Source organism: Muscardinus avellanarius (assembly GCF_963383645.1).
Source record: "Muscardinus avellanarius genome assembly, chromosome: 1".
NCBI classification, from domain to species: domain Eukaryota; kingdom Metazoa; phylum Chordata; class Mammalia; order Rodentia; family Gliridae; genus Muscardinus; species Muscardinus avellanarius.
In genome coordinates this window covers 197,140,577-197,277,889 of record NC_137786.1, presented here as the reverse complement: position 1 = coordinate 197,277,889, position 137,313 = coordinate 197,140,577, and the positions used below count along the sequence as shown (strand labels likewise).

Genomic DNA, 137,313 nt, shown 5'->3' with positions numbered 1-137,313 from the left:
AGGAAGGAGGACTTTATTAAACATTGACAAGTTACTTCCAGTCGCTATGTTTTGCCCAGCATACTGATGCCAGTTCTGACAGTATTGTATTGCAGGGAAGGAAGATTACAACGTATTTCACTTATATTTATGGTATTCCTGGATACCTGGGATTCTGAAAGTATAAAATATATCTTCACAGAATGCATAATTATATCGTTCATGTGTTTTATTTAATCCCTGATAAGAGAAGGAAGAAAAAAAGTAGTAGATAGATATGAGGGGGAGGGGAAGAAAGAAATAATAGAAAAGACTAGCTATAATTTCAGCTAGGTTAAAAAAGACAATTTATTATAATTTCTTGGATTTTAATCTTAACTATATATTCAGTCTACTCCTGAAATACCAACATAGTGACAAATTTATAGCTATTTTTGTCAACAAATTATAACTGATGATACTTTTAAGATTTATCTTAATATACTAATATAACATTATATAATATGTTATATAATATGTATAATATAATTATTATAATTTCATTTAAATCATTCCCCCCTTTGAACGACTTTCTTTTAAAGTAGAATTTTTGAGAGATACTCATGTAAGGTTTTTGGTTTTACATGTGTAGGTATAGTATCAATAAACATATTTCATTAGGTAAACCAAGAGAACTGTGCTGTCCTAAAGTGAATTATTAGTGCCTTTCACTTGAATCACAAACCTCTTTGATGCAATTCAGGCAAATGTTTATAAAACAGATTGGCCTTGAATCACATTCTCAAGGTCAAACACTGGATGTTATTTAAGCCAATAGGGGGAGTAGATTTTACTTATAGACTACAGGATGAAATCTCAGCAGTATAAACCTAAATACAAAATCACATAAGAATATTCTCTAAATAGTTCAAATGATATAATGGATATGTATTTACTGAATAAATAGCTAAGAAATTCTTAGATAGTTAAAACTATTTGCTATAATTAGTTTCTTTTAAAATTATATTCTACTGTGAATAGTGATAAAATGATACAGGAGGCATAGTTTTCTTATTTCGATAAGAATTAAAATACATATTAAATATTTATGTATACAATTTTTGAAAAACTCTGGAATGTCTCGAAATAATCTCTGCTTCCAGAGGAGATCAATTAAAGAGCAATAAAGAGGGAAAGAAAGAGAAAGAGAAAACCTCATTAAACTGCCTCTTGGAAAACAAAAGATTCAAGTTATTCAGGTCTTACCTCATCTAGGCTTTTCAATGATCTGTATTTTCCATATCTATAGTAACTCAATTAATTAGGCTTAATTCATTTATGAATATTTGCAACTTTTAAAATTTAGAAAAGTATGAAAAATTAAAGTTATAAAATATGTGTGATGCTGGGATGGTGATATAAAAATATCTAAAGCATTCCTGCTTAAGTTTCATTATAAAAGACCAGAGAACTAAACAACCTGAAATCCTGAGGACCACACTTTCAGTGCACATATTTGAAGAAATGTCCAGCAAAATAAAGGCAGCATAAAAATGTTTCTATGGTAAAAGAATTACATTCATCTTTATTGAAATAAATATTATGTCTCTGGCCTCCATTCTCTTGATAGCAGTTGAGTGTCTGAATTAGAATAACTGCTAATATTGATTTCTCCATTCTAAAAATATTCATTGAGTGCCAGGAATTACATTAGGTCTGGAAATGCTCCCTAAAAGAATTCACAGGCTACGTGGGAGATAGAAACATAAATATAATTAGAAATAATTACAGGCAAAATTAGGCAAGTTAACGTCTCAGGGTGTGTGCAAAAGTAAACAGAAAAGATTTCAGAAGGTAATATTTTAAAATACATTTAAACTTTGAAGATGATGATAGACCAGTGGAACCGGTCAGGGAGAGTGTTGGTACTGGGAAAACACTTCATCCAGAGGAAACTTCTTTAGCAAAATCCTAAAAAGGGGAAGTTGTTACTAGACTACCTGAAACTGAATGACATTATCTGGGATATCTTTAAATTAATAATTGCCCCAATATAAGAAGTATATATTCAGATAAAACTAAATTTTACTCATGAATGTTTCCAAAATCCAAACATGTACTTTTGTGATCCTGACGAATGCATCAGATTTACTTCAAAGCAAAGAATTACTAGTAATTATAAGTATGGTATTCATTTGGGGATATCATGAATGATCTTACTTTCTCTAGACACTCTCCTTTACCCCAGTACATCTAATTTTAGCAGTTATCTCAAATCTCATGATTAGACATCTCCTCTGGGAAGATTCATCCTTCTCCCAAGGTTTAATTGATAATAATATGCTCAACAGAGTATATTTTATGAATGGTTTTTATTTGCATGATGACTGTATTCCTTATACTTTTTCCTGAAACTAAAATAGTTTTATTCCCATTTTATGGAGGAGGAAATTGAGATTTAAAAGTTGGTTGCAGTGATGTACTTGGTGTCTTGGATGAGAAAGTAACATAAGTTATAGCAGTTTCTCACAGTTGAGTATCTTATTAAAATACACATTCTGCCGGGCGTGGTGGCGCACGCTTGTAATCCCCGTGCTTGGGAGGCGGAGACAGGAGGATCGCGCAGGTTCGAAGCCAGCTGCGCGCGCTGGCTTAGGAGACCCTGTTTCCAAATAAAAATGTAAAAATAGGTCTGGGAGTGTAGCCCGGAGGTAGAAGGGCTTCCAGGAACCCCAGTACCACCAAAAATAAATAAATAAATAAAATAAAATAAAATAAAATACACATTCTGATTTCAAAGGTCTGGGGTGCAGTCCAGCACTTGGCAATTTTAACAAGTTTCCAGGATGGCTTGCCTTTGGCCTTTACTTTATCAATGGATTAACACATGAAACATTAAATCAGTTCTCTTGGGTTTGGTCCAGGCTCTGCTGATGACCATCTCTGTAAATTACAAAAGATCACTTAACAGTAATAAGCTTCAGTTTTCTTACTGGCACAAAAGAAAGCTTATAGTAGGTGTTCTCTGTCATACTTTCTACTTGTCAGGAAATTTTCATCATTTACTGATTGATCTCAAGCTTATTTTCCTTCATTTTTCAATTGTATTTTATCTAAATGGTTAATAATAAACTTCTACCCCCATAATAATACAAATATCCTTCTTTTGAAAGTTCTTTTTATATAAAAGTAAATGTATATGTGTTTGTATTTTACTATAAGTATTACACTATATATAAAAATTTCAAAAACCTATATGCAAAATTTTAACATATTTATATAAGATATTATCCAACAATAATGAAATAGGTTCATATATTTTATATCCCTGTATGAGAAAGTATTTTTGAGATTGAAATATCTTGCAAATATTGCCCTCTGGTGGTAGAATGCGTTAATGTTTTAGAAAGAGTTGTGGCTCTTAATTATATAATTTCAACTACAGTTTCTTTTTTTCTTTCTCTTTCTTTGTATTTGTTAAATTCAAATCTATACCTAAAATTATAGCTTGTTCTTGGTCAACATATTTTCAATTGCCTGAAAAAATATGAAATGTCTTTTTATAAGTAAGTTGATTGAAAATTTCTGTTAACTAAAATATTACTACTATAAGGAATGTTGAATTTATTAAGATTTAGAAATGATGATAACATAGGAGAGAGCAGTTTCTAATCTCAGTAGTTAAAATTGTGATAATTTTATGGATATTTAAAAATATCAACATAATTTTAGAATTTATTATATATACACACACATATATGGTATACTTATTGTTTTTACTTTTCTATGAGTAGATATTAAATTTTACATAAAAATGTCAAATAATTATATGTATAATTTTTATATATTTACATAAGATATTATAGAACAGCAATGAATTAGGTACACACTTTTTTATATTCCTGTGTGTTATAGTATTATATAGTGTGTGTGTATATATATATATATATATTATATGTATATATATATTATATTATATATATATATTATATGTATATATAATATATATGTATATATATATGTGTATATATATACATATATAATATATATATAATATATATACATATATTATATATATGTATATATAATATATGTATATATATAATATATATATATATTATATGTATATATATATTATATATAGTATGTATATATGTCACATATTTCTGTATGTGTATAGTATGTATATTGTATATATGTATTTGTAGCATATATGTATATATAATATATATAAATTTTACATATATACAGCATATTTAAGGTTATCCATAAGTCATTTATAGGGTTTTTCAAGGCAAATTTAATTTTAAAAGTACCTCAAGATTACCAGTTTTGGGGCTATCTTGAATGCAACATTCTCTATTTGTTACCTCAACAAATACTCAATAAATACTTGTACCTACAGTAGCCTAGGCACTTTTCTAGAATATAGTAAACCAATTAGCTTAGCAGTTAATTTTGAGGGAGTGTGCATTCCTAAAGAAAAAACCTTCTTTTCAAAGCTTTTTGAATAGTATGGGTTTATTGACTTTGGATTCCTAAGTAAATATTCACTTTAATAATTGCACACATCTTTCAGGTTAAGGCTATACAAATAAGCTCTAGGATTCATCTGCGCCTTCTTCTAATCAAAGGTTTTTAAGTGGACAGTCTGTTCAGCTTTATTTAATTTACTTTGCAGTATTATCCTCAGAGACCTTTCTAAGAAATTATCACTATATAATTTCTTGAGAACAAGAAATAGAGGAAATAATTCACTTTTTCTTAAGAACCACATCTGTGTACATAAACCAAGACTCTCTACTGCTATTTTTATTGGCCTAGTACTAAATATGTTTTGATTTCCCTGTCATTTTCCAGTTAAAAAAAGAAGCAGGAAGTTTTAAATAAATATATACTGTTGCCTAAAATATATATATTTAACTACCAAAATACATGTATATAACCATAGGTGAAATATATCCTCTTTTTTTGGCATGCTGGCACATACCTATAATTCCAGTGCTTGGAAGGTTGAAATAGGAGGACAGCAGGTTCAAGATCATCCTCAAAAACTTAGCAGGGCCCTCAGCAACTTAGTGAGGCCCTGTGTCAAGATAAAAATAAAATAGGACTGGGCTATAGCTCAGAGGCAGAACACCCCTGAGTTTCATTCCTAGTAATACACACACACACACACACACACACACACTTCTTTTAATGCGCATTAAAAATTATACGTCTTACTACAGTTCCTGCTGTACTCAAGAGTCTTTATACAATATATTACATCTTGGGAAAATCCAAGTTTTAAAGTGAATAGAAAAATAGTAACCATAGCAATTCTTTTCTAATGCCAGAAAAGCACTTTTATTTTTTAATTCCACACTTTATTTGGGCTAATGTGATAAATTACAGAATAACTTTAAAATAATTGTCATCTTTAAGCCCTCAAAAACTATTCTTTTTAAAGTAAAAAGTATGGCTTTGAAAAATTTGAGACTGAAAAAGAGACAAAACTTATAAGACAATAGAAGAAATACAAACTTCAATTTAAAGGATATAAAAGTAAAATCCTCTATGTCATTTTGCCGATAAATAGAATTAATAATAATAATAATATGTAACACTATTTGTGTATGATGAAGTCTTACCTAGTTGTAGTGTCTCTCTCTGGGTCATACAGAGATTCTATTTTTTAACGACTTGGGTTACTGATTCTCTTTCTTTAGGTCACATATTTGTCATTACAGTCTGTGGAATACTGAATTTTGAAATAATTCATCTAACACTATCAAAAATTCCTACTTGGCTGTCAACAATCAAAGATTTTCTGTTAAATTTCACATTGTTTTTAAGCTACCAGAGTCAGAGGGTTGGTGCATTTCTACTTCTAGAATATTTAGAGTGAACTTTTCCAAAGCAAAGATATGAATACATAGTTTAATAAAAATATAACAATATTTAATTTTTCCCTAGTATTTAAAATACAGACTATCTCACTACTGCAAGCCTTTATCATTTTGGAGAAGTAAAATTACCACCACCACCTAAAACATATACAATGATAACTATGTTCTAGATGCTGCCATCTAGTGGTGTACAAAGAGAAAAGATTTCTTTGCATCAGAAGGCTGACCTACAATGAACCAATAAAAAAATTACAAAAATAAAAATTATATTAAGTAAAAAAAGGCTGACCTAAAACATATTATTTAAAAGTAAGTGGATGATTTGGGGCTTTATTATAAGACAAAGAAAAACTGACACTCATAAGTCATTATTGATAACATGTGCCACCACCTACTATGGTTTTATGTGCCGGCTTCTGTATAAGATGCAGTCTTTCATCATGCCTTAGGGCTTTATGGATACTTTGAAAGGATAAGTCCCAATACCTTCAATAATTCATCATAGACACAAGAGTTAGAGATCTGACCAATCAACACCAAAATATATTCTCTAACTAGATTGATTTTTTTCTCTTTTTTTACTGGTGCATTGTAGTCATATCTTAGTGGGGATGTAATACAAGGGCATCCTATCTGTGAGCTACACCCCCAACCCTTTTAGTTTTGAAGGAGTGTCTTAATAAATTGCTGAAGTCTTTGCTAAGTTTCTGAGGCTGTCCTTGAACCTGTGATCCTCCTGTCTCAGCCTCCCTTGTACTAGGATTATAAGCAACACACCTGGATGAGAGGAATTTAAAACAGCTCATTTCTTCATATTAAGAAGGCAAATTCTTGGAGAAAACATCAGCTAAAGCACATAAAGGATATAACAAGTAAGACAATATGTGGATGTCTCCCATCATCTATTTTGTGTTTAACTTTTATTTTATTAAAGTGACATGCCTAGATTTAAAAGTCAACCACTATTTTTTACAGCAATAATATTTCACTTATTTCATCTAATGACAATTTTTGCTACTGGAAGGCTTCATCTAGCTGGAGAAGGTGAAGTGTGTGTGTGTGTGTGTGTGTGTGTGTGTGTGTGTGTGTGTGTGTTATAGGACAAAGCAATGCCTGTGACAGAATATCCACTGTATGTATCAAATCATTATACCGTGTTGTTTGATTTTTAGTTTTTTTTATACATCTATTCACATCTTCCTAGGAAAGATGAAGAATTACTTTTAAGTCTTATTTATTTATTTATCTATGATTCTGGAGATAGAAACCAGAGACTTTCTAACTCTGGGTAGTCTACTTTTTTGTGTGTGGTACTGGGGATGGAATTCAGGGGCATTCTGCCTCCAAGGTACACCCCTAATCTTATTTTTTATTTTTTTTATTTTTGAAACAAGGTCTCACTGAGTTGCAAAGGGCTCCACTAAGTACCTGGGGCTGTCCTTGAACCGCAATCCTCCTGTCTCAGCCTCCCAAATGCTGAGAATAGAAAGCATGTGTCACCATGCCTGGCTAGCCCCACTTTTTAAAAAAATTATATTGGTACACTATAGTCTCACATCACAATGTGAATCATGTTGACAATGGCATATATTCACATAGTACTTGGTGCCTTCCACACCGCTTCCCTTTTTCCCTCCCTCTCAATACCGAGTGTCCAGGTTAACAATGTTATATAGGCTCAACTTGGAAGTCAATGTTGGTGTTATCCACATGTTTTATGCAAAGAATATGAGGGTATCCTCCTCTTTTATTTGTAGATCATCAAGTGATCCAGACACCGTAAAAATTGTCCTTTATTTTTCCAATGGTACATAGGACAGCATTGCATGGACTTCTTTTTGGAAAACATGCAAAGACTCAACAGGTACTCTTTGTATAAATAAATAATTGGGGTTTGAACTTAGAGTTGTTTTTCAGAGAGCAAATGGATTTTTTCCTGCTCTTTTTGTGGAATTGGCCTACAAAAATGATCATTGTTCACCAGACTCTTCCAGTCTCTGATCCATTTTTCCTCCCCTGTGAAATTCATATCCTGAAGCAACACTCTGAATATTACATGTGCTTTAACAAAATCTTCCAGGGCTTCAGGAACAATTATCCAGCTCTTCTTGAAGTTTACTTACTCATTAGTCAGCAACGGATCTCATTCTACTGTTCCACATTCATTTTATACTTTTCCTTGTTAGTTGTCTACACACTCCAACATCTTCAACACTGCATTACACAAAAACCACTCTCTGTACTCTGCCATTATTCGCTGATAGGCTCACCTATAGTGCCACTTTTATTAATTGTCCCCACTTACTATTATCCATCACTGCTCATAATTCGATTGTAATCAAATGCATGTTCTTTAGTAAAGTTCCTGCCTTTAGTCTTTCATTGGAAACTGACCTAGCCCTAAATGTTATTGGCAGAAGTGCATAAACTTGGAGTAGGTAACTTTAAAAAATTAATCTTGTTAGATTATCTAAAAATAATTATTGTGGGAAGCCATTAAGGTTTTCCCCTAAAAGAATACTTCTGACTCAGCTGACTGTCCTTTGCCCAGAGTCAACAAGGTTTGGAGTTATGGAAAGTTCAAAGTAAAAGCTCTGAAAGAATATCAAGTGGATGGCACCAGGGTCCTGATTAACCTACCTGTAATGTGTGTGCTTTGGATTGGTCTCTATTGTATTCCAGTGGTGATAACTTGAGGATATTGATTGACCTGTAACTATATAAATACCTCAAAAAATAACCTATTGTCGGCCAGTAGGTCAGTCAGTAAGTTGGCCCAAGAGAGATGATATTGACCCAGAAGTAGGTGTCGGCCAGTAGGTCGGCCAGTAGGTCGACCAGTAGAGATACTGACCCAGGAACAGGGGTCGGCCAGTAGAGATAGTAGGCGGGCAGCCCTCCCCCCCCCACGTTAAAATTAAAAATTCTCAGAATCAAATTCTTAAGAGTTTAATTCTTCATCCTCATGCCTCTCTTAGGAACCCATACTTTTGCCGGCTGGCTCTGGCAGGTGGTAGCCCATATGGGGAAATTCTGAAACTGAGGATCCCATGAAGGACACCACTGAATAGAAAAAGAGTGTACTTGAAGATTTGTGGTGGTGGTGAAACATGGGAATTGTAATATATAATAGGTCATTAAAGAAGATGGTTTGTGCTAGATAAACTAAGACAGAAAAAGAAGATGCCTAATGTAAGAGTTGTAATATACAATGGGTCAAAGGATTAGTTTTTTGTTTTTCGTACATATGTTAAAAGATATGCCTTGTGCTATGGAAACTAAAACAGAAAACGAAGGCGGTTTGCCTTCACTCTTTATTGTATCATTTGCTGAAAGAAGTGTTGAAAAACCCAGATCTTTATCTTTAATATCACTGCTTCAAGTGGCTATAAATTGGGCTGCAAAAAATGGAGAAGATACTAGAGGATTCAGAGTTTTCCCAATTACTGAAGACCCTGATGATCAGTAGGTGTTATTAGATTTCTTAAATGTTGACAAAACTAGGTCAAGGAGGTGTTACTAATTTCTTGAATGCTGACAAAACTGGTAGCACAGCAGCAGGTAGATATGGGCATCCATCCTCCAAAAACAATTTTGCTCTAGTAAAATGGAAAGATCCTTGCACAGGAATTTGGAAAGGTCCTGTCCCCATGAAGAGGGCAGGTTTGTGTTTTTTCACAGGATGAAGATAATGCACGGTGGATACCTGAGTGGCTGGTGCGACATATGGATATCAATGTTAATATTGTATAAATTGCTATAATACTAGATGTCAACCAGTAAGCCAAGCGTGGGAAGGAGGGATGGGGAGGGAATGGGGTGGGGATCGGGTAGGGGCTAACTGGGCGAGATGTGCATGTATGTCCACAAAAGTATTTTCTTTATACCACTATGATGTATAAATACATTGCACCAATAAAAAATAAATTAATAAAAAAAAAACAAAAAAAAACAAAAAAAAAGAAATATAAAAGATAAGCATTTTATTATCTGCAGATGGCAAGGTTTTATCATCACCATTTAAAACTAATCCTTTATATGAAATTACTTTTGTTTCCTAATTTCTCTCTAGCTTCCACATATGAAAGAAACTATATATATATATATATATATATATATATATATATATACACATACATATGTATTTGTAAAGTTATCAATACGAATCTCATGTACTAGGAGGGGGAGACAGTGGGGTGTGGAAAGGGAAATACATCAAGTGCTATGGGCATGTATGTTTCTATCACTCTAAACCTCATATTATGATGTATAATTTTCAATGAACCAATAAAATATATTAAATAAAAATAAAAAAAAAAGAAAAATAGACTCTCAGATTAATGCTGATGACTGGAAAATAGACGACTCTTGGATTAATACTGATGACTGAAACATAGGCTTACATTCCAGATCATCCCATACTTCATCCAGCTGTTTGGGAACAACGGGAGATCGCTGTCTTCAGTAATAACTTACAATTGCTGGGACTTCTTGCTTTGAATTTTACATCCATTGTGGAAACTTTTGGTTATACTGGACAAAGAACTGGTAAAAATGTTAAAAAAAAAGATGGGCCTGGACAAAGAACTGCTAAAAATGTCAAGAAGATGGGACTGGACAAGAACTGGTAAACTCTTATGTTTTTCTAAAAATGTCAAGAAGATGAGATGTCTGCAGTTGACGCCCATGGTATTGCAGACAAGTACAGAGATTGATAGTAACTGTTATTTAGAAACTTTTGATTATTTTGGATGGACAAAGACTGATAGTAACTGTGCTATTAAATGTTTGGTACTGTGGGGCCCTGGTTACACAGGGAAAAAAGATGAAAATGTTAGCCCACTAATAACTTGTTTATTCTGTTAAACTTATTTAACATGTGAAAATCATAGTGTTAATTGGAGGAAATGTCTTACTGAAATGCCTATTTTACATAATATCCCCAATATCTTGTTTGTTAGAGACTCAGGACAAGGTGTGGTCTTAGGATAAAGTGAAAACATTTTTATTTAGCAAAAGTGCACAATTTACTTTTGAAAAGTACCCCCATTTAAGAAGCTGGTAGCCAATGATGGGCAAGATTTCCTTGGGACAAGGAAACCTAATCAAAAGATGGGTAATCCTTGATACCTGAAGGAAACAACCTAAGATAGGCACAGTCTTCTTTGAATATAATAAGAAAGGGGGAATTGTGGGAAGCCATTAAGGTTTTCCCCTAAAAGAATATTTCTGACTCAGCTGACTGTCCTTCACCCAGAATCAACAAGGTTTGGGGTTTTGGAAAGTTCAAAAAGGTCAGAAAGAAGATCAGGTGGTGATGGCACGAGGGTACTGATTAACCTACCTGTAATGTATGTGCTTTGGATTGGTCTCTACTGTATTCTGGTGGTAATAGCATAAGAATATTGTTTGACCTGTAACTCTATAAATATCTCAAGAAAAATAAACACATTGTCGGCCAGTAGGTCAGTCAGTAAGTCGGCCCAAGAGGGATGATATTGACCCAGAAGTAGGTGTCAGCCAGTAGGTCGGCCAGAAGAGATATTGACCCAGGAGCAGGGACCATCCAGTAGAGATGCCCCCCCCCAACGTGAAAATTTAAAATTCTCAGAATCAAATTCTTAAGAGTTTAATTCTTCATCCTCACGCCTCTCTTCGGAACCCGTACTTTTGCCGCTGGCTCCTCCAAATTATAACTCTTGTTTGTAAATTAAATGACAACACATACAAGCCACCCCTCATGGTGCCTGAGAAATAAGTGTTTAATACATAAAGTCTTTATTTCAGGCTTTGAAAATGAAGTCTATCTTTGCACTGTGTATTTCCCATAATTATTTTCTTCACTTTTTTAGCTGTTCCCTGATTCCCAGCCCATTCCCTCTTTCTCATGTTCAGCTTACATGATTGACTTCGATATGTTTAAGAATGTACATCATGTACATTAAGGAATTTCCCTCTCATCCCCCTCAGTTAGGTGGCTTATTTGCTCATCTATGGTTTCTCCTCCTTCATCTAGAGTTCCTCCTATGACCTTTTTACTCCTTAGCTTCCACACATTAGGGAGAACACACAATTGTTTGCTTTTTGTGATTGACTAATCTTACTTAGCATAATGTTCTCCAATTCCATCCATCGATCTTGTCAAAACGTTTGAAATCTATAAACAATATAAATGGTTGAGTAAGTAAATCCTCCTCAACTTTACTATGATATTTCTTCTGTGACAAATAGCATTGTATTAGAGTCCTAAATCTTTCATAACAATTTAAAATAAACCAAGTGACAAAAAATATAAAGACCTAAGCCATAAGTCAAAGGGCAGTAGTTCAAGCCCATGGTCTCACCAAGGTAAGTTCCTTCTGTGAAAGACAAGTCATTCCATGTCTCTTCCTAACTTTCCATGGTTAGTGACAGTCCTGGTTATCCCTTCGCTTGTAGATGCATCGATTCAAACTCTACCCCTGTCTTTACATTGCTTTCTTCTCTGTGTCTCTGTGTCCTCTTTTTATAAGCATGTCTGTCACTGGGACAGCCCAGTCTAAATTCAGAATGATTTTACCTTGTGGTCCTATTTACATGCACAAATGTCCTTTGTCCAAATAAGGTCACTTTCTGAGGTTCTGAGTGAACATGATTTATTTTTTACTGATCAACCCAGTAGAGGCATGATAAGGCTCCTGCCCATTTAAAACAAGTTGTATTTAAGAATCAAAATTCTGCCAGGCGTGGTGGCGCACACTTGTAATCCCTGCACTTGGGAGGCAGAGACAGGAGGATCACGCTGGTTCGAAGCCAGCCCCGCTGGCTTAAGAGACCCTGTTTCCAAAAATAAAAAAGTATAAAATAGGTCTGGGAGTGTAGCCCTGAGGTAGAAGGGCTTCCAGGAACCCCATTACCACCCCCCCAAAAAAAGAATAGAAATTCTTCTACCATCTTGTACCTCATTAAGATGTATGACTACAATGCACCAATAAAAAATACAAATTCTATTAAGATCATTATACTGCAATGATGCATTTACACCCATGCTTATAGCAACAGGATTTACAATAGCCAAGTTATGGAACTAACCTAGATGTCTGTCAACAAATGAGCAAAGATGTGTACACACTGTATGTGCACAATGGAGTTTTACTCCACATAAAGAACAAAATTAGGTTATTTGCAAGAAATGGGTGGAATTAAAGGTTATATTGCTAAGTGAAATAAAGCAGACTCAGAAAATCAAGGTTCATATGTTTTCTCTCATATATGGAAGCTAAGAGAAAAAGGGAGAGAAAAGGAACCTTATGGAAATAAAGGATGTAGCTCAATTGTTGAGTGATTGCCTAGCATGGGCAAGGTCCAGAGTTTGATTCCCAGAACCACAATAAATAAATACATACATGCATGCATACATATATACATAATAGATGAGTAGAATAGAGAAAAAGGAAGAAGAAATGAGGAATATGGGAAATGAATCAGACAAATTTATGCTATGTGCATATATGAATATATCACCATTAATCTCATTATTATATAATATTGTGCCAATAAAAATGAAAGAATATGAAAAGATGATTGGACAACTTCAATTTTTTCCACAGTAACGTTTTGAAAAAAATGTATACTCTCAATGCCAGAATATTGATATAGATATAAATCACTGATTTTGATCAGATTACCCCAGTTTTACATATGCTAATGTGTGCATATATAAAAAAAGGAAGAAAAAATCCAAATTCTAGAGCTAAATGGCACATATACCAGCCCCAACACACCCTTATTGGAAATAAAAGTATGGCTTTGGCTACATTACTTAAATATACCAGGTTCATTTTCTGCATAAATCAAATGAGGATGATAATGTTGATATCTACCTCAAAAGGTTTCTATGGGGATTAAATAAACCTCATAAGAAGCTCAATATATCCCAGTTACTATTAATAAATGCATGATGGCTTCATAGTGTATTTAATTTTTCTCTACATAAGACAGGCCCCCTTCCTGAGATGCTCATTATCCCTCTCCTTGGTACCTAGGTTCTCTAAGCACTTATATGTTAGCCTTGGTGTCACTTCCTTAGGGAACTATTCTCTGACATCCTCAACAAAACTGAATAACCCTTAATGCATTATTTCAGTGCCCATCACTTTTGCATAGTGATTGATTATAACAATTAATTCATAATTAAAGAAAATTTTAGTAGTTAATACTTAATATATGGTTCCATAATGTAGGCATTTATTCTGAGATTTTCTGGGGAATACTGGCTCCTGCATTCTTTCTCTTGGGTTGAGCTTCTCCAATCTGCCCATGCCCCAGTTTTCTAATACGAAATTATAATAATCATATTACTTACCTCAAGCAATTGTTGTAAGAACTAAATTAAATCTTGTATTTTGAACACATAGTTCACAATATCTAGAACATTTTAACTCAAAATTTCTAATTAGTATTAATATTTTCCAGTGCCAGGCATTTCTTCATTTAATTGAGTGAATTAATACTGAATAAATGAGCCAGGTTATTTTTCAAATCCTGGAATACAATCTGTTATCAAAGAATAATTCCAAGGTTCCAGTGACCTTGTCCTTCCAGTGACCTTGTCCCCATTTGAGTGAGATTTTCTCTAGCCAAAGGAACTAAAAAGCCTAAGGGAATTACTGCCGAACACTGCTCCACCAAATAATTTTCCATTATATACCTTACAATTTCATGTTAAAAAAAAACCCTAAAGGTTCAGGAAATCCAATTGTTTGCAGCCCTAGGGTGGTCTTTTGGAAATAAATGGAGACTTCTGAGAGGTAAGTGAAACTATCAGGCAAAGGACAGTCTAATTTCTTAGCAGATGAAATGTGACTTCAAGTGATAATACTTTGGAGTGAGGAGGGATAGAAACTCATCAGGACTTGGCAGGTTTTAATGTGTTTCTCAAATGATCTAAGGACAAAAAGGCATCACAGAGTATACATAAAATAAAGCAGATTTAAAATGCTAAAGGAAGTATTCACTATCCTAATAAATTGTTTCTGTAATAACTTGCCCATTGAGGAGCATATTGATTTCTGCATTGCCTTTACAGCAGTGGAGACAATTTAGTGCAGTTTTGACATCAGGTTGACCTGATTTAAAACTCTTGTAAAAAAAAGTCACTATCTTTAAAGTGAGTCATGAATCACATACGTTTAAAATCTATTTTGGGGAGCTGATAGTTTGATGGCTAATGTCATTTATAGTTCTTTAAATAGAGGGGGCTGAAATGATGACCACGGATGAGGCAATGACCTTAGAACTTAAAATTATTACTTGAATCCAGGTGAAGTGGTTCTTCTTGCCTATAATCCCAGTACTTGGGAGGCTGAGACAGAAGGATCACAGGTTTGAGGGCAGTTTCAGCAACTTAGCAAGTCCTTGTTTCAAAGAAATAAAAGAAAAATTAAAGATATGGGTGTAGCTTGGAGGCAGAATGCCTCTGAGTTTGATCTTCAGTACCCTTCTCCCCCCAAAAAGAAAAAAAAATATTAAAAAGATGATTGAGTTCAAAACCCTTAGTTTATCAATGATAAAACTGAGGAACAAGAGAGGTTAGGTGACTCATCTGGGCTTATGTTGTGAGTTGGTATTAAGGATTAAGCACTGGAACCAGATGGATTCCATACTTACCAGAGGCACACCCCAACTCTTGACTCACTTACTTGGGAAAGCTATGCCTTTTAAGGTTAAGGTATGACATTATGTAACTCATGAACTTCAAGGGCTTTGAGGATTTATTTAATCTACTTACTGGGTTTCAAGGTTATGGTTCTATGATTCACAGCAGGTAAAAGTCTATCTTTGGACTCCTTTTTTTGTGGCAGTCTAGGTCCTGATATATATATATATACATATATATATATATATATATATATATATATATATATATATAATCACAGACACACACACACACACATACAGTAGCAAACTGTATTTAATATCTGGGAAGGACATGTGGATTTAAACAGAATAATGAGTGATTCAAGATAACTCTCAGAAATTTAGCTAGACTCTTAGCAACATAGCAGGGTCCTGTTTCAAAACAAAAAAATAATAATTAAAAAAGGCTGAGTTATAGCTTGAAGATAGAAAGCCTCTGGATTCAATCCCTAGTACCTCCAAAAATTATTTATAAAAATACAATGTATTTTTTTTAATTTCAGGAGAAGAGCCTGTCTTCTTTCATACCATCTTTCATACCTTCTTCCTTCTAGCTTCTCCCACAATGGAAAAATAAATTCTCAGTTAAAAATGAAAACATCAATGACACTGGGCTAGAAAACTAGGCTAAAACATCAGGTAGTTCCTTGTGTTGTCTCTTTTTCCCCTCTTGCATTAATGCAAGTGAGGGAGCAAGTTAAGCCGATATGGCCCTCTTATCATCTTTGTTTTGCTTTTCTTCCTACATGTATTTCTGCAATTCTTGGTGCAATTCCAATAATTAGATTAAGAGGAAGGTCTTGGGTTTTACTCACAAGCTGCAGCTGTCTGCTGCATTTCCAAAATCTATATCTGGGCATCCAGCATTCATAATAAAACCTTAAACAGGAAAATGCTTCGGTACACTTTTGGAACAGTTACATAAACAATTCATACTGTGAATCAAAAGACAAGAGGATCATAAATACACCAAAATTTGTCACTCAATGTATTTTCATTAGGTTTGATTCATACATTTACTCATAAATATTTATTATGTATCTGTTGTGTGACACACTATTTCAAATGGGGGGATAAAATGGTGAATAAGAGAGATAATTTTTTATCTAAAGGAATAGAGATATAGACATTTAAATGTCAACCCAATTTCTAAACATGTATCACTGATTATTTATTCAGCTCTAGGCACTGTGTGATGTACTTAGAGATAATACCTTATTTAATGTTACTGAAACCCTCTGAAGTAGGTGTATAATAAAATATAACATGATACAATATAATGTCATATACTTAATTGTCTTGTTTTTGTGCTTCTATGTTAGAATACCTGAGACTGGGTAATTTATGAAAAATAGAGATTTATTTCTTATAGTTTTGGAGGTGAGGAAATATAAGGGGCTTGCATCTGGTAAGGGTCTTCTTATGTCATTCCTCAGCAGAAGATAGAAGGGAGATTAAGCTGTATACCAACCCACTCTTACTATCACTAACCTATCAGTGGTAATGACATTAACCTTTTCAGGAGAATGGAGACTTCATGATCCAATCTCATCTTAGGCTCCACAACCATCACACACATTTCTAACACTTGAACTTTGGCAGACATATGTAAATAATAGTGATTATAATGTGACATTTTGCTGGTTAGAAAACTGGAAATTACCCACGGTTTTATGACATGTAAGTATCTGGTGTGGAACCTAAATTTACAGTCATCTGAAATAGCATGCACAGATATATGTATTTATGTTTTGTTTTGTACTGAGGATCAAACCCAGGGGCATTTTACCTACAAGTGAAATCCCAAGCCCTTTATATTTATTATTTTATTCTGAAACAGAATCTTTCTAAATTTCTGAGGCTAGCCTCAAACCTGAGATCCTCCTAACTCAGGAGGTACTGGGATTATGGGCAAATACAACCACATCTGGCTATTTTTGTTCTTTGTGGCTGAGTAGAACTTCATTATTTATATATACCATATTTTATTTACCCATTCATCTCTTGAAAGACACCTAGGTGGGTTCTATAACTTGGCTATTGTGAATTTTGCTGTTGTAAACATGTATGTACATGTATCCCTATAGTAAACTGACTTTAATTCAACTCAAAATGGATCTAAGACCTAGATATTAGGCCAGAAACTTTGTAATTAATTAAGGAAAATGCAGGGCCAAATCTCCAACATGTAGAAACTGGTAGACACTTCCTCAGTAAGAGTACAAAAGCCCAAGAAATAAAGCCAAGAAGAGAGTCAATGAATGGGATGTCATCAAATTAAAAGAAACAATCAAGAGTATGAAGAGACAGCCTACAACACTGGAAAAAGTCTGTCAGTTACTTTTCTGGCAGAAGACTAATATCCAGAATATAGAAATAACTCAATAAGCTTAACACCGAAAAAAGAAATAACCATCAAATATATGAAAAAATATATTTAACATCATTAGAAATCAGGGAAATGCAAATCAAAACTACACTGAGAGTCTAACTCAAATTACAATGGCCTTCATCAAGAATACATGCTGATAAGAATGTTGGGAAGTAGGAACTCTTATACATTGTTGGTTGGATTGCAAATTAGTATAACCACTATGGAAATCAGTATAAAGATTTCTCAAAAGAGTAGAAATAAAATTAACATATGACTCAGCCTCATCACTCCTCCATACTTTTTCAATGTGCTTGTTTTAAGAATAAGGATTTTCCTGCCATTTAATCAACATCCTTAAGATAATCAACATTAATTAATATAACATTAAGTCCATATTCAATTGTCCACAACATTTTATTCATATCTTTTATTTTCTGTGGGTCTGGGGATGGAACCCAGCGGCATTCGACTTCTGAGCTACATCCCCTGTCCTATTTTTTATTCTTTATTTTGAAACCGGGTCTCAATGAATTGCAAAGGGCCTCACTAAGTAGCTAAGGCTGTCCGCAAGCCGTGATCCTCCAGTCTCAGCCTCCCAAATGCTAGGATTACAAGCATGCGCCACCACACACAGCTTCATATTCTTTTAAATGTTATATTTTGAAATAATTTCAGTGTTTGGAAAGGGTTTCAAATATAGTACAGATTTCATTCCTACCCTTTACCCAGCTTTCTGTAATACTAAAATCTAATAAAACAGTACAATTTCAAAAACATGAAGTAAAAATGATATACTATCAAATAGAACACTGAGCTTATTTTCACTGGTTTTCTACTACTGTTTTTTTTTTCTAACCTAAAAACAAATATGGGAACCCACATTTTACTTATTTTTCAAGCCTATTTACCCTCCTTCATGTTGTGTCTGGTCCTTGTTCAGTTTTGTTTGTAGTGATCTTAATCTTTTGGTAGAATATAACTCAAGTTTAGTTTGCCTGATGTTGTTTCATGATTAGATTGAAGTTAGGGATTTGGGGTAAGAATACCAAATACATGCACACGCACGTGCGCGTGTGCACGCACGCGCGCACACACACACACACACACACACACACACACACACACACACACACACACAGGATGCTGTGCCCAGCTCAGTGCATCACACTGGGAGTGAAGGCATTCGTATGTTATTACTGGTGATAATAGCCTTGATTTCTTGGTTAAGGTCATGTATACCAGATTTCTAAATTATAAAGTTAATATTTTCCATTTTGTAATGAGCAAATATATTGTGGGGTCAGGCACAGTGATGCACGCCTGTAATATCACTATATACAAGGCTGGAACTGGGGATTGAGGCTAGGGGCATCCAACCTCTGAGCTATACCCCTAGCCCTTTTCTGTTTTGTTTTGTGAAACAGGGTTTCTCTGTGTTGCCTAAAGTCTTGAAAAATTGCTGGGGCTGGCCTTGAACCTGTAATCTTCTTGTCTCAGTGTCCCCAATACTGGAATCTATGTGTGCACTATCATGCCAGGCTCAATGTCCTTATATATGCTCAAAGGCACCTCTGGATTTTACTAGGGCTTCTTGTCTGCGGTAAACCCTTAACTATTTTCCCAAGTCTTAAGTCTATGGAAAGCTCTTTACAGCTTCCTGTTTGCATCCTTTCAGCTATTGCTTTTACTTTTGGAATCTTTGATTTGCTCAATGGGAAAATAACTAGAAAACAAGGCTTACTTCTCACTATGCTTTCCCCTCTTCTCTTAGCTATTGGTTCAAAAAGGCCTCTTTGTCTTATAATTTTCAGATGCTTTCAGTCAAGTTTTTACATTTTATGCATTTTTTAGTTTTCTGTATTACTGTAGTCTGTACAAAACAAAGCCTTCTGTTACTGAAAGTGGGACTTTTAATTTCTCAATATGAGGAGTTGCCCAATATGTTTCCATAGATTTTTCTGTATGCTTTTTATAAATTTCTCCTATTAAGTTGATTTTTACTTTCTTTTAGTTTATTTTTTAGCTTCTTTACATGTTTAGCTTATTGTTTCTGTCTTTTTAAAATAGGCTAATTAAAGACTATGCTTTTCCCCTAAGAACTATCTACCAGATTTAATTAGCACACCCCCAAAATAAGCTGTGCAGTAATTTTGGGAACATATAATTAAAAATTATCTTCTAAATTCCACTTTGATTACATTTTTAATCCATGAGGTATTTTAAATTTTATTATATAATTTTCCTTGATACAATTCATTATCTTTTCTAAATGCATTTTACTGTGGACAGAGGAGGTGATCTGGTTGACTTCAGTCCTTTGAAATGTGTTCAGTTTTTCCGTCTTTATGAGCTAGTGTATAATCAGATTTTGTAGCTGTTTGGAATGTTCTTGAAAAGACGGAAGCACCTATTCCTCAGTTGTGGAGTGGCGTTGAGGTGATAGGTCAAGTCTATTTTGCTAATTATGTTCATGTGGTTTTGTAATCCCAGTATCTAGCCAACTTCCATTTGGGTCTACATGGCAACTTGTACCATGTCAAGCTAGGAAACCTGGAGCAGTATGTCCTAGACATCTTTTCCTCCTGGGATGTCATTAGCTTTGACAAAGAGGCAGACACAAGTGAAGCAGCACTTGCTTCTGAAGGTCTTTGAGGCTTAGTATGGTAAAGGAAATGCACGAAGATGTTTGGTGGGTGCTGACCTACCCTTGTTTTCTTCTACACCATGTTTCTCTCTTTCTGACAAGCAATGGACCCCAAAGACCATGAAAAAAAGCTTGGCTGCAGGCTCACAGAAGCAGTAGCTATACAGAAATAACACCTTTTAGGAGCCTTTTCAGAAGCTTTCCTTCCTCTCTCCCATCAGCACTGGGCAGTGAAAATAGGGGTCCTGCAAGCTTCAGTTTGTTCACCTGTGGCAATATTTCAGAAGATCAGAACAGTGTCTTTTGTCTGACTTTTTGGTTCTTCCTTCCAGACCATTACCCCTAGTCTTTCCACCTGAAAATACCAATTTCAGGCTGAGTGTGGTGGTGCATGCTGGTAATCTCAGTACTTAGGAGGCTGAGACAGAAGAATCTCAATATTTGCAGACAGCCTCAGCTACTTAGTGAGGTTTCCATAATTGAGTGAGACCCTGTATCAAAATAAAGAATAAAAAAATAGGGCTGGGGTGTAGCTCAGAGGTAGAATGTCCCTGAGTTCAATCCCCAGCACCGAAAAAAAAAAAGACAATTTCCTATAACAAATGATCCCCCCCCACAATATCTATAGCAATTTTGCTTTGCTGAATAAAGCCTATATGATGTTTGTTCTGTAAAATATTTAGAATGCAATGTATTAATTTCTCAACAGTCTACAGTTTTCTTGAATATATTATAAAATAAATTTAATATCTTTTAAAAATAAGTAAGCTATAAAATTTCACTTACTTCTACATGTCATAGGATTAGAGCAGTTCTACAGTTTAGAAAAACTGACTCCACATGTGCTGACATAATTCCACAACAGACTAGAATGATAAATTAATGTTTGAGAGTCAGTAACCCCAGTTAGGTGTGGTGATACGTTTCTGTAATTCCATTACTTGGGAGGCTGAGACATGAGGATCATAGGTTCATGGGGGTATTTGACTTCTGAGCTGTACCCCTAGCCTCAACAGACTGTGACTCCCTCCACAACTTAATGAGACCCTGTTACAAAATAAAAAATAATATAGGGCTGGGGGTATAGCTCAGAGGTAAAATACCTCTGGGTTTAATTCCCAGGATGACACATACACACACAAAAAAAGTTAGTAGCCTTAAAAATAGCTTTAGGTTAGGGAATTTTCTATTTATGAAATTGTCATCTATCTTTTCCAGCCCTAAGCCACAAAAATTTATCACTGGAGATTTCTTAAGTTTCTTCTCCCATAGACTCTGTTTGTAGAGATAGGACCTAGGGGTGTGCATTTCTATTGAGCAGCCCAGATGATTCAAAGTGTTGAGAACTTATTTTTATTTTTATTTTTTTTGAGAAAGATGAAACTAGAAAAACACTGGAAACTGTTTCAAAATACTATCTTTCCTCTTGGTTCTTTCTGTTCACCTATCACCTTCAAAAGTAGGAAAAATAAACAGACAAACCAACAAAAACTGCCATATTATCTAATTTTTGTAGATCATCCAGCTTCTTACCTACAGGATTTATCTACATTTTACAAGTGTCAAACAGGTAGCTTCCTGAATTATGTCATGCATGTGCATTTTTATGCCTTTTGAAACAACAACAACAATAAAATGACTTTAAAACCCCTCTTACCAGCACTCAAACTCAGGAAAAGTATATTAGCAGTTTTCTTTAAGAATAAATTGAAATGATGTCAAAATGTACTTTAAGCATTACTTTATTCACTGAGTTTGAATCTCTTGAGATTTATGTAAAGCTTACTTAAGAGAAATTTTTCTGCATACAAATTTTCTTTCCTGAGAAAAGAGAAAAATAATGAGAGAAAAACAAACAAGAGCACATATTTTCTGAGTTGACCCCAGGTGACACAATCTCACACATACAAGAGATATATTTAGTCAGATACTTTGGGGAACTGGAGGCAGGTATCTCACACAAATTAAACCACGCTATATGCATGTTTCAACATTCTCATCAATTTTTGCATAATGCTGGAAAAGTTATACTGAAATTATTACAAAGAAAAGCTGAAAAAATAATTGTCTAGAAAAAGAATAAAAAGATAATTATAATGATTCCTTGTGGCAGACTTCTAAGCCTGGCTAGTGGTACTTCTTGCAATATGATTTTCATTAATAATATTCTTCAATTACACAATAACTATTATCAATCCTTAAAAATATGATAGAAGTTTTTTCAAAACAATAGATTTCCTTTATGAATAAATAGTACAAATTCCTTCCACCGGGGTGGTGTCAGTCAACAGAATCCGTGGCTGCTCATGGGATCTAACAATACAAAAATCACCTTGGAATCAAAGTTTTACTTTTTACACATAATAGCTGTCAACTTGAAATTTCTCCAGCTTTCCTCTTCCCCCACTAGTTGGGAAATGTGGGAGGGACAGAGGCCTCTTTCCCCAAACCCCACAGCTGCACCACGTCTCTGCTTAACAACTCTCCTCCCATAGAAACACAGGCAAGATCCAAAGGAAAGAGTCTTTTTTCCCTTCCTCTTCCTGTGCATTTCTTCCTGTTATCAATTCACTTAGTAGCTTGGCTAAAAGAAGACTATTAAATCCAGAAGAATTCGAGATGTAGCAAAATTGAGACAGCATTTCACTTAATTAGGATACTCCTTTTTGAATGGATCTTGCTAAAGTAAATGTTTTGGAGGATTCTGCTCCTTGTGTGCTAAAGGCAAAGATGAGAAAAGGTATTTAAAAAGACCTGTGTGTTTTTTTACTTTGACACAAAGTTTTTTTCACATGAAATTTGAAATGGTTCTTGGAACATCTCTGAAAAAAAAAATTGAATATGGGTTTAACTGAAGGATAAAAACTGCTCCCATGCTGGTAAATATCAACTTGTATTTGGTGGTCAGGTGCTCTTATTTCAGCTCCCCCATAATAAACAATGATTTTAATTAGTTGAAACAAATCTGTCTTAAATTTTTGGTTCCTGATTTTTGTTATCAAACTTTCAAGAAAGTGATACCAGTATTTAGTTGTAAAATTTATACAACAAGGGTAAACTTCTCAGTAGGAATTGCAGGGTGGATACAAAGTATTTGTCAGTAACATATTAAAGAAAAATATCCACCAACCATAAGAATTACTTTTCTTAAAACAATTTTCTCTTTTGCTGCTTTCTCCATATATTGGAAACCCAACACTTGAGTTGGTTTGTTTTTAAACTGTAGTATAGATAACTTTGTGAGTTGAATTTGTCTTTATCTTAAAGTCCAGAACTATAATTACTTTTAAGCTATAAAAATTAAAGTAGCCCTGACGTGTTGGTACATGCTTCTAATATTAGCATTCGGGAGGCAGAGACCAGAGGATCACAGTTTGCAGACAGCCTCAGCTACTTAGCAAGGCCCTTCGCAACTCAGTGAGATCCTGTTTCAAAAAATAAAGACTAAATAATGGGTCTGAGGGTGTAACTCAGAGGTAAAATGCCCCTGGATTCCATCTCCAGTACTGCAAAAAATATTAAAGTATATACTGAATAAACTAAATGTTATATTCTTTCTAATTTCTATCAACACTCAGAATGGAAGCAATATTAGCAGTGCACAAGGTACAACAATACAATAGCACAAGAGTATGATTTGACAAACCAGTAATACTGTGTCTGTGGATTATTTCATGACCTTGAGTACTCATGGAAACCTGTTTTTTTCACATAAGAATATATGTCCTCCACATACAAAACAATCAATTATGAGATTATTTTATTTTATTTTATTAATTATTTTTGCGGGTCTGGGGATGGAATCCAGGGGCATTCAACCTCCGAGCTACACCCCCTGCCCTATTTTTATTCTTTACTTTGAAACCGGGTCTCACTGAGTTGCAAAGGGCCTCACTAAGTAGCTGAGGCTGTCCGTGAACTGCTATCCTTCGGTCTCAGCCTCCCAAATGCTGGGATTACAAGCGTGTGCCACCACGCCCGGCAATTATGAGATTTTAAAGTATCAAAACATTTTCACAAAATCTACCTAGTGAATGACAAATAAGTACTGCCAATACTGGGGTAACTGACTCATAGTTTTGTAAAATCCATGATCCTTATCTCTAAGTGCTTAATATTAATCGGTACTTAGTATCATCTGTCATATACTTAATATTTAAAATACCATAAAATTTATTATCATTAGACAAGGAAATGCTATTTTAAAAATCTTGTGATAGTTTTATTGTGTCTATGATAAACACTATTCATTTGAAACTGAATTGTAATTTGAAATTCGAGGTTCAACTACTATATAATTGGACTGCTAAGCTAAGTGAAGAATGAATAAGAATTGGCCTATATGAATACATAAATAGGCATAAATTGGCAAAGAATAATTTAACAAATATATTGCTTCACTTAACTGTCAAGTTCATCGTCTTATTTTTACTTGGTTGATTCTTCTTCGGTTAAGCTTCTTATTCTTGTTACACTGGCAGTTACTCCAAGAAAAAGTTTACATCTGAGATGTCATATCATGTCCAATTAAAGCCAACAATACTGTTTCTCATGTGTCAAAGGCATAGGAACAAGGCACTGAACACTGTATAAGGTGATGTGTCAATATTAAAAGGTTGTAAACTTATTAAAATATTTGGGATTTCTTTAAAGCAAAGAGATCAGAGTTCACAGCAACATGTACCTATATATACAAATATTTAGTACTCAAAAACACCTCATGATGCAAAATAGGCATTCCAGAAAATGTTGTATTTGAAAATTCAACATTTTTCTAGATTGAAGTGAAGAAATCAATCAATATGCATTGCTTTGCATTCTTTAATTGCTAATAAACAAGGTACTTCTCTATAATACCTTTCATTTACTTGAAGACCTGTAGTGATCTAATACCTTTATAATGCTATTTTCCAGATAACATAATCCATAGTCTTGACATTATAGTTACCAAAGTGTTATCTTTAAGACCTTGTTATTAATCTTTTGTTGAAACTCAAACATTTAAACTCTTGGAAAAAACAAATTTTGTAATGACCTGGAATGATTATCTGGGACAGATTCTGATGGAAGTTTAACTTATACTGAACAATTTCAGAAACAAACTCCTGCTATGATATTTACCCAATATTCTTTCATCTGTGGGTTGCCATCTTATTTTATTATTTCATTTCCATATTTTTAAATGGCAGGATTTATATGACGCAGCAGGCCTCTTTGCTCCCTTTCTACTTTGTAACATTTTTTCTTGATGGAAAGGAGATAAAAGCAGCCCAATATAAGACTATAAAAATGTGCAGATGCACTGGAAAGTGGAGGGACAGCCTCTGTCCAGTGTTCCATTCAAAAACTACAACACTCCATGATTTCCCATGTTCTGATTCCACGTGTGCTTTCCATAATCCTTTCCAGGACCCCAGAAAACAGTATCTGAAGAGGGCCCTGTGAATGATGCCAATAAGTGGTACATTTCCAACATTGTGAAGCTGGTCTCTATAAAAGTGTACACAAACTTTGAGTTAGGGAAAAATAAAAGGGTAAAATTGACACATGGCTTCTGGCATCTGGCCCTAAACCCAGAGGAAAAAGGGAAGTGAGACAGGCAACCAGTTGCATGTTTGTTTTGCTGATCAGAATGCTGTATTGGCCAGCTCTGCTTTGTGTTCTTCAATCATGACATGCTTGGCAAATTCATCAGGATTAAGCACCAAGTTCTCTTTTAACTTTTTGAGCTCAAAGTCATGAAGAATCTTGACAGTCATTAGCCTTTCTCGTTTGATTTTCTCCACAACATCTTTTGGAACATCTGGTATCATCCAGGCCAACAAAAACTTAACTAAGAACACAATGTGCTTGAGGAAATAAAAAAAAAAAATCAGGAACAAGTTAGAATTGTCAAAAAATCATTAGGAAATTTTTAATGAATCATTTAATAAAATATGCTTGACACAGAAGATATTATGGCAAACAAGAAGGTATAATTTTCCTGTGCACACCAATATGTAACAAATAAATATATATCTAAATATGAAATTAGGAAACTTTTATATGAACATGGTTACTGAATATACTGTTAGAATCTCACTAAGATGCTGAGGGCTTTAAGTTGCAGAGGCTAGCCCCAAACTTGTGAACCTCCTATCTCAGCCTCCCAAGTACTGGAATTACAGGTGTGTGCCACCATGTCCCGCTGTAAATATTTTTTAAAGGAATTAGACTCAAGAGTGAAGAAAGCTTGCAACTTGCAAGTGAAGCTTTAGAGGCTGTTTGACAGTGGAAACAAAAAAGGTCAAAGCAATTTTGTTTTAGATCCTCAGAAAAGTTTAGGAAGGAATAAGATGGTTTTTAAAAACGAGTATTAATTTAAAAACTTTATAGAGAGAAATAGAAATTTTAGAGGACCCTCTCTCTCATTGAAAGGTTATCACCTCTCTTTATACTCCACCCATAAAACAGGTCATTTATTTTTATACCAAAAGTGGTGAACACCAGACAGAGTTGAGGATGGCGGTGTGGAATGTACTGAAAACAAGACTGTGAGTCAGTTTTTAAAAAAAAAAAACCAAAAAACACAGAGACCTCAAGTTCACTAGCTTTCTTTAGTTCTCAGAACATAGGAAACCATGTGTTTTGGAGAATTTTTCTCTGCGTAAAATAACCCATTGTTGAAAGCAGAGTTGCAGATGTCACAATTTTGTAGGTCTCCAATAGAAAGGTTGGATTGCTATCTTATTACCTTATAGTGAGATCCATCAAATAACATCATTCTGTATGTACACAAGGGTTATTATCAATTTTTCATTATCTTACTCATAAGTGTGGGCAGACTCCCCAACTATGTAATAAAATCTCTTAACATGAAAGAAAAAAAAGAAAGTTCCATAAACAAGAACTAAAAGTAAAGAAGAAATAATGAGGGGAACAAAAATATAGTAGAATAAAAAACAAAGATATAATTCTATCTCTTTGTGGGAGAGAAAATTAAATTTTATTATTATAAGAATTTCAAAACAGGAAGTATATAACCTAAGAACTGTTAGAATAGAGAACAAGCAAATGTTCTTAAATTGAGGGGTATGTTAGGGCTCAGGGAGTGTTCAGAATGATTGTTTTGTCCTATATCAAGAAATTTGGTGTTAAGTTTCATAAAAGTAGGGAAAATGAGAGAATACTCAAAGCTTATTCATCTTAATCCAGGTGTAGCAGTGCATACTTGTAGTCCTAGTACTTAGGAGCTTGATATATGAGATTCTCAGGTTTGAGGATAGCCTTAGCAAGTACTGAGATACTCATCAACCTAGCAAGACCTTGTTTCAAACTAAAAACTAAAAAAAAATATGGCTGGGGATGTAGCTTAGAGGTACAATGCCCCTGGGTTCAAACCGTAGTACCAGAAAAATAAATAAAAAAAGCTTAAAAGGGGATAACAAAGAGTAGGGATACAGAATGGTACTGAATTCAACACTAGAAGCTGATAGAAGGTAGAAATATGTTCTGAAAAAATCAAGACTACCTAAAGTTAATTGAAAAACATTTTAAGGAAAAAAAAACATTCAATTTTGAATTCTGTGACATATATTCATGTGTAAAGGAAACTTTTCAATATTTATGATCCCAAAAATAAGCTGGATGTGGTGGAGCATGCATGTAATCTCAGAACTTGAGAAGCTGAGATATGAGGATCTCAGGTTCATGGCCAGCATCAGCAAAAATAAAATATTGATGGAAGTGAAGCTCAGAGGTAGAATGCGTCTGGGTTGAGTTCCCAGTACCACACACACATAAACAAAATTCTCAAAAATCAACCACCCATAATTTTTCCTCCCAAAGTTACTAAACAATATGCTTCAACAGTTCTATCCATTTTCCTGCAAATGGCATAATTTTGTTCTTCTTTATGACTGAGTAAAAGCCCATTGTGTACATATCCCATTATGCTAAGTAAGATTAATCAGTCACAAAAAGTAAAAAAAATTGGATGCTCTCCCCAATATGTGGAAGCTAGGGGTAAAATGGGTCATAGGAGGATGTCTGGACAATGAAAGAGAAACTATAGATAAGAAAATAAGGCAGACTAACTGAGGGTAAATGGAGGGGGAAAGAGAAATCCCCTAATGTATATGATGTACATTCACAAACATATCAAAATCAATCACTATGTCAAACATGAGAAGGAGGGAGGGGGAGAGGATGGGGTGGGAAGTGAGAAGGGTTAAATGAGTGTTGTGTACATTTATGGCTCTACCATCTTGTACTCCATTAAGATGTATGACTACAATGCACCAATAAAACAATAACAAAGATATGTTTCAGCAAAATAAGCTAGTGAACCAAGAAAGGATTCTTGATGCAATTTCCTGGACTGAAAGGTAATAGAAATGTGGGAATAAAAGTGATAACTTGATAAATAACTAAGAAGAGAATAAGTAAAAATAGTGCGAGAAAAACAAAGTTTTAATAAGAGGAATATATTCAGAGCCTAATATATAAATCTGATGTGACTAATATTTATAATGTTGTAATATATAAACCTTTCCTACTAACACTGATTTATAATTTCTTAATCAAAATTCTTATGACAAGAAATATTTCAGAGTTGAGAATAACAAAATATAAAAAATTTAAATATTAAGTAATAAGCCATCTGTCATTTAATAAAATTATTCTGAAAATAATCTTAATTATTTATTTAATAAATCAATTAATAATAATTTTAATAAACCAATTAATAAATAATTTTAAATAAAAATAAATAAGGTTATTGGTAGTTATAAATAATATAATATCAGGTCAAAATGTCTCATAAGTTAGCAAAATATTGAGTTTTTTGAGAAGGTATAAAAATATGAAATGGATTTAAAGCCAGGCATGGTGGAGCACACTTGTAATTTCAGTCCTTAGGTTACTGAGACAGGAGGATTGCAGGTTCTCAGCTAGATTCAGCTACTTAGGCCATCCACAACTTAGTGAGACCCTGTTTTAAAAGAGATTAAAAAAAAAAAAAAAAAGATAAACAAGGCTCAGGATGTACCTTGTAGGTAGAGCCCCCGAGTTCAATCCCCAGTATTGCAAAAAAAAAAAAATGTGGATCTATATAAACAGAGTTATGCTACATTTACATTGTGATATTGTGAAGTAGGAATTAAACTTTCCATGTATATGTATGTGTGGGTGTGTGAGATTTGCCATAGTATGAAGTGAACAATTAATATACAAAACTTAGAAAGTGAAATCTGCATAGTAATGTTTTGCCAGGGGAAAGACATAAGAAAATAGGGTTAAAGACAAAGCATTTGCCATCAGAAAGTAAGATTTGAATATGGGAAGAAACATGTATGAATGCTCTCATTTTTAGCCATGTAGAACAGCTTGAACTTTTAACTTACATTAATAACCTTGGTAATAATAAACTCATAGAACCTGATGGAAATTGCATGTGCATAGGTGAGACCTGTTGATTACTTTGCTTCCCTGCAGGGTGAAAAGGTACCTTTATTTTATTTCAAGTTTATTGCCCTTTCTGTTTTATAATTCATAGCAACCACTCTTTTCTTGCATGCCTTGTTTACAAATTTATAGTAGATATTCCACAGGGAGAAAGCACTGGACGCTGGACAGAGTGTAGGCATGGGAGTGAGGCAGATCTGGCATAAAACCTACCTCTAATATTAGCCAATTAACCTTTAGCCAGCTACTGATTTTTCCTGAATATCGGGTTCATTTTTCAAAGGTAAATAATTGTGTCTAGTTTATAAGATTATTAGGATTTAAAATAGCCTCTTAAAAAACTAAAATATGGCTTTGGAGCAAAGACAGGATTGGTATTCTTTGAAATCAGTCAATTCTCTCTTCCCTGTTTCTGGATATATATATATATATATATATATATATATATATATATATATATATATATATGTGTGTGTGTGTGTGTGTGTGTGTGTGTGTGTATGTGTGTGTAATATATACATATATGTGTATATATATATATATATATATATATATATATATATATTCTTTTCTGTCACTATGGTGTTCTTGAAAATAGCAAGTGAAAAGCAGGCAATTCATTGCATGAAACATATTCCTATGCTGCCTCTTAGGACAACAAACACATTCTTTCCAAACAACATCTTTACATAATACTACCTTTAGGAGGAGTTTCCTGAAAGGAGAAGAGCTTACTGGAATGAAAGTTAAGAGCAGCTTACTTCCATAACTATGATAAAGGTCATCTTGGCAGCAAGGACATGCCAGAATTGCATATTATGGAGATATTTATTCTCATCTTGAGGAGGATTTCTGTAATCTCTATACCTAAAAAAAAAGGGAAACAGGCAAAATAATTACTATAGCTTCAACTATAGCTTAAACTCTTAGTTCACATTAAATATCCTTTCATTGACCACAAAAATCACGTCATAGGAAGATATTTAAAAATATGAATGATTCCTTTGTTTATATAAAATCATGGTCATTTGCCACTTATATACAGCATATGTCTAACAGTAAACATACAAGTAAAACTTCTGTCCTTCAAAGACAGATTTTTCAAATGCATTGTCAAGCTTGGCCATCTACATTTTTTCTCTTTGTATTCCCCAACACACTCAAGTTTTATCTCTCTGCCAAAAACTATCTTTTGTCATTAAATTAAAGGGATATGCTAGTCCTCATCTTGCTTGACCTTTCAAGAACAGGACTTGTTATTTACCATTTCTATTTTTTTGAAACCCTGTTTTATCTTGGAGGCACAGATGCTGCATTGCTGTTTTTCTCTGGGGTTTTCTTTCTTGGTGCTCAACTTTGTGAGCTTATTCTTTTTTTCAAAGTCAACTAGATACTAATGTTCTTCAAAGACAGTATGCTAAAAGTGATTAAATTAAAAATTTGACACCAGTGATTTTGGTCTTAAAATTATACCATGATTCTTCTAGATATAAATGTGGGAAACAAAAATGATTTTGATTTCTTATCTTACAACATATTTTTCATTCTTTGTGGGAGTCCCAAATGAGATTGGAGTTGATTTAAGGCTTAAGGTTAAGGTATCTTAGTACGAACGTATGCATTTACTTATCTGTCATCTTTAAATTCTATAGTATAAAGATCCTCATGATACACTGAGTATGAAAAGAACTGTTCAAATATCCTATATCTCACTTCCTGTGGAGAATAACTCCCTTAAATGGGATGGCTGATGAACTGGTTATATTATTATACCATTACTTCTCTTTTTTTCACTCAATCTCTTATCTGAGAATGCATAGTTAAATGCAAGTTAGTCAAATGCACATTCAAATATGATAATAATGTGCGATGGAAAGCTAACAACTCAAGACCAAGTGGCATTTGTTGGTGAGCAATCTTTTTGAAAAAATTAGTAATAAAAATTACTCAATACCAACATGATATTGGTATTGATTCACCCATAATATTCTCTTAATTTTATACACCCCACCTTTCCATATCAAAATCATGACATGTGCATTCTAGAATTGATTCACACTTATTATCCAGGATTTTTGTTGAATAAAGTGAATACATTATAAAACATAAATAAAATGAATAATATAAGAAATACACTTTAAGGGCAAAATTAAATTTAGACAAAAAGAAACCTGCAAGTGGTGAAGTCTCGTTTTTCCAAAGGTACAGTGTGGTTTGGAAAATCAGCTATCAGGAACACTGACAGGCTGTTATTGACATATCCTTCCAAAGGCTGTGTGGGATTTGTTGAGTAGGCATAGAAGTAAACTAAACGGGGGATGATATCTGACGTAAATGCAACAATAAAAGCCTGAAGGACAAAGCAAAAGAAAGACAATGAGCCAGCAATCTAGCTTTGAAAAATGTCTGTTCTGTATACCACTCAGTCCTACACATCATCAATATGCAATATGGTTAAAAATTATTATACATCATACTGATAGGGCAGTCTAAAATAGGAAAGAGCTCATTTAGAGTGCAGTCTTAATATCCTAAGATTTTATAACTACAAAGTGGCTAAGATGAAAATGAAAGCTAAATGTATCTGTCTCGAAGAACCATGCTCTTTGCCGTGTGTCTTGCTATTTCTTACCTTTTTTATTGTTTCATATCACAGTATCACAGTTCTACTCTCCTAACCAATTTCTCTTGACTGCATCAATTCCTTGAGTCAAATGTGTGTGTGTGTGTGTGTGTGTGTGTGTGTGTGTGTGTGTGTGTACACACTTATAGCAAGTAGATGAGGAGGGACTGAAAGATAAAGGACTATGTACTAGTAAATTTCTCACAAGTCAGTACAATTAGAGTGTTTAATTCCATGTAGGTGTTATTTTCCCATCTTTTACTAAGTGCTGAAATTGTCAGAGTAGATAACTTAAAACCATCTGGCTCTGGCATTTTTATATAACACATTAAATGAAATGGCTGATTAAATGATCACATTATTATACCATTACTTCTCTCTTTTTCCACTCAATCTCTTTTCTGAGGACACATATTTAATTGTGAATAAGTCAAATGCGCATTAAAATATTAATATATATATTTGGTACTATGGATTGAACCCTGAAACACCCCTAGCTTTTTATTTTCTGCTTTGAAACAGGGTCTCAATAAGTTGCTGAGAGTCTTGCTAAATTGCTGAGGCTGGCCTCAAAACTATGATAAAGCCTCCTGTCTTAGCCTCCCAAGTACTGAGATTACATGTATGCTCCACCACACCTGACTCCAGCATCTAAATCTAAATTGTGTGTGCGCGCGCACGCGCGCGCGCGTGTGTGTGTGTGTGTGTGTGTGTGTGTGTGTGTGTTACTGAGGATTGAAACCAGGGGAATTCTACCTCTGAATTACAACCCAGCCCTATTTTTTATTCTTTTTATTTTGATTCAGGGTCTCAATAACTTGCAGAGGGCCTCACTAAGTAGCTGAGGCTGGCCTCAAACCTCGATCCTCCTATCCTCAGTCTCCCAAGTACAATCATGCACCACCACATTCAGCTTAGCATCTACATTTTTAGTGGTAGATTTTATTTTTTGGTGGTACTGGGGTTCCTGGAAGCCCTTCTACCTCCGGGCTACACTCTCAGACCTATTTTTATATTTTTATTTGGAAACAGGGTCTCTTAAGCCAGCAAGGCTGGCTTTGAACCTGCGCGATCCTGATCCTCCTGTCTCCACCTCCCAAGTGCGGGGATTACAAGCGTGCGCCACCACGCCCGTCCGAGTGGTAGATTTTAAAGCCATAATTATTATTACTAGATTCAGGTTTTCTATAATTTATTTAATAAACTTGGCATTTTTATTTTCTAAAAAGCAGCTAATTTTCAAAAGTTTTAAGTTTTTTTTTTTAAAGATAAATAGTACATAGCAATCTCCCATTCTTTGTGGGGAGTGTTTGCCATAAAGCAAATTTTTATTTACTCAACAATTATAATACTTTAATTTGTTTCCTAATTTGATTTTTATTATGATATATCATTTATTCTTTTTACTACCTTCTATTGATTTTTTAAATTTTTTCTTTAGTATCTGCACTCTCATATTTTCCAGGCTTCTTCTTTTTTTAAAATTATAGCTATGAATTTTCCAATAGCTGCTACTATTGCCATAGATTCTCATTTTATTAAGCTCTCTGTATAATTATAATTCTAATTTCCCCATGTGATATTTACTTAGAATGTAAATGTTAAGTGATTTAAGTGATTATATTTTTCTTCTTTGATTATCTTATTGTCATTTTTTTTTTTTTTTTGGTGGTACTGGGGTTCTTAGAAGCCCTTCTATCTCCGGGCTACACTCCCAGACCTATTTTATACTTTTATTTGGAAATAGGGTCTCTTAAGCCAGTGTGGCTGGCTTCGAACCTATGTGATCCTCCTCTCTCTGCCTCCCAAGCACAGGGATTACAAGCGTGAGCCACCACGCCTAGCTATCAACTTCTTTTTTAAAAGCATAATTGAAGTGAACATGCACTGTAAAATTTTTGCTTTGAGGAACTTAGTTTTCTTTTTTTTTTTGTAGTGCTAGGGATGGAACCTACCTCTGAGCTAAACCTCCAGCCCTATTTTTATACTTTATTTTGAAACAGGGTCTTGCTGAGTTGCAAAGTGCCTCATTAAGTAGCTGAGGGTGGCCACAAACCTGTGCTCTTCCTGTCTCAGCCTCCCAAGTACTGATAGTTTTCTTATTAATTTTAAAAAATTCTCTATAATCATAAAAAATTGCATTCTATGATTGTTATATATACATTAATGCATAATCAATATGACATTTTAATATTTTATATCAGCAATTATTTTCTATTTAATTTATCACATACTATTAAACTATGTCTTGTAATTTTAATAAGTGAGTGTAAAATTTTCCTTACTTTTGAGAGTTTTCAAATCATAATTCTCTTTTTATAACTTAGTACATGAAAGTTTAGAATGTTTTATCTTTGCATACCACCACCATGAGGAAATAAATGTAAATAAAGATTAAGTTAAGCATCATTGACATGTCTCCATCTCTAAGAAAATAAAAAGTCACACTACTGAAATAGGTCCACTTACATTGGTTGCAACAGAAAGAACAGCCATTCCATAAAGAATGTCTTGCCAAACACCTATGCTATGAGCTTTAGCAGCTACAGGTCTCCTGTACTGAGTAGTAAGCTTCCAGGCGTCCACTCGGATCTCTACAATGTTATTCAGGAGGGCAAGAAGAGGTGCCAAAGGGAAAGAGGCTACAAATAGTGTGATAAATCCAAATTGGATAACTGTGAAGATTTAAAAAAATAATTCATTATTGCAGAGAAAAAGAGAGGAACATTATGCTATCCTACTTAATGTCTGCCACATATTTCGCTGGAAAAGATCTATAACAGACAGTGCAGGCATTTTTCCATCAGGCCCCCGCCTCCTCCCCATAGGAGAGAGAATGACTTAATCATCTGCTGTAAATTGGAAAGAGAAAATTGGGTGTGTAGATACAAATTTTTCTTTGTTCTTCCTTTTGAGACCTGCTTATCTGAAGAACTTATTTTCCTTTGCCCTTTATATGTAGGCAAAGAAAACACAAATTTTCTGGAATAAGGTATTTGTTAAGGTGTTCATTCTCTATACTTTTCTGACATCTTTCTAAATAAATTATACTTTGTTCTTTTTAAATATATTTATTGGTGCATCATAGTCATACATCTTGATGAGGCACAGGATGGTAGAGGCATACATGCACATGTCACTCATTTAACCATTCCCCAGTTCCCACCCTATTCCCTTCTGCTTTCCCCCTTCTCATTTTTGGCTTAGTGATTGTCTATGAATACATATCTTCCTTCCTCTAAATCAAACAGTCAAGTTTACTGAGCTACAGCAGTGAGAATGTTGACTGAGAATTAAGGAAAGAAAGAATATTCTACTAGTCTTCTTTTTAAAAATGAATATTGAATGTTCCTGAGTTTCAGTTTTTCTTATAAGACTAAATCAGCCTTGTTATCACATGAGCAAATACATAATGGATCTCTCCTCTTATTTCTTTATGGAACTAATATACATAAAATGAAGAAGTATTAGGTAGATGCAGCATAAATTTTATAGGTTCAAATTCAGATCTCCATCTAAAATCTTTATGGCACAAAGGAAATTAATTAACCTATACAAGTTTCAGTATTTTCAAAAATAAGATGTATCAAATAATGACTACTCTGCAAAATTATTTCAAGATTAGTGATAATGTATGAAAGTTTCCAAAATAAGTTATATCTCATTTGGATCTCAATTACAATTTTTATGAAACCTTGATTTCAACTTTAAATTTCAGTAGTAATCTATGATACATGGATGTGCACACTCATTTTTAACTTATACAATTAAAAATGATAGAAGCATTATCCGCCCACAAAGGACTACTTAATTTTACTTCCAGCCGTATAAAACATTTATTCCTATTAGTCCTAAGTTTACCCATTTTAATCTAAGCATCACATTTATGTATTATATTAAAGAATAATTAAGAGTTTTGCTTATCTCATTCATTCTATCATGAGTTTGGGACCTTGAGAATAAATGAAGAAGTTTGTTATCTATAATTCCACCAGAGAAAAAAGAAAGCCACTAGAGTGGAAATGCATTGACTAGACTATGCAAGCCATCCACAGCATTTTCTCTACTAAAATTCCACTTCAATATTTCTTTTCTGTTCAATCTTGAAAATATTTTATGCATTTCTTTATGCTCAGCTTGTGCTTGCTATAAGAAACTTTTAGCCTTTTTTTTTTAAATCAGCCTGATATAAAAAGCACACACTGTATGCATGTCAGACTCTGGAAATGTTTTCCAACTCATTTTCTCCCTCAACTGCCACTGATACAGGCAAAAGGAAAAACGGTGATTGAACTAACTTGAGAAAGGTGTTCAAATGTAATTCTAACTCGATTCGGTTCAACAATGTTAACACTCAATTGACATGAAAAATATTTCTACGACTGGAGTTTTGAAAATGAACTTTTATTTTGCATTCTATTTGGTGAGACAGAGAAATGGTGAATGATCTTCTTTGCCTACAGCATTTATCTTTTAACCTTTCATTCAATGGCACAGATTTTTACTATGTTCAAGGTAAAAAGATATAGTAGGAGTGAAAAATCACTCATCTTATCCAGGCTGAATCTATGTTCCAGAACAGTGGTAAAAATTTTTTTTACCTGTTTCTAAGTACTCATAGAATAACCCAAGTTGTTCAAAACTTTCAAGATCATGATCCTGCTCCCAGCGAGTGTACAGTTTTTCAGAGTTGGACCGAGCTTTGCGACGTCTCCACCAATTAAAAGCCAAGCTGTTGTAAGTGATAAAAATAGATACATAAAAGAGAGACTTAAAGAGTTCAGAGAGTTAACAGGTGAAAGCTGGAAAATGGAAGAAAAGCAGGTTAAATAACTAAGGTCAAAGAGCAAGGAGATATATGTCAGCTGAAATTTGAACCTGGTCTCATGTGACAGCTCTTCTCTCATTCGACCTTGGCTCTTCTCTCACCAACACACGAACCTCGACTCTTGCTAGGGCTGGACCCTGGCAAGTAAGCTAATTCCTTCTGTATCACACTTTTGTTCAGTCTCATTACTTGCTAAGAATGTCCTCAAATCTGAGATCTTCCAGTCTTAGCCTCACAAATACTGGTATTACAGTTGTGCGCCACTGTGTCCATCCTTATATTTTTAATATTATCACTATGATTATTAATGGGCTTTGACAATATCTTCTAGCTATAATAATCAGGTAGGGTAAGCTCGCTTTCTAAAAATTGATTTTGTCTACAGTCTTTGTAGCATTAAATCTTATACTATGCTTAGATTTTGGTTTGAAGGCAGGTTCTGATGTTGTTTTGAATTTTGCTTGTTTTTATATTTTTAACTCCTTTATCTCCTCCTCTCTTTTTCCTTTTCTGTGCATATTTATTTTCCCTATTGTATTGGGTATAGGTACTGCCTTCCTTCTTTCCTCTGGGTTCTTAGTCTAGAGCTAAGACAGTTTTGAGTTATTTCTCTTAGGGATGTGGTATACCCAATCATAATATCCAAAACAGGCCTAGCTGAAGCCTATTACTATTTGTAAAAATAAGTTTATATTTATTATTTGTCAGTTAATTAAATAGAATCCTACAGAGCCTTACTAAATTGTTTGCATTCTGGGGTAGGGAAAAGGGGAAAATAATTTCAGCCTTTTTCATAAATAAGAGAATAAGCTGAGTCCTTGGCTTCAGGTGCAGTTCACCTGGCTAGAGTACTTTTAGTCTACTGCATGTACCAAACCCTAGCGGTGCCATTTTCAAACCAGGAGCTCTGCAAAACCACAAATTAATAGTTTTATGACACTTTATCTGTGTGTGTGTGTGTGTGTGTGTGTGGTACTGGAGATTGAACTATACCCCCAGCTCTGTTTTATTTTTTTTATTTTGAAACAGTCTATTACCAAATTATACAGGGCTTCACTAATTTGCTAAAGCTGGCTGTAATTACAAGCATAAGCCATCATGCCTGGCTGATAGCTTATCGTTTTACCCATGAGAATGTTCATCAAATACCTTAAATAAACTGTCATCTTCATTTTATATTTTATAACATATTTATTTTTGCTATGTTTTTGGATCAGAGAATAATCATTTCACATATTGACCTGGAAGTTTTATTTACAACAAACATTAATGCCTAGGTGATATAACACAAAATCTTTTTTTTACAAATTTCAACTTTAGCCGGGCGTGGTGGCGCACGCTTGTAATCCCCGCGCTTGGGAGGCAGAGACAGGAGGATCGCGCAGGTTCGAAGCCAGCCGCGCGCGTTGGCTTAGGAGACCCTGTTTCCAAATATAAAAATGTAAAAATAGGTCTGGGAGTGTAGCCCGGAGGTAGAAGGGCTTCCAGGAACCCCAGTACCACCAAAAACAAAAAACAAAACAAATTTCAACTTTAAGTAATCTTAAGAAATATAAGAAATAATATGCCAGGTATGGTAGCACATGCTTGTAATCCCAGCGCTTGGGAGGCTGAGACAGGAGGATTGCAAAGGTTTGAAGCCAGCCTCAGCTACTTAGTGAGGCTCTCAGCAACTTAGTGAGACCCTGTTTTCAAATAAAGTATAAACAATAGGTCTGGGAGTATAGCCCAGAGGTAGAAAAGCCCCTGGGTTCCACCCCCAGTACCACCAAAAAAAAAAAGAAGAAATAATAGAGTAATTTATGAAAAGAACAATATTTTTATTTCCTGTTGAAATCTTAGTGGGAAATGGGAATAGTTACTTTCCTTCAACTTCATGTAAACAACAGAAATACACATTTAAGCATCCGGTTTTCAAAACATCACACTATGTTCCATAAGTATATTCAACTGCTGTCAACTAAAACAAAAAAAATTAAAAACATTGCTTTCTCTAAAATAAAATAAAATGAAAGCCTATATTACATAATGCATTTTCCACTACTGATTTAAAAATGAAGTATTTATGTTGGCTTTAAACATTGTGTACAAAAGGCACCATATTTTAAATAAATTCTATTTCTTCAAGAGAAAAATCACTCATGGCTGCTTAAATTAAACAAAAAACTTATAAGTCATACATACGGATAAATGGCTTCCTTAATGTTCCCGAATATCTGTTTCCCAATCATTATGATGGTTAATTGAGTCGTCAACTCTATTAGACAGCCTCCAGGATCACACTAGTCAAAAGCAAGAAGGGAGAGAAAAGTTGAAAGACATAATTTTGCAACAACTAAAAGAAACTTTAAATCAGAAGATTAGAAACACAAATTTGTGGTTGGAAGATATATTGTGGGGATTAAAGAGATATTTAACCCAAGTAAGGTCACAGGTCAGTGCCAGATTAGTTGTATTAATCTGTGGTGTTAAATGCACAGATTTCTGGGTTTCATTCAATAAATTTTCATCTTTATATCTAGGTTAGGGTTGAGAGTTGGTATATCCTCCATGTGATTTGAATGCACAACCAGAATTGGAACTCACTTGTTATAGTTGAAGAATGTCCCCTGATGAGCTTATAAACTGGTGTTTGTTATTGATGTAATTGAGGCATAAGGCTGTAATCTTATCAGTAAACCCACTTAAATTCACTAAAATAGATTTATTTGGGTGACAACCTAGGCCAGCTGGGTGTGGCTAGAGAACGTGGATCCCTAGAGGGGTGGCCTTAGGGATTGTCCTTGTGGCCTTGAATCCCTTTGCTTGCTTGTTTGCTCTCCCTGCCTCTGGCCTCCATGATGTGAGTGGAGATTTCTCTTTGCTTCCAGCCACCTTGCCCTGAGATTCAAACCCTATCTTCACAAAACCAGAACCCAGATTCTCAAAAAATATATATAAGCAAATAAAATTTCCTTCCTTTAAGTTGTGAGGTCAGTAATCTTGGGTTATAGCAGTGATATTGTTGACTGAGACACCACTGATCATGTTTACTAACTCTAGAGCCCATAGTAGAGCCCTTTCTCCAGAAAGTAATCATTGATCTTTTGTAGAAAACCTTCAGTAGTAAAGATCTTATTTATTTCATACTTCATATTTTGCTACTAAACCATAGGCACCACAGAGATTCTTTACCCAAACTCAAAAGTCTAACAGGTGGTAGGATTCATTCGTATATAAAGTCAGCATCTAAACTACTCTTTCAACTTGACAATAGCTAGGTTAGTGCTGAGCACTGTAGAAGTTCTTAGTTATTACAGAGTTATTGAAGTCATAGACCTCACCTCTCAAGAGAACATTTACCTCTTCGCTTCTCCACACATTAAAGATATATGTGTATTTTCCAGGGTATCCCACAAACTTCCCTTTAAAGAAAGCTACATAGAAGCAGGATGAGTAATAATTTACAAACTGAAACAGGAACATTTTCAAAGTAAAACTGCTTTCATATTCTTGATAAGTTCGAGGAATTTCTGGTAAGAAAAAAAAAACAAAAAACAAAGTTTAATATAATATCCTGGTTTTTCTTGAATTTTGTACTTGCTGAGATAAGTAGACACATTGTCATATTGCTTTGAAAGCTAATAGAAGTACTCACAACTCTGGTCATAACAAACAAATATTCAGTCACTGGATTTGTCTAGAATTTTTGTTGGATACTTTGTGTTAGTCTAGGAAATTCCAGAAATTACAGACTATCGCATTTGGAGAGCAAAATACTTCTCTGGGGGAAGTCACAAAGTAAGAATGTGAAGCTAAAATATCTCTAATAGAGAAAGCCTTATAATTATCCCCAGACATTATGATATCCTATAAACAGATCAGATCTCTCTTGTCTGTTTTCAATTAAATTTAGTCATAGTAAGATATCGAAGGTAGAGATGACTTCCAACCAAATCATGCTTTCTTCTCATGGATTATATCAGTTTTTAAAACAATGTGATGAAAAATGGTGGCATAAATAATACATAATTTTTCTCTATTTAAAATGCATCACCATGAATTGTCATTTAAAATATTCTAAAGAGAAAAATATTATCATCACAGAGATTGTTAAATTCTTTTCACATCACACTAGATCATTATGAGGCACAAAAAAGTAAGGGAGAGTATTTTTCTGAGCTAATAATTTCCCAATAGCATACTAGACTCAGTAAAAACCCATAATCCTTACATAAATGCTGCAAGAGTAACTAATTATTTTAAAGACACAGGTAACTACTCTGTTTTAGCAAAATTAATCTGCATCCCCCAAATTATCTAAGATGAACCAAGTAAATTTTCTCATTGAAGAAAGCTGTGACTTTTTAGGAACAATTAAAAGCAGTTTATCTGAACTGGTTTTCTTGCTCTGGCTAGCAGAGAAAAGAAGGAAATTGGAGGGAGATCTCCAGATGTGAAGATGGTGTATAGGGAGTGTTACCTGGCATTGCTCACTTCAGTGCTGGATGGAGATGGTGCTCTTCTTGTCTACATGAGGCAAGGTGTCAGTGCACAGACTGGGAGGGGGGCAGGAACTCCTCCAGTGAGCCCTCAGAGAAGAGATTCCTTGGGCTGAGTCTCATCTCTGGCCTTATCTCTATCTTGCCTATGACAACAGCAAAATCACCCTGCTCTGTGCTGCTGGCCTTAGCTGGATACCTGTCTTTACCTGTGACTTCCCCTTCTCTTTCCCTGTGACTTCAGAAGAAATGCAATACTTTAACAAGGCAATAATTCAGGTGCTAAGAGATGGTAACTGAAGAGGAAAGCCCTAAATTTTATATTTATTTAGGAGAAAATGGTATTCTCTTTTTCTCATAATTGTTTCTAAATCCAACTATTTTCTAAGAACTATATACATAAAATCACATTATCTGTGTCCTGAGTACAGTGAGGATTTTGCTCAGGATAAATCTAGATCCATCAGGGAGAATTAAGGCAAGAATACTCAAAATAATCTAGAGAGCTCTAATTCTTTTATTAAATTTCCTTTTCTCCTTTATTTCTTCCTGCTTCCATGATGATAGGCCCAAATGTGGCTATTGGAGGATTCTGAAGTACCGGATGTGGGCCTACCTAGAGAACAGAATTGTCTCAAAATGTGCTCTTAGGACATAAACTCCCTGGGAAATGATATAAAATATAGCACTGGCCGAAAATTGTTTTCAGATCACAGGAATTATTGGGCCAGCTTACCCATTTTTGTTATCCAAGCAGATAACTTTTCATAAAAGAAATTCAAGATCAGGATGACAATAAAGTTCAAGCAGGATCCTGTGAGTGATGTGGCCAACTGAGGAGTAAAGAAAGTCTTGACATGTTGTAAGGATGCTTCACTCTCCATGAAGCTTGCAAATGTGGCAAAGACTGAGAGGCGGTACACAATCACAGACACCAGGCAGCTGACGACAAGCGCCATCTGGGGAAGGGAAACAGAATTGGTCACTCTGGTCTTTTTATCTCTGTAATGCACATGTCTCCTAAGCATACACTATTCTCTTCATCTCATTATGTTAAGTTAACAAATTTCATTTGCAAAACAATCTGAGTCTCTTACCATGGATAATAGAAAATAAAGAGTGAAGGCAAAAGGGTTTAAGATAAATCATATAGTAGCAGCTAGAGAAAAAAACAGAAGAAAAAAATAACTGTCCATCCTTTAGCAGGGTTTGGAAAACCATTGCCATAAAAACAAATCCCACCATGGTCTTGCCTATTCTTATATGGCCCTTCAGTTAATATTTTTCTTTGTTTTTTTGTTTTGTATTTTTAAAGGTTGAACAAAAATAAAGACAATTATGTGCCAGACACTGAAAATGGTCTTAAGTCTAAAGTATATCTGGCCCTTAGGTTGTAGTTTCATAGATCTTGCAAACAGTTTTATACTTACCGTGTTGCAAAAATACAAAGGTGGTTTTGTGTCAATGATTGAAAAATGTTATTCTAAAAATTGAGGAAGTAAGTCAAATTGAATAAGAACTAGAAAGTAAAACAAAATAATATTTACAGGACAATAATCCAGAATGTTTCTTGACAAATGTGAATGCCCTGCACTGATCACTGCATCCTTTTACTCTACCATGTCTCCACAATGTTTTGTTTTTTTGTAATCTAGAAAAATACACTAGTGCTAACTCTTTTAAGATAGAAAAAAGAAGATAGCATTAACAAGAAATGTTAAAAATTAAAACTATGGTATATACTCGCTAGAGAGGTTAAAGTAGTCTACAATTGTTAATTTACGTACACTTCTGCACATCCTGCAGAGGGTAACATCACCTCTTTTGCCAAAATGAAAGGTCAATTGTTAAGAGGTTGTGAAAAGAAAATGAAAGGGAAAAGATTATGGAAATATTTTTGCTAAAATACATAGAGAAATATGGTAAATTCTTCAAGTAGTAGAAGAAATATTATCTGTTCACTTTAGAAAGAGAGAAATTTGATAATATGAGCTATGGATAGTGATATTTTAAGTGAAAATAAGAATAAATTAATGATTTTTCTAAAACTGGCCAAAGGCTGTAATCAAAATAAATTTTACTATTCTGTTCTGATTTCAAGCTATCACTTAAAGAATGAACTATTATGAGATGATGAGGGACAGGCTGTAGGATAAAGTATGTTTCTATTCCCCTAGATCTTTCCCCAAAGTTCAATGATGGGAAATCTTTGTCAATAACGGTTAATTTTATATACAAGGTACAACCAAAATAAGAAGACCAGGAATGGGGGAGAAGTTGAAAAGAATCATGAGCCACAGCAAAGGACCCAGTTGTGATCATCCTAATGACGTCTGTTATTGAAAGGATAGTAGTTTTTTAAAGAAATGCTTACCCATAATGTCACTGTGGCTCCTGATAAAAAGTACCATGGAATACGACTATATAAAGGCATGTAAGGTTCCATCTCCTGTAATGTTGAAAAAAATTACAGAAAAATTCAAGATCTGCCTATAAATTTGGAACTCCAAGCAACAGTAAAAATCATAGAGCCACTTTATAAAGTAGAAACCTACTCTAAGTGATCACTACCTAAAACATGGAAAGTTATATTATAGCAATGGTTTCTTCCATTGAAGTAGAAACTACCTGGCCTCTTAAATATGTCACGGGTGATAAGAGTCATAACAAATGCACACAAGTTCTTGAGTGAACTAGAGCTGTATTCAGGGACTGAGAAGAGACAAAGTTAAAACCTCATTGCTGCTGCTTAACTGGACAAAATTTACAAATTTGACAAATTTACAATATTATTCTCATTATATTGAAATGAATTACATTACTTCAAGTCACTCTGCGACAGTCTATTGAATGTATTATTCATAGGATAAACTGTTTCTCCATACAGTTCAGCAAATTAGACTATTCTACCTTCAAGCTTTAGTCATTAATGAAAGATATTATGTCGGCAAACATTCGTAGATTTATCAAAAGGTAGGTAGATTTTACTGAAGAAGGTTATCATGTAAATACAAAATACTTATGAGGAATATAAGGTTTCATACTTTATGAATTTTTAAACAGATGTGAAACTTTTTATTTAATGGGCAGAATAGGTCATCTAGGAGCTCCGTAGTCTCTCAGAATGTGTACACTTGTGTGCATACATGTTGTTTCATGTGTGTTTATGTGTATGCTGACACATTCTTGCCCACATGTGTGCATATGTGTGTGTCCATGCATATGTATGTTGCCAATGCAAATTCAAATGTTAGAGTTCAGGGTATACTTTAAAAAGTTCTGCAAGTAAGAATAAATTTTGTTTCTTTATTTAAAATAAAACAGTATAAAAGCTTCACCAAGTGAAGTGCATGATTCACAGTGAATAAATATGCATTTCAACTAGTTTCAAATAAAATATAGGATGTATATTTCTCTTAGTTTGGCCATACCAACGGCTTTGCCTTTGTTTTCTTTTTATTTCATAAAACAGAAATTAATAAACATCATGCCATTATTCTGTCAACAGCTTTTCTTAATTTCAAATTAACACCTGAACTGTTGATGCATTTTCTGAATCGTTTTTTTCTCCTTTATTCATTTACTAAATGTTTGCAGTCTTTCAGTGAAATTTAATACATGTTTGATTCCTGAATGGTGAAAAGAATTTTGAGTGTTACACTGCAAGACTAGTGTTCGTAACAGAGAAGGCAATTCTATTGAAGAAATTTTATTTGAGACATATTACATTTTGAGTGTGTGTGTGTGTGTGTGTGTGTGTGTGTGTGTGTGTGTGTAGGCACACCTTCTGACACTCAGGAACAAGAAATTTGCATAACTTTTATGTGAGAGAATATTTTAAAGTAAAATTAAAATATACATCAATATTTGAGAGGCAATCTATAGCAGAATGAGAAATAGGGACCTCAAGACAGCTCATTTCCACTGAAAAGAGCTGCTCATTTCAGTCTTCCAATGTACCTTTGTCACTGGATTCATTTTCCTTTGTTTACACATTGCTTCAAATTCAGGTCTCAGCTGAAGCTGCTGTTGCTCCTCTTCAAAATTCACAAGATCCCACTCATATTCCAGTCTGGCTTGTCGCTGTTTCCAAAACTCCAAAAACAATGTGACTATAGGTAAAGAATAATATGAAAATGAACATAATCAAGAAAAAGAGAAACAACATTAATAATAATATCGTGTCTTTTTGTGCCAATACCACACAGTTTTTATTACTAGACCTCTACACTATAATTTAAAATTAGGTATTATGATATCCTCAACCTGGTTCTCATTGCTGAAAATTGCTTTTGCTATTCGGGATTTTTTTTTTCTCCACATGAAATTTAGGACTGCTTTTCTAGATCTGTGATTTATTCTTACAAGGTAATCATACAAGTATAACAAGATGTTTATTCTAGCACTATATTCCGTGGTTAAAAAAGTATTAGTGACTTAAACAGCAATGGTAGATAAATGGTTATTTAAAATATGATAAATACATAGGAGGCCATTCCATCTAGTCACAAATGCAGATTTTTGCATAAGCACACACATTTAACATATTCACTGACATAAAAGGAGTTTCACTAAATAAAAAACTGCAAGGTTAAAAATATGTATGTTTAATATTATATTATTTATGTAAATTATATAGATATGTAAACCTATACATTTAGAACAAAAGATTCTAAGAAAACATGGCCAAAATAATCATCATATTTTAGATGATTTTAACATCTTCCCACTGCTATATATTACTTAAATTTCCTATAAAGGTTATATGTTTTTATTAAAATGAATAAAAAATAAAAGAAATGACCTCCCTACCCTCTCTCTATGTATATATTTTTTAGGGTCAGGTATCAAGCTCTTTCACATGTAGCCTCAAACTCGTTTTCATATAAACTGACCACGATTCTCAAAAGCCAAAGATAATTCACTATCACAAACTCTTCTGAAAAAAAAATGTCGACAGTGTCATCCCTTCTACAGGTTCACTTGACAGTGCTGCTTGATGTTTAACACAGAGCTGCTGTTCTGTTTGTGATAAAATATATGTCTATTGGCAGTGCACAATTTTTCTCAATGAAAACAACAACATTTGTTGTAATCTGTAGCTGTCTTTAATTATTGATTCTAAGTAATGACAGAAGATGAATTTGGCATCCTCATGATAAAGGGAAGTCTATACAACAGCTTACCAAACTTCGGGTGGGTTGTGGGTGAACTGTTAGTAAGATTTCTCAATCCTTTGTTTTCTCTGAATTTAGACTGCTCTCTTTAGCACATGACAGGCAACCATAAATGTCAGCAACCTATAAATTTCTCTGCTTTGTACAAATTCCTTTTTGATGTCTTGTTCCTTAAAGTAATTCTTGCCCAGTTTTGAATTGAATATATTTGTGTTTGTTAGAGGTTTTTCTTTTTAATTCTATTTTTCCCAAGTCTTCACATTTTGGTATGTTTGTTCATGTGTTTATTTATTGTGTGTGTGTGTGTGTGCATGTGTGTGTGTGTGTGTGTGTGTGTGTGTGTGTGTGTGTGTGTGTGTGTTGGTTGGTGCCAGAGATTGAATTCAGGGACATTCTTTTTTTTTTTTTTGTGGTACTGGGGTTCCTGGAAGCCCTTCTTCCTCCGGGCTACACTCCCAGACCTATTTTTACATTTTTTATTTGAAAACAGGGTCTCCTAAGCCAGAGCGCGGCTGGCTTCGAACCTGCGCGATCCTCCTGTCTCTGCCTCCCAAGGGCGGGGATTACAAGCGTGTGCCACCATGCCCGGCCTGAATTCAGGGACATTCTACCTCCACACTACATCCCCAGCCTTATTTTTATATTCTTCATTTTGAAACAGGGTCTCACTAATTTCTCACTAATTTGCAGAGGGTTTCATTAAGTAGCAGAGGCTGGCTGCGAACCTGTGATCTTCTTGTCTCACTCTCCCAAGTATTGGGAATTATAAGTATGTCCAACCATGCCTAGCTCTTGATATATATTTTAGACACATGTTTAGGCCACCTTTTGCTGAGTTATTCTTACAAAAAATATTTTCTTTCCTGATAATAGAAACAACCTTATGTCACTTTAACATCCTTCTAACATAGAAAAAAATTAAGTACTGGTGGTACATTTCCAAGTTAAGGGGAACTCTATATGAAAGACTTTTAACAAATGAAACTACAATTTGAAACTAAAACAAAACACAGGGACTTCAGACTAAAAAAATTGTTTTGTAGTTTTCAACAGCTTTTGATAATTGTTATTCATTATCATTATCTCTCTCTCTCTCTCTCTCTCTCTCTCTCTCTCCCTCCCTCCCTCCCTCCCTCCCTCCTTCTCTCTATTTCTCTCTCTCTCTCCCCAGTTACCAAATATTTATATTTAGTCTCTCCTGAATCAAGAACTTACTGAGCCTATTTTTTCTATGGCACTGAGAAATGTGACAGTGGAAGCCTAATACTTTTGATGTCTCAAAACTTATAGTGTTTCCTAGAAAAATAAGCAGGTGTTTAACAGAGACCTTTATTGCCAATGGCTCCACTAGAGTATTCATGCTAGGAAAGACACAGTGGTCTAAAATTACCATTTGTATGTAAGGTATATCATCTGCATATGTTATATTGGTGAGTCCAGGAAGCTGATTTTGGGGGGACTATATACTCACCCCAAATTCCCATGAATATTGCAAAGAATACTGTTGACTCATTATCGAATAAATGGGAGAGCTGTAAAAATAACAGTAATAACGTCATTATTTGTATTGAATGTGAGCAAAAATCACGGAAATGTTAACATGTCACAATGTTTACATACCTTTGAAGCCAAACAGGTAGTATTTAGTCTCCAATAATCACACACTTGATCACAGAGTGGGCACATGATCATCTGCCCTCCGATCTTAGGATCACAAATTTCATTGCTATCGAGGGAACAATCAATTTATTTTAAAAGGAAAAACTACAGATGAACAAATAAGGCAATCTAACTTATTTAGAGATGGGAGGGGGAAGAGGGAAATTCCCTATGAACATAATGTACATTTAAAAACATATCAATGTCAACGACTAAGCCAAACATATCAATGTCAACCACTAAGCCAAACATGAGAAGGAGGGAAAGAGGGAATGGGGAGGGAATGGGGATGGAATTAGGGAAGGGCTAAATGAGTGATGTGTGCTTGTATGCCTCTACCATCTTGTACTCCATTAAGATGTATGGCTACAATGTACCAATAAAAAATCAAAATATAAAAGTGATGTAGTCTGGGTAAAAGTCAAAGCTTTTTCAATCAGAACAACTTTCTATATAGTATCTCACATATAAAAGAAAGACAATAAGGGAGCAATTTCTGTAGTGGGTAAAGTCCTATTTTGAGGAATTGACTCTCTAGAACCCATCATTATAACCCATCTTTATAAATTATAAATTTCTATATAAGCACCGGGTGTGGTGCAGCTGCTATGTTTGGATTTTCTTTGATAATACTATTTATTTGGCCACAAGAAAATACCCTGAGGCAAATGTCTCAGAAAGTAATAAAAGCAGCTTCAACCAGCATAAGATAAGATGTTTTCTCTATGTGGATGTCTCAACTGTACTTACCTGGTTTGATTAGCTTCCATTGATAATAAGCCATATACAAAACAAGCTAAGCCAACTACAGCAGCAAATAGCAGCATTTCTGTGTAAAATCCAAGAAAGACAAAATAGATTCCAATTTTTTCTCCAAAATAATTTCTGTGAAATTACAAATAAAATTAAAGTTTAAAAGAACATCCAGGGAGCCTTGGTTCTGTAGACCATTGATTCCAGTCATGTAATTCTGTTCAAGTTTCTCAATCCTCTCAACATTTCTTTCAGCATCATAAGACACAGGACAATACTTATACCATAGTATTAAAATGGTATAGGGGTTAAAAGAAGTAGCACATATCAGAAGAAAATCATTTGAGTGGAATATAAATATTTATTTATTTATTTATTTATTTATTTATTTATTTATTTGTGGTACTTGGAATGGAACCCTTCTCAGGCTACACTCCCAGACCTATTTTATATTTTTATTTGGAAACAGGCTCTCTTAAGCCAGCAAGGCTGGCTTCGAACCAGCACTGACATGATCCATATGTATCTGCATGCATCTCAGGTTATGAAATCCAGCCTTTTGGGAATACTTGTATTAAGTTCTGTCCACTTATTTTTTAAATTTTTTTTTAATACTGGGGATTGAACCCAGGGACATTTTACTAAGTTGCGGAAGGCCTCACTAAGTAGCTGAGGCTAGCCATGAACCTGGATCCTTATATTTTTTACAGAAGGACATCAATAAAATATTACTTAGTGAAAAGAAAAGAATTTCTCAGTGCAAAGAAAGATAATTATTCTGATAGATACTTTACAAAAGAATTGTTTATGGATGGCCAAATACCTTTATCAAAAGTGCCTAAATAGAAAATTATACCTGTGTATGTGGTTTCTTATGCAGGCAAAATAAAACTGCAGTTAAAAATAAAACTGAATAGATAATACCAAATTAAGAGTAGTTACTTCCATAGTATTCTATGGAGAAGGCATTGTGCCTTAAATCTTCACCTATCTCTTTACTGCTAAAAGTTTTTTTAAATGTACTTAAATTTTTTTAAAGTTTTAAAAAAAATTGTATCTTAAGATATTAACAGTATTCAAAACAATTATAACAGCATCCCAAAATGGGTTTGCATAATAATCTACAGAGAAAGCATCAGTTTACTAATGAGCTAGTTGTTCTTAATTTATTATTTAAAATGTATTCTCTTATTTGGCTTAAATTAAAATGTTGAGATAACCTATCAATTGGTCTGATGGACGTATCAAAATTATAAAATAGATGCTATGATGCTGTGCAAGCATCGCAGTCCAAGCCAGGTAAAAATATTCCTTCTAGTAGCAAGCGACCTGTAATCTGATTGTTTCCCTATGGAAACAAAACAGTAGTATCTTAGTATCTACACATACAAAATATTATTAGTATTTAAATCAAGAAACTGTAATTACAGCCTTCTCCATTAGCTAAGGTAACTGTCTAAATACTTGAATCTATAAAACAAACTGAGATCTCTCTGAGATCAACATAACCACAAACACTCACATAGTACCTTTCTCCTGTCTTCTAAATTCTAGACTCTAGAAGAAAATAAAAACTAAGTGCACCAAGTAATAGCACTGGGTCTTATGCTAATACTATACATAGCTATATAATTATCAAATAATCCAAAAGCTTAAGTATTATTATCATTCCCATTCTACATAAGAGCATCATAAGAATAAAGTAAACAAGTAACCAATTAAATGACCAAGTTTATATAACTTTTAGGGGTAGAACTTGGATTTGAATATGCCCTAGATAAGTTGTTAAGAATAAACTTCTTAACCACCATATTTTACCTATTGTCACTCATGGCTGATAGTATAAATATGAAACAAAGAATATATAAAATATAGTGGTAAAAATGGCTATAAAGTATTATAATAGACTATGATTGAATATGAATAGAAATTATATCAAAGTTTTAATGGTTGTGATCCTCTCTAGGAAACTTACCTAATCAAATCTAAAGGCTGCTCCTTGTAAAAATAGGAAAACCGAGCCCAATTCTGATAAAGTATGTGCCTTTCATTGACAGGATTGGGAGGTAGTGATGGCCTCCAATATTGGCCCTACAATTTTTAAAGAAGAGGTTAATAAAGAAGAAAACAAAATACAATGTTGAAACAAATAAATACTGCTTTAAAGAAAACTAGGCACATGTTTTCTTTTACTTTTAGATTTATATTTCATATTCCACTGATATAAAATTAGTAACTAAAATATATCAAAAACTATAAGAGTGATTTATTTACTATGTTTGTACCAGTTATCTAAAAGTAAAAGTTTGAAACTTTAGCTTTGCTCAAGTCACACCTAATGAAAATGTAATACCTAAATTTGCATTAAAAACAGAAAAAAGTAGAAAAAGTAAAATTAGGTGTATATTATAGCTGTCTCTAATGACAATGCAGTATTACTAAATTTCCAATGAACATAAATGACTGTTATGTTTAGGTTAAAATTTCTGGTGAGTGACACTATTAAAGAATGTTCTAGCCGGATATGGTGGCACACTTGTAATCCCAGCATTTGGGAGGCTGAGATAGGAGGATTGTGGTTCATGCACAGCCTCAACTACTTAGTGAGGCCCTTTGCAACTCAGTGAGACCCTGTTTCAAAATAAAGAATAAACAATAGGGCTGGGGGTGTATCTTGGAGGTAGAATGCCCCTGAGTTCAATCCCCAAACAACACAAAAAAAGAATGTTCTACAATGTGTTTATTAATCTCTTTTGATTGTCCTGTTTTACCAAATGCTCATAACATAATTTCAAATCCATAACTCCCAAATACTTCTTTTGCCCAGGAAGAAAAATGCATTTGTGCTGGGGTAGGGAAGGAAGAAAGAACCGGTATTCTTAGTGTTGAACTGACCTAAAGTCAATTCTTAGACTGTTGAATCACAAAATATGTCATAGCAGCTTAATGTTTTAAGGAAGAGTTTTTCTCTGAGCTTTTGGAAGTTATTGTAACAACGTCACCATCAAAGACAAAAATGGGCAACAACTTATCTGCCACTTGTTTCAGTGGAAATATTTTCTTCTCTATTGTGGAGGAATGTGTTTCTCAAGAAGAACACACCAAACCGGGCGTGGTGGCGCATGCTTGTAATTCCTGCACTTGGGAGGCAGAGACAGGAGGATCTTAAGAGACCCTGTTTCAAAAATATAAAATAGATCTGGGAGTGTAGCCTGGAGGTAGAAGGAATTCTAGGAAACCCAGTACCACAAAAAAAAAAAAAAAAAAAAAAGAACACACCATTAAAAAGCCTTTTGTAGCCGGGCATGGTGGCAGACGCTTGTAATCCCCGAGCTTGGGAGGCGGAGACAGGAGGATTGCGCAGGTTCGAAGCCAGCCTAGCTGGCTTAAGAGACCCTGTTTCCAAATAAAATATATATATAAAAATAGGTCTGGGAGTGTAGCCCGGAGGTAGAAGGGCTTCTAGGAACCCCAGTACCACCATCACCACCAACAACAAAAAAGCCTTTTATAAGGCTTTTAATAATAATAATAATAATAATAATAATAATAATAAAGTGTAAAGCTGGAACAACATAAACAAAATATCTAAGGATGAAAAAAGTAACATATGCTTTCAGCCACATGATTTCTACTACCAACACATAGCGAATTTTTTATTTATCTTATTTTATTTTTGTGGAACTGAGGTGAAACCCAGGGGCTTTTCTACCTCCGGGCTACACTCCCATACATATTTTATACTTTATTTGGAAACAGGGTCTCACTAAGTTGCTGAAAGCCTCACTAAGTAGCTGAAGCTGGCTTTGAACCTGTGCAATCCTTCTGTCTCAGCCTCACACAGATAAATGTATACATTGATAATACAAATCGGAAGACTTCCCCAGAAAATCCCACAATCTAGGTCAATATTCCAGACTGTTTTTAGGTTTGACTCAATAGGTACATCATGTAATATGTCACATTTTTGTGGGACTTAAAAGGCTCAATATTTTTGCACAGTGATTTGTCAATACTGAAAAAACATTCTGAATTCCAGTAATTAGTCTGAGTGGTATATATGGACTGAAGACTCCAGTTTATAGTACAGCAGTGCAGTTCTTTATTTCTAGAAAATGCCTAGTCTATGAGCTTGGATTCATGGTTGTGTACCAATAATAACTGGCAGAATGCTGTTCATTTAATTGAAAGCTAATTGTGTTTTTGATAAAAAAAAATGTAAATTCATGTTTTTTTTGTTTTTTGTTTTTTTTTGGTGGTGGTACTGGGGGAGTACCCAGGGGCTTTTCTACCTCTGGGCTATACTCCCAGACCTATTTTATATTTTATTTGGAAACAGAGTCTCACTAAGTTGCCAAGAGCCTCAATAAGTAGCTAAGGCTGGCTTCAAACTGGTGCGATCCTCCTGCCTCAGCCTCCCAGGTGCAGAGAATACAAGCGTGCACCACCACGCCTTACCTAAATTCATGTAATAGTTTCAAATTTTTATGAGGACAGGTATGGTGGTACATGTCTATAATTCCAGTATTTGGAAGGCTTATACAGGATAATTGCAGGTTTATAGCCAGCCTCTGTAACTTAGCAAGGCTCTCAGAAACTAAGCAAGACCCTGTTTCAAAAATTTAAAAAAAGAAGATAAAACAGGGCTGGGGATATAGCTCAATGGTAGAATGCCCCTGGGTTCAAGCCTTAGTACAAAAACAACAACAAGTAAACATATTGGCACAGGCAGTAACTTTCTCAACAAAACCTCCAAAGCTCAGGACATTAAAGCAAGAATAAACAAGTGGGATAACATAAAACTAAAAATTTTCTTCTCATCAAAGGAAACTATCAATAACCTAAAGAGGAAGCCTACAGAAAGGGAAAGGATCTTAACCAGCCACCATTGTGATAGGGGGCTAATATCCAGAGTATACAAAGATCTCAAAAGACTCTACACTAGCAAAACAAACAACCCAATCAAGAAATGGGCAAATGAACTAAATAGACACTTCACAAAGAAGAGATACAAAGGGCCAATAGATACATGAAAAGATGTTCTTCATCACTGGCCATCAGGGAAATGCAAATCAAAACTACACTGAGATTCCATCTAACCCGTCAGAGTGGCAAGCATAAAGAAATCAAACAACAAATGCTGGCGAGGATGTGGGGAAAAAGGAACTCTTTTACACTGTTGGTGGGAATGCAAACTAATTCAGCCACTATGGAGATCTGTGTGGAGATTCCTAAGAAAGGTGGGAATAGATCCACCATATGATCCAGCTATACCACTCCTGGGTATCTTTCCAAAGGGGTTGAATTCAGAGAAATACAGCAACATATGCATACCTATGTTCATAGCAGCACAATTTGTAATAGCCAAAATATGGAACCAACCCAGATCTCTATCAATAGATGAATGGATAACAAAACTTTGGGAAATACACACAATGGAATTCTATTCAGCCATAAAGAAGAGCAAGGTTATATCATTTGCAAGAAGATGGAAAGCCCTGGAGAACATTATGTTAAGTGAGATCAGCCAAGCACAGAAGGAGAAGGTACATATGGTTCCTCTAATATGCCCAAACTAGGAAACACAGAGGATACCAGTGGGACTCCAGATAATGGAGGGAAAATATCAGCAAAGTTTGAATGGAAAGATAGGAGAGGAGGAAGGCCGGTCTTGATTAATGAGGGTCTACATCTGAATATGTGTAAAATTATGAATATTACATGGTTAACCTGGACAACCATTGGTAGGAGGGGGGAAGGGAAAACGAGGGCAGGGGGGGAGAGGGCACCAAATATAGTTTAAATGTATACTATTTATGTTCAATAAAAAAAAAATTGTTAAAAGAAAAAAAAATAAAGAAAAAAAGAAAAAAAACCCAAACAACCAGAAGTAAATAAATAAATAAACTTTATGAGAAACCAGTCAGTGATAATCCTAGCTGTTGGGAGGCTGAGGCAAGCAGGTCACTAGTTAGAAGCTAGCCTGCACAATTTATCAAGAACCTGTCTCAAAATGAAATTTTAAAGAAGAATGGGAATTTAGCTTTGTGTTAGAATACTTGAACATGTGTGAGACCCTTGGTTTGATCCCCATTACCATGGACGGGTAGGGTGGGGCTATAAGAAAAGACTTGGGGACTTCTGGGAAGACGGCAACCGAGAAAAGCAGTGTTTATGAGTCCTGCTAACACTCAATCTCTGTTGCCACAAAAATCAGTGCTTTTTATAGCTAGAAAATACTATCAGCAGAGAAATAAAAATGTAAACACAAGGGACAGAGAAAAAGAAGTCTAGAAGAACAACCAGAGACCAGAAAATAAACCAGCCTTCAATGCAGCAGTGGAGCTGCGCTGGCGCCATCATCCCTCACAGCACCAGGCTCCAGAAAAGAAAGGTAAACAAGGAGCTGAAATGAGCAGCTGTGGATCATTTGGGTGTAATTCAGCAGTTCTTCCAGCGCAAAGAACGTCTAAAGCCCACAGTGGACAAGATCATCACGCATTCCAGGGACTCAGAACAGAGCTAAAAACCAGAAAAGAAATATGACAGCCTCACGGCCAAGGGCATGGCAGCAGCTACATATTGCCAGCAGCAGCAAGTTCACCATGCCCGCGACAGCTCCAGATCAGCATGCACAATAACCGTAAGTAAAATTGCGACCCCTACAGGAGAAATTCCAGCACTGCATGCCCAGGGACTTGCACAGCTTTGATAATCTCCATGGGTCTGAAATTTTACATACCAACCCAGTGAAGGAGTAGCGGTGGCAAAGATACCACACCCTAGTTGCAGCTCCCTGTGGGTAAACACCCAGCCCGGCACCCCCATGGTCTTGTGCAGCCTCAATTAACTCCCTGGGTCTGAGACTTTACGATACAACCCAGTAAAGGAGTAGTGGTGGCTAAGAATACCATAAACTCCAGATTCAGAGCACCCTAAGTGAAGTCGTGGTGACCCAGGGAAGAACCCAGAGAAGATACAAACTTCTGAAATCATGGGAAAGAGGAACAAACATAGAGCAATGAATGCCAACAACCCCATAATATCAGAACCTGATAACACAGAAATTCAGAGATATCCAGAAGATCAAATCAGGAATATAACTGCAGAAATAATACAGGACTTTTGAAAAGAATTTAGAGAGACTCTAAAAGAAATAAAGGATGTAATAATTGAAGTAAAGGCATCAATTCAAACTATAAACAATTGATTAGACCACATGGAGAATAGAATCTCGTTCCTAGATGATCACTCCAAAAACGAATGCATAATTTATAACTTAGAAAAAAAATCAGATAGCAGGAATCTGACATTGAAGAAATATGGGCCCATTTTAAGAGAGCTAACTTAAGAATAATCGGAATAGAGGAAGAAAAAGAAGGTGAAACCAAAGGGATCAATAATCTCTTCAAAGAAATAATAGCAGAAAATTTTCCAAACATAGAGCAAGAGGTCAATACACAGGTCTAGGAAACTTATTTAACTCCCTTTAGACAGGATCAGAGAAAAGGTTCCCCACGCCACATAATTGTCAAAATGACCAATGTAGAAGCCAAGCAGAGAATCTTAAAGGCAACAAAAAGAAGAGGCCAAGTGACATTCAGAGGCAAACGAATTAGAATTATTCCAGACTTCCCAAACCAAGTCATGAAAGTCAGAAGGGCTTGGAGTAACATATTCCAAACTCTGAAAGAAAACAACTTCCAGCCAAAAATTTCCTACCCAGCAAAACTATCTATCAAATGAGAAGAGGAAATAAGAAGCCTCCATGACAAACAGAAACTGAAGGAATTTATGTCTTCAAAACCAGCACTAGAGAAAATACTCAAAGAGATTAACTACAAAGAAGAAATAGGTAATACACACCAGAACCAGAGAAACAAGATTTTCTATCCAGCAGACAACTAAGCAAAGAAGAATAAACGGTATTTCAAACAGAAATAAAATCTTAACATGTTACGAATTAAAAGTTATCTCTCAATAGCCACACTGAATGTAAATGGCCTCAATTCCCCAATAAGAAGATATAAAGTGGCAAAATGGTTTAAAAGCCAGAATCCATTCATCTGCTGCTTACAAGAAACACACTTTACAAGTAAAGATAGTAACAAACTCAAGGTAAAGGGCTGGAGCAAGGTAATTCATGTTAAGTAGCCATCCTAACACATGTGGAGTAGTATTTCACTATAGTTTTTATTTGTATTTTCATAATGATTAGTTATATTATGATAATGATGAGTGATATTCATGTGTTTTTTGGTCATATAAAAATCTTTGGAGATTCATTACCTATTTTAGTCTTTTACCTATATCTAAATTGTATTGTGTGCTTTTATTGTTGCTAATTTTTAGGATTACTATTTGAAATATTAATATACCTTCAGATATAGCATTTGGAAATATTTTATCCCATTCTATCAGTAACTTTTAATTCTCTTTGCATTGTCTTTGTATATACAATATTTTTTATTTTTTATGAAGTTTGTTTGTTTATTCCTTTGTTTCCTGTGCCTTTGGAATCATATCTAAGAAATCACTGCCAATTTCAATGTTGTGAAGTTTTATGACCCAGGTTTTCTTCTAAAAGTTTATAGTCTTAAGATTTACATTTAGGTCTTTTATCTATTTTAAGTTAATATTTGTATATGGTGTTAGGTAAGGGTTCAATTTTATGCCTTTTCATGTAATTGTTATTTTTCAACAATATTTAGAGAAAAGATTATTCTTTTCTTCACCAAATGTTCTTGGAAATGTTCTTTATCAAAAATAAATTGACCATATATAGAAGAATTTATTTCTAGGGTTTTTATTTTACTCCACTGGTTTATATATCTGCCTTTATAGCAGTAGTATACTGTTTTGATTATTGTTGCTTTATAAGGTTTGAAATCAGAAATTGTACATCTTCTAGCTGTGTTCTTTTTTGAGATTTTTTGGGTGTTTAGAGTTCATATTTCATGTTAGGATAGATTTTTTTTCTGAAAATAAATAAGTAAATGTATAAAAAATAAAATAAAATAAAGTAAAAAAAAGTTGGAATTGAACACTAAAAAAAAAAAATAATAATGCAATGACTTTGGAAAACAGTATGGAGATCCTCAGAAGAAGGAAAACAAATTTACCATATGACCCAGCAATACAACCTCTGGGTATGTACCAAAAAGAATGAAAACCAAAATACCAAACTAATGCGTGAGCAACCATGTTCATACATGCATAATTCACCATTGCCAAACTGTGGAACCAGCCAGATGTCCTTCAACAGATGAGTGGATTACAAAACTCTGGGATGTGGACACAATTGAATTTGCCCAGGCATAAAGGAGAACAAAATTATGGCATTTGCAGTGAAATGTCACAAAAAAATAAGAAATCAGATGCTTTCCCTAATGTGCAAACACTAGGGAGAAATGGGTAACAGGAGGAACTCTAGATGAAGAAGACAGCGTATAGAGGAGCAATTAAAATCACCTATCTGAGGGGATGGGAGGGGGGAAGAGGAAAATTCTTCAAAGCAAATGATAATACTTAAACATATCAAAGTTAATCAGGAAACCTAGCATGGAAAGGAGGGAGGGGGAGGGGAGGAGTTAGGGATTGGGTAAGGGGTATTTGGTGATGTGTGAATGTATATCTCTTTTTTTTTTTATCCTATTAAGAAGTATGACTACAATGCACCAATAAAAACTTATTAAAAATAAAAAAAATTTAAAAAAGAAAAGACTTCATGGGTTAAGACATATATAAATTTCTAATTATTATGTTTTATTTCTTTCTTTACAGTACTAGGGATGCAACCCAGGGGTATTCTACCTCCAAGCTACACCTTCAGCTCTATTTTTTATTCTTTGTTTTGAAACAGGGTCTCACTGAGTTACAAAGGGCCTCACAAAGTAGCTGAGGCTGGCCGTGAACTGCGATCCAGCTATTTCAGCTCCACAATTGCTGGGATTACAAGTGTGCACCACCACATCCAGCTTATTCTTTATTTTCGAGAGGGTCTCACTAAGTTGCAGAGGGCTTCCCTAAGTATTTGAGGTTGGCCTTGAACCTGCAATCCTCCTGTCTTAGCCTTTCAAGTACTGGGATTAAATGTTTGCAACACCACACCCAACTAACTTTTTTTTTAAAATGAAACTACTGTTTTCAAAGTAGGTTTAAAAAGTACATATGGAAAGGTAATAAAAAAGTTTTAAGTGAATTTCCATTTGAAACCTCAATGTACAGAAGCAGTAACGATGTGCTTCGAAATAGCTAGTGGAGTTCTTAATTTTGAACCAGGGAGTCTTTGGGAATTTTGCCATCATGAGAGAGAATTAGGCAATGTCTAACAAAAAGAAAAGCAAATAGATGATTCTATCCCCCAATAAGGTTATCTCTAAATTTGAGAGAGGAAATGGGCTCTGTGATTCAAAATCAAATCTATACTTACATCATGAAGTGGGTAGGCAGATAAATAAGTATTAGAATTAAGCAGTCTTTCAATCCCAAATGTTTTCTTCCCATCTTCTATGCCAAAAGGACACCGAGTGAGAATATAATATACCTACAAGGTAAGTACAAAGAACCCATTACATTTTAGAAAAGTGTGCTTTTTATATTTTTTAAATAACAATTTAACAATGTTCATTTGTTTAAATGTAGACATAGGCTTTGATTATAGGAGAAAGCTCCCTTGGTATTTGAGAACATATATAAAAGGTGGGGTCATGTGGAGTTTGCAAATATTTTAGCTCCCAGGTCTGAGAGGTCTCCATTCCTTTAGTGGGGAGCAGGAGTGTCTATATCATAAAGTATTTGGTTCTTTTATCTCAAGCTTCTCTGGGAGTCCTGTCTGGAACCTTCCTACTATAATCAAGTGTTCAAACTGGAGTCTTAATGGCCCCAATGGTTCACTTTGAGAAATAGGATGTAGAATTGATACTTAGTCATTTTGAATATTTAATTTATGCAGGGCATTTACAGTGATGTAATTTTTTTTTATAGATTTGGAAAATGAACTCAGGGGCATTCTACCACCAAGATAGATCCCCAGCCCTACCTTATTTTTTATTTTGAAACAGTCTCACTAAGTTGCTAATGGCCTAAGTTGCTGAAGCTGGCTTCAAAACTGTGATCCTCTAGTCTCAGCCTCCCAAATACTGGGATTGCAGGCATGCACCACCACACCAGGTTGATGTTATCTTGAGTTATGTTTCTTATCATACCTCTACAACTCTAATCACTTATACTTTTAGGTTAGTCTTCTGCATATTATTGGGCTTTGGTGTTTACTGCTTTTGCATTTCTATCAATTAAACTTCATCTGTTTGTTTCCCAATAATGTTTCAGAATTTCCATTTTTCTGATTGCCAAATCTGGTCCTTTTGGCACTTTTTTTTATATACCCCTCCACCCTCATTCTTTTACATTTCATCATTCAAGTACTTGTTGATAGACGTGGCTCATATCCTCGAACCATCAATATTGAAGCTGGTCATTTGTTTTAAAGGCAACTTAATATACCATGCTGGCAAAGAAACAATCATTTATGCAAGGTAGTTTTAATGTTTACAAATAATTTGCTAAGAACTATTTTATGTATGTTAGATTACTTCCTTAGGAAAGGTCACCAAAATAAACACTATATATTGAGGTACTGAAAAGTAGAAAACTTTGCCCTATCAGATATTAAGACATATTACAAAGCTACAGTATTAAGTATAGTATTATAAAAAAATCTGAAGTCAAGAAAAAAAATTTACAAAAAGATTTTTGCAAGAAAGGGAACAAGTATATGAAAAAAAATTTAAAATACTCTAACCAGGAGATCTGCAAACAGTCTAAAGGTCAGATAAAAAGCCCCCCATCCCTTTTATAGAGAGAAGAAACCGAGGTGTAGAGCATGAGTCTCTTTGAGCTGTAGAGCAGCTGTTCTATATATTATGGCTCAAGGTCATAGTGTATCAAGGTTCATGTGAAGATGAGAGAAGCTTAATTAACATTTGGCCATGTTAGCTAACAAGTATTTGATTTTGATGGAGAATGGGATGAACAACCCTTTATAAAACAAAGAATTAGAATTTGGAAAGCATTTGTAATGTTAAAGTAGTAGTAGTAAATGGCAAAAATCATAGCAGAAAAATCCAAAGAATACAATTTTTTCTGGTTACTAATGTCCAAAAATGTAATCTACATACCTTAATTTAAAAATTATTTATTGTTATCATTACTATCAGTCATAGGAGCTGTCAGTGAGTTTCATAATTTTATTTTACTTTTTATTTTTTTTGCTAGTGGAGGGTCCTGCCTCTGTGCCAATGGCTGCTGACTGATCTGTATGGTGGCTACTTAGGTTGAGCAGGCTATGACACTTTCTTGAAATAATGAAGTTTTTCTTATTTACTCATTCTTCTTTTTGTAAAAGATTTCTCTGTAGCATGCAATGCTCTTTGGTAGCATTTTACCTACAGCATTATCTCTCTCAACTCTCAAAACCTACCACTGCTTTACCAACTACATTTGTGTGATATTTGAAGTCATTAGTTGTCATTTCGAAGTTGTTCACAGTATCTTCTCCAGGAGTAGTTTCCATCCCAAGAGAACACTTACTTTGTTCTACCACAGGAAGAAACTCCTTTTGTATTTCAATTTTAGCATGAAATGACTGCAATTCATTCACACCTGTGGGCTTCACTTTTTCAATTTTTTTTTATTGGTGCAGTACAAAATGAAGTACAAAATGTTAGAGGCATACATGCACACATCACTCATTTAGCCCTTCCTCAATTCCCACCCCATACCTTCCCCCTCCTTCTCAGGTCTGGCTTAGTGATTGACTTGGATATGTTTGTGAATTGAAGTGAGTGAAGTATAACTCTTTCAAAACTTGAACAGGTAGATGATATTACAGGGTTATTGAGAGGCCTAATTTCTGCACTGCTTTTTGGAAGGAAATAGTTTCTAAGGAGAGGCAGCAAAATAAGGGAACTGCTGGTTAGGGGAGGAGTCAGAACACATACAACATTTATCACCTAATTTAGACATCTTAAGCCATGCCTGGTTGGCACAGGCCAGAAATTCTAGTACATGGGAGCTTGAGACAGGAGGATCACAGGTTTGCAGGCAGCCTCAGCAACTTAGTGAGACCATCCTCAACTTAGACCCTGCTTAAAAACAAATAAAGGCTGGAATGTAGCTCAGAGATAGCATGCCCCTGGGTTTAATACCAAGCAAAACACACACACACACACACACACACACACACACACACACACACCACACAAACTTAGTCACCTTATGTAAGTGTAGTTTGTGGTCCCAAAACAATTACAAAAGTAACAAACAGTAATGGTAACAAAACAGTATGGTACTGTCACAAAAACAGATGCCCAGACCAAAAGAGAATAGAAGATACAAAGGCAAATTCTCTCACTTATAAACATTTGATTTTTTACAAAGGTGTCAAAAACATACTCTGGGGAAAAGTAGTCTTTCAACAAATGGTGTTGGGAAAATTGCCTATCTGTATGTAAAATGAAATTAAATCACTGTTTTTAAGCCTGCACAAAAGTCTTTTTTTTTTTTTTTTGGTGGTACTGGGGATGGAACCCTTCTACCTCCAGGCTAAACTCCCAGACCTATTTTATATTTTTATTTGGAGACAGGGTCTCTCTTAAGCCAGCGAGGGGCTTCGAATCTGTGCAATCCTCCTGTCTTCGCCTCCCAAGCATGGGGATTACAAGTGTGTGCCACCACGCCCGGCCACAAAAGTCATCTTAAGGTAGATGAAAGACCTATAAATTAAACCAAAAACTTTGCGATTGCCACAAGAAAACAAAAGGCCAACTCACCAACATATATCTGCTGGGGTTCTCAACAAGAACCTTAAAGCTCAGGAAATAAAGTCAAGAATCTAAAATTGGGATACCATCCAACTAAAAAGTTTATGTGCAGTAAAATATACAATCAAGATTCTGAGGAGATGGTGTGTAGACTAGGAGAATATCATTGCCAGCTTTCCTTTGAAAGGGGACTAATATTTAGAATGTATAAAGAACACAAAACCCAACACCATAACAGCAAATAACTCATTTGAAAAATGGGCTATTGAAATGACTCAGCTATACCATTTCTGGGTATATACCCAAAAGTATTGAAACCAGACTAGCATAGTAATGCATACACATGCATGTTTATAGCCTGCCCACTTCATAACTGCCAAACTATGGAACCAGCCAAGATGTTCATCAACAGATAAATGGATTACAAAACTAGGGGCTATGCACACAAAGGAATTTTCTATAGCCACACAGAAGAACAAAATTATATAATTTGCAGAGAAATTTATAGAACTGGAGAATAATGTGTTAAGTGAGATTAGTCAGTCACAAAAAGTGAAAGGGTAGATGTTCTCCCTCATATGCAGAAGGGGGGAACTGGGACACAGGAGGGACTCAAGACAAATGAAGAGAAACCTTAGTGCAATGAAGGGGGGAGGTATGTGAGGGCTATGGGAGGGGGGAGGAAGATTTGAAGAGAAAAACACTTCATGGACGTGATAAAGATATACAAACTTATCAAAGCCAATCACTATTGAGCACAGGAATATGGGGAGGAAGAGGGAGTGGGATAGGAAAGGGGGAGGGCTCAACAAGTGCTGTGTGCATGTATGCCTCTATCACCCTGAACTTCATCAAGATATGTGAAAACAATATACCAATAAAAATTAATTCAATTCCAAAATGAAAAAATATAAATGACCAACAAAAATATGAAAAAAGTTTAATGCCATTAGGAATCAGGGAATTTTTGCAAATCAAAACTACATTGAGATTTCATCTAACTCCAATTAGAATGACAATTATAAAAAAACATACAATAATAGATGCTGATAAGGATGTGGGGAAATAAGAACTCTCATAGACTGTTAGGATTGTAAATTAGTACAACTACTATAAGACTCAGTATGAAGTTTCCTCAAAAGACTAAGACTCGAACAACCGTATGACCCAGTTATACCACTTCCTGTATCTTTCCAAAATAATTAAAGTGAGAATACTATAGTGATACACGCATACCCATGTTTATAGCAGCACAGTTCACAATAAACAAACTATGGAACCAACTTAGATATCCATCAATACATGAATGGATTTAAATAAAATATGACATACACATGCAATGAAATTTCACTCAGCCACAAAACAGTTATGTCCTTCTTAGGAAAATGGATGGAACTGGAAAGTATGCTAAGTGAGATCAGCCCATCTCGGGAAGTCAAGGCTCATGTTTTCTGTCTTATGTGGCAGCTAAAATAAAAATAGAAAATGAAAGGGGCTTAATTCAATGAAAAAAAACAGTGGAATAGTGGAAGGGGTTAGATAAGATAGGTAGAATATTGAAATGAAGACCATAGAAGAGAACAGTTCAAATACGTTTATGTCCATACATAAAGATATCATTACAAAACTTAGTAACAAATATGGAGTAGACAGAAGGGGAGCGAGATGGGATATAGAAGGAAATAGATCAAGTGACATGTGCATGTATGTTTACATCACTTTAAATACCACTCTAATGAATAATTACTATGTACCAATAAAATTAAAAATGTCTGACCTTTTCTCATTACAAATGTATACATACTTGAATATAAATATATATATATATATAGATAGATAGATATACACACATCAGTCATGTGCAAATTTATCTGTGCACATACATATCATATATATGTATATTTAAATGTATATTATGAAGCTCAAATGTAATGGTGGTCATTAAAATGTTTTTAAAAGTGTAAAATTCTACTGTAAAATAAAATATTCTTGTAATATTGTTCATTTTGTACAGATATAGGCTATAAATGTTCTGGATAAGAACAGGAAGAAGGGGCATTTTCTCTACAAATTTTCCAAATAACATCCTTAATAGAGAAAAGTAGTATTTATCCACCATGAAGGAAGGGAAACTGTGCTTCAGTGTTACCTTAGGTATTGGATACTATTTATATGGGACAGTTGATGTAAAGGAATAGTAATATTTCTATTTCAGATGAAGCTCCCATTTCATTTCTGTGGGTTCACTGGTCTTTTATTAGCAAACTTCTAATGAAACAAGTATTTTAATTACTTTACAGTTTGAAGAATGCCTCACTTTTTTTTTATTTGATTCTCACTACACTAGTATTATCATTATTTCTTTTTCAAGAGAAGTTATCTTATTGTAGAAAACATCAGAGTTGAGCCAGGTGTGGTGGTGCATACCTATAACCCTAGCATTTGCGTAGCTGAGACAAGAGGATAACAGGTTTGAAGTCAGTCTCAGTAATTTAGTGAGAACCTATTTCCAAATAAAAAATAAAATAGGGCTGGAAGTGTAGGTCAGAAATAGAATGTCCCTGTTTTTTGCTGTTATTTAATACTGGTAAGAAAAAGGATAATCTTTTTCAGTTTTTGGATTTTTATTTTTATTCTGAAATTATTATAAGTATCACAGAATTTTAAAAATATTTATTTATGAACTAGAAATAAAACAGAATCTGGCTTGCCTTCAGGAAAACAGAGGACATAAACTCAAGTGAAAATGTTTTGAGATTATGAGAAACCAAATGGTTAAATTAGTAAGCAACAGATACAAGGTATAAGATCAACATGGATCCTGAAACTTCCTTCATTATCACCAGTAATGATAATAATAGTATATAATACTTGTTGAATACTTCACATGTCCCAGGTACTGTTCAAAGCTTTTCTTGCCTTAACTCATTAAATTCTCAGGATAACCTATGATGTAGATATTATACTGATATAAACACAAAGAAACAGTAGCACAGAAGACATGATTCTTTAGGAGTGGTTTTTACAGGGAAACTGAAGGATCATAGGACTAAAAAATGAAGAGGAAAAGTATTAATTCAAAAGGCTAAAATTGTTTTAAATTGGGAGGGAAAGTTCTGGGATTTCTCAAATTCTACCCATATATTAATCAAAAATTTAAAAATTCAGATTTTACTTGAAATGATAAATATTATGTTTACTATGCACTTTTTTTTTTTTTTTTTTTTTTGGTGGTACTGGGGTTCCTGGAAGCCCTTCTACCTCCGGACTATACTCCCAGACCTATTTTTACATTTTTTTTTTTTTTTTTTTTGGAAACAGGGTCTCCTAAGCCAGCGTGCGCAGCTGGCTTTGAACCTGCGTGATCCTCCTGTCTCAGCCTCCCAAGCGCGGGGATTACAAGCATGCGCCACCACGCCCGGCTATGCACTGACTTTTTAAAACCAAATTTTGTAAAAGCAATTTATAAAGATCATATAAAATTAAGGTTTTCTGGTTCTCAGTTAAGTACTTTTCCAGGATTGTTCATTATTATATCCACACTGCCAATTACTCCTTTTTAACAACAGTTTGAGAAGTGAGGAGGTTAACAGATTATGTGGACCAAGTGGACTTTCAAACCTGCCCAATACACTGAACACCTATATTCTATGCACAAACACCTTGCAGACACAGCACTGTACATGCACATGTATAAAAGCCCACAAGGGCCCACATGCCATACTTGGAGAGATGTACCCAAGGTCTTCTCTACCTACAATTCTGTTTCTTGATGAAGATGGAAAAAAGTTTGCTTCATCTTCAATGAGGAAGAGCTCTTGCCGATGTCTGCTGAATTGGGCAGTGAAATATTCAGGATGAGGGTTCATCACATTCCCTGGAAGTTTCAAAGGCCCAAGCATGGACCTTAAGGTAGTGCGCTCTGGTCTGGAAATATCATTCTCCTTAATAGGCATTTTGATTCCCAATACTTCAGCATAAGTAACTAGTACCTCCCATGGGGCATGGATCTTGACAAAATAAGTTTTTCCATCTTCAGAGTCCTGCATAAAAAGAAGCAAAACCAGTAAGCTCATGGTCTGTTATTGAGCTGACTAAATAAAATAAATTAAAATTTATAATATATTAAATATATCACAGCATTTTCAATTTACTAAAATTTTCTATTCTTTTGATAGAGGACTAATATCTAGAATATGCAGAGAACTTAAGAAACTCAGCACTAAGGAAACTAATAACCCAATTTAAAAAATGGGCAAGTGAACTACATAAACACTTCACAAAAAAGAAATTCAAATGGCCAATAAGTGTATGAAAAATGTTCAACATCAATAGCAATCAGATAGATGCAAATCAATATTACCCTGAGATTTCACCTAACTCCAACTAGAATGGCAATCATTAAAAACACAAACAACAACAAATACTGGCAAGGATGTAGAGGAGTAGAAACTCTAATACATTGTGGGTGGAGTTGAAAATTAGTGCAACCAATTTTGAAAACAGTATTGAGGATCCTCAGAAGAATGGGAATGAATCTACCATATGATCCAGCAATACCACTTCTGGGTATCCCAAAAGAATAGAAATCAAACTACCAAACGAACACATACATATCTACGTCCACAGCCACACAATTCACAATTGCCAAACTATAAAACCAGCGAAGATGTCCATCAACAGATGAGTGGATTACAAAATTATGGGATATAGTTTTGAATGGAATTTTACTCAGCCATTAAGTGGAAAAAATTATGTCATTTACAGGGAAATGGACAGAACTGAAGAACATTATACTAAGTGAGATTAGTCAGTCACAAAAAGTAGAAAATCAGATGCTCTTCCTAATATGTGGAAGCTAGAGAGAAAATTCATTATAGGAGGAACTCTAGAAGAAGGAGAAACTATAGATGAGCAAATAGGCAACATAACTGAGGGGGGTGGGATGGGGAAAGAAGGAAATGTCCTAATGTGCATGATATACACTCATAAACAAACAAAAGTCAATCACTAAGCTAAACATGAGAAGGAGGCGGGGGAAATGGGGAAGGACTAAATGAGTGATGTGTGCATGTATGCCTCTACCATCTTGTCCTCCATTAAGATGTATGACTAAAATGCACCAATAAAAAAAACTTAAGCGCCGGGTGTGGTGGCGCACGCTTGTAATCCCTGTGCTTGGGAGGCAGAGACAGGAGGATCACGTAGATTCAAAGCCAGCCTCACTGGCTTAAGTGACCCTGTTTCCAAATAAAAATATAAAAAATAGGTGTCTGAGAGTGTAGCCCGGAGGTAGAAGGGCTTCCAGGAACGCCAGTACCACTAAAAAAAAAAAAAAAAAAAAAAAAAAAAACTTAAAAAAATATTTTAGAAAGTTGAATTCTCAAAACAGATATATATATATATATATATATATATTTATACTAACTTATACATGTACATATATGTTACATATATACATGTGATATCTATATATATTTATACATACATGAATACAAATATGAGACAGAAGCGCAGGTATATGGACATACAGAATATATACATATATGTATATGTATATATATATATTTATTTATTTATTTGCAGTAATGGGCATGGAACTCAGGGGCATTCTACCTCCAAGCTACATCCACAGACCTTATATTTTTTATTCTTTATTTTAAAGCAGGGTCTCACTACAATCCTCCTGTTGCTGCCTCCCAAATGCTGGGATTACAAGTGTGTGCCACCATGCCTGGCTGACACACAGAATATTTTTAAAGATAAATTTCAAATTCAACATTACTTATTCCTAAATTCAAGCTACATATGTGGATCTGGACAATCTCTTAATTTTTTAGCAACTAACTATAAGCTCAGAGTTTTTCTTAGGCTACATAAGGGATATATACAAAGTATAAACCATTCTCACTCTCTTTATCTAGCTTCTATAAAGTCCCTACACAAAGAAAAAGATAAGTTTTTGTCATATATCAGAATAATTAAGTTACAGAGATGTCATATATTATACACTTATTTTATCAATAAAAGGAAGAGATAAGAACTAGACAGTATTAAAGTCAGAGAGTATTAGAAGGATCACAGGCAAGGTGGGTACTAAACAGATCTTTAAGCCATTTTCCCCTTCCAGAAACTGTTTCAGACCCTTTCTCTGGAATGTAACTCTTTTATCATGGATTTCTCTGAAACTTTATTCTTATTTCCCTAAATATACCTCTTATATTTCCCTAAAACATAGATCTTTAAAAACAATTTGGAAGATAATTCTAGAAAAATGGTGCGTAAATGAAGTGAATGAAAAGAACTTGACATATTCATGAACGAAGTGTCATGGCTTAAATGGTAGGTTATACTACAAGACAGCCAGGTAACTATTTAGGGCACCAGATTATAAGAAGTCTTCAGAAAATAGTTATGAAACATACTATGTCTTCACTTGTTTAATGACCTGAATAGAAACTATGTTCATTTTTTATTTATTTAAAAATATTGGTGCATTGCCGGGCGTGGTGGCGCACGCTTGTAATCCCCGCGCTTGGGAGGCAGAGACAGGAGGATCGCGCAGGTTCGAAGCCAGCCGCGCACGCTGGCTTAGGAGACCCTGTTTCCAAATAAAAATGTAAAAATAGGTCTGGGAGTGTAGCCCGGAGGTAGAAGGGCTTCCAGGAACCCCAGTGCCACCAAAAAAAAAAAAAAAAATATTGGTGCATCGTAGCCATACATCTTAATGGAGTACAAGATGGTAGAGTCATATATGCATACATCATTCATTTAGCCAATTCCCATTTCCTCCTCCCTCCGGCCTCCTCATGTTTGGCTTAGTGATTGACTTTTATATGTTTATGAGTGTACATCATGTACATTAGGAAATTTCTCTCTTCCAATATCCCATTACTCTCAGTTAGTTGCCTTATTTGCTCATCTATAATTTTTCCTTCTTCATCTAGAGAGTTCCTCCTTTGACTCATTTTCTCCCTAGCTTCCATATATTAGGGAGAGCATCTGATTTCTTACTTGTTGGGATTGACTAATCTCACTTGGCATAATGTTCTCCATTTTCACTATTTCCCTGTAAATGACATAATTTTGTTCTTCTTATGGCTTAGTAGAATTTCATTGTGTACATATTCCAGTTTTGTAATCCATTCTTCTTGGCAGGTTTTATAATTTGGCAATTATGAATTGTGTGGCTATGAACACAGATACACATGGATTAGTTTGGTAGTTTGGTTTCCTTTCTTTTGGGTAGATACCCAGAAGTGGTATTGCTTAATAATATGGTAGGTTCATTCTCATTCTTCTGAGGATCTTCCATACTGTTTTCCAAAGTGGTTGCACTAATTTGCAATTCCCCAACAGTGTATTAGAGTCCTCAGTTCTCCATATCATTGCCAACATTTGTTGTTGTTTGTGTTTTTAATGATTGCCATTCTAGTTGGAGTTAGGTGAAATTTAAGGGTAGCTTTGATTGCCATCTATCTGATTGCTAACGATGTTGAGCATTTTTTCATAGATTTATTGGCCACTTAAATTTCTCCTTCTGTGAAGTGTCTACTTAGTTCATTTTTAAAGTGTACCATCAGTAATCTTTATTCAGCAAACTTATACAGGTACCTATAGAACTTAGGCCCTGCTATTCCCAGTGCATGTATCTGTGATCAAATCAATACACTGCATGCATTGGTCCAAATACAAATTTCACCCACTCAAAGGCCAGAGTAGGAGAAAAGAACCTTTAACAAAATAAGACTATTGTATAAATTATCAACTACATTTACCCTTTTGTCTTCAATTTCCAATTCAAGACCTGTCTTTCTGAGATTTAGCTGAAATGTTTTTCTTCTTTCCTGTGGCAAAATAGATAAATTAAGACACTAAAGATCCTTTGTTTTATATGTTCAGTAATAGGCAAACTCAATACACAATGACTGGCCTCCGGATGTTCTCTGTCCCTCTCATGCTTGTATATATAAAAGTGCAGTATGTAATATCCTCATCTTAATACTTGTGTTGCTTTTTACCTGAACTATAATTGACAGAACTATAAAAGTACAATATATTTAGTAATCTCTAAGAAATATGTAGCCCCTCTACTTGAAGAAATGTACAAAACTTTACTGAATAACTTAATTTTTAAAAAGACCCTCAAAAACAGAGAAACATATCATGCTCCTAGTTAGAAAGGCTCAATATTACAAAGATTAGTAGCCTTAAAATAAGTTTTAAATTGAATAAAATTATAAGCCCAAATTTCATGACTTTTTTCTTTTTTTCTTTTTTTTTTTTGGTGGTACTGGGGTTCCTGGAAACCCTTCTACCTCCGGGCTATACTCCCAGACACCTGTTTTTTATATTTTTATTTGGAAACAGGGTCTCTTAAGCCAGCACGGCTGGCTTCGAACCTGCACGATCCTCCTGTCTCCACCTCCCAAGCATGGGGATTACAAGCGTGCACCACCACTCCCGGCCAATTTCATGGCTTTTTGATCTTGAAGGATAAATTGCTTCACTTAGTAGAGATAAAAGTAAATTTTACACTAGATTGTGAACAATAATTACTGTGAAATTTAAAATAATATATAGATGATCAAATTATTTTGTCATTAATTACTATTTAAGAGAGAAAAATTTCAAAGTAGTAAATTTGGGGGGATAGGGGGTATTGGGGATTGATCCCAGGGGCATTCTATCCTCAAGCCATACCCCAATCCTTTTTACTTTTTATTTTGGCACAGATACTTGCTAAGTTGCTGAGACTTGTATTGAACTTTCTGAAGTAAATAAGTTTGTATATACACATATATGCCTGTCACATATAGATTAACTAATTCATTCATTAAATATTGAGTATTTATTGGGCATCCATTATACCCTAAACATCACTCCTGGCATCTGGGTATATAGCAATGAACAAGATCAAGTGCTTAGCCTCATGAATTTAATTTGTGGGGCAGAGATGGTAAACAAGTAAAATAAATTAATGATTTAAGTTCAGTTCAGAATGTGCTGAATGAAAACATTATAGAATCAGGAACAGGGCACAATATGAAGATTATTTCAAATCAGTTGGATTAGTCACACATTTTCAAAATGAAAACTTTGTACAAAAGTGAATATTATACTCAGAAACACTTCTCGTATTTTCAGTCACATTTAATATTTAAGATCAGCTATGTAAAAATATATATTAGACTGCCTGTAATCCCAATATTTTGGAGGAAGAGACGGGAGATTCACAGGTGCAAGACCAGCTCAGGCAACCTAAAAAGACTGTTTCAAAATAAACAGTAAAAATGCCTGAGGGTATAACTCAGAGGTAGAATGCCCCTGGGTTCAATCCCCAGTACCAAAGTGGGAAAGAAGGAATCAGCCACTTGGATGGATAAGAAAAAGAAGTTAGTCTCCAAAATATCAAAAAAATTTAACTTAAACATAATTATCAGGATGGTTATTTTGAATTCTTATCAGTTTTAGCTTTTAGGCAAATTTCAGAGGACTATCACATTTACAATCTAACATGAATATCTGTATCAAAGTATAGAGTGTATATCTTTTTATTATTCCCATTTCTCTCAGATAAGCATTTACCTTCTTTAATTCTCCATCTTTCTTTATGTCATCAACATAGGAAAGTACAAAATCAATTTGCCTTATCCCATCTCGGAAGAAAATAGAATCTTTGCTTTGTTCACTTTTTTGAAACTGCAGAAGACAAATGATAAAATTTTAAATTATTGTTTATTCTGAAATAGCAGAAACATAAATGACATAACCTAAAACTTGATCATCACCTATTTTTTCAGTCATGAAATGAAAAGTCAAAACAAATAACCAGCGTTTTCATCAACATAAGAGTACACTCTGTTATAAAGTGAAATTCTCTTAAGGGGATTAGAAAATAAAGACTCAGAATAAGGTTAAGCATATTTACTACATTATGAACAACCATGTTGCAATTATACCAAAATATAAAATTACCATATGTATACATTGACATTCTAATGCATATTTAGAGAGAGGCTTACTACCCTTAATAAACAATATGCCAATTAGTACACTAAATAACTCATGCTTATAAACCTTTTTAGTGTATGAATTACTAATTAATAGAAGCTTACTGTAAGAAAATAAACTTATTAATATTTTCAAATGTTTTCATATAATTGTCATTTATTATTTAAACTTTTAAAGTATTAAAATGAAAACAAGGTACAGTTAAAAATTAGGAAGCAGGTAGCTTGCTAGCTGGCCTCACTGCAAGTTGTCATGCAAATTTTCCTTCAAAATAAATTTATTAGGTGAGCTACAATCTTTTGTTTCACTTTGTATGAATTCTATCAATGTAATAATCAAACTTACAAATTCAGTTTTTACATGTTATATAATTCATTAATTTCTTCCCTTTCAAAACAGTAAAATTACTAGAAAACTTCTGAAGAAAAAGATTTCATGTTGGATCTAGTTTATCTTCTTCACAGCTTCCATGTAATATTTAATATGTAATACTTGTGAGTATAAGTGATAATCATGTGATTACATGTGATAGCTTGTATGTGATACTTATAATTATGTAGATATATTATATAGTGGAATTAGTGAGACAACTTTACAATTGCTTTAGCTAAATTGTGAATGAGGAGCTAGATAGCTGCATTTTTTTTTACAACTGGTATTTCCATTAGTTTATAAGTTTCTTTTATGGTACTCTATGTCATTTGTTTCAGTCAAATCAGGCCAGACAAGCCTCCATAAGAGACAATGGATGTATGTCAGTTATGTACAAATAAGACAAAAATTTCAGGTTGTTATTTGTGGTTTATGAACAGAGTAACTATTTACATGTGAGTGGAGAGTTTATATGTCCCAGAAAAAATGTACAGGAGAAAATGAGTAAAAAGAAAAGCAAAGAAAAAACACTTAAGGAGTCCAGAAATTAACTATCAAATATAGTAACCCAAATGTTGTGTCTGAGTTCTCAGCACACTATCCAAAGGATACATAATCATCTCCTTTTTCCTATAAGATGAAGATACTCAAACTGCTATCATTCTATAGTTAGATTGTAAGTCAGTCAAAAGAAATAGAAAACAAAACAAAAAATCATTGGCAATTTATAATTATGATAACATTAGTCTATCTTATGAAATTCACCAAAATTTATGAAAATCAGATGGGGCAGAAAAAATTAACTAGACTAAGTTTACTCAAAATACAAAATCAAAGGAGAGTATAAATCTGTGACAGACAATTGTATGGTAGACATTTCTTATATGACTAATAGTTTTACAAGTGTTCATGATAAGCTAAATTTTAGGTCCATAAAGACCAGTTCTGATGATAGATGATTTTCACATAGAATAAAATAATCACACTCACATTATTTGACAATTATGGAATTGAAGAAGTAGCTAAAAGAATAGTGACTCCAATTATTTGTTTCAACATGCAATAAAAATGGGTATATACTTTCTCCTGAAAGCCAATGGCTGACTAAAAAGTAAATAAATAAATAAAAAAACCAATTTCTATCAATTATGTCAAGCTCTAATTACAATTAGAAAAAATTTAAACATACAAAGAAATTGTATCTTTGTACATTGCCATGAGGTAAGTGTTTTAGGATTAACAAAAAATGATTAAAGTTAACTAGGACATAAAAACTTGTAGTTTATTACTTATGACTGAATACTATCGAAAGATATCATGCTTTTGTTTGCCGAAATTGTGACATAAAATTCATATTATAGAGTATGTGTGTTTGTGTTTATATTTTGTTCTTAGAAATGCCTATTATTAAGCAAATATCTGGGTGGCTTCTCTTTGAACAATGTAGTTATTAGAAGGTTTACAAACCTATATTTATGATCAGGGTTCATAAACCTCTGATATTATATAAGTTGTATGTGTGTGTTTGTACATTTTTAGAAAAAGAGTTCAAACATCTAGTAAGATCCAAAAAAAGTTAAGAGTGACCTTTTTAAGTGTTAATTGCCTAGGAATTAATCATAAGGTCACTTCAAATTAATAATATTCACTGAAGAAAAATGATCTAGGCTATTGCTGAGCCATCCAGAGCATAAGCAGCATCACACAGCACCATTTTACCATGAGACGCCGCTTCAGGAACAAATTGAATCTCTTTGCAGGCTGTGAAGCAACCAGTAGAGAGTTAGCAAATCCTGGCCAGTGTAAAGATTGCCTCAAACTGACATGCAAATAAATATGATTACTCTGTGAATGTTTATGTGTGTATGTTAAGCTGGAGGGTAGAAGAGGTTAGCAAGAAGAAAAGAGAAAAAATAAGAAGAAAACAATAAAAATAAAGAAAAGAAAAGGGAGACTTCAAGGTAAATTTCTGTAAATTCTTTATAAAGTAACTTTAAGAAATAAATATTTGTAGAACTGAATTAAGAAAGAAAAGATAAAGTACTCAATAACTAAAATGTAGAAATAATAAAAATATAAGTAAAATAGATATTCAGTTACATATGCCTCCATATGTAAGACAAAGAAAGCAAAATATTAATTGTATATACTGGAGTGAAAGATGGTATAAAAATTTACCCAGGGTTTATTTTTTTAAAGTATTTCATGACCTCTCAAAATACTACAAAAAGAAAAATTCATTTGATTATTTAAATGCTGAATTGTTTCCAATCTTCTGTTCTTTTGGTCATTATTTAAAATACCAATTAATGATACTGAGGAGTAGTATAGATAGGGAAGATAGTGGTTGTATTTCTAGTCTTTTGAAGAACCTTCATTCTGATCTTTATAGTAGTTGTAACAACTAACACTCCCACCAAAAATATATGCGTTCCCATATTGCCAAAAGAATTAAAGTCAGAATACTACACTGATATATACATAGCTATGTTTATAGCAGCACAAGTCTCAATGACCAAGTTATGGAATCAACCAACAGATGAATGGATAAAGAGAATGTGGGACATACACACAATAGAATCTTAGCCGTAAAAAAGAATAAAATTGTCATTTGCCAGAAGAGAGATGTAACTTGAGAATATTATGCTAAGTGAGATTAGCCTGTCTCAGAGAATCAAGGGTGGTATGTTTTCTCTCATATCCTCTTCGGATAAATGAAGAAACAGACCAGTAGAAAAATGAAAAAAAAAATTGGGGATAAAAGTGGGGAGGGGAAAAAAGGAAACTTGATGAAGTGAACACTTCAAATAATGCTGTCTATATATGAAGGTGTGACTACCAATCTCACTAACATCTAAGAAACGAGGAAAAAGTGCATGGGGTCCAGGAGGATCACACCCAGTGCTGGATGCGTGTCTGTTTGCATCACATTGAATCTCACCCTGATACATAGTTAAAATGCACCAATACAAATAGGTATCATAGAAAACAAATAGAGTACCAAGGAAATTTCCTTAAAATATCTGAAATAATAAATAAATAATAAATAAAAATACTAAATAATAATTAAATATTAAATAATAATTAAATAGTAAATAAAATATTAAATAATTAAAAGAAAAGAGAATCTATCACATAACAAGGCCAGTATTGTACATATTCTGTAGTGTCATGAAAGGATAAATAATCTGTTAAAATTTAGTTAAAGGAGTTCAGCTACTGACATGAAAAGTTTTTCTTCAACTGTTCTTTTCCTAGAACAGGCTGATAAGCTTAAGCAACTGGACTGCTGGAGTGAAAATTCTTGTTTTGTCAAGTAATGAGAAGAAGATCCCATATAGACAGAAGCCATGTAGTTATTGCAGAAAGTTTATCTTAAAACTATATTCTTTTGTTGATCTGAAATTTTCACATTAGCACTTTGATTTTCTTGGCATTTTACTTGAGATTCACTTGTTACTGTGTTTCTCATATGTTTTTCTTAAAATTCATTACAGAACCGTTAAAAGAAATAATAGTTGTACACTAAGAGCCATGCAGGAACACATAATTACCTTCAGGGGTTAACAAATGTTAACCCCTAAAGCTGGGCATGGTGGTGCAGGCTTGTAATCCCAGCATTTGGGAGGCTGAGACTGGAGGATGGAGTTCACGGACAGCCTCAGCTACTTAGTGAGGCCCTTTGCAACTCAGTGAGACCCTTTTTCAAAATAAAGAATAAAAAATAGGGCTGGGGGTGTAGCTTGGAGGTTGAATGCCCTGGGTTCCATCTCTAGTACTGCCAAAAAAAAAAAAAAAAACAAAAAACAAAAACAAAACAAAACAACAAAAAAAAAAAACAAAAACGAAAAAAGAAAAAAGAAAAAAGAAAAAGAGAAAGAGAAAGAAAAAATAACAAAGAATAAAAAATAGGGCTAGGAGTATAGCTCAGAGGTAGAATGCCCCTGGGTTCCACCCCCAGTACCGCCAAAAAAAAAAAAAAAAAAAAAAAAGTTACACCCAAAGGATCTCAGACTTAAACATCAAATATAAAACTAAAAAAAAAAAAAAAAAAAAAAAATTGAGAAGATAGAAAATATCCTTTACTTTGACGTAAGCGAATATTTCCTAAAGCATAGGTCATGAAAGAAAAAAAAAGATGAGAAATTGAACTTCAAACATTTTTCAGTTTCTATTCTTGTAATCCCCCCGCTTGGGAGGTGGAGACAGGAGGATCACGCAGGTTCGAAACCAGCCTCACTGGCTTAAGAGACCCTGTTTCCAAATAAAAATATAAAATAGGTCTGGGAGTGTAGCCTGGAGGTAGAAGCGTAGAAGGGTTTCCATGAACCCCAGTACCACCAAAAAAAAAAAAAAAAAAAAAAAGGAAATAATAGGTTGAGAGAAAATTACTTTCACAAATACACCGGAAAAAAAGTTTTGCATGTAGACTATACAAACATTATTTATTTATTTATTTATTTACTTACTTATTTATTTATTTACGGGTCTGGGGATGGAACCCAGGGGCATTCGACCTCTGAGCTACATCCCCTGCCTTATTTTTTATTCTTTATTTTGAAACAGGGTCTCACTAAGTTGCAGAGGGCCTCACTAAGTAGCTGAGGCTGTCCAAGTGTGAACCGTGATCCTCCAGTCTCAGAATCCCAAATGCTGGGATTACAAGCTTGTGCCACCACACCCAGCTATTTATTTATTTTTGAAACAGGGTTTTGCTAAGTTGTTGAGTCTGGCCTTGAACTTGCGATATACTCCTGTCTTAGCCTCCCAATCACTGGGATTACTGGAGTACACCACCATGCCCAGTTTACAAAGTTCTTTAAAGATAAATAAATGTCTAATATGCCCACCAATAGCAGAGAATATCATTATTCATCACAAAAATGAATAATCACTCACAACCTCCACCCCACCTTTAGAATTACTAAAATTAAAAAACTGTAGATATTAAATGCTGGTGATGATATCAAGCAATTAGAACTCTGATACACTAGTAGTAGGAATAAAAAATAACAACCACTGTTTTTACTTAATTTATAATTTCTAGTATTAGGGATTGAACCAAGGGCATTCTAATTCAGAGCTAAATTCCCAGCTCTTTTTATTTTTTATTATGAAATAGTCTCACTAAGTTCCTGAAGCTGGCCTCAAACCTATTATTCTCCTGTCTCAGCCATCAAATACTGTAATTAAAGGCATGTGTAACCATGCCATGCTAATGCAAACCACTTTCAAAAATAGTTAGGCAGAAAAGCTACATGTGTAATTTATATATGTCCCAGAAATTCTTCTCTTAGGAAATTACGTGAGAAAAGAAAGTATGCATCTATGCAAACATTTCTTATATGATTATATGAATGTTCTTAACATTTCTATTCTTAATGGGTCAGAAAATGAGAAAAACACAAACATATAGTTGGATGGATAAATGCATTTTGGTTTCTTCATACAGTGGAATACTAGTTAGCAGAAACACACAAAAAAATTGACAAGTATGTGGAACAAGAATTATCTTACTGTTATCATTTAAAGTTTACCTGAGCCAGATGTGGTGGCATACACCTTTGATCTACTACTTGGGAAACTGAGACAGGAGAATCAAAGGTTTGTGGACAGGCTCAAAATAAGGCCTCAACTTAGTGAGGCCTTCTTCAACTTAGTGAGATCCCATTTAAAAATAGAAAATTAATAGGGCTGGAGGTATAATATAGAGGTAGAATGCCACTGGGTTCAATTCCTAGGACCATAAAAAAACGAGGATTACATAAGCCTCAGAAACATAGGCTGAGTACATGCCAGAAGCCAGGCATAAAATAGTACATACTGTGTAAATTCATTTAAATGCCACATTAAATAAAAAAAAAATAGTGGTCTAGGGTAGAGATGAAACAGTAAAAGAGATTTTTGAGCAATCAAAATAAATCTCCTATGTCTTTTGTTTGCTAAAACTCCTTAAGCTGTAAAATTAAAATATGTGAGCCAGGCATGCTGGTGCATGCTTATAATCCCAGTACTTGGGCAGCTGAGACAGGAGGATCCAAGTTGGTTGCCAGCTTCAGCTACTTAGTGAGGCCCGCCACAACTTAGTGAGACCCTGTTTCAAAATAAAAGAATAAAATATAGGGCTGGAGGTGTAGCTCGGAGTTAGAATGCCCCTGAGTTCAATGCCCAGCATTGAATATTTGTGTCTTTTATTATATTTAATACTAATCATAAAGATAGTATTATTAAAGTGTTCTCCAATGAACAGCTAGGAAGATGAATCATCTATAGCTTGAGTTATGAAAAACAGTAATTATATATATATATATATATATATTTTTTTTTTTTTTTTTTGGTGTGTGTGTGTGGGGGGGGGGGTACTATGGATTGGAGCCCAGGGGCCTTCTACCTCTGAGGTACACCCCCAGCCCTAGTTTTTATTTTATTTTGAAACAGGGTCTCGCTGAGTTCCAAAGGGTCTAAGTAGTAGCTGAGGCTGTCCTTGAACCGCAATCCTCCCATCTCAGCCTCCCAAATGCTGGGATTACAAGCGTGCACCACCACACCTGGCCAAATAATTATATTTTAAGAAAGATTATTCTCAAGATGTTTTTTTGACATCCAAGTGCTATAAATTGCATATTTAACTCTAAAGTTCAGGAGAGATATTTACAATAGAAACTAGTATTTGAGAGTTGATGGCATGCTGATTATATGTTTATATAGCAAGAAAATTAGATGAAATCAATAGGAGACAAAATGAAGGTGCCTATGTCTTTGAATAATAATACATAAATATATATGAATCACTTAATTATATATATGAGTCATATATATGATGGTTTTACACGTGTGTGTGTGTGTGTGTGTGTGTGTGTGTGTGTGTGTTGGTACTGAGGATTGAGGATTGAACCCTGGGGTGTTCTACCTCTGAGATACACCCTTAGCCCTTTATATTTTGTATTTTTAAATAGGATACCCCTAAGTTGCCGAGTGTTTCACTAAGCTGCTAAGGCTGACCTTGAATCTGCAATCTTCATATCTCAGACCTCAAGTACTGAGATTATAGGCATGTGCCACCACACCTGGCTGAATCAATTATAAATACTTTGCCTTTATTCACACTGATTCTTTCAGATCAGTTTATTGAAAGGTCTCTTCTGATTGGTTTAGGCCTATGCCATTCCAGTCACTAAATATTTGGAATATCATCCCTATACTCATACAAACAAAACCTACACTCCTTTAAAATCTATTAGTGGCCATCCCTCAATGCATGCCTATAATGTGCTTTACAAGTCCCATCATTCCCTCATTAAACTCTAAGTACCTCCCAAATTATTCTTTTCAAACACATGTGGTATGTACACTGTGACTGGTTCTCTTTGGTACAACTGTCTGCATTCTTCGGTATTTCTCTATTTTATGGCTTTAGTGCTCATTTTACAAAATGTAATCATATTGCACAAATAAAATTCTTTTAAAAATAGAAAACATATGACATTAGGAGAAAAGTTAAAAATGGAATAAATTATGAACTTTAGGTAATAATATATGATATGGATTCATTAGTTGTGACAAATTCACCATACTAACATAAGGTGAAACTAACAAGAAAACTTTGGATTGCAAGGTAGTCTATCTACTGTATTCATAATAAAACTAAATCTAAAACTATATCAAAATAAATGTTATTTCAAAAATGAAACATTATTTAATGTTAACAACTATTTAATAAAAATAATGTTCATGTAAAGAATGAAATACTAAAGTCATTTAAGTCACTCAGAATTTAAATTTTAATTATTAGAATATATTACATTAAGTATTTGCAACTTTTATCACAGGCATGGGGATAACAATAATTAAGAAAAGAGCCAGGCATGGTAGTTCACACCGGTAATCCAGTACTTGGGAGGTTAAGACAAGAGGATTGCAGGTTCCAGGGAAGCCTCAGCAATTTTGTGAGAGCTTGTTTCAAATTTATAAAAAAGGGGGGGTGGCTGCAGATATGTCTCAGGTTTAATCCCCCTGGGTTGAATCCCCTGTACCCACCCAATCAAAATAGACAAGAGATAAGAAAAACCTCACTTCTTGACAGGAAAATGGAACATAAATAAATATGTGTGATATGGTAAAATAAACATACAATATAAAAAGTAATATTTCATGTTGATAGAAATGCAAATTTCAACTAAGGTTCTGAGCTAATCAAAATAGCTCTCAATAGGCATGATCTCACTATCAGACAGGCAAAGATCTAAAAGCATGGCAGCACAAGGTTGCCTGGGGCATGGGCAAATAGGAACTTTCATACTTTTGTTAGAAATACAGATATGACTGAGTGTATGTATGCCTCTACCATCTTGTACCCCATCAAGATGTATGAATACAGTGCATCAATAAAAAAGAATAGTGTAAAGCTTAAGTTTGACTTAAAAACTTTTTTATAATTTTTTTATATTTACTGTCCTTTCCTCTTCCTCATAAAACTAAAGTAAAAATGTAAGCATTTTGATTAAAAAAATGCAGACAGGGAAATTTAGCAATATATATCGGGGTTGCACGTGCCTTTATTGATTGTTAGAGAAATCCTATATAGGGAGATACACTGGTATAAGAAGCTTAACACTAATTCTCAGAAGTATTGATAATACCAATATTTGTAACAGCACTGAAATAATAAACCACATTAAAATGATTATTATAGAAGGATTAGAAGAGAGCAAAACAGGAAGAATTTTTTCTCTGAGAATGCTTTATTCCCTAGTTTCACAGGATATAAAAAAGCCAATGAAGCCTTAGATTACATCTTAGTACATCGTTCACATGTACTTGCCCCTTCTAATGATTTAGAACATATCCTATCAATGTATTCTTCTGGTATAATATTTTCCATAATTTTTTTAAAAAGAAACATCAAAGCCTGGCATGGGGGCACATGCTTGTAATCCCAGCATTCAGGAGGCAGAGGCTGGAGGATCGTGGTTCATGGACAGCCTCGGCTACTTACATGAGGCCCTTCACAACTCAGTGAGACCCTGTTTCAAAAATAAAAGAACTAAAAAAAATAGGGCTTAGTGTGTATCTCAGAGGTACTATGCCCCTGGGTTTCATCCCTGGTAGTGTAAAATAAATAAATAAATAAATAAATAAATAAATAAATAAATAAATAAATAGAAGTACCAAAATTATTAAGCATAACTATTTCTTTTTTTTTTTGTGTGGTACTGAGGGTGGAACCCAGGGGCTTTTCTACCCCCAAGCCATACTCCCAGACCTATTTTATACTTTATTTGGAAACAGGGTCTCACTAAGTTACTGAGAGCCTCACTAAGTAGCCGAGGCTGGCTTTGAACCTGTGCTATCCTCCTGTCTCTGCCTCCCAAGCGTGGGGATTACAAGCGTGTGCCACCACGCCTGACTAAGCATCACTATTTCTAAACCTTATTTGATCTATGCTTTTAAAGTTTGGAATCATATCAATGCTTTACATAATCAAAAAAAGAAGAAAAGAAACCAAAATATTTCACTTATTTAATTCAATCAGTAAAATAATCCTCATTCAAAGTACTAAAGATTAGTACCCTAGTGAAAACAAGCCATCCTCTATACTGGAACAGTCAACTCTCTTGCCTCACCTCTTTTTTTTTTTTTTTTTTTTTTGGTGGTACTGGGGTTCCTGGAAGCCCTCCTTCCTCCGGGCTACACTCCCAGACCTATTTTATATTTTTGAAACAGGGTCTTTTACGCCAGCACGGCTGGCTTCGAACCTGCGCGATCCTCCTGTCTCCGCCTCCCAAGCGCGGGGATTACAAGCGTGCGCCACCACGCCCGGCTTGCCTCACCTCTTAAAACATCATTTCTTATTTTTTAAGCAAAAACTGAATAAGTTTAAGTCTCTTTACTAACCTCTTAATTGATATTCAAAATTTTCACATTTAACTTTTTTTTTTTTTTTTTTTTGCACTTCTAGGGATTGAACCCAGGGCCATTCTACCTCCAATCTACATCCTCAGCCCTATTTTTAATTCTTTATTTTGAAACAGAGTCTCACTAAGTTGCAGAAGTCCTCAATAAGTACCAAGTATTTGGATTACAAGTGTGCACCACCATGCCTGGCTCCACATTTCATTTTAAAATACATTGAACTCTTCAGATTTATCCTTATGCATCTCTTTATAGATAAGTGAGGTAACAGAGAAATAATACTGAACTAGGTCTCAGAAAGTTCAGCTCTACTTTAAGTCCTATCCCTTAAACACACTGATAATTTTGACCATGTAATTAACCCTTTAGACTTTTTTTTCATTTTAAACTAGAAATTAGAAAAATGCAAGTGCTATACTTAATAAATCATTTTCAGAATATCTGATGTTATTTTTCCCTACATGAAGTATTTTCTCAAAAGTAATAAATTATCAAATAATGTGGATGAGATCCTGAAAAATAACTGAATTGAGAAAGACAATATTGCTACTGTTGACTAGAAAAACATGCCCCATGTATATTAGTACAAAAAAAGAACAGGTTGCTGCTTACCATTTCTTCTCTGATGAGAGAGATGGTTTCTGTGCTGCTCAGGCTCTGTTGATAGTACAGCAGGGAAGAAATCATGCTGTCAATAAGAGTGTAAATCAAGCATGTGGAGCACTTAAATTTCTACAATGGCTGGCACCCCACAGAATGTACATACTCCTGCGAGCACACCCGCTCACTGCTCAGTAGTCTAGGGAGAGGTTATAGTACAGAGTCATGGAGAAGTAGCTACAAACAAAATTGAACATTTATCCAGACTGAGAGCTCACTTACCTTGTTCTTGGAAAATCACAACCAGCAACTCATTATGACTAAGTGATGCTGAGCCAATCAGTTTTGAAAAAGGCAAATTAAAAGTGCTATAGACATATTTTTAAAAAATTGTGGGGGTATCCTGAAAAGATATTTATGAGAATGCGATAAAGTTTAGTAACAGAATGTGGCATGAAAAAATGGTTATCTCTTTCTGCTCTTAACTAGGACAGAGATAATCTTGAATACATGCTAATTTTCATACTATATGATCCAATATCAGTGATAAGGAAAGCTGAATATCATCTATTATATTAACGTAATATTGAATAATGTGGGGAGAGTTGTGGGAGACAGAGCTTCTGAGTAAATAAATGCTGAAATCCTATTTAACTTATATATGATTCAGTCCTCTTGTGGATAGTGAATAAAGTAACTAGCTAATATATATACATCAGATGAAAAAAGAAGCTAAGGAAAATTTTGGTCATTTCTGAAATAACAGCCTCTCAAAAAATTGTGCAAATAATAAATTTATATGTATTTTTTACTTTCTAGTACCATTTAAAAAATATCCTACAGAAAGTTGTTTTCCTTATAAAAGAGTTATAAAGGAAACCATATAATAAATGTCACAAAAGCAAACAGGCTAGTAAATTTGCAATTTCTCACTTCATAAAAAAATAATTTTGCTTTGATTCCCAAACAAAAATTGTGGTTACATCTTCATTTTGCAAAATGTACAATAAAATAACATGGGTTTCTTCTATTTTGTTCCGAGTATGTCATTATCTCATTTCCTATTGGCCTTACAACTTGGCAAAAGGAAAAATCCATATTTTACATTCCCCTCAGTTGTGGCTGTGTGGCTTTCATGTCTCAGGTAACTCCCTTTGATGACTCCAACCATTAAAGAGCTTAGCAAAATGGTACAAAATGAAATGAAATAAATAAATGGATGAATGACACAAGCTTTCCCTGGTTAAAAAGAAAAGTGTGGCATTATTTAGAGGATCTATAAATTCTCATGGACACTGAGTAGCCAGCCTGAATATTCAGAACATAAGCAGCAATGGTTTAGGGATTGAGACTCAGAAAAACAATCAAAACTTCCTTGTAGGAATCTTTTGATTTTGAATAAACTTCACTGCGTATATTTAAGATATGCAATATGATGTTATAAGATATACACACGGCAAAATGGTTAGTATAAGGGAACAAATTAATATATCCATCATCTCACATAGCTACCGATTCTTATCTCCCACATAACCAGTGGCAACGTAGTTATATTTAAGTAGCAAAAATCTTAAATAAATACATTATTATTAAAAATCATGAATAAATACATATTTATATTTAATAAGATACATCTTAGTAACTGTATTTTTGTTCATCATACTTATCTGATATTTTCTATTTTTCACCTATATCTCCCCATTTCCACTTCCCCCACTTTTTCCGTAGTAATGATGATTTTATTTTCTAGCTCTGTGTAACTGAGATATAGTTCACATATAAATGAAATCATACAAGATATTTATTTCTATATTTGGCCTATTTCATTTATCACAATGTTCTCCAGGTCCAGCCATGACAGAGTAAGAGGCAGGATCTCCTCCATTTTAAAGGATTAACTATATTTCACTGTGGACATATACTACTTTTTCTTTTGTATTCATCTGTCAGTGGACATTTATGTTGTTTATTTTTGGCCTCACAATTAATGCTACATTGATCATGATAATGCAGAAATATTTACAAGGTGGTGATTTTATATTTTTTATAGATATGATCAGAAGGGATGTTGCTGGGGTCATAAAGTAGTTATATTTTTAATTTGTTCAGCACTTTCCATACAGCTTTTCATAAAGACTTTACTAATCTACATTTCCATTCAACACTGTACTATGGCCCCTCTCTCCACATCCTCACTGACATTTGTTATCTCTTACAGGTTTTATAATAGCCATTCTTCTGATATGAAGTCATAGCTCACAATGATTTAAAATTGCACTTCCCTGATGATTACTGAAGTTGATCACATTTTCAAGTGCTTCTCAGCCATTTTTATGTCTTCTCTGAAAAATGTCTGTTTGGTTTCTTTGCTCACTTTTTAAATTTTTAATTGCATTATTTCTTTTTCTGATATTGAGCTATAAGAACATCAATACAGGATATTGACTCCCTTTTCAGATATGTGGTTTGTAATTATTTTTTCAAGTGCATGGATTGCCTTTTTATCTTATGAATTCCTTTGTTGTACAGAACCTTTTTAGTTGGGTGTGACACCATTCACTTATTTTTATTTTTGTGACCTGAGCTTTTGTTGTGATTTCCAAAAAATCACCACCAAGGACAATGTTCAAGAGTTTTTCCTCTATGTTTGGAGTTTCCAGACCTCACATTTTGGCCTTCTATTCATTTTGAGTTGATACATACATGTGACGTGAGACTAATTCATTCATTTGCAGGGAAATCCAGTTTTCCTATTACTAACTGAAGAGAATATACATTTCCTACTGTGTGCTCTTGGCATCCCTGTTGAAACTTATATGACCATATGTTTGTGTTTATATCTGGGCTCTCTATTCTGTTCCATAGGTCTGTTTCTAATTTTATTCCAGTATCTCTATACCATGATCATTATAGCCTTTAATATAATTTTAAGTTAGAAAGACTGATGTCTATAATTTTGCTTTTCTTTTTCAGCATTGCTTTAGCTATTCAGTTTTTGTGTGTGTTTATATATGAATTTTGGGATTTTTTTCTACTTTTTTGAAGAATGAGAATTTCAAAGGGATTTTGTTAAATGTGTATATCATTGTGGGTTGTATGGACAGGTTGACGATATTAATTATTCTCATTTATATCTACATGGTATCTTTCTATTATTTGCATATTCTTCAATTTCTTTTTTCTTCTAAAATACTTTTATTAGTGCATTGTAATTATACATCATAGTGAGATTTAAAATAATAATCTTTTTACAGTTTTCAATGTAAAACCTTTTGCATTTTTTTCCTTTTCTTTTTCTTTTTCTTTTTTTTTTTTTTTTGGTGGTACTGGGGTTCCTGGAAGCCCTTCTACCTTCGGGCTACACTCCCCAGACACTTATTTTTTATATTTTTATTTGGAAACAGGGTCTCTTAAGCTAGCAAGGCTGGCTTCGAACCTGCGTGATTCTCCTATCTCCACCTCCCAAGTGCAGGGATTACAAGCGTGCACCACCACACCCGGTGCATAACCTTTTGAATTCTTAGTTAAGGTTTTCAGGATTTTTTCCTTCATGCTATGACAAATAGTATTTTTATTAATTTATTTTTTCATTTTGGTAATTGTCTATGTATAGAAATGCCACTGAGATTTATATGTTGATTTTGAATCATATAACCTTATTTAATTCATTTATTATTTCTAAAAGTTTGTGTGTGGAATAAATCCCTTCACAAAATGACACCGTATTTGCAGATAACCTAATCCAGTCTTCCATATACTCTAAAGCACCTTCAGATTATGTATACTATCTAGTACAATATTTCTGAATATTTTTGATTCTTGATTCATTCAGTGCATAAATATGGAACCCTCAGATACAAAGGGCCAACTGAATTAAATTTGATTATTTATTGTTTTGTTTAATGTGTTAATTTAATTCAGGTTGGGTCACTTGAACTCGGCATAGTCATTGATAAAATCACACAGCATACTAATAACTCTAACATGAAAAGCTGTCACATACAAGCCTGCACTGGGCTTTTAAAAGTGTTTGGCTGAACCTTATTGTCTTGGATATCAAACCCCAGCATGTCTGAGTTCACTTCACAAGGAAACTCAAAACAAATTCAAACTTATATTTATTCCCTTATAACATCTAGAACTATCTAATATTAAATCTACATGAAACATGGAATTTGCTTTACTTACTAGAAAATAAATAAGTTAGAGGACAAGATGGAATGTAACATGAGAAAATACTGAAATACAAGACTTGACTAATCATAAAAAGTACACTGCTAATCTTGTTTGGTTATTTTGTTTCTTACTCACAAGAAAACTATTTCATATATATTTAACTTACCTCACTTGTATGGATACAGCCCAAATCTTTATTGGCATTTTTTCCTAGATGAAATAAGAAACAGAAAAACATGTTACACTGGCCTATTAATTGACTATGCTTAAAAGCCTAATATGGAGAAAATAGGAACTTAACAAACAAAATTTGAAGTAAAATTACTGGGAGAAAATGTGCAACATTTTCCTGGGGATAATATTGTTCAAAACAAAATCCAAAAATGTCTCACTAAGAACTGTTCATAAGCTAGAGGAAAGTACCAAATACTGAGTTAACTTTATTCATTAAGAATTATGTAATATCCTACACTCAACTCTGATCAATGCACTTATCAGTCCAAAGCCAAAACCACAGAGATAAAATCATCCACAGGGTTGTCCATTGATGTCTTCTAGTTCTCACCCTGTGAGATTTAACAACCTATCTACTTGTTTCGTAGAACTGAAGCAGGGTGGTACAATGAAAGCCATACCAGAGCACTACCATTTTCTAAGTAGGCCTAGCTATTTTTCTGATACACAGATAAATTCATGACTATGTGTTCATTCATTTGGACTGAATATATGTTTAAATAAGTATCTAACACTAAGAATTGTTACATACAGAATTCTAATTTTTATTCTCTACTGATTCCAACTTGGAAAAAGACTGAGAAACACTTATCAAGTCATCTTCTTATACAAAACTTTTTGGAGAGAATATCACAATGTGAACGACATACAATGTTAATACAACTTAAAGGCCATCTACAATAACTAAATTTTTAAGAATCAGTATATATTCAGAAAATACAGAAAATACAAATCTGTCATTTGTATAGCATTTTCACAATCCAAGAAACACAATTAAATTAATGAAACAGTATTAAACATTTGTTAAATAAAATTAATGGTAACTTACACCTGTCCGATTCCTTTTCACAGATTATCCAAATCACTACTCATCAGGAAGAATCATAAGGGTGAGTAGAGTATTGTAGTAAGATAGTTTGAGAGAAAGAGACAGACCACATTCACATGATTTTTACTATAATGTAATATTTATTCTATTTCATTACTGTTGTTAATCTCTTACTATGCCTAATTTATAAATTAAACTTCATCAAGGCATATCATAGGAAAACATATACATATGCTATATATGTATACTATACACTATATAGTATATATAAGATTTAGTACTATCTGTGGTTTCATGCATCCACTGAGGGTCCTGTAATGTACTCTCCACAAATAAGGAGAGGACTACTTGTATCAGGTATATCAACATTCTTTAGCAAACTAAACAATATATTTCATAGTCTCTCTTGCATGAGTACTCAAAGCTCTTGACTATCACATAAATGTCATATCCACATCATAAGGTTTATGTGAACATTAAATGATGTCATGCATGTTCTTGCCACATAGGAGGTCAATGGACATTATTCTTGTTGGTATTGCTATTAGAATATGTTCTGTTTCTTATTAAATTAAAAAGCCATTGTAAATCATTTGGGCTAAGTTTTAGAGTTTCAAAATAAAGTTGAAATAATTTTTGTATTCAGAATTTTGGTTGTAGGGTGTTCTCTAAAAATGCTAATAATTATAAATGACGCATCAAAACTCACCAACTGTAGCTATATCACTTCTTAATATTTTGAGTATAGAATTTATCACATAAAATAACATAAATAAAATGCTCTGAAAATAAACATCATACAAAATCATCATGAAAGGTGGTTTTTTTCCCCCACAAATATTACCTTGACACATAGCTCAGAAATTCACAATATCCAAACTATCTCTAATTGAATTTGTACATAAAATGGAGACTAACATCCTTGTGATATGGACTGGATATGGTTTGAGTGTGTTTCAGAGATTCAAGTACTGAAATCTTGGTCCTTAGTGTGGTAATGTTGACAGAACCATTGCGTGTGGGAGGAGGGGTTGTAGGAGAAAATCAGGCTACTAAGAGTGTCTCTCTTAGAAAAGGCTGATACAGTTTTTGAGGGTCCCCAGTTAGTTTCTATGAGAGTAAGTTTGTATTAAAAGATGAAACCTTGCCTGTGTCTTTTTTACTTCCTGTCTTCTTATATTATATATCCCTCTCTACCCACTAATGCCATGATGCCATCCACCATATTGTAATGTAGCCAGAAGGTCTGCAGGATAAATAGATGGCCCTATTTGTTCTTGGTCTTGCAACCTCCCAAGCTAAGAGATTAATAAACATCTTTTCCTTATAAAGGACTTAGCCTTAGATATTTCATTATAGCAAACTGAAGTAATTTATAATAAATAAGGAAAAATAAAATTCTATAAGTGTTTATTTTCTTAAAGACAAAAAGTCACTACTATACTAAGGATCAATTCATCAAACAAAATATAGTTCCAAGCACAGGTGCAAGCCATACGAAAATTAATAATTCTGTTTTTTATGAAAAGTGGAAAGACTGAAGCACTAATCCCTCCTTTCTCTAATTATTTTTGTTCTGTTAAACATAAAAAAAACTAATTGATAAAACACTTTCAAAATCCTATCTGTAAAATTTTTACTTGGGCATTTAGAAAACTGACAAAATAACCCCTCTGGATTTCCTCTCAACACTACTGGTCCTTCTCTCAAATTTTGAACCTTTAAACTCATTGATTTCTGTCTTTAGAGTGAGCAACTGTTCACTTCTAATGCTGTCATTATACTTCAGAATATGTCAGTTTAGATATTCTCCCTCCAAACCTTGTCTGAAAATTCCTCAGGAGCTCACTTAAATCAGCTGTATCCTTCTCTGAAAAGCTAAATGATTCAAGAGGATGAACTGCTTCTCCCTCTCACACATGCTGCTCATTAACGCAGAAACGCACTATCACATGTTCACACATGCCATAAATTCAGACAAACTTGACTTTCACACTCACTCATGGAGTATAAAGATGTTCTAACTATGCGTAAGCACCCAAAATCCTGTAAAGGCCCATCTGAGGAGGCAGTATTTAAAATTAGCAACCTTAAGTCCGCTTCTTGCTATTTCTTCAACTTCCTTTAAAAAGAGTAGAAATGATTATACTTTACTGTGGGCTAGAAAACAGAGATATGAAGGTTTGATACCAATCACTTTGGATAATCATTAAATTTGTGCTAAAAGTAAAGGTATCCCAAAGACTGAGCTTTGAGTTTTCACTGAAGGCACATTACTAAGAATATACTCTTCAGTGAATCCATAGCCCCAAAATAGCCCTTGCAGTTACCAAATGGTCTTCTCCGTTTACACTCTTACCAGCAGCATAAAATAAAATACAGTCCCCGTGCCAACATAATGTTTCTGTCAACAACAAATCATACATAGGACAATGTTCCCACAAGATTATAATATAGCACAGGCATGGAGAAGGCTGAACCATCTAGCTTTGTTTAAATATACTCTATGAGGTTTCCACATGATGAAATAGCCTAACAATGTATTTCTCAGCATGTATCCCTAAAGTCACAACTGCACACACAATCGAATAATGACATTACTAAAAACAAGTGGCTTTATTAAACCTAATAATGAATGAATATGTAGAGATGCAAGCAACTTTATATTCAACCTTTACACTATCCTTTCCAATACTGACTGTTCATTAATCAACTAAAGCACGAACACCACAAATCACAACTTCCTTCCAATGTCAACCAGTCATTTTAGTATACTTACAGCAACAATGACATTTTATTAGTAGTGTTTTTATTGTACATAACTATTTAAGTGCTCTATTACTTTGTCATTTGAATTTCACTATAAATTAATATATAATGGGAAAATAGGCAATTAGACATCTCTGATTATGTATGTGTTTAATTTCAAAGAAAACAGATTCAGAAATATAACAAATCCCCAAATTATCTCCTTAATTATGTATAAAAGGCAAGATGTTAACTGTATCTCTTAAATCTTATCACACATAAATCATGTTTTAATTCTCTTGTATTTAATCTCCAAAGATGATTTAGGCAAAACACAAAATATAAGATTGAAGCTTATATGGGGGATAAATTATGTTGGCATGTATGCCTCTACCAGCTTGGACCCCATTAAGATGTATGACTATAATTTACCAATAAAAACTTTTTGCAGAAATGAAAATAACTCCTTGGTGCTGTGGATTCTAAAAATGTTTAGCTTTTCTTTGGGCAGCTAATTATAAAAGAAAAAGTTATAATTGTGTGTTAACTCCAGGAAAAAAATGGGGTTTCAAAAAATCCCTTAGATTGTTGATATTATAAAACAGATCACTGTCATAAAACCATAATAATAACAGAGGTTAAACTAGTGAACACAAAGCAATACAATAAGCTAAGTGACTGACATTTTCATTTCACATCTAGAAAATTAAGAGGCCTTGGAGTGTCCTTGTCCATCCTGTCCCTTGGGTCTTGCTGTCACAGTGCCACACCTCTCTGCAGTTTGATTCTGAATCTATGAGCAAATCTGGGCCCAGATATTTGGGCAGGAGGCAGTCACCAGACTCAAACATCAAATTTATAGTATTTGTCAACAGCATCTTTTATTCCCCACCTACATCCAAATCAGATGAGGAGCAAAGATAAATTACAGAGGTGGTACCAAAAACAAAACAAATAAAAACAGGAGGGGGGACCTGAAATAACTTTGGAAAAATGTCCAAAACTTTCTTAGGACGGACTTAATGCTGCATACGACTACATGCTGATGTGATATTAAGTATAGGATCTAGTAAGCCTCATCTTGAGGCGAAATCACACCTTAACTTCAATCAACTGAAAGAAGGCAATGGTTAATCATCGTAATGCTACTTTGAAGTAGTTTTTCTTTCATTAGCCAGAGCATATTTCAACTTATACCATTTTCCTCTCAATCTTTCTTCAGCAAAGACATAAAATTTTGAAACTCTCATAGTTTAATCCTAGACCAATTTTAAGAAAGCACTGAATGTTTTAAATATTGAGGCCGCTGGATTACTAAAATTATAACAGGAAATAATTCTAAGCAAAGGTCATCAAATGAAAATAGGGAAGGGCTTTCAATCTTACATTTATGACAGGTGACTTTTTTTGTACCATCAAAAATTTTTCCTAATATGTTCATGTATTATATCATTTGTCAGGGCTTATCAGTCAAAGCTTAAATTTTTCAGTAGCTTTATTTTCTTCTATCCTCAAAACTCCTGACTGTATTTATTTATTTACTTATTTATTAAATTATTTGTATTAGGGCTTGAACTTGGAGGCACTCTATCTCTGAGCTATGGCCAAGTCCTTTTTCCTCTTTCAAAAAAAATTTTTGAAACACAATCTCAATAAATTACTGCACATTGGCCACAAATCTGCTATTCTCCTGTCTCAGCCTCCCAAGTACTGGGATTACATGCATGTACACAATACTCAGCTTATTTTTTTATTTTTTAAAAGGAGGCATGAGGTAAAAGTGATACCATCTAGCACAAAGAAAAATAACCCACTGAATAGCAGAGATTATTTGCAAATCATATATATCATTAGGGGACTTGAGTCAGACTTTGTACTTATATACAAGGAACTACAAATCAATAATGAAAAGATATGTACCTCAATTTTAATAGGCTAAAGATTTGAATAGATATATCATCAAAAACACATATACATGATGAATAAGCACATAAAATATTGACACATTAATCACTAGGGAAACACAAATCAAAATCACATCAAAATACCAGTTCATAACCAGTAGGATGGTTGTAATAAAAGCATACAAAAAAAGTGTCATGATGTAGACAAACTGGAACTCTTACTATTACTGGTGAGAATGTAAAATGGAACAGACATTTAGAAAATATGTTCAACATGGAGCTGCTACTGATCTAGCAATCCTCCTCCTGGGTATGAAATCCCCAAATAAAATATATATGTTCATACAAAACCTTATATATGCATATTCATAACAGCATTATTCATCATAACAAAAGAGTATAATAATCCAAACAGCCACGACTTTATTAGATATGGTATATCTCCACAATGGAATAATACTTAGCAGTTAAAAGGAGCAATGTGCTGATACATGGATGAACTTCAAAAACATGCCAAGACATAGAAGCCAGTTGCAAGAGACAACATGCTGTATAATTTTATGTATATGAGGGGTCTGAAATAAATCTACAGAGTTGTGGCTGCCTGGAACTAGGTGTGGGGAATGGGGAAGATGAGGATGAGGGTTTAAGGTGGCTTATATTTGAGGTCACAGAAGTGTTACTATGTAATTATACTAGCTGGCCGAGGTGGCGCACGCTTGTAATCCCCACACTTGGGAGGCAGAGACAGGAGGATAGGGCAGGTTCGAAGCCAGCAGTGCTGGCTTAAGAGATCCTATTACCAAATAAAAATATAAAATAGGTCTGGGAGTGTAGCCCAGAGGTAGAAGGTCTTCGAGGAACCCCAGTACCACACACACACACACACACACACACACACACACACACACACACACACACACAAACCCTACTGTGTAATTATACTAAAAACCACTGCACTTTAAATGGGCACATAATATGGTATGTTGATCTCACTAAAGCTGTCTTAAAAGGAGAAGAGTGTAAGAATACACTATTTCTTGGTTCATTTTTAAAATAAACAGTAAGACTATGCTTGAATGTTTTACCACTTTAAAAATCTGCTTCCAGGTTTAGATCTAACAATAAACAGGACATGAACATAATATCACTGAAGGAATTGAGATCTTGGAGACAGCAGCAGGAAGCTTGTGCATTCTTAGAAAATACATTTACTAAAATAGATCCACAGAATACAGCTCTCTGTAAAGAGCTGAGCAAAGAATGGGCAAGTCTTACTCTACAGAAATAAGGCTTCAATTAAAGCTCTCTTATTAAAACAACCGCAGCTTGGACCAAGGCATAAAAATCTCAAGCTGATTGACTTTAAGGCCTGCCCCTCCCATAATTAACAAGCATCTCCAAATGTGGTGAGTAATAGGCAGAAAACGACTCAGGGAAGGGCCAGCTCCCCACACCGGGGATTGCTACCTCGCATTTAAGCTAATACTCCGCAGAGGCAAATGTGCTGGGAGACCTTGCACCCAGGTCCACACACGCAGCGTGCACCTCGCGTCCCAGAATTAATCGGCGGCTCGGGGGAGCGAGCCCAGGCCAGTGCAGAGCTCGGGCACCCAGGGCGCAGGTCTGCGGCGTGGGGGGCAGCGCCCGCCCCTAGCCCGCGCGCGGCCTCCCGCCCGGCTTCCCCGCGGGCGGGCTCCCACCTTGCTCCTTCACCACCTCCAGCAGGTCGGGGTCGCCCATCTTCGCCAGCTCGTTGATGACACTGCCGCCCACGGAGCGCTGCGACCAGCGGCGGGAGGCCGAGCGGGGGTGCAGGCTGAAGCGCAGCGTGGGCTGGCGCTCGGGGAGCCCGCGCGTCCACTCGGAGGCGCGGATCTTCACCCGGCCGCCGTCCTCCACGTCGTCCTCCGAGTCCACCCTGAGGATCAGGTTGGGCTTCCTCTCCAGCGGGCACTTCCAGGGCAGCCCGGCCTTGCCGGCCCGCTCGGCCGTCCGGGGCCGGTGCTCCACCGAGCGCTCGCGGTAGCGCTCCCGGGCGCCCTCGCCGTACACCTCCCAGTAGCGGCCGGGCCCCCGGGAGCCCCCGCCGCGCCGCGCCGCCCTCCGCCCGCCCGCCGCCAGCGCCCCGCCCTCGGCCGCCCCGCCCTCGGCCGCCGCCGCCGCGCCGTCCGCGGGTTCGAGGCCAGGCCCCGCCGCGCCGCGCCAGCCGGCCGAGCTCCCGAGGCCCGCCGCCCCCGGCCCGCCGCCCTCCGCGGCGCCCGCCTCCGCCGCCTCCATCCCCAACAGTCTCCGCAGGTCCCAGCCCACCCCGGCCTGGGGGGTGGCCGCGGCGCGCGGCCCTCCCAAGCTGCCGCCCTCCTCCCCGCACTCTCCTCTGCCGAGCCTCGCGCGGGGGCCAGGTGTCGCCTCGGCCGGCCGGCCTCCACCTGCCTGGCCGGCACCTCCGGGGGGAAGCCTCTCTAGTTCGGGAGTTAGTTTTTGTCGGATGAGAGAAAGTCCTTCTTCCTTAAAGGGGCTCCCCTAGCCCCTTTAAGGCCGCGCAGGTCCAGGGGCTCCAAGGTTCCAGCTTGCCCGGCGCTCTCGCACCTGCCTGTGGCACGTGGGGACTGTAACCTGTAACTTGTTTCCCGCCCGAGTTGCGGCTCCCTGGACGCTGAACAGCGAGTGTGCAGCGTTGACTCTGGAAAGTCTTGCACGCGTTGTTACTAGAGTTCAAGTCCGCCTTCTCTTCCCTAAAGGATGGACAGCAGCTGGGCAAGGTGGAGCATGTCTGTAACCTCAGTACTTGGGGCTGGCAGGTGGGGAGGCCGAGGCAGGAGGATCGCAGGTTCTAGGCCTGTCTCAGCCCCTTAGCGAGGCCCTCAACAACTCAATGAAACACTTAAAACAATCACTAACTAAATAAATTATTTATTAACTAAATAAATAAGCCGGGCATGGTGGCTTGTAATCCCAACGCTTGGGAGGCTGAGACAGGAGAATCTCACAGGTTCAAAGCCAGCCTCAGCTACTTAGTGAGGCTCTCAACAACTTAGTGAAACCCTGTTTCCAAATAAAGTATAAAATAGGCCTTAGAGTATAACCCGGAGATAGGAAAGCCCCTGGGTTTTACCCCCAGTACCACCAAAATAATAAATAAATAAATAAATAAATAAATAAATAATAAAATAGGGGGGAAGTGTAGATGAGAGGTAAAATTCCCTTGGGTTCCATCTCTAGTACAACACACACAAGAAATAAAAAAGTTAAACAGAATGGGGCAAGTTTCTATAAGACTCATTTTCCACATTTGTAGATGAGGATAATAGTATCCATGTCCTAGGGCTGTGAAGGGCACAGCGTAGAGTACTTGGCAGGGAGTATGCTCTAGATTTAGCTACTGTTACCATTAGCCCATATTACCTGGAGCGCTGCTCTGCCTCAGAGAATTCCTTTGCTGCCTGGAGAACTGTAATCTGAAATAGAGTGGGGAATCTCAACCCTCACCCCTCTAAATTGGTTCTGGTTTTGGGGGACCTTATCAACTGCCAGCTCCCCAATAATTAGGAGGTTAAGACTTGCTGCCCAATGACGGGGAAATGGATGAGGGATGATGGATTGAGGCGAGGTAGACCCTGAGCTGAGAGCCTTCCTTCACAGTGCCAAGGGAGTGGTCAGGGTGGAGCCAGGCTCCGGTGATTTGAGGATCAGGAAGAGGTAACCAAAGAAAATGCCTTTCTTTATTCCCCTGCTACTATATATATTTTTGTGTGTGTGTGTTTGTTCCTATTCTACTGACATGTTAGAACTGTGAATCACATTTTACAAAAGAGGAAACAGTCCTAGAGAGAGATGTTTTGGTCAAAGTCATAGCTCACTGTGAAATTGGAATTTTTTCTTCCACCTGTCTCTTCCCTACTTAAACTTCTGGGAATATACCAGTTCTGGCCAATTGATTCAAGACAATAAACACATTCCCTGCTTGATATACTTTATGTGTGGAAAGGTGAATACATATTGCAATATGTAATTAGGATACATGGCTAAATATGATAGAAGTTTTTTTAAGACTTGAATATTAAGCACTGCTTGATTCTAATAATATCTTGAGAATGTGAATGCTAAATGTTTTTCTTCCTTTGTGCCAGGTTTTTTGCATACAGGTGTCGATGTTGCCGATATTAAGTTAAACAGATCGGTAGAATTTTTTCTTTGTATAGGTCAAATCATTATAAAGAAAATTATTTGTAAAATTCGATTTTATATTTATTGATTCTGCACATATTTGAAGTGATATGCATAAAAAGAATATGTTGATTTTGTTCCAAATTAATTGTAATATTTTGAAGCTGAATTTGCTTATATCTATCAACTTCCTATAAACTTTGTTAATAAATGTTGAAAATCAGTTGTAATCTTTTGTTCCAAATTAAATGAAATATTTTGAAGCTAAATTTGCTTATATTTATCAACTTCTTTAAACTTTGTCAACAAAAAGTTCAAAATAAGTTATGATCATTTGTTAAAGCCACTATCTTACCCACACTCTTTAGATCTTGAGAAATATTCTCTTAATTTAAATCACTGAAATATTTTTTGTTGCTTATTTAGTATGATTTTAAGATTTGACCATTTTCTATATAATTAGACCTTGCCCATTTTACCTCTGAGCAACACCCCCAGCCCAGCCTATTTTTTATCCTTTATTTTGAAACAGGGTCTCAGTTGTGGAGGGATTCACTAAGTAGCTGAGGATGGCCTCAAACCTGCAATCATCCTGTCTCAGCCTCCCAAATACTGGGATTACAAGAGTGTACCACCACACCTGGCTGAAAACATGTTCTTTTAATATAATTGAATACAAAGTTAAGTGTTGCATTGGGACCCAAAGGTCTTCTTCCTTCCTTCCTCAATAAATATTTATTAGAGAAATGACATAAAAGAGGCACAATGCCACATGCCTATAATCCCAGTACTTGGAAGGCTGAAATAGGAGGATTTTAGGCTCAAAGCCAGCCTCAGCAACTTAAGGAGATCCTGTTTCAAAATTCAAAATTAAAAAGGGCTGGAGGTGTAACACGGAAGTAGAATGCTCCTAGTTTTAATCCCCAGTTTAAGAAGTAAGTAGGTAGGTAGATGGGAAAGAAGGAAGGAAGGAAGGAAAGAAGGAAGGATGAATGGAAGGCAGGCAGTCTACTATTGAGTTTCCATTGCCTGAGTCCAGTAGCTGAATTCTCCAAAACAAATATCTGACTTGCTTTTAACCATCTGGGAGAGTAATCATATTATACACTTGAAGTGGTCCATGGCTCTCAAATTGTCAAACAGGATTCATAAAATTAATTTTATATTTCTCCAAAACTATAAAACTTACCTAATGAAACCACTGGAATCAGCAGACTCTGAGAAATTAACCCAGGTATTTACCTCACTATCTGAGCACCAGCCTTTTTTTTTTTTTTTTTTTTTTTTTTTTGGTGGTGGTGGTGGTACTGGGGTTCCTGGAAACCCTTCTACCTCTGGGCTACACTCCCAGACCTATATTTTATATTTTATTTGGAAACAGGGTCTCTTAAGCCAGCATGGCTGGCTTTGAACCTGTGCGATCATCCTGTCTCCGCCTCCCAAGTGCGGGGATTACAAGAGTGGCCACCGCCTGGCAGCACCAGCCTTTTGACTTTTTCGTGAAGGAAGAAAGCAATGCAGCAAAGAACAGAGAGAAGTGAACTAACACCTGTCTCAGCTTTAGTGTCACTATGTTTCTGGAGAAATAAGTGTCTTTTAGTATGGTTGCATCTTCTTGTTTAATTAATTGAGAGATCATGAGCCAGGCATGTGGTGCATGCCTATAATCCCAGAACCTGTGAGGCGAAGACAGAAGGATGGCAGGTTTCATACTAGCTGGGTGTCCTCACAGGAACTGACCCCGATTTTCCTAAAGTTGGTAACAGTCTAACAACAATCTTTGGTTACCTTTCTTTCTTTTCATGTTTAATTATCTCAACCCCACACTTCTCTTCTTGAGGACCATTTCTCAAAATCACCTTTCTCTACATAAACTTCTTGTCTGGCTCTGAGACTAGGGGAAATCCACACAAAATAGATGTATTATTGTATTTCCTTTAAAATCATTTCGGTAACTGAGGCTGAAAAGGAGGTTAAATAACTTCTAAGATTCACATTGTGATTAAATGCAGAGCATCCATTTTGTTGAGTGAGCTCAGCCAGTCTCAGAAAGTAAAGGATCATATGTGGAAAATGATTTCAGTTAAATGAGGTGAGAAAACAGCAGGATAACTAAAGAAGTTGGGAGCTGATAAGTGGAAAAATGAGGATTGAGGAAGGGAGCAGTTTGGTTAAGGCTATGTGCATACAGGTTTCACTACCAACCTCACCAACATGTATGGGGAGGGAAGAAGAGGTAGGTTAGGGTTAGTATGAAGGGAAATACATCAAGTGATGTGTGCGTGCATGTATGTTTGTATTTGTTTCAACATCACCATGATATATAATTAATTACATTGCACCAATAAATATATATTTTATTTTGTTGGTGCACTATAGTCTCACATCATAATGTGGATCATGTTGACAATGAAATATGTTCACACAGTACTTGGTGCCCCCCCTTCCCTCTTTTCCTTTCTTTTCCCTGGACTGAGTATCCAGGTTAACAATGTTATATTCACATGTATACACATATCTGAATGTAGCTTTTTAATTAATTAACCTCAGCTTCTTCCTCCCCTACCCCTCCTTTCTGGCTTTGCTGAGGTTGTCTCTTTATTGTCTAGAGCCCCTCTGGTATCCCCAATACTCCCTAGCTTGAACATATTAGAGAAAACATAGGTCCTTTTTCTTTCTATGCTTTGCTAATCTCACTTAACATAATATTCTCCAGGTCTTTCTATCTTCTTGCAAATGACATGATTTTGTTCTTTATTGCTGAGTAGAATTCCATTGTGTGTATTCCCCATAATTTTGCAATCCATTCATCTGTTGATGGAGACCTAGTTGGTTCTATATTTTGGTTATTGCGAATTATGCTGCTATAAACATGGGTATGTATATGTTACTGTAGTTCTTTTGATTTCAACCCCTTTGGAAAGATACCTAGGAGTGGTATAGCTGGATCATACAGTGGATCCATTCCCAGTTTTCTAAGGAATCTCCACACTGATCTCTCTTGTGGTGGAACTAGTTTGCACTTCCACCAACGGTGTAGAAGAGTTGCTATTTCCCTACCTCCTCACCAGCATTTGTTTTTGTTTGACTTGTTTATGCTTGCCACTCTGATTTGGGTTATATGGAATCTCAGTGTAGTTTTGATTTGCATGTCTCTGATGGATAATGATGTTGAACATTTTTTCATATATCTATTAGTCATTTGTATCTCTTCTTTTGTGATCAATTCAGTTGCCCATTTCTTAATTGGATTATTTGTTTTGCTAGTGAAATGTATTTTGAGCTCTTTGTATATTCTGGTATTAGCCCTCTATTAAAGTGGTAGCTGGTAAAGATCTCTCATTATATAGGCTTTCTCTTTAGATTCCTGTTGGTTTCCTTTGATGAACAGAAACTTTTTAGTTTGATGCCATCTCACTTGTTAATTCTTGTTTTAATTTCCTGTGCATTGGAGGTCTTATTGAGGGAGTTACTGTGTCTATATGTTGGAGTGTTGAACCTATGCCCTCCTTTAATAGCTTCACAGTCTCTGGTCTAATTTCCAGGTCTTTGATCCATATGAATTGATTTTGGTGCACAGTGAAAGGAAAGGATTTAGTTCAATCTTTCTACAAATGAATAGCCAGTTCTCCCAGCACCAATTGTTGAAAAGTCTCTCTTTTCTCCAGTGTATGAATTTGGCCCCTTTGTCAAAGACCAATTGACTATAAATGTGTGGGTTTTTTTATGTATCATTCTGTTCCATTGTTTTGTGTGTCTGTTGCTGTGCCAATACCATGCTGTTTTAACTACTATTGCTCTGTAGTATAATTTGAAGTCAGGGATTGTGCTGCCTCCTGCATGGTTTTTATTGCTGAGAATTGCTTTGGCTATTCTGGGTCTTTTCTTTCTCCATATGAAATTGATGACTAATTTTCTAAGTCCCTGAAGAAAGTCTCTGGTATTTTGATAGGAATTGCATTGAATCTGTAGATCACTTTTGGCAGAATGGCCATTTTGATGATATTTATTATGCCTATCCATGAGCAAGTGAGATCTTTCTATCTTCCAAGGTATTCTTCAATTTCTTGAATGTTTTGTAGTTTTCATTGTAGAGGCCTTTTACATCTTTGGTTAGGTTTATTCCTAGGTAATTTTTTGGATTTGAGGCTATTGTGAATGGAATTGTTTTATTTTTTTCTTCATGGCTTTATTGTTAGCATATAGGAAAGCAAGTGATTTCTTTAGGTTGATTTTGTATCCTGCAACTTTGCTGAATTGGCTAATCAGCTCCAGTAGTCTTTTTTTTTTTACTTTTTTTTTCTTTTAACAATTTTTTATTGAACATAAATAGTACACATTTAAACTATATTTGGTTCCCTCTCCCCCCGCCCCCGTTTTCCCTTCCCCCCTCCCACCAATGATTGTCCAGGTTAACCATGTCTTATTCATAATTTTACACATGTTCAGATGTAGACCCTAATTAATCAATATCAGCCTTCCTCCTCTCCTATCTTTCCATTCAAAGTTTGCTGATATTTCCCCTCCATTATCTGGAGTCCCATCCAGTAGTCTTTTGATTGAGTTATTTGGGTCTTCTACATATAGGATCATTTATTCTGCAAACAAGGATTATTTCAATTTCTTTTTTCATATTTGAATTCCTTTGATATTCTTCTTTTGTCTTATTGCTATGGCAAGAGACTCGAGGACCATATTGAAAAGAAGTGGTTATAGTGGGCATCGTTATCGTGTTCCTAATTTTAGAGGGAATTCTTGCAGTTTTTCCCCATTCAATATGATGTTGGCTTTGGGTGTATTGTATGTTGATTTAGTGATGTTGAGATATTTTCCTTCTATTCCAATTTTCTGCAATGTTTAATATGAATGGTTGTTGGATTTTGTCAAATGCTTTTTCATCATCTATTGATATATGATTTATGATCAAGTGTTTTTTGTTGTCAGTTTTATTTATGTGGTGTATGTGTATTGATTTACCTATGTTGAACCAGCCTTGCTTTCTGGGATGAAATTAACTTGGTCATGGTGTACAGTTCTCTTGATATGTTTTTGAATGCATATGGCTAGTGTTTAGAATTTTTGCATTTATGTTCACCAGAGATATTGGTCTATAATTTTCTTTTCTTGAGATATCTTTATATATCTATATCTTTTATTTTTTATATTATATCTTTTTGGTTTCAGTACTAATGTGATACTGGCTTTATTGAAGAAGTATGGAAGAATCTCATCTCTTTCAATTTCCTGGAACAAGTTGTAAAGTATTAGAATTAGTTCTTCTCTGAAATTTTTATAGAATTCAGCTGAAAACCCCTCTTGGTCTGGGCTTTTCTTTGATGGCAGGATTTTTGTTGCTATTTCTACTTCTTTGCTTGCTATTGGTTGGTTTAGGCTTGCTATGTCCTCTTGGTTCAATTTAGGTAGGTTATATGTGCTTAGAAATCTACCGATTTCTTCCATGTTTTCCAGTTTATTGTAGTATAAAATTTCAAAATAATGTCTGATAATTCTTTAAATTTCCCCACTGTATGTGGTAATGTCCCCTTTTTCTTTTCTGATTTTAATTATTTGAGTTGATTCTCTTTTTCTTTTGGTTAGGTTGGCCAAGGGTTTGTCAATCTTATTAATCTTTTCACAGAACCAGCTTTTTGTTTTTTATGATTCTCTATTTCATTTATTTCTATTCTGATTTTAATTATTTTCTGCCATCTGCTGGCTTTGGGATTAGACTGTTGTTGTTTTTTCTAGGTTCTTGAGATGTGTCATTAGGTTCTTTATTTGGTGAGTCTCTGTTCTTATGTGGGCACTCAATGCTATAAGCTTTCCTCTGAACACTGCCTTCAAAGTTTCTCATAGATTTTGGTATGTTGTGTCTGTCTTTTCATTTAATTCCAGGAATTTCTTTATTTCTTTCCTTATTTCTGATCTTACCCACTCCTCACTCAATAGTGTATCATTCAATCTCCATGTATTTAATTAGTTTCTTTGGTCTTCAAATCACAATCTTTACCATTGTGATCTGAAAAGATGTGTCTGTCTTTTTATTTTATTTTATTTCTTTTATTTCTCCATTAACTTTGGATGATAACCTTGCTGGACATAGTAGCTTTGATTGGAAGTTGTTTTCTTCCATGGTCTGGATTATATCATGCCAGTCTCTCCTGGCATTCATGACTTGGATTGTAAATTCTGGAGTGATTTTTATTGTTTTGCTCCTGAACGTCACCCATTCTTTTGTTCTCACTGCTTTTAAGATTCTTTCCTTAACCTCTATGTTGGTTATTTTAATTATTACATGGTGTGTGGAGGTCTTTCTTTCTTTCTTTCTTTCTTTCTTTCTTTTTTTTTTTTTGCTGTACTGGAGATGAATCCAGGGACATTCTACCCCTGAACTACACCCCTGGCATCATTTTTTTATTCTTTATTCTGAAACTGGGTCTCACTGAGTTGCAAACGGCCTCACTAAGTAGCTTAGACTGTCTGCGAACTGTGATCCTCTGTGCTCAGCCTCCCGAATGCTGGGATTATAAGCGTGCACCTCCAGGACCAGCTGGGGAGGTCTTTCTTTAATTTTGTCTTAATGGTGTTCTATATATCTGTTGGACGTAAATGTCCGAGTCTCTTTCCATGTTTGGAAAATTCTCTGAAATTATTTTTCAGAAGGTATTCACATACCCTTGGTCTGTGCCTTTATCCCTTTTCAATGCCTTTTATCCATAAGTTAGGATGTTTCATATTGTCCCACAGATATTGGATGTTTAGGTTCTGTTGTTATAATGTGCTCTGTATATTATAGACTGTGCTTTCAGTTTTGAATGAACTGTCTTCTTTTTTTTTTTTTTTTTTTGTGGTACTGGGGTTCCTGGAAGCCCTTTTACCTCTGGGATACACTCCCAGACCTATTTTTACATTTTTATTTGGAAACTGGCTCTCCTAAGCCAGCGCGCACAGCTGGCTTCAAACCTGTGCGATCCTCCTGTCTCTGCCTCCCAAGCGCGGGGATTACAAGCGTGTGCCACCACGCCCGGCGAATGAACTGTCTTCTAACAGCGATATTCTGTTTTCCATTTAATCTAAAACTTCCAGACTTTTTTTTGAGTTGCTCTCTTCATTTCATTTCATTCCAGGCCTCTTTCTGATTCTTTCCTAATGTCTCAATTTCCCCTTTCATTTTCACAGTACACTTACTGTGAGGCCTTTCATCATATTGAAGACCAGGATTCAGAATTCTCCTTCTTGTATTTCTTGTAGGTCAGTAATTGTGATCCACCACCAACTAAACAAACAAACAAAAATAGTGACAGTATGAAAAGCACAGTACTGCTAATTTACATATATAGGGTCCGTATAATGACTGTTCACTGTAATAGATTCTGGAATATGTTCCAATATCTCTCATTTGTTCTGTAACCTATTGTCAGCTTTTGGACCCACTTATGAGTATTTGTGCTCCTCTCTGGTGTCTTACCGCTTTGTGCTCAAGTGTCGGGGGAATTGGTGTCACTGTAAATGAGTTCTCTGTAAGCACAGAGTTCTGCTTTTTCCATTTTGGGCTGTGCTTTTCAGGCCTAAGCACAGCACTCTCTGGCCATGGGCTCTGCACTCTGTGTTTTTCCGCCTGGGGCTCTGAAATCTCTGGCCCTGAGCTCCATGCTCTCTGGCCCTGAGCTCTGAGAGCAGAGGCCTGGATTCTACAATCTTTAGCCATGTGTTCTGTGCTTTCAGACCTTTAGCTCTTTGCTTTCTGGGCATAGGCTTTGCACTTTCTGGGCTTTCAGGCCTTGGCTCTGCATTTTCTGATCCAGCTCTGAGCTCTCTGTGCCTTCCAGCCCCACACTCTGCGCCTTCCGGCCCTGGGCCTACACCTTCCGGCCCTGTGCTCTGTGCCTTCCGGCTCTGGGCCTGCATCTTCTGGCTCTGAGCCTGCACCTTTCTACCTTAACGATGGAAGGTGTACATTGTAATCTCGGAGCAATCCTCTGTGACCCTGTGCCAGTACTGTGCCCTGGGCATTATGGGCCTTTCCTATGCCTCTGCAGGTTCAATCCTGACCCTCTCAGGGGTGGACCACCAAATCTTAGCCCACAGAGGTCTCTGCAGCTGCTCTGGGCAGTCGTCTGCTGAGAAACGCAGTCAATTTCCTGTTGTGCAGGCCTGGTCTTTGCAAGACACAGTGCGCCCCTGTGGGTGCCGGCTTCTAGTGAGCACACGGGCTTTGGGATCTTTTTCTCCATCCCTGAAGCACGGTGCTGGTCGTTTTACGTGTTGAAGCTCTGTCACTGTTTACTGCACTTCAAGTCCTTGGTTTACTTGCCGGAATTTCTTGCAGCTGTGCAGCCAGCAGTCGCATTTTGGGCCAGTGGCGCAAGATGGTGCCGTCCACGACAACAGGTCAGTCGCGAGCTTAGGCTCTTTGCTGTAGATCTTGCATTCTGAGTATTGGATTTCCTTCCGCTGTGCTTCCCTTTTTTGTGTTTTCATTAGTAAATATCTTCACTGCTTTTTTTTCGTGTCAAGGAACTGCCTTCTCAGTAGTTGATTTTTGTTTGTTACAGCTACAGAGATGTGCTGCATCCCACAGTCGCCATTTTCTTCCTTTTTTTTATTAAAGAAAGCCAGAGCAGAAGCATGGCAGGGGGAAAAAGTCAGTTTTGATTTTATTTAATACTTGAAAACCATGTACTTGAACTACTAGGGTTTTGTCATTTCTTCTTTTAAAATGTCTCGTGAATCATTTATTGAACATAACTTCATCTTATTGGAAGCCATAGTGGGTAACTTTGGGAAATATCTAAAATTCATTGCTGCTTCTTCTTTTCTACTGATATCAACTTTATTGCCTCCCTCTTTATTTATCTGCTTTTACTGGTGCATTGTAAGTGTTAATTATAGTGAAATTCAAAGTGATACATACATATTTGCTTCCCTCTTTGATTCCTACAACAGCCTGCTCATTTATTTCATTCTTATAACAAGCAATATTGTTTAATGGATATTTTATTGGAAATTTAATAATTTAATGTCTTGAATAAACTGATTTTAAGATCTAAGTGACCCACTTTCTAACTGTGTGATATTTGGTTACTTCTTAACCTCCCTGATCTTCAGTTTTTTTTATCTATATAATGAAGAGGACAAGTCTCCCATCACAAGGTTGTTTCATGAATTAAGTGCGATAATTCATGTCTTCTGTGTTCTCATATTCAAGTCTTTAAACCTAGGATGTCATTTTCATTCCATTGTATACATTATTATCACTGAGATTTTGTATAAGTGGTAGAGTGTTAGAGAAGCTGGAACTTTTATTGTTAAGCTTATAGTAATTTCATTTTCAAAAAGGGGTTCATTTTATTGTCTCTAATACTTTGGATAATCTGAGATGAACCCAAATATTTCTGAAGTTTAAAATTAAATATATGATGCATAAAATGTCAATATAAATATTGCTTAAACAATGGAAGCAGCTATTAAGACCCAATAGACTCATATATTGATTAAAGTGGTCCATTAACAAGTATTCAGACAATCTTTAGTGCTATGACAATGAACTAAAAGCTTCTGAGAAATAGTAAGTTCCCATTAAAATGTCTTCATGCTTGGATTCAAATATGCCGTAGCCAATTCCCAGTTCCCAAAATATATTATACCACCATTAAAATTTTGAAAAGGTCCTCAAAACCAAACTTGATTGAAATATGAGAGCTTCAAATTAGTGAAAGCATATAATTTACATATGCTAAAATTTGTCAGTTCATTTATAAAACATGTTTAAGAAAACACAGTCTATTTCCAGAGTGTCTAATTTCTATACAATTTCACCCTGTGATAGAAAGAGAAATTAAAGAGTGTCCTTTCCTCAGTGGTAAAACCTGGGGTTTAATCCTCCTAATTATATTGTCTTTTGTGTGCTCCACCCAGAGGCTAGATGGCTTTTACAAATGCTATATCAAGCAAAGGAAATATATTCCACTCCCACCAAAACGATTGGGAAGTTTATAACTGACCCTGCTGTGATTTGTAATTTCATGTTTCAAGGAGAAAGTTGTTAATCACATTCTTTATTTAGTTCCCTCAAGCTAGTGATTTATAAGCAAGCAGTCTTTCCCAGAAAGAATGAGCTGACCCAGCTTGATTACATATTTGCTTTATACTGAGGGAAGGGCTTTAAGTCAGAATTGCCAGAAAAGTCATCTTCAAAGACACAGTGGGAGATTTTAAAATCAACACAGGCCGCTTCTAAAATTAACTGGCCACCATCCACCTCACTGAAATCAGGGGTGGCCCTGAAGATCAACCTCAGAGCAGGGTCTGAAAGACCAGAGTTGTCCAAGTAGAATAACAGAAGAGAACACAACAAGTAGGGCAATGAAAGATATGCTACATCTGCAATTGTTATTGTTCTCCTCTCCACCTTTAGTCTGTGAGGAAAAGAACTATGTTTCTTTTCTCAACTATCCATTTGTCATAAACAAACATAGGACATGAGACAGGGATATTCATTGACTGATGGAAAGTTGGACCCCACCTTTTTTGTTTCGATCGCTGATAGTTTCTTGTGTGATTGTCTTATTTCCCCCAATAGATTTTAATCATCTGAGAGCAGAGACCACATTTTGTATCCCTCCAGTTCCCTTATATTGGTCTTTCCAAATCTATTTTGATCCTTATAGGATAAGTCATGAATTTGGGGGGAAATGCAAGGAATAAGTAGGGAAGCAAGAGTGGTAGTAAGCAGTTTTTATTTCTGTAAAATGCATATCTAAGTATGGCACTCTATGCAATGGCCCAATTTGACCAATTTTTACTTATTCCACATCATTTACATAATTTTATTTAACTATTGGAGAGTGATAAAAGTTGAAAACCCCAGAATAAACATGGCATTTTTTTGTAGTCAAAAGAGTTTAAATCAAGGTCCGGCATGGTGACACACATTTATCCCAGCATTCGGAAGGCAGAGACCGGAGGATTGAGGTTCACAGACAATCTCAGCTACTTAGCGAGGCCCTTCACAACTCAATGAGACCCTGTTTTAAAAATAAAAAGACTAAAAATTAGGGCTGGTGGTGAAGTTCAGAAGTACAATGCCCCTGGGTTCTCTCCCTAGTATCGCAAAAAAAAAAAAAAAAAAAGAGTTTAAATCAGCTGATCATAGTGGTGCATGCTTATAATCTCTGCATTTGGGAGGCTGAGACAGGAGGATCACGGTTCACAGACAGCCTCGGCTACTTAATGAGGTTCTTTGCAACACAGTAAGACCCTGTTTCAAAATAAAGAATAAAAAATAGGGCTGAGGGTGTGGCTTGGTAGTATAATGCCTCTGGGTTCCACCCCCAATACTGAGAAAAAAAGTTAAAAACTCTGCTATTTATGAAGTTTACAATCTTGCACAAGCTTGCAATTTTGATTGAGCCTCAGTTTCCTTAGTTTTGAAATAAACATGGTGCTCATTTTGGAGAGCTTTTGTGAGGATTAGGTAAGCTGAGAACTCTAAAGTCCCTAGCCATTATAGACACTTAATTAAAAGTGAACTGGAGCATTAAATAAATAAATTAAATAAACCATTAAATAAATTAATTAATTAATGAAATTAATTAATTAATAAAGATAGGGCTGTGGATATAGTTCAGAGTTAGAATGCTCCAGTTCAATCCCCAGTACAAAAAAATGTAGCTTTTCTCCCAATCACCCCATGTATGCATTTTGACATTTCTTTTCTCAAATTTAATTTCTTTTTTCAAAGCTGGGCACAGTGGTAGTCCCATGTAATTTCAGTACTTGGGAAGCTGAAACAAAAAGATCATAGGTTTGAGGTCAGCCTCAACAACAAAGTGAGTCCCTTTTTCTGGAAAGCTAAGGAGAAAAAGGGTCATAGAAGAAACTCTGGACAAGAAAGGAAAAACCATAGATGAGCAAATAGATGACCTAACTGAGGGAATGGGTGGGGGAAAGAAGGAAATTCCCTACTGTACATGTCATACATTCACAAAAATATCAAAGTCAGTCAGTAAGCCAAACATGAGAAGGAGGGAGGGAATAGGGTGGAAATTGGGGAAGGGCTAAATAAGTGATGTGTGCATGTATGCCTCTATCATCCTTTATTCCATTAACATGTATGACCACAAAGCACCAATAAAATATTAAAATAAAATAAGAACTAAGTCAGGCAAGGGGTGTACACTTAGGATTCCAGTATTTGGGAGGCTAAGACAGGGGGACTGCAGGTTGGAGAACAGCATCGTGTGGTAACTTAGCAAGACCCTGTTTCAAAATAAAAGATAAAATAGGGCTTGAATGTAGCTCAGAGGCAGAACACCCCTGTGCTCATTCCCCAGCACCATTAAATAAATAAATTAATTAATGAAATTAATTAATTAATTAATTAAGATAGGGCTGTGGATATAGTTCAGAGTTAGAATGCTCCAGTTCAATCCCCAGTACAAATAAATGTAGCTTTTCTCCCAATCACCCCATGTATGCATTTTGACATTTCTTTTCTCAACCTGCTCATGAGTTTTGTTTTTAAGAAACACAGTTTAAAGCCTTTTTCTGTGTCATTTAATCCCAATAAAGATATGATGTATGTATTATAATTCATCCCATTTTATAGGTAAGAAAATGTAAATATTTCTTAGAGCTCATGCTCACAACCACTATATCATAGTATATTATAGTTTTTATAGTACCTATACATTCAATTTGACAAAAATGTATAGTCTTTCATATATTAGAATATACAGCTTGTATAGAAGAAAGGAGAAAGAATGACAGCGGTGGTGTAGATGTTTGGGTATGAGAGAGAGAAAGAAAGATGCAGTGGGCTAGTGGCACAATGGATAATGCATCTGACATAGATTAGAAGAAAGAGAGATGCTAAAGATGTTTATATCTAGCTTGAGCCATCTATATTTCTTCTCAATGCATTAATAAGAAACTAGTATGTACCATGCCTCATAATTTTTTTTCTTTCTGTTTCTTGCAGTACTAGGTATTGAACCCAGGGGCATTCTACCTCAGAACTACGCTCAGCTCTATTTTATTTATTTTTCTTTTGAAACAGGGTCACACTAAGTTGTAAAGGGTCTCACTAAGTTGCTGAGGCTAGCTGTGGATTTATGATCCTCTATTTGAGTCTCCAGAGTACTAGGATTACAGGTGTGTGCACTATGCCTGACCGTATACCTCATACATCTTTCTATGCTTAATCTTCATTTTGTAGGCACATGAGGTATTTATGTCTGAGTCAGAATTTGCAAATCTTCTCACAATGTTGATTTAACTGTTTTAAATTTAAAAAGATAGATAATAGACCATGAATATAGGTCATCTTTTTGTTTTATTTTGTTTTTTTGTGTGTGTGGTGCTGGGGATTGAATCTAGAAACTTACACATGCTGGGCAAGCACTGAGCTACATCCCCAAGCCCCTCATCTTTTCTATTTTTAAGTCTCTCTCCGTGTGTGTGTGTGTGTGTGTGTGTGTGTGTGTGTGTGTGTTTCTAGGGAGTAAATCCAGGGGCATTCTACCTCCTAGGCATACTCCCAGACCTAATTTATTTTTATTTAGAAATGGCCTTACTAAGTTGCCGAGACTGGCTGTGAACCTGAGATCCTCCTGTCTCCGCCTTCCAAGTATTAGGATTACAAGCTTGTGCTACCATGCCTGGTCATTTTTTTTTTAGCAGTGTCTCACTGCGTTGCCCCTGCTGACCTTGAAGTCAGGATTATTTTGCCTGAGCCTCCCAAGTAGCTGGGATTACAGGCCTGTGCCACTATGCCTGCTTTGCTCTCTTAATCATTTTAATTAACTGATTTCAAGTTTGATTTTGCTACTATCTAAGGACTTTCAGATGTTGGCACATTTAATTGTATAATAACCTCATAAAATTTATGCTTATGTTAATAAGATCTTCACAAGTATAACAAAATATGCAGCATGGCTTACTTATTAAGAAAAAGAGGATTATTTAGTTTATAGTTTGGGAGATTAAAGTCTAAACAGCAGAGTATAGCATAGGTACATAAAAAATTCTGTCTACACTCTTCTTGCCACAGGTGACATGGTGAGAGTTTTTGTGGGACCAAGTAACTTCTGCTTGAACCAGGAACAAAGAGCTTAATTGGTCCAGGCTGTATCTTTTCATAACAACTCTCTCCTGAGAAATATCAAGAGGTGAAACTAGAATCAAAAGGTTGCAGGGGAACTATCTCGTGCTCCTAGGGGTCTAATGACCTCTCTCTAGGCCCTGCCTTTAAAGTTTCCACACCTCTTCATATTACTAACCTGGGAACCAATCCTTTACTCACATGAACGTTTGCAAAGGGACACAATTAAACCGTATCCAAACCAGAGCATTGCCATTGCCCCTCTTTTTCAGATGAAGAAACGAGGCACAAAAGGTTTTAGTAAAAGAACACAGAGGCAGCAAATTTCACAGAGGTAGATACTCTCCAAAAATCATTTGTTCTCTGTGCTATTCTGCTTCTTAATGATTGTTAATTCTATACATTATTAGCTGAAAACTCTTAATATCTAACAGCGTGTTCTTATGCATAAGAGATTACCAGTTAATTTTGTAGAAGTACCCTTGGTAGTGCCATGACAAAGATAAAATCTCTGTTTCTAATTATACCATTGATATCATTCATAGATGAGGGCTTTGGCTCAGTCAGCCACAGGGTCTGGATTGAGAATTGGAAAAATGAAATATGGTGGTTGAGTAACAAGAACTTAGATTCTTCACACTTTGCTCGTAAATGCCTGATGGTAGCTAAAAGCAGGATTAAAAACTTATAATCTCTGCCTCTATTTCGTATCTTTCTTCTTTGCTCTAAATCACTTTGGATTCCAGGAACTATAAGTTTAATAAAAATCTATTTTGTGACAGTTTGAAGCTACTTTCTCATTATTGACTAAATCTATATAATGGTTTGGATTTATAATGTTCCTGTAGCCCCCTCATGGAAACAAGGTAGCAATGTTGGAAACTGGGCTTGGTTGTAATTTATCCACTATTAGTGGATAAATCCATGTAATGGATTTAACTGGCTGGTGGCCTTGGTTGGCAATGTATGACTGGAGAAGGCGGGCACTGAGAGGTGTGGCCTTAGAGATTACATATTGTTCCTCATCCCCTTGCTGCTTTGCTCTTGCCTCCAGCCCCATGCTAGGAGGAGCAGAGCCTGTGTGCTCTCCCTTCCTCTTCCTACTGCCATGCCCTGAGATCCATACACCAGTCTTACATGGAGTGAACCCAGAACTTTAAAGAAACCATGAGCAAATCAGTCTTCCTTGCTCTAAGATGGAGGGTCAGGGCTTTTAGATTATAGCAGTGAGGACATAAGACACCCCACTTGACAATCCTGAGATTATGATGTTCCAGATGATGAACCAGTCACTTGCTTTGGCAGCTGTGAAAAACCCCAGCTATGAAGACCTCTACCCTTATCCTCATTCAATTTTCTATAAAATCTCAAAGTAATTGTCAGCCTCTAGAAGTCAAGGCTAAGGGTAAAGGTCCCTTGTCTTCCTGGTTTATTTAAATTGGTTAATGTTTCTTTCCTGCTTCATACCATTGGATTTTTCTGTTTGATTTTTGAGTGAGTAGCTGGACCTGATTTACTGAATCCCCAAAGTCAAGTGTCTAGCCTAGGACTCTGATCAGTTGCATTAGCCCTGTGAAAGTGGTCCCAGGAAAGCTGCCAGCATCCACTCAGATCTGGTCATTCTGTACCCATAGAATCTAAATTCAGGCCTAATGCAAGAGAAGAGATACCGATTACAACTCAAGAAAGAAAACAAGAACAATAGGAGTAAAAGAATGACTGTGAAAAAAAGGATAGTGAGTAAAATTTAAGAGAAAAGTTCAAAGTCTGAAACAGACAACAGGAAAGTGTTAGGGAATTTAAGTGTGATAAGTTGCTATGGCTTGAATGTTTTTATCCTTCTCCAAATGCAGGTCTAATCTTAATGCCCAGGACAACAGAATTAAGAGGTGATTCTTTTATGAGGTCATGAAGGCTCCTTCCTCTTAAGTGGATTAGTGTATTTATAAAATGGTTTGAGGGAGGTGACTTGGTTTGTTTTGCCATTCTGCCATCTGAGAACACCTAGAATGCCATTAATGAGGATGGAGACCTGAAGATAACAGACATGTTGGTGCCTTTATCCTGAAATTCTTATATTTCAGAACTATGACAAATAAACTGTTGCTCTTTATAAATTATCCAGTCCCAGGTATTTTTATATAGGAGAATGAATGGACTAAGACATATTCTGAAACTATGTAGGGGATATTGGATTAGTTTCATGACAGGGGCTTCCTTCTAATTGTTCTTTGATCCTTCTGTATTTTTCCCTTCCACCCATCCAAGATCTTTGGCTGAAGAGAAGCCCCAACTAGAATTAACTGCTAAATCATTCTTCAGATCCACAGAACCCAGAGTTTTTTTTTTTTTTTTTTTTTTTTTTTTTTTTTTTTTTTTTTGTCCCATTCTTCCTTGTTAACTAGTGACAGAAAGCTGAAATCCATTGTTAGGTACTGGAGAAGACACAGTCCAACTGAGAAAGGCCCTGGCCAGCCTGCAACCTCCCACTCCTGAGCTGAAGAAGTTAAGAGTATTGATAAACCAGCCCCTCCGTGTTCCTCAGGGCCAGCTTTGCATAAACATGATTCCTTCCTACCAACTCTACTTTCTGACCACGTGGCTATGCTAGCAGTGGGAAACCTGGAAATTTTATTTCAGTAGCAGTTTGCTAGGGCAACTATAACAAGGAACCAGTGACAGAGAGGAGTGGAGGTCTTAAAGAACAGGGTGTGTGTGTGTGTGTGTGTGTGTGTGTGTGTGTGTTGCTGGGGATTTAACTCAGGGGCATTTTGTCTCCAAGTGACATATCCCCATCCCTATTTTATTTTATTTTTTTAATTTGGAAACAGGATCTCACTAAGTTGATGTAAGCCTCAACTGAGTTGCTGAGGCTGACTTCAAACTTGCAATCCACAGGCCCCAGCTTCCAAGTACTGGGGTTACAGGCATGCACCACCATGCCCAGCTCAGAAACTTCTCTTCTCCTAGTCCTGGAAGCCAGAATAAAAGAACAAGATGTCAGCAGGTGTGGCTTCTCCCACGGATTCTCTCTTGAGCAGGCAGATGATCACCTTCTCTCTGGGTTCTTACAATTCTTCCCTCTGAGTCCTCACATTCCTGGTGTCTCTTGATGTGTCTGAATTTTTTTTCTTATGAGTACATCAATTTTATGGGATTAGGACTCTACCCACACGATCCCATTTAACCTTAGTTACCTCCTCGAAGGCCTATTTACAATTCTACTTTCTGTAGCATAGGGAATTAGGGTACCAACAATTGAATTTGAAGAAGAGGAAGCAGGATTCAGTCCACAACAAGCACAAATTCAATATAATGAACAAACACGACTTTGGGTGCAAGGCAAATGCTGATTCATGTTAGTTTTACATTGTCCATTAAACATTTATTGAATGCAGAGAACCATTTCTGACCCTGAAAAGCATTTGGAAAGAGTCCACTTATTTTCTAACTTTCAGAGAGTTAAGGCTCAATAATTAGGATGTGCCTATTTCCAGACAATAATTAAGTCATTCACTACTTTTTGAAAAGTCAGATTTTTCTCCTCCTCCCTCTTTCTCTCTTAACGTCTGTATACAATAGCTACCTACCTCCAGAGAAGAGCATTTGTGATCCATCTCTCTCTCTCTGCCATCTTGCTAACCCACTTGCTGATAATGTTTCCAGCTTCTAGAAGTTAAGGGAAAAGAAGGGAAATAGAGGTGAGGAAAGGTAATAATGTCCTGGCTAGCCGGGCTGGATGGATCTGTGTGCTCGGACTTCAGCAAAAGCTCCAGAATCCTTAGAGCTCACCAAGGATGAGCACCTCTCTCCGGCAATGCTCTAGACCTGAGTGGTTGCATCTGTACTCCAAGTGATTGTTTGTAGCTCATTTCCTTAATTTGCAGGAATCAGTGCCCTCTCCAGCTTCTTGCAGGTCAGGTCCCTGTGCCTTTTGTGTTGCTTAATTGAGTCAATACTTCTTGCTTCTGCATGGTTTACGTCAAGTTCATGGGAATTCATGGGAAATTTCTCTTATTTTCCTGTTCCAGCAAGGTCTATCACTATCCTAATGCAATACCCTCTGCCACACTGCTATAGAATACACAGGCATTGACAGACACAGATATTAGTCAACTGTCCTCAAGACTTCACAATTGTAGGGTTTACCTTTTAAGTCTTGTGAGTTGTCCTATGAGCATTACTGCCCCAAACAGCTTGAAGGAAAGGCAGTTTATTCAGCTCTGTGGTGGAGTAGGTAAGAAATCACACCAGATAAACTGCTTTCTCCAAGGAAAATTTTCCAATAATTCTTCTCTTTATTCTTTGATCTTTCTATATTCTTGATTTCATGGAGACATTCAAAAGCCAGTTTAAACTTCACATCTATTTTATTTTATTTTATTTATTTTTTATTTTATTTTATTTTTTTGGTGGTACTGGGGTTCCTGGAAGCCCTTCTACTTCCGGGCTACACTCCCAGACCTATTTTTACATTTTTATTTGGAAACAGGGTCTCCTAAGCCAGCACGCGCGGCTGGCTTCGAACCTGCGCGATCCTCCTGTCTCAGCCTCCCAAGCGCAGGGATTACAAGTGTGCGCCACCACACCCGGCCCACATCTATTTTATTTTAAAATTCTGCTCAACTCCCATATATTGGTTCAGATATGGTCAGGGTGAAAGAAAGTCTCCTAAGAATGTTGCAGAGAAAAGTGATATAAATAGAAGTAGAGGAATTAGGATAAAGAGGAAAGGCAAAAGGAGGAAGAGGGAGAAAGAGAATGAGAGACGAGAAAAAATTAGATAGATAAAAAAAATTCTTATAGCCAAGCATGATGGTGCACACTTGTAGTCCTAGTACTTGGGAATCTGAGACATGACGACATGGGTTCAGCCAGCCTTAGCTATTTAGTGAGGCCTTTAGCAACTTAGTGAGACTGTTTCAAAATAAAGAATGAAGCCAGGCGTGGTGGCACATGCTTGTAATCCCCGTGATTGGGAGGCTAAGACAGGAGGTTCCCACAGGATGGAAGCCAGTCTCAGCTACTTAGTGAGGCTCTCAGCAATTTAGTGAGACCCTGTTTCCAGATAAAATATAAAATAGGGCTGGGAGTATAGCCCGGAGGGAGAAAGCCTCTGGTTTCCACCCCCAGTACCACCAAATAAAATAAAATAAAATAAAGAATAAAAATAGGACTGGGGGTGTATCCAAGGTAGAATTCCCCTGGATTGAATCCCCAGTAGTATAAAAAAGAAATTATTACAATTTTAAAAATAAGTATTTATGCAGTAACAATGGAAAACATTTAAGTTTTTGCTCTTTTACATTTGGAAAATGTAATATTACATTTTCCAAATACTTTACAATTATTTTTAAAAATAAAAATTTTAGATTTATAAGAAATTTTCAAAGATAGCAGGACAGGTTCCTATAAGAAGAGCTCTGCAATCACTTTCTACTGTTATTCATATCTTACATCAATATACTTCACTTGTTCCTGGAAATGAACCAAAATTTACACATTATCATTAAATATTTCATACCTTATTTCCATTTCCTTAAATTTTGCCCAACGAATGCCCTATCTCCGTTCTAGAATACTATCCAGAAGACCATGTTAAATTATGATGGTTTGGTGTCATTAAGACTCTTTAAGGCTGTGACAGTTACTCAGACTTTCCTTATTTTCAGATAATCTCTACAATTTTGAGGAGTACTGGTCAGGTATTTTTTAGAACGTCACTCAGGAGGAATGTATCTGATCTGATCTTTTTCTCATGATTAAGTTGGTGTCATATAAGTTGGGGAAGAAAATCACGGAGGTAAAGTGCCATTTTTATCACAGGGTATCAAGGGTGAATATTTCAGTCTGAATCCTCACTGTTGATGATAACCTGGATGAAGGCTTTCTGGGGTGATTCCTCCACTGTACTGTGACTCTTTTTATCTCTTCTCATACTCTTCATGCCACTTGTAAGAAAGTCATAACATACAGCTCATACTGAGAGAGTGAGGAGTTCTAGTCTACTTCCTTTGAAGGCAAAGTACCTATATAAACGGTTCAGAATTGTTCTGTACAGGAAATAGGTCCCTTATTTCTGATTTATTTACTTAATTATTTACTAATATCAAGATAGACTCATAGATATTTATTTTGTACTCTGGGTTATATTATGCATTTTATTCTGTAAAAATTATATGACAAACTGAACAAAAACATGAAAATGTTTCTAATTAAAATTAAAATGCATAGCTGGGCGTGGTGGCGCATGCTTGTAATCCCTGTGCTTGGGAGGCGGAGACAGGAGGATCGCGCAGGTTCCGTGCTGGCTTAAGAGACCCTGTTTCCAAATAAAAAGTATAAAATACGTTTGGGAGCATAACCTGAAGGTAGAAGGGTTTCCAGGAACCCCAATACCACCAAAAAAAATTTTTTTAAATGCATGTATTAATAAAAATATTAAAACATTTAATTGGGCTTTTTGAATAAGTTAAATTTATCTATTATTATTTTATACAGAGGATTGAACCCAATAAACACAATTATACCTCCAAGCTACACCCCAGACCTTTCTATTTTTTATTTAAAAACAGAGTCCTGTTAAATTGCTGAGGGTCTTGCTAAATTGCTGAGATTTGCCCTGAACCTGAGAGCTTCCTGTATCAGCCTCTAAAGTATTGAGATTATAGGCATGTACTATCATGCCTGATTCAAGAAGATTAAAGTTAATCAAATATACTTTGTAAAAAAAAAACTAAAGAAGCTTTTCAATAACAACTCTGAAGTTGATGAAGGTATTAACCAAATAACTTTAAAAATATATTTAAATCAAATATAATGTGAGTGCTATACATCACTATATACCCTTTTTCCAAAGATAAAAGAAGCCAAAACTGATTTTGAACTCTGCTTGGTAAGATTGTATTTCACAGTAGTTTGTTTTAGATAAATATACCAATATATAGATAAACAGAGAGGTATAGATATGGATATAATTAGAAATAGAAATGATGACAGAAAAAAAGTCTACTTATAAGGGAGGTGAGGAAGATATAGATAGTAGAGAGGAAGGAAGGTTGGGAGGGAGAGAGAATATTATGTATAAATCTATATAATATTATCTATTTTGTAAATTTTTCTATTCCTTTAAGATTTCTGAGCAAGAGATAATGCTTCTGGTTGATTTTTATTACATGCTCCTGACAGTGATAAGTTTATCTAGATTACAACAGATATGTATTAAAATTATATATATATCTTCTATTTAGACAGAAGTTCTTTCCAGGAAATACATACTGTATTATTTTAATTTTTTCTTTAATTCCTCTAATAAGATCTATTTATTTATACTTTGTAGAGTTTCTGACCTTTTCTTCAGTGTTTAGTGCCCTCTGGTGTGTGCAAGCAGGTTATAACAGCTCATTTTGCTTTTACTTTATTTTCCAATTACTGAGATTGTTTGGCACAGATTAATTGTGTCGTCTACACAAATTGAGCTAGCATTTGAATATTTTCAAATTTAATATAGAAACAAAGTGACAGACATCCCATTAGTTATTTGGGAGGTTTCCAGCATTAAAAATATCTGATATTTTCATTTGGCAAATGAATGAAAATTGCCTGGAAAATAGTTACCAGAGTGATTCTCCTTTACAATGTCAGAAAATAAAACCTCCATATTTAATCTGTGAAGTCTCTCCCTTCCTCTCTCCCTTCTTTCCTTCCTTTTCTCTTCTTCCCCTTCTGCCGGGGTCCAGCCCTAGCAGAGTCGGGGTTCGTGTGCTGATGAGGGGGAAACCGAGGCAGATGAAGGAAGAATGCCACACAAGATCAATCTTTCTCTATTTTTCTCCATTTTATTTAGGATTTTTTATAATTTTTATACTTTTTTTTGGCAGAAAAGCCAGGGCATAGCTATGCAAGCAGGATTGCCAAGGGCAGTAAAAGTTATTATTTTCTATAAAGTTTAGGGCAAGGGTGCTAGACATTTAAACAATCATAGTGTATTTTGTCTCACTTCACAAGGTTGACTCAAACCTGATCTTATACAGTGGCTCAAACTAAGGTCAGTTTGAACTTATTGTTTGGCCCAATAACTTTATTCTTCCTTGGGAAAAATCTTTGCTGTCTGAGTCTCTCACAAGCCTCTGTCCATCAGTTTTAGTTATAATGTTTATACATAAAATTTCAATTATACATATTAATCCAAATAATCCTAAAATAATTATAAGAAAGAAAGGAATGCTAGACATTCTTCATGGGGGATCTACTACGCCATTGCAGATCCCCTGATCGAGCTTTCTCAAGATCTGCAAAAGATGTGGTAGCACCCACCCTTCATCATCATCATCATCATCATCATCATCATCATCATCATCATCATTATCATCATCATCTAATGTACAACACAAGAAAAAACAAAATTTTTGCTATGGTGGAACAGAGAGCTCCAAGGTTTTGGGTTTTTTACCATTTAACCTGTCCTCTTTTCTACATCTCAAACTCTGGTTCACTTGTGAGAACTCCCAGTTTCCTAAGAAACACTGTGTGTGTGTGTGTGTGTGTGTGTGTGTGTGTGTGTGTGTGTGTTACTAGGGATTGAACTTAGTAGCATTCTACCCCCATGCTATTCCCCCACCCCAGCCCTTTTTATTTTCATTTTGAAATAGAAAATAGAGTTTTGCTAGGTTGCTGAGAGTCCCCCTAAATTGATGAGGTTGGTCTCAGCAACTTATCTTCTGAGATATTCTTATCTCAGCCTCCCATATACTGGGATTGTAGGCATACTCTAAGGAAGAACTTTTGTTATTGTTCTTTTAACCAATAAGGACAGTAAAAATAAAATTCACAAAAATACTTCCTTCCATTTCATTGTTAAATGTTACCTTCAAATGTGACAAGAATGTTTATGTAAGTGATTTTGCATTTAAAAAACTAGAAAAACTTATTTATTTCTATCTTTAACAAATAGTTGGTGATAACCAGAGATTATTTTAAGTTCTGAGGGTTTAATACACAGAAATTTCCTCTGTTTTTATAAGTGTAAGTCTTATAGGGGAAATAAACACTAATTAAGTGATTACCTAAATAAATATGACATTATTAAGATAAGGTATTGAATGGAGGAGATGTGTATGTTACCATGAGAACATGTAATAAGATTTGATCTAAACAGGGATGTGGGGAAAGTTTTCTAAGAAAAGTGATGAGTGAAGTGGGATTGAAATATGTTTTAAATTTAGCCTAACCACCAAGTGCTGTGTGCATGTATGTCATTATTAACATGATTTACAATATGATGTGAGCTATAATACACCAATAAAAGCACATTAAAAATTTAGCCTGTGTACACATAAAAGAGAATTTACCACTTGTTTCTATCCACCACACACAAAGTATATGTGTAGGGGAGAGGCCCCATTGCCCCATTGCTCACAGAATGGTGTAATCCTGTGAGCCATAAACTCCTGCCAGGTAAGGACTGGACTGAAATGTTTTGCAGTGTGGATCCCTCATTACTAGCCCTAAAACAATTGTGCACCATAGCCAAAGGTTTGTTTGATCCCCTCAAAGTAGTACTACTGTCATTCCTGCCTTGTCTTCTCTTCCTTGGTGGCAGGGAGGTCTTGACCTTGGCCTTCTGTGAATAGCTTAGTCTCTCTTCTTGTCAATGAATGTCAAGTTGATGGTGGCAAAGTGCTCCTCTAGTCAAGATTTACACCTCCACCTTATTGCTATCTATTCCTCAGGGACCAGATACATAAATTGCCCAGAGATGTTGGCATCTACCACGTGAAACTTCAACACCTTTGTCTGCTTCTAACATTGTGGGAGCATGGGCAAAGGCTGCGACTAGCTCATGGGTGGTAAACACTCTATAGGGCTCCCCTGGTGATGTCAAGAAAGTTTCTACAAGGTTGATCTTACAAGTTGGGATTTGACACTAAGTTTGGCTTGGGATTTTTTTTTTTTTTTTGGTGGTACTGGGGTTCCTGGAAACCCTTCTACCTCTGGGCTACACTCCCAGACCTATTTTATATTTTTATTTGGAAACAGGGTCTCTTAAGCCAGCAAGGCTGGCTTTGAACCAGCACAATCCTCCTGTCTCTGCCTCCCAAGCGCGGGGATTATAAGCATGCGCCACCGCGCCTGGCCTTGGCTTGGGATTTTAAGACATAAACATAGCCTTGCACTCCTCAGTTGCCAGTGCTGTCTGCTCCACTGGGTATACTCTCCTCCATTCACTATTGGCAAAATCATGCCCTAGAGTTTCATGAGTCTAATAAAAAAGGGAAGATATTTCATGTAGAAATCAGGACAAGAAGCAACTTGGCTCTTTGATTAATATAAGTATGGTCAATGTGGCTAAAGTAAAGCAAGCAAGGGACAGGGTAGGAACGGAATAAATAGGGGCAAAGGCCAACAGTCTTTATGCTACTTAAGGATTTTTATCTACAACCTAAGGAGAATGGAAAGCTACTTGTGTGTTTAAGCTGAGGGGACAGGGTCAAATCTCTCATGCTATAGGATGGTGAGTGTATGAGGTTGGGATGGATGAGAAGATGTGCCAATATGGATGTGGTGATTCATGTAAGGAGACCGTGGCTATTCTTTGGTAGAGTTAATAATATCTTGGATAGAGAAATGATAGAAGAGATAAAGGTAACTGTCCTTAAGAAACTTTAGAAATAAAACTAACTTAAAGACTGATTGGATATAGGGCATATGGGAGAAGGAATTATTAAGAATAACCTCTAAATGTTTGTCTTATTTAGTTGAATTGATGTGACATCTGTTATTACAAGAAGGTTAAACCTTTTGGTGAAAGAAGAGGAGTCCTGAGCATGACTTGTTTTTATGACATTTGAAAAGCTTTTGAGACAAGTTGTTATGTTGAATATTGCAAATTTATTTGTTGCAGGGGGATTCAGACCAAGGGATTTTTAACTCTGAGCTATATTGAAAGTCATTTTTATTTATTTGTTTTGAAACAAAGTTCCACTAGGTTGTTGAAAGTCTAAGTTGCTGAGCCTGTCCTTGAACCTGTGATCCTCCTGTCTCCGCCTCCCAGGTGCTGGGATTAAAGGCATGTGCCACCAAGCATGGCTAACTTGCAAATTTATACTTAAGATATAAGGGTCTAATTTCCAAGTCTTTGATCCATTTTGAAATGACTCTTGTGCAGAGTGAGAAAATGGGATTTATTTCCATTTTTTCTGCGTATGGTTAACCAGTTTTGCCAACACCATTTGTTGAACAGGCTATTATTTTTTCATATATTACTTCCAAATATTTCCATATCTGGCCCATTTGTCAAAAATCATTTGGCTATAAATGTGTGGACTTGTTTCTGAGTCTTCTATTCTGCTCCATTGGTTTATGAGTCTGTTTTGTGCCAGTACCGTGCTGATTTTATTACAATGGCTTTGTAGTATGGTTTCAATTCAGGTGTTATGATTCCTCTGGCATGGTTTTTGTTGCTGAGAACTACTTTGGCGATCCAACACTGCAACTTTCTCAACAAAACAAAAACTTTCTCAACAAGACCCCGAAGGCACAACAAACTAAAAGGCAAATCAATACTTTGGATTGCATGAAACTAAAGAGCTTCTGTACAGCAAAGGAAACTGTCAAGAATCTCAATTGAGAGCCAGCAAAATAGGAGATTTTTGCCACCTATTCCTCCAATAGAGGACTAATATCTAGAACAGAGAATTCAAGAAACTCAGCACTAATGAGAAAAAAAAACTAATTAAAAATGGGCAAATGAATTAAATAGACACTTCATGAAAGAAGAAATTCAAATTGTCAATAAATGCATGAAAAAATGCTCAACATCACTGGCAATCAGAGAGATGCAAATCAAAACTACCCTGAGATTTCACCTAACTCCAACTAGAATGGCAACCATTCAAAACACAAACAACAGATGCTGGCAAGGGTGTGGAGAAGTGGGAACTCTAAAAAATTGTTGGTGGGATTGAAAATTAGTGCAACCACTTTGGAAAACAGTATGAAGAATCCTCAGAAGAATGGGAACAAATCTACCATTTGATCCAGCAATACCACTTCTGGGTATCCACCCAAAAGAAAGTAAACCAAACTACCAAACTAATGCATGCGTATCCATGTTCATAGCTGCACAATTCACCATTGCCAAACTATGGAACCAGCCAAGATGTCCATCAACAGTTTAATGGATTACAAAACTTTGGGATATGTACACAATGGAATTTTACTCAGCCACAAAGAAAAACACAATTAAATCATTTACAGGGAAATGAATGAATTTGGAGGACATTATGATAAGTGAGATTAGTCAGTCAAAAATAAGAAATTGGATGCTTTCCCTAATATGCAAACGCTAGGGAGAATTGGTTAACAGGAGGAACTCTAGATGAAGAAGGAGATCTTATAGAGGAGCAAATAAGGCGACCTAACTGAAGGGATGGGAGAGGGGGAAGAGGGAAACTCTCTAAAGCACATGATGTACTTAAACATATCAAAGTAAATCACTAAAGCCAAGCATGGGTTGGAGAGATGGGGAGGGAATGGGGTAGGGATCGGGTAAGGGCTAATTGGGTGATGTGTGCTTGTATGTCTCCACAAGTCTTTTATCCCATTAAGATGTATGATTACAATGCAACTTAAAATTACAATGCAATTTTAAAAAGATATAAGAGGTTTATCTCAGCTGGAGATGTAGATTTGGGAATGCTTTATAGTGGGTAGGAATGAAAATACAGACAGAGCAAAATGACACTATGATAGTTATTACTAGATCCTTGAAGAGGTTCAACACTAAATGTGTTTAAAAAGGCAAAAGTGTGCAATCAGAGTTATAGCCACATTAAGAGAGTAACATGTCCTAGGAGCTCAGGCACAAGTGTGCTTCAAGAAGGGAAGAGGGGTCAGACAATGCTGAGAAACCAAGTAAAGTACGGATTAAAATATCCACTGCACTTAGTGGCAGGAGGTTTGGTTTATCCTCATGAGATCAAGTTCAGTACAGAGATAGAGGAAAAATTCCAGATCAGAGCAGTTTGGGGAGGAGGTCACAGATGTGTGGGCATAGTTATTTATCAAAGTGTGTTCTTAACTAAACAGAGAGATAGTCCGCTAGCCGGTGAGGGATGAAGCATTGTGAGAAAAAAATTTATATTTCATTGGGAGTGACTTTGGTTTATTTAACATCCATGGAAGAACCCAAGGAAATAGTGCAATACATATGAAAGAAAGGGAAGGAGAGAATTAATCAACAGTACAATTTTCCAAATAAGAGTAAAGATGACTAAATTAAAGCTTCCTAGATAGGAAGCAAGGGGATACATTTCTACTATAGCCAGGGAGAAACACTGTCATATTAGTTATTGTTATACTAGTTATAAAGATTTGTTGATAGGAAAAAGAGGCCTGTGTGTCTGGTGTGTGTGTGTGTGTGTGTGTGTGTGTGTGTGTGTGTGTGTAATTAATACTTCCATTTTTTCGGTGAAATTTTTCCAGAGAGCATCTGCTTAATTTTAAGTAAGAAAGATATAAGAGTTGGGGTTGAAGTAATAGCTAAAAATAATAGTAGAAATATGAGTTGAACAGACAAATATCAAAGGATGGACCAGCAGTGCTGAGAGCATGTGAAGGTGGGTGACCATGAATTTATAGAGTATTCAGTCTGTTTCTCTTGGATGACTCATCTTTATTCTATTTTGCTTTTTTTTTTTACCACAAACAATTTAGCTGGGTGAAATACAATAAGAAGGCAACTGTGGAAATGTCATTTTTCATCTATTTCAAACAGTATGCACGATGTTTTGCTCATTCACTGTGCATAATTACATTTTGAATTTCCCTGCATCCACTCTTAATGTGACTGAATATAGATAAATGTAAAACAGTGACCCCATTAGTGAGCATATAAAGTTATTTAGGCGAAGAATAAAGAGGAATGAGAGATCATGTGACCACAGATTTCAATGAGACTGAAATTTTAATGTACAAACCCTTCCTGGAATTGGAGAGGAATGAAAGAGCAGAGAAGGCAGACCTACAACAAGACAAACGTGCAAGTGGACTCAGATGAAACCATTGTTCTATAAAAGGGAGAAAACAGAAAACTTAACATGACAGATGTCGCTGGGTGTGGTCCTGCCTGCTTGTAATCCCAGTTCTTGGAAGGCGGAGACAGGAAGATCGCAAGTTTGCAGCCAGCCTCAGCTACTTAGTGAGGCCCTGTTACAAAAGAAAGAATACAAAAAGGACTGGGGTGTAGCTTGGAGGTTCAATCCCCAGTACCAAAAAAAAAAAAAAAAAAGAAATAATTACAAATATGGAGGCTGTTGTACAAAGGGTTTTTATTAGCCTTTAATTTAGGTATAACATTAATAATACCAGCAGTGACCCTATCCTCTCTCTTTTTCTCTTGCTTGCTGACTGTTGCAAGGTGATTTGTAAATCATCTTTTCATGACATTGTATGAGACTATATGTTGAAAAGAAAACCAAAAAAAAAAAAAAAAGAAAAAAGAAAAAAAAAACAGGGAGATAGTAAATCCTATAACACACTGCTTCTTCTTTGTTATATGTGATCTTTTGGCACTCCAGTAATGCTGACTTTAGCTGATGGCATTTCCAATAATATCCATATTTAGTGTCCTAACTACTATAGTTTCTTTTACCTCAGCTCTTATTTGGTGAATGAGTAGGAAGACATTTAGCTTGTCTAGAGAGAAGTCTGGCCTTTGACCCATTTCCATGGGAGGTAACCTCTAAACTTCAGTAGTTGGATTGCCCTTGCAATTCATGGTGATTCCCTAGGACTTTACCTGTTAGTTTATGTCAGTAAAGTGGTGTTTAATAGACCTCTCTGGACATATGATCTCAGGTTGACCTCCAAGGAGGGCAGGTACTAGAGTCTGAAGTCAACATGAACATGATTCAATCATTTATGTCTGTATGATGAACTTCAATAAAAACTCTGGACCTTAAATCTGTTGAGATTCCTTGGTTGGCAATAGTCATACACTGTCACCTAAGGTGAGGAAAGGTGGTTCTTGGTGGTTCTTTTTCTTTTTTTTTGTGGGTCTGGGGGTGGAACCCAGGGGCATTTGACCTCCGGGCTACACCCCCTGCCCTATTTTTTTATTCTTTATTTTGAAACCGGGTCTCACTGGGTTGCAGAGGGCCTCACTAAGTAGCTGAGGCTGTCCGCGAACCACGATCCTCCGGTCTCAGCCTCCCAAATGCTTTGTTTCTCCTAGATTCCATGGGGAGAAGACAACTAGAAGCTCTGTGTTAGGATCCCACCTGGGCTCTGCCCTATTTCTTTTCCTTTGGTTCTGATTTGTATCCTTACCCTGCTATAATAAGTGTGACTTTGAGTACAATGGCTTTCAGTGAATGCCACAGGGCTTCAGGGAGAGTTATCAACCTTGAGGGTAGCTCTTGGGAGGAACTTGGAATCAGTGTCAGAATCCTTGGGCAGATTTGTCAGTCTGAAGTCTGTACCCTTAACATTGAAATCTGTATTTTGGCTGACATCAGGTGGAACAGAACCATAGCAAATCTTTTAAATGTCAATCTTGATTATTTGAATGATTTGACGTCTAAAAGTCAAATCTTTTTTTGCACATGAAGATTTATATGTCTTTCTAGAATTTTTTTAATTGTTGCATTGTAGTCATATATCTTAATGGGGTACAAAATGGTAGAGGAATACATGCACACATCACTCAATTAGCCCTTCCCCAATTTCCACCCCATTCGCTTTCCCCGCTTCCTTCTCATGTTTGGCTTAGTGATTGACTTTGATATGTTTGTGACTGTACATTAGGGAATTTCCCTCTACCCCCCTCTCATCCCTCTTATTTGCTCGTCTATGGTAATGATTTGTTTCTCTTCTGAATGTGGTTCTCCCCTCTCAGAGGCCTTGTTATCCTCAGCTGATCTCTCACTCCAGAAACAATTTCCTTTAGAAAGGTTTATCAGTGAAATTAGAACTTCTTTTTCTAACAACACCGTTACTGATTTCATAGTATTTCCAAGTCTCAAAATCTCTGAGCCGTTTATCAGTCAATGTCCAATTGGAAGATAAAAACTCCCTATTTTTAATAGGGAAAATTTAATCCAATAAAATATTGATTATCAAAGGGCAATGAAACAATGAGTGTTTGGTAAGTAAGAAATAAGGCAAATTCTAAGAAAGACAAGAGTAGCAGATAGAAAGGGCAGGTTGAGTCTCTGGAACTGAGATGGAGCACCATAAGGGGATTTCACTTCCACCCACAGGCTGAGTGAGGTCCTGACCCTGGTGGTGGGAGGCTCTGCTGTGGTTCACTGTATGACAGAGAAATTGCAGGACTGCCTCATTAGTGTGAGTTCGATGGGATTGGGCCCTAGGGAACTTTCAGAAAGTGCTCCCCTAGGGACAGGGTATGCTTTTCATAGGAAGTTGTCTTTGTCAGTCACTCCAATACATTCTTCCTAGATGAGGGGATCCTAGTAAGAGCTGCTGCACATGGGAGGCTCTGAGACTGCCTACTGCTGGAATCAGAATCTGGGGAGGCCCTGCTTGCTACAGGAGATGGAGGGCCTGCAGAAGCAGTTTACTGAAAAAGCAGGACACTGGACAAGCCCTATTTGCCACAGAGACTCTCTGAGCTAGCATATCACAACCAGGAGGAAAAAAATCCCTTCCTTCTGCAACATCTCTTCAGTGTCCCTTACTGAGAAAGTCTAACTTCCTGAAATCTTCCAAAGGAAAAATACTTGAAGAGCCCAGCTCTATTTTCACAGAACAGGCAAATACATTATGAATTTAGAGGCGAGAAGACCAAATTGATAAGCTCCCCAAGCTGAAAGGCATATAATAGCTTATTTTACAAGCTTAGAATTTAAGAGACTTTAATAATTTATACAATAATCAGGTAAGACCAGGCTAGATCTCAGGTCTTCCGATGCCCAGATTAGCGTAGTAGGTCTTTTGCCAGGAACACATGCAACTATGAGATAAATTTTCTTTTAAATTCAAGTTATAATTCTTTAGAATTGTTTTCTCTTTTCAAAGTATTAACAACAAAAAGAATGACACCATCTTAAGGGACAGAAACTATGTGCTCATAAAAGCTCAGTGAAGGAAGAAATATTCTCATTTTTTAGATAAAGCAAGTAAGACTTAGGGAAACTAGGTGGCGTACTTAATGTTTGACCATTAATAAGCAGAAGAGTAGTTTGTCTGATTCCAAGACCTAGCTCTTAACTTCATATCAGTTGAGTCAAATATTTATTAATTACAGCTAAGAAATTCTTACCAAGGTAGGAATGAGATTGTTCTTAAGATTAAGAGAAAGGGCCTAATTATCAGGTAAGAGATATGCCAGCATGAGTTGAATGATTACTTGTGTCCATGAGAGGCATGTATATGACAGATGATTGAAGTTGAGTTGACCTTAGGGAGGACTGCTTTCTGGCAGCTGAGTTAAGGCTGGAGGGTGGGAGGAGAGGAAGCAGAAGCCAGCCAAGGCAGGCCTGCAGGAAATAGGTCTGTGCAAACCATTAATGCTTCTCTCATAGCTTGCTTAACCTATGGGATACAAATTCAAATGTGTGGTAAAATTTCTCTCTCACTTTTGCCTATTGCTTCAGCTATGCACTATATATAAGTTTTATTTTTGACTTTGAGACTGGGTAGCTACATCATTCTAATAACAGCAGGGTACAGAACTAGAACAATTCCTCCAGAGTCATCATGTCACCATAAATTCCATTCTCATGCGGAATCATCCAGAAATCTTGGCAAGATCTTCGGAGTACGTGTAGTAGAGGTACCACATTTGTTATAAAGCCTCCTCTCAATTGTGGCTTCACGTGAGTCCTCCAATAGAAAATTATTTTCAATGAGATGAATGCAGTGTCACTTGCAATTAGGAAAGGAGCACATTAATGTTCTCTAATGGACTGTATTTAAATTAGCCTTTGCAGGAAAGGAAGATTCATTGTCAATCGATGAACTCAAATGGACTGTTTCCAAATCTCCAAAGTTACCTGCACATGTGTGCTCAGGGAATATAAACATATATTCTCATGAATTTATGAAAAAAACCCCACATATTATTGTAAACAGGTTTAAAGTAGAAAGGGATGAAAAAATCAAAAGGCCCTATAAAATACTTTACAGAAATAGATTAGGAAAATATCTTAGATACACTCTCATCTATATATTTATTTCATGCAAGCAGAACCTGAAAGTTAGGTTTCTTCTTTGATAGGCAAGTTTGACTTCAAAAAGCTTTTAAATAAGGCAGAGAGTCAGGTTCATTGGGGCATGCCTGTAATTCCAATACTTTGGAGGCTGAGGCAGGAGGAACTCATGTTCAAGAACAACTTTAGCAACTTAGACTCTATTTCAAAATAAAAATGGGATGTGGATCAGAGATAGAATGCTCCCAGGCTCAATCTTTGTGCCAAAAAAGAAAAATAAAAACAGAGAAATTACCATAAAATGTACTACAATGGACACTAAGTTGAAGTTGTAATTACAAAAACCTCCAAAGCAAAGCCACAAATTTATTGCTAAAACCCAAACCTTAGCCAATTAGACTCATTTACTTCTAAATTATCTAAGACAGCTCTTTTAAGAGCCTCCCAAATCTTACACCATAAATTTCTTTTTTTATTTGTCTCTGGCTTTGACATTTATTTGCTAAGTATAAGACTTCACGTACTATTAAAAGTAAACTTTACTTATCTCCTCTGTAAAACTGGGATAATTCCTCAAGGATTAGTAGGCAGATTAAATGAATTAAAAGTTTGAAGCTGGGTGGGCTTGGTGGGTCACGCTTGTAATCCCAGCATTTGGGAGGCTGAGACAGGAGGATCCTGGTTCACAGCCAGCCTCAGCTACTAAGTGAGGCCCTTTGCAATTCAGTGAGACCCTGTTTCAAAATAAAGAATAAAAAAAAATAGTGCTGGGGGTGTAACGTGGAGGTAGAATGCCCCTGGGTTCCATCTCCAGTACCAAAAAATAAATAAATAAAAGCTTTAAAATAGTTTCAAACTATGAAGTGCTTATATATTAATGTAAGTACGCATGTATACATTATATACTAATGTATAAAGGCAATACATGTATTATTATTTATATTATTTAAAAGGAAAGCTCTCAGATAAATATAATCTCTGACTGTAGCTTTTACTTTCACTCAATTTTTGGAACTGGCATCAAAGAAAATAGGCCACATTGAAGGCAAATCCACAAAGTACATGTTATAAATTGCTGGGAGTCTGTATCGTGGGAGTGAACAGTCAGTGTTGTTAGGAAGTGAGCCAAGGCTTCATTTGCTTTAGGGACTAAAATATTTTAGGGAGGAAACAGAAAACTACTGATCATTTTAAGATCTTCTTAACAATTATCTTGTTCATCTTAGTACACATTTTATTATCATGGTGAAAGCATATTTTAAAAAGAGTGTATAGAGTATGGGAGGAATTCACTCTGCAGAAGGGTGAAAGAGCTAGGAGGAGGCAGTGTGGAGCGTCTGCAGCTCCTGTCTCTGCCCTTCCCTTCTCTCTTGTCTCAGCTTCTTTTCCTTCTTAGCATTTCTAACCGTTTAGCATTATATATTTACATTCTTATAAATATTTAAGCGAAATATTCAAAATATATACTTAGAAAACACTATACTATGTATCTTATTACTTGATGCTTAAATAATATTAACATACCAAAGTTAAAATTATTTCTCTCTGCAAAATGAGAGCTTAACATCCATTGAATAAAATATAAGCACCATGAGAAAATGAAACTTAGATAACCAAGAAGAATGTTTGGACATATTAGCAACTCAGAAACCATTTGCTGAGCAAGTGTTAAAAGCCAGAATATGTCCTTACATTAGGGATAACTTTTTGGTAGTACTGTAGATTAAACCCAGGGGCATTATATTTTTGATCCACTCTCCCAGGCCTATTTTATTTTTTAATTGAAGCAGAGTCTCACTAAGTTTCTGAAGCTGGCCTTGAACCTGTGATCTTTTTGAAGCTTTCCAAGTACTAGGATTACAGGTGGGCATTGCCTCACCTTTTTCTACATACTTTTATCTTTGATTTTATGCATTGCGTTTAATTAAACTTACAAAATCTGGTTTCTCCTAGGATTTGGTATCTTTTAAGTTCTGGGCACAAAATTCATTTGAAGTTGAGAGTAAAACTTCATGTTATTCTCATTGATCTATTGAGAATTTAGTTTATGGTTTAGGGAGCCAGCTACATCTCTTCTTATATACTGAGCTTGAATAAATTAAAACTATATATTTTTTTCTTCCTGAAATGATGTTGTGTCAAATTTCTAATTTTGAAAATGTGTGTTTACTTTTTAAATCTAAGTTCAGGACATTACCTGGCTTTATAGCAGTTTGTCAAAAGCCTTTCCAATGTATTTTATGACGTTCTGTAGTGAACATGTACAGATTCTGTCTGGGATTTAGCCTTCCTGACACCATTTCTACAGTGTCCCCTCATGTTCTTGTATATCTGCAAAAGAATACCCCCTGAGCAAGATAACCTAAGTTTTCTCTTAGCTGTTTGACTTACCTGCAGAAAGGGATACTCTAGACAAAGAAGGGGATACTGTAGATGAGCAAATAAGGGGATCTAGCTGAGGGAAATTCTCTAATGCACACGATGTACTTTAACAAACATATCAATGTCAATCACTAAGCCAAACATAAAAAGGAGGGAGGGGGAGGGAATAGGATGGGAATTGGGTAGGGGCTAATTGAGTGATGTGTGCATATATTCTTCCACCATCCTGTACACCAATAAACAATTTTAAAAGAGGGCTATGCCTGACCCCAACCTCCCACCTTACCTCACCTATTTTTTTGGTACTGGAAATTGAACCCAGGAACATTCTACCCATGAGCTACACCCCCGATTCTATTTTATTTTTTATTTTTGAAACATGGTCTCATTATATTGCTGAGGTTGGCCTCAAACCAACCTCCTGTGATCCTTCTGTCTCAGCCTTCCAAGTACTGGAATTACAGGCCTGTGATAACATGCCTGCCTTCACACCTCTCTTTTCCTGACATAATTTATTGCAGAAATTTTGTGATCCCAAATACGCTATTCTCTGCCCCTTTGAAAACCAAGAAAAAGCCTGGTTTTTCTTTACCCATTTTTCTCCTTTTGGTACTGAGAATAGAACCGAGGGGCATTCTACCTAAGACCTGTGCCCTCAGCCTTTTTCATTTATTTTGAAGCAGAGTCTTGCTAAATTACTAAGGATCTCACTAAATTGTAGAGGCTGGCTTTGAACTGTGGTCCTCCTATTTCAGCCTCTCAAGTACTAGAGTTACAGGCATGCAACACTACATCTGGCCCTTTTTATTCTTTATTTTGAAACTGTCTAAGTTGCCCTAGATATGCTCAGATGTGAGGTCCTCCTGTCTTAGCCTCTCAAGTCCTAGGATTACAGCTGTGCACTAACGTCTTGTCTTAAGAAATGTCTTTCTTAAGGACTGGAAGATCAAGTCTTTGACATGTAATTGTCAAAGAAGATTGCTTTCTTACTTCTCAGTGTCCTAAGAAGAGCAAAGGCCTAATTCCACAGCAAGTGTCTTACTCCAATCTATAAGGCTACTTCCAGTCATCAAGATGCAGGAACATTCACTTTTATTTGAGTGAGGCCAACAAGCCAACCACAGATGCACTTTGATCTCCCCACTCCAGTCCTTAAAAACCCGGATTATCCAGAATTGTTCCATACTCTGCTGCTGATAATGGCATTTGAATAAAATCAGTGTCTGTGTGTTTACCTTCCATGTGTGCAGTTCTTTCTTTAACACCTTTTTCCCCATTATTGTTTTCAAAATGAGAACACATATGAATGATCTGAACTAGATTGCAATTAGTTCCCCTGAATGCCTTCCTCGGTTTTTCCTCCTAATATTTGACTGCAGAGTCAGGATTGCATTTCTATGACTACTTGAATTTGCTTTTCTCTTGGAGATTCCTGCCATGGCATTGTAGCCATAGCTGAGTGTTGGCAATATATTTCATTATAACTATTGTTATTTGTATTGGCAAAACAATAATATACTTACATGTTATACAATGTTTTACTTAGTGCTTTATTTAGTGTTTATGCCTATACATATTCTTAAGGATGTACATGTGTTCAATGTATTATTATTAGTAGTATTAGTAGTATTAGTATTATTATTATTATTGTTAGTAGTAGTAATAGTAGTAGTACTGGAAGTTGAAGCCAAACTTTCTACCTCTGAGCTATACCTCCAGCCTTGTTGTATGTTCTGATTTATTTATTATTTATTTATTTATTTATTTATGGTACTGGAGATGGAACCTAGGGACCTTCTACCTCCGAACTATACCTCTAGACCTATTTTTTATATTTTATTTGGAAACAGGGTCTCACTAAGTTGTCATGAGCCTCACTAAGGTCCTGAGGCTAGTTTCAAACCTGCTATATTCCTAGCTCAGTCTCCCAAGTACTGTGATTACATTTGTTTTCTCATTTCTCAAGCATGTCCATGCCTGGATTTGTATGTTTTATTTTGTTACAGGGTCTTGCTAAGTTGTTAAGGGTCTCACTAGGTTGTGGAGGCTGGCCCTGAACCTTTGATCCTCCAATCTGAGCCTCTCAAGTACAGAGATTACAAGTGTATGCCACCATACCTGGCCTGATTTCTTTTCTTTTCTTTTTTTTTTTTGTTTGTTAGTTTTCTTAGTCTAGTTAATATATTTTCATAAATGTATTTTAGAAAAAATGTGTTTACTAGAACTGTCTAATGGGATAAAAGCCTTAGAGAGTTCAAGGTAATTCCATTCAAATAGTATAATTTGAGGAATGATATAAATTGGTACTTGATAATTAGCTCCTGAACCAGTTAGATGACCAGAAGCTATATTCTTGGCAAGGGACACAAAAAAAGCAAAGCTTGTAAATAAAAATTTCACTGACTAGAAATAATAAGAAAAGGGAAACTAAACTTCAATTTACTACCCTTCCCCCAAACCCAGTTAAATTATTTGTTTTCTCATGGTATTGTAAATTGTTGATTTCAGTGGCTTGCTTTTCCCTTGTGCAGATTCCTCTGTGGCTAGAGCAATACTGGCATAATAGGCCATTTGTAAGTGAATGGAAAATAGTTTATATTTCAATTTCATTTTACATCTTTAGCTGGCAAAACCAAAACAAAGGGATTAACTTTTTTTGTTGTTGTTAATAGAGATTGAATCCAAAGACATTCTACCTTTTAGCTACACCCCCAGCCCTACCCTTGCTCCCCCCCCCCCAACTTTTTTGGAACAGGGTATCACTAAGTTGCTGAGGGTCTGGCAAAGTTGCTGAGTTTGGCCTTAAACCTGAGACCATCCCGTCTTCTAAAACCTAGGATTAGAGCCATGCTGGCAATACTTTCTCACCTTATAATTCCAGGTACATCCTGTCAATGGGAAAGGGTATTATGTGGAGATTAAATTCTTCGCTAGGAGAAAAATATGGTTATTCTCTTGTTATAAGAATATAATTATGGTAAACATTTATTGAACATGACTTATGTGCCAAGAGTCATGCTACTTACTTCACATGAAGTTTATTGTTTTAAGGTTTATAGATGATGGTATGGGTCAAATGCTATTACTAGCCTCATTTGAAAGAATAGGACAGTTTGGGTCATTGTTTTGTTATATACTGTATTGATGGAGTATGCCCATGTTTCATTCCAACTTCTATAGGCCACAATACCTAACCTTCCTCTAACCACGACTTAGAGGAAGGAAGATTTATTTGCTCACTGATCTGCAGATTTGGTACACATTAGACCAGCTTCCAAGCAGAAGTTTACCAGAGAGAAATTCTACCAAAGAACTCAGAAACTAATAGTAGAGAGTTAAGAGTTGTAGCAAGAATTTAGTTTGAATTTTGTTTTCCTCATAAATGCTTTTCACATTTACAGCTGTGACAGAATATAAATAGTCAGATCATCTTATATTGCTTTTTTAAGATTAAGATAGAGACTTAATTGATTTGCTTCACTTGCCTTTGCTGCTATTCTGCAGGAATTTCAGTGTTTCTTCCCACCTTCCTCTATAGCTCAGAAGGCTTAAATATTAAGTCCTCCTTCCCTCAAGGAAAAAGGGATTAAGTTGGGTCCTGGGTATAATCAGACAGCAAAGTCTATTCAGGAAAGAAAGGGAGTATTTGATGAGAGAGGCTGAGTGGATTTGAAGAATGGAAGACAGGGGCAGGTCTCTTTTAGCATAAAGATGAGGGAAAGAGAAAGATATTTGGTTCCTCAGAGTGTAAGAGCTCAATCCCTGATGAGTGAGAACCAACAAAACCTCTGAGTAGGAGAGCAGTGTAGTGCATCTAGCAAGGAGAAACCCATACTTATTTTTCTTCTCCTAATTATGAAAAGAAAGAGCATGATATTTTCTCCTCAAGTCTCTACTGTGTTAAGGTGAACAGGGGATAACTTTTGTCCTTTTTAAGTTAAAATGTTCAATAGGAGGTAGTGTGAGAAGCAGGAACTAAGTCATGATCCTTGTGTTCATCTGATTCCCATTCCACCTCAAGAGGAAGGGGAAACTCAGGACCTATTGTGCAGGCTCCTCTTTGGGTTGCACATTCTGAAGACAGGTATTGCTATAGTACTATTTAGTTCAATACCAATAACATTACTTAATCCAGTAATCTAAATAAGAATTCCCTACATGAGGTATCTACCTTCTGAATTTAAGCTAAATATATTGGTATCCCATTAAGATTTTCCCAGCTAGAAACTTTGAGTAAGAATCAGAATGCCTGTTTCATATATCAAAGCCATCATTAAGCCAAGCATGGGAAGGAGGGAGGGGGAGGGAAAGGGGTGGGAATTGGGGAAGGGTTAAATGAGTGATGTGTGCATGTATGCCTCTACC

At 35.6% G+C, this 137,313-nt stretch overlaps 1 protein-coding gene across 1 annotated transcript; it reads right to left on the bottom strand.

Moving 5' to 3' along the window:
• Positions 1-26,172: 26,172 nt before the first annotated feature.
• Positions 26,173-106,197, bottom strand: ANO5 (anoctamin 5; the record flags this gene model as incomplete). The annotated part of the gene is made up of 24 exons (XM_080690447.1): positions 26,173-26,394; positions 30,751-30,856; positions 32,161-32,339; positions 35,082-35,287; positions 37,214-37,344; positions 39,625-39,722; positions 40,783-40,952; positions 42,658-42,880; positions 44,296-44,370; positions 45,882-46,033; positions 48,570-48,630; positions 48,719-48,824; positions 49,508-49,642; positions 51,486-51,601; positions 59,943-60,056; positions 67,092-67,376; positions 71,112-71,180; positions 72,922-73,035; positions 75,439-75,480; positions 84,244-84,288; positions 88,574-88,617; positions 95,826-96,584; positions 96,712-96,857; positions 105,794-106,197. The coding sequence occupies 24 exons, from the start codon at positions 106,195-106,197 to the stop codon at positions 26,173-26,175; spliced, it is 4,002 nt and encodes a 1,333-aa protein (XP_080546573.1).
• Between the last annotated feature and the right edge of the window lie 31,116 nt (positions 106,198-137,313).